The 134,712-nt window shown below is 61.8% G+C and overlaps 7 protein-coding genes and 1 pseudogene across 15 annotated transcripts; 3 read left to right on the top strand and 5 right to left on the bottom strand.

The window, feature by feature from the left end:
• The first annotated feature begins 7,525 nt into the window (after positions 1-7,525).
• LOC149851980 (U2 spliceosomal RNA) lies at positions 7,526-7,693 on the top strand (annotated as a pseudogene).
• Positions 7,694-36,845: 29,152 nt separating this feature from the next.
• On the bottom strand, positions 36,846-40,400 carry LOC149851979 (gonadotropin-releasing hormone II receptor-like). Its single transcript, XM_090029524.1, has 3 exons — positions 37,674-40,400; positions 37,377-37,587; positions 36,846-37,300 (listed from the first exon to the last, which is right to left on the bottom strand). Exons 1-3 carry the CDS (start codon positions 38,328-38,330, stop codon positions 36,846-36,848), a joined length of 1,323 nt encoding a protein of 440 aa, XP_089885650.1. The 5' UTR covers positions 38,331-40,400.
• Positions 40,401-41,377: 977 nt separating this feature from the next.
• On the top strand, positions 41,378-43,977 carry LOC149851978 (uncharacterized). Its single transcript, XM_090029523.1, has 3 exons — positions 41,378-42,583; positions 42,770-42,970; positions 43,493-43,977. Exons 1-3 carry the CDS (start codon positions 42,019-42,021, stop codon positions 43,975-43,977), a joined length of 1,251 nt encoding a protein of 416 aa, XP_089885649.1. The 5' UTR covers positions 41,378-42,018.
• ANPEP (alanyl aminopeptidase, membrane) lies at positions 43,649-55,731 on the bottom strand. Its single transcript, XM_090029343.1, has 21 exons — positions 55,377-55,731; positions 52,774-53,567; positions 52,145-52,287; positions 51,777-51,913; positions 51,554-51,680; positions 51,092-51,246; positions 50,814-50,927; positions 50,471-50,614; positions 50,016-50,081; positions 49,762-49,827; positions 49,248-49,420; positions 48,903-48,979; positions 48,467-48,600; positions 48,277-48,332; positions 47,985-48,132; positions 47,761-47,852; positions 47,289-47,399; positions 45,878-46,045; positions 44,600-44,740; positions 44,413-44,494; positions 43,649-44,158 (listed from the first exon to the last, which is right to left on the bottom strand). The coding sequence occupies exons 2-21, from the start codon at positions 53,214-53,216 to the stop codon at positions 44,006-44,008; spliced, it is 2,730 nt and encodes a 909-aa protein (XP_089885469.1). The 5' UTR covers positions 53,217-53,567; positions 55,377-55,731; the 3' UTR covers positions 43,649-44,005.
• A 2,713-nt stretch (positions 55,732-58,444) lies between these two features.
• Positions 58,445-66,669, bottom strand: AP3S2 (adaptor related protein complex 3 subunit sigma 2). Of its 2 annotated transcripts, none has more exons than XM_090028873.1 (6): positions 66,536-66,669; positions 66,120-66,211; positions 65,928-66,039; positions 62,669-62,740; positions 60,002-60,109; positions 58,445-59,479 (listed from the first exon to the last, which is right to left on the bottom strand). In XM_090028873.1, the coding sequence occupies exons 1-6, from the start codon at positions 66,602-66,604 to the stop codon at positions 59,357-59,359; spliced, it is 576 nt and encodes a 191-aa protein (XP_089884999.1). In that variant the 5' UTR covers positions 66,605-66,669; the 3' UTR covers positions 58,445-59,356. The 2 variants fall into 2 exon arrangements, with proteins under 2 accessions (XP_089884999.1, XP_089885000.1); XM_090028874.1 differs by having other exon boundaries at positions 66,491-66,608.
• Positions 66,670-67,364: 695 nt separating this feature from the next.
• On the bottom strand, positions 67,365-69,276 carry ARPIN (actin related protein 2/3 complex inhibitor). Its single transcript, XM_090029522.1, has 4 exons — positions 69,189-69,276; positions 68,783-69,073; positions 68,106-68,285; positions 67,365-67,734 (listed from the first exon to the last, which is right to left on the bottom strand). Exons 1-4 carry the CDS (start codon positions 69,274-69,276, stop codon positions 67,367-67,369), a joined length of 927 nt encoding a protein of 308 aa, XP_089885648.1. The 3' UTR covers positions 67,365-67,366.
• Positions 69,277-83,421: 14,145 nt separating this feature from the next.
• Positions 83,422-128,201, top strand: ZNF710 (zinc finger protein 710). 8 transcript variants are annotated; one of them, XM_090029921.1, is made up of 5 exons: positions 83,422-85,762; positions 121,854-123,353; positions 124,157-124,348; positions 124,786-124,960; positions 126,045-128,201. In XM_090029921.1, exons 2-5 carry the CDS (start codon positions 121,884-121,886, stop codon positions 126,470-126,472), a joined length of 2,265 nt encoding a protein of 754 aa, XP_089886047.1. In that variant the 5' UTR covers positions 83,422-85,762; positions 121,854-121,883; the 3' UTR covers positions 126,473-128,201. The 8 variants fall into 8 exon arrangements, with proteins under 8 accessions (XP_089886047.1, XP_089886055.1, XP_089886052.1 ...); XM_090029929.1 differs by having other exon boundaries at positions 83,423-85,762; positions 126,076-126,383; XM_090029926.1 differs by lacking the exon at positions 83,422-85,762 and adding an exon at positions 85,786-86,298.
• Positions 128,202-128,325: 124 nt separating this feature from the next.
• Positions 128,326-133,645, bottom strand: IDH2 (isocitrate dehydrogenase (NADP(+)) 2). Its single transcript, XM_090029930.1, has 11 exons — positions 133,448-133,645; positions 132,620-132,711; positions 131,961-132,126; positions 131,435-131,595; positions 131,204-131,347; positions 130,646-130,782; positions 130,271-130,422; positions 130,024-130,136; positions 129,702-129,799; positions 129,267-129,359; positions 128,326-128,690 (listed from the first exon to the last, which is right to left on the bottom strand). Exons 1-11 carry the CDS (start codon positions 133,539-133,541, stop codon positions 128,603-128,605), a joined length of 1,338 nt encoding a protein of 445 aa, XP_089886056.1. The 5' UTR covers positions 133,542-133,645; the 3' UTR covers positions 128,326-128,602.
• Positions 133,646-134,712: the final 1,067 nt, after the last annotated feature.

Raw genomic sequence — 134,712 nt, 5'->3', positions numbered from 1 at the left:
CCCACCGATGCACACGCGCGGCCACGCTGAGCACGGGCTGCTCACTGCAGCCAAGAAACCCGAGGGGGAAAGGCTCCTGTCCCAGCCCCTGTCCACTCTCCATTGCTCTTAAAAAATGACATGCAAAGGGGCTTTGTCCCCAGGCAGGCAGCACAGCCCAGACGTCACCCCTGCCCTCCCCGGCTCGGCCGTGCAGCTCGGCTCTCGCGGCTCAGAGTCCCCTCGGGGAGCTCCGGGTCTCGGGGACGGGTGCACATCCCCCCCCGTCGGGTTTCCAGCTAGCCACTGGTGCTACTGGAGAAAGGGGAACTGGACCCGTGCAGAACTGCGACCCGGGGCAGGCACCGACCGGCTCCCTGACGACCTTGGGGTCCGACCTCGGTCCCCAACAGGAGCCTGCAGCTGCCCATCTTGCCCTGGCATAGCCCTCTGGCCTCCAGGCCCCACTTGCCTCTGCCCCGGGGCAGCAGCGAACCTGCCCTGCGCAGAACCACGGGCCTCTCAGATGCCCGCCGCGTCCCCGTTCCCACCCTCCAGCCACGGGGGCCACAGCGGGAACGGGGAAGCAGGATCTGACCCGGCCCGTTTGCAGTGGCTGGGGAAGTGGCTAGGGCCCTGGTTTTGACGGAGCGGTGGCAGGCCTCTTTGCAAAGCAACCCGCCGAGCCCAAGTCGGCCGTCCCGTGTGGCTGGGCCGGCCCCGAGCCCCCACGGGCCAGGACTCCACCCCCGGCACCCCTGCACGCGGGGCCCAGCGCCGGCTCCGCCACTCAGGCAGAGCCCCCAGCGCGGCCGAGGGCGAGGAGCTGCAGAGGTCCAATCCCAGCACAGGAAGGGAGGGGACTCTCGGCAGGCGAGTTATGAACCGTCGGGGCGCGCCGGCGGGAGGCAGAGGCAGAGGCGCGGGCAGCAGGCCAGGGCGCTCTGCCCGAGGCCCGGCGGCAAGGCGAGTCCCTGAGCTGCCCTGCGCCCGGCGACCCACGGCCAGCTCCCGAGCGCGTCGGCCGGACCACCCGGACGAGGGCTGCGGGGAAAGAGGCGATGGGTGATGTCTTGCGCTTTCTTTCACCCCTATGCGTTTTGCTTGGGTCTGTTCTGCAGGGTAGCTAAGCCTCTCCACGCCATTCCCATCTCCTTATCACTTTTCCAGCCCAGCTTTCTCATGCTCACTGTTGGACGGAGAACTGATAAGGGTATGTGACTGGCACGAGCCACCTTAGCCGACACCTGCATCGCGCCGCGCGCCGCCCGCGCTCGCTGCAGCCGGGGCCCGCGGGAGGAGGCAGGCGCGCTGCGCGGAGCAGGAATGCAGGCACTTGCCCCGCAGACGCTGCCACACGCGTCGCCAGGCCGGCTGCGAGCGAGGACGCAGCCCCAAAGGTCAAACCCGAGGTGACGTGTGACGACCTGCTTCGTCTCTTCGCAGCATCTGCAATAGCTCGGTTACAGAAACTTGCCATTGCTCTGTGGGGCTAACGGTTATAAAAGGGGGATTTAATGACACTTTAGATTCAGCCGTTCGTCTGCATTTCAAGCTCAGTTCTGTCCGGAAAGCCCTTCAGGAGCAGTAGTGATGCAGAGTTCATACAAGGCTAAGAAAAGCATTATGGTTCAAGTGTAAATCCAACCGGAACCGTACATATTAGAAGTTGTGGGTTTTTCCCCCACCCCCTAAACAAATTCTTAAAGAAAATGGTTTTCATCTGGCATTTCATCCTGCCGATGAAAGGCAAATATCCCCAGCATTATAAAACCTAACTAGTCGGCTATGGAAATAGAATTAAAAAGAGTTAGTTGACCAGAAATCCGGGCGGCCAGCTGCACGCAGACACCCCTACGGGAGGGCAGCAGCCCGGCTGCGGATCGAGCCCCGCGTGCCCTGCTCACGGCGGGACCGGACGGTGCCACGTACGTGGCGCTTGCTGGAGAGCCGGCGCGGAGCAATGCGGAGCGCGGCAGGCAGCAGGGAGACGAGCCGAGCCGGCCGCGCTCTCGGGCGCAGGTCCATTAACGAAGAGTAGGGAAGGGGAACGTCCCTTCCCGGGCCAGTGCCGGGAACACGGGCGTCCCCGCAGGAAACCTCCCGAGGCTCATCCCTCTTGCGAGTCTCTGCTCCTCCTCCTCTCCCGCCCCTCCACTGCTGTATAATTTTCAACAACTAAAAGCACGAGGGACCCTCGTGCAAACCCCCCCAGAAGGGGAAACAAGCCGTTCCTCTCCGGGGCTAGCAATGGGCTTGTCCCTGCCATGCCCACCCAGTTGCGCCACGAGGGGTTTTGCCTGGAGCGAGGATGGCAGAGTCGGGCTCCCCCCTCGGACTGCCAAGCAGGCGACTGGGCGGCTCCCGAAGCGGCGTTTAAAACTGCATCCAGCGCCGGGGCCCCGTCCCAGAGCGAGTCCACACGGGCAGGGCTCCGCGTGCAAACCCAAGTGATTCCTCCTGCCAAGGCGAAAGGCCCTTCGGCCTGGAGCAGTCGGTTGCGGCAGCATCCCGAGGTCCTCCAAGGGGTGTCCCAGGGTGCTGTGCACGGTGCCCACAGCTCGGTGTGCAAAGCCCCACGCGTGGCCCACAGGAGACCCGAGGTTTCCAACAGGAACCCGGCGGGTCCCAAACGCTCTGCCCCGCCGTGTCTTTCCAAGCTCCTGGCATCAGAAGGATCGCTCTAGTATCTTTCCACCATCCAAAAAAAAAAAAAAAAAAATCGAGGGGAAGCCAAGAGCTGGCGTTTTCCAAGGGGGCCCTTGAGCCTAGCCAGGCGCCACACAAGAAATCCCCCGGCCGCTGCAGTCCAAGGGTTTTAGCATCCACGAGGCAAAGGGGCCTTTCCTTTCCATCTCCGTGTTACCAAGGCGGGGACAGCCACTGTGAGCATGGCCGCTTCTTGCCCAAAGTCGAGCTCCCTTCCCCATTCCCTGCGCAGCCGAGCTAGTCCCAAAACACTGAAAGATGGGGAAGCCCCAGGGGAGCAGACCGGAGAGTGGCGCTGAGCCATGAGCCCAGTGGCTCTCATGCAAAAGCTGGGGTCTCCGCCGTGGCCCCAAAGCAGAGAGCCCCAGGACGAGGCGGGGCTGGTGGTACTGAGCAGAGGGGACTGGACAGAGGCAGCAAACTGCTTGGGCAGAGGGCTAGCCGCGTCTCCCGCTGTTTGCGGGGGCACGTTCCTCCCCGCTCGTTCTTCGTCGTACAGGTGCCTATGGGCACGGGAGCTCCCCGCTTTGTTGGCTGCAGGCACTCAAACCCCCAGATCTTCCTGGGCTCTGAGCCAGCAGCAGTCGGGTAAATACCGGGCTGAAATGGTGCAGGAGACGAGTCTGGCAAGGTCAAAGTGTGGACGCGGGTAACGCTACCCCAGCAAGGCACCTCCGTGCCACCACTCCAGGGGAGAGCACCACTGGAAGCCAGTTGCTTCCAGCTCAGCCCTTGCCACCTTCCCCAGGGCTAACGCCATGGTGGGTGCTGCCTGGGTTACTTGCACAATACATTTAGACCAGCCACAGGGGCAGAGTAATTATCATGCCATGAAAGTGCCCGTCCAGCTATAAAAAGAGCCAAACAGCTGCAGAGTTAGTGCCTGGAAACCTGTTACCACTTTATAGCTGGTTTCTCTCCAGCTTTCATTTGAACATGTGGCTCGGATGCTAGAAAGAGGGAGAGGGCCTGCTCAGGGCTTTCCCAGGGCGGTTGCTTGCCCAGCTGGGAAGGCACCAAGGCAGGGCTCTGACCCCCACTGTTGAGAGTCCCGGTCCCCGAGGACATGCTTGCTAATGCAGGGCTCACAGGCCATCGAGGGGAAGGGGCATGGTGCCATCTGGGGCAGGCTGGCAGGGGCCGACAGCATCGTGGGAGCAGGCGGGGGGCTAAGCAGCGTGCACTCACCCAGCCACTTGCAGGGAAAGCACCCCCCAAGGCCGAGAGCCTGCCTGGTGCCACAGCTCCTGCCTGCATCTCCTTCTGCAGGCGCAAACGCTGCCCGTCTCCCTGCAAGTGCCAAGGCAGACGCGAGTGAAGCCCCAGATCTGGCTGGGCACCTGCCTGGGGGAGCCCCGTGCCCTCCGTGGAGCAGCAGGGCGGCACCCAGAGCTGGTCTGCGGAGCTTTTGGACAGCCGGTCTGGCCTGCCCGCTCAACTGAGGCTTGGCAAAATTAAGAACGCCTTATGCAAACTTCATGCTAGGACGCACGCAAGGCAGGGACAGCCATTCGGGTCAGGACTTGTGCAGGGAGTGGGTGTTCCCCCCCCAGGGATGAAGGGAGTGGACTGAGGGAACTCTTGTTCGCCTAGGCCTCTCCCCACGTTACATATATTATGCAACTAAAGTGGTTAACTGCACAGTACATTTAGACCGGCCACACATTATCATGACATAAAAGCATCTGTTCAGCTGTAAAAAGAGCCAAGTGGTTTCAGAATTAGTGCTTGGAAACACATAACCACTTTATAGCTGGTTTCTCTCCAACTTCATACAAATGCGTGGCCAGGCCCCAAGTCCCAGAACATGAGACAAGGTGGCACCCGCTGACATTAGTAAGTCACAGGTTTAAAACTAACATGAGAAAGGATTTTTTTTATTTTTTTTTTTTTTTATTTATTTATTTTTTTTTTTTTACACACAGCCCATTGTTAACATGTGGAATTCATCACTGCAGGAGGTGATGGAGGCAGTGAGCACATCCAGGTTCAGTGGGGAAGTGGATAAATTCATGGATAGATTTGTTCATGGCTGCTGAACAGAATGGTTGGAGATATTTTCCTCTGGCCTCTCTACACCCATAACGGGGTTAGATCACTCTATATAGGGACAGCATCAAGTGGGACCCCTCTAGCATCCAGAATGGGTTCAACTCATTGGTCTGCCCCAGTCTGGTACTGCTGATGCCTTACGGACCTTGGTGAGCTCCAGGGGAACAGAAATATTAACTTTATATTGTATGCTTATATTAAATGACATAATATATACTTAAATATTGGCATATAAATATATACTACAGACTTATTATATACTTTATATATTTCTTTCAACAGAAATACCGCTAGAATATTTCTTTTAACAGCAGCAGGACAGATGCTGTTGCCCAGCAGGCGCTGGGGGCAATGAGCACAGCCGGGCTGTCGGGGGGAGGCCAATCCTACCCCCCATTAGATGTCTTTGTGCAGTGTCTCTCAACCAGTGGGACATGTCCCACTGGTGGGGCTCAAAGGTTGTGTAGGTGGGACTTCAACTCATTGCCCAAGTGGGGGGTGTGGGGTGTGGAAATCAGTTGTTTGCACTTCAAATCGATGAATCCCATATCTCAAAAAGTGCAATTTTGTGGGGTTTCGTTTTTATCATGGTGGGTCCGGGGATTTTGACAAAAGGCTTGGTGGGACATAAGGTGCAGTGGACTTGGGCACCTATGGGGGATTCTGCCCCAGGACCAGGCACCCATCCGTGTCGCTCCTTTTGCAACGCGCTGTCGCCCGACCTGGCGACGAGGCACCAGGAGCAGCGCGGGTGCGCAGCTCTGGCACCGACTGCTCCTCGGGGAGAGAATCGCATGTGGGTGCCCAAGTCCCCTTGCGTGCCCCGTGGGCGGAGTGGGATGGGGCCTGGGTGCCAGCGATCGGCCAGCCAAGGTCAGAAGTGGCAGGACGCCCTGGCAGCGTCCCTCGTCACGGGTAAGGCAGGAGCCCGTGATGCGGCTCAAGGCAAAAGCTCTGGCAGAGCTGACACTCAGCCCCGACAGCTGCCCCCACTCGGCAGCTGCTTTCCAGGTCGGGGGGGAGCGCCGGCTCGCGTGCCACCAGCCTGCTCCCTTGCACAACACGCAGCCTCTCGATTGAGGCCGCAGGGAGGAAATTCCACGTCTTTGGAGCCCGGATATTTCATGAGCATCCTGCGGGACATCAAAGCAGAGCCAGGAAATCTCCTCCAGCAGAGATATTAAAACCCCGTGGCCCCAGGACAGCCGGGGCTGGGTGCGTGGCAGCTGGGCTGCCCCTCCCCGGCGCGGAGCAGGCCGCCGGTCACGGCACCAGGCGCGAGCGGGATGACGGCACCGGGGGCTGACACCTGGCTCCCTTAGTCCTGCCTCAAGGGTGGGACCACGTCTCGCCTCCCCTGCCCACGGCCCCATTACATCCCTTCCTTGCAGGGCCCATCATCCAGTCCGTAGGGGTCTGCAATTGTGGAGGCAACACAGGGCACTTCCCCCCCTCTCCCGCAGCCTCCAAGCCACTGGGCACCGTCTGCGGCGACCCAGGGAGCACGAGGGCTGGCGTGGAGCTCGTGCCGAACAGGGGCTTGCTGCCCGGATTGCTCCTGGGGCGCCGGCAGGTCGCCGGCAGCGCTCGGGACCAATTTCCCTTCTTCCCAGCTGGGCCGCTCCGACGCCTGCTGCGGGAGACACGCGGGTGCTGGTGCCAGACCCAGGGCGCCCGTGTTGAGGCCCATTGCTATTAGCGGTCACGAGCCCGAGGCTCCCCTGCAGCAGCCGCGGCAAACCCTGCTGGGCAGGTGACCCCAGGGACACCCGAGGCCCCGCAGACCGTTCCAGGCCCAAAGCCCCTCGGTGCTGCTCTGGTCCCGCCTTGCCCCAGAACCGGGGACAAAGCCCCACGGGGAGACGGGGCCTAGCCAGAGCCGAGCAGGACTCCAGGGCCCTGCAGGCACTGGGGGTACTGGTCAGCTGCCCGCTGGGCAGTGAGTAGGGACACCCCTGCCCTCCTCGGCCCCTGCACAACACCAGGGGCTGCTGGACCGGCTGCGGGCGGCTGCTCGTCCTCCCTGCCCTGGAGCCACGGGCAGGGCGTGCCGAGAAGCCCGTCCCTGTGCTCCAGGACATGGCACATCCCACAGAAGGACACGAGACCTTGCTCAGACCCAGGGGCTGGAGGGGCATGGGAAAATGCCCATGCTGAGCTCAACCCTAAAGCCCGACGAGGCTCCCAGGGGCTCCGACACCCCCTCCCACTTGCCCCGGGATACTGAGGCAGGGAGAGGCGGCAGCAACTGCTCCCAAGGTGCCTGCCGACACCGCGCCCATCAGCTGCAGCGGGGTGCCCAGCGTGCCACGAGGAGCAGCGCAGCGGGGTGGACTCCCGAAGGAGCTCAGGTCCCGGGGCCCGTCGTGGCAGAGCCGGGTGGAGAGCAGGGGAAGCCGTGACCATGCCCCTGGACCCTGCTCACACCCACCGAAGGCACGGAGCAGGGATGCGGAGCCTGGGCAGGCGGGTTCGGGTAGCAGTGAACTAAGCGCCCCGTTTTCCTTCCAACTCTCTGCGTCTATCAAGGTCCCCCCGGCTGGAACCAAAATGCCCCTTCAGGGAGGCTCGAAGGGGCTGGCGGGTGGGTGCGCGCCTGCAGCTCCAGGTCACCCCGCCTTGGCAGCGAGGAGAGGAGAGCCCATGCACAGCCGCGCGGCCTGACGGGATGCAGGCGTGCCCCGAGCACGCGCCCTTCTCAGCCTGGCTTTACACCTCCCAGCGATCCAGGTGCATTCGATACTTACCTGGCAGGGGAGACACCATGATCTGGAAGGTGCAGCCTCTCCCTGCTTTCCGCTCATGTGGGGCTTTTGGCCCGCTGATATGTCCTCCACAGGAGGTTTATATTGAGCAGATTCTTTTTGGTGTTGGGTGGTGGAACCGGAGCGTGCTCCATCCACTCCATGCATTGACCTGGTATTGCAGTGCCTCCAGGACCGGTGCAAAAAAACAAAAAAACAAAAAAAAAAAGCATTCGGTGCTCCCAAAACGGTCTCTGCTCCGGGAGCAGAGGGGTCCTGCGGTCACTAGACAGAGATGGCACACCGAACCCGGGGAGCTCGCCCGTCACAGGCAGCCTGCTCTTCGCCAGGTGCCAAGATGTGCAGCTGGGTTGTGATTAGAGCCTGTCCCCTCGCCCGTGAGAGCAGCCAAGCACCCTGGCACCCCCTGCCAAGCCCAAACATCTGTCTGCCCAGAACATCTGCATAGTCGATACCCCTGCCCCCTTCATGCTTTGTGGCAGCGTTGTTGCTGGAAGCACTTATTCAATCAGGCCTAACCCAGCCAGAGCCCCAGTAAGGGACACCACAAAAGAAGGCAAAGAGTGTGTAGCTGAAGTGCGGCACCAGATGTGGTGGAAGCTGACAGGTCAGCCAGATTCAAAAAGGGATTTTTTGGAGAAAAGGGGCATCGGTAGCTATTAGGCACAGGAGCAAGGGGCATGGTCTCCAAATCAGACCTTCCTAGACCTTAAATGCTAGAGGCTTCAAGCAATAGGAACAGGGGTAAAAACCCTGGTTGTGCCTGGTTTGCTCTCCCTGCCCCTGTGGGATACAGGAGACTGGGCAAGACGGAGGGAGGGTCTGAGCCAGTTGCAGGACAAGGGAGGGGTGGCCAAGTTTCACTGCCGTGCACCCCAGCGCACCCGCTCTGGAAGCGGGCAGGGGAGGGAGGACCGGGCTCCGGGCAGCAGCTCCGACCCGTGCAGAGCCCAACGCGAGCTGGGGACCGTGGGGACCACAGTCCAGCTCCTGGCAGGTCCAGATCAACGCTTTCACTCCCTTCGCATTTTTGCTTATGGGTTTGCAAACTTTCAACAAAAGTTTTAGCAGCTGCTCCGGCTGTGAGACTTCCCAGGGCCAAGCGGGGAGGGGGCACGCCCGGGTGAGCAGCCTAATCTCTCGCCCTTTGTTGCGCGAATGCATCCGCGCAGCGAGGCGCCGCGGCCGGGGACGCGCGGCGTGCGAGGCGCGTTGTTGGGCCAGGCAGGAATGTTGCTAACGCAGCAGGCCCGGGCCCCGGCGGCGCAGGGCCCCGGCAGACGGCTAAGTCCAGTGTTGATGCAGCGTTCAGCTTCCGCCTGGGAGCAGAACAAAGCGCGGGCCCGCGGGGCTGGCTCCCAAACGACACGGGAGCTTAACGAGCTTAAAATGCCAGGCCGGTGGCTCCGAGCCCCCGCAGGGTCAGCCCGGTCCCGAGCGCGCTGCGTGACTGTCTGCTGCACACCAAGTCTTCCCACAAGGCCTCCGAAACCGAGGTCGCGGCTGCTCCAGGAGGACACGAGCGATCCCACTGCTCTCTCCAAACGACCCCAGACACGTCCTGGCCCAGTGCGTTCCTAAACCTACACGGGTCAACCTTGTCACACAACCGCCCGGAGGCATCGAAAGTAGCCTCCCCGGCCCTGGGGAAAGCAGGGGATGCTACTCCTTCCTCCCCCTGCTTTTGTGCAGGTGACTGCCCCCCCCCCCCCCCCCCCCCCCCCCCCCCCCCGAGGACAGGGCTTTGCGCCGGTCCTTACTGAGTGCCATCCAGCGTGCGTCGCACTGCATCTCCAACACATCCGTGTCAGGCTGACAGGAGCGCTGCCCCGACGCACTTGGCACTGGACTGGTTGCAGGTCCCACTCTGCAGGCCTGGGACGAGCAAGTGAGCTGACGGGTGCTGGAGACATCAGATTCAGAGAGAAAATAAACGGCACCGGCTCCGCAGGCAACAAACGAGCATTGCCCGTGACCCGCCTGTGCCTCCGCCCGCCGCGAGGTGCGGCCGTCTCCACCGAGCCGTGGCACCCCCATAAACGGCCCGGCCACGCGCAGCTCCTGGGGCTCCCTCCAGTACGTGCGAGACGGGGGCCCATCCCACACCACCCAATTTTCTTTTCTTTTTTCAAATCGTTTTGTGTCTGGGGCCAAATTCGTTCTCAATTCTCTCAACAGAGCAGAGCTCAGTGGGGCACGTCCGCATAGCGCTACCCCCAGCAAGCCTCCTCCCTCCTGGACACTTCGGCTTGGGGCTTCGGGGACTCCCACGTCCATGGCAGCATCCAACATACAAGGCCCAAGCCCAGAGGCCTTGGGGTTCAGCCTTTTCCCTTGGGGCATCTGAAGGAGCAAGCTAGATGGAAAGCCCGAGAGCAATCCTCCATTGCCAGCAATGGTGCAGCTGAGGTCCTCGCATGCAGGGGCATTTGCAGACTGGCAGGAGACCACCTGCACCGGCCCGCAGTGCAAGGGACAGACCTTCACCCCCTGAACACACCGGGTCACGCAAGGCTGAGAAGAAAGGGGCTCTCCCTCACCAGACCAGTAAAACCCCCTGGGCCAAAACCATCATCATGGGATCTCCCCTGCCCAAGTGCGAGCGCTCCACCCTGCTCGAGCCTCAAGGAGCCATTTGTGCAGCTACGCCTGCAACACGCCGGCATCTCCCCGGAGCCCGAGTCGCAGAGAAGCAGTGAGCAGGGAGAAGCCCACCCACCTCTTGCACCAGCAGGTTTTCGGGGGCTTCTTCCTCGAGCCCCGTGCTGCCGGCAGGTCCCTGCAAAGCGAGGGCACCGCTGCGATCCAGGAGCTCGCCGCTGGAGGGCAGGTGCTGCCAGGCTCCAGCGGTGCTGTTGCTGCGTCCCAGAGATGGGCCACCAAACCCTGCTACAAGCAGCCCTGGGCCCTTCTTCCCTAGAAGGGTTTGAAGCTGGATGCAAATCCTGAGCTTGGGGGAGCCGGGGTGCAAAGACCCATTGCTCAGCAGGTTTAGGAGCCAGGAGCTTGCACAGGACTGTGCTCCACCCGAGGCCAGGTCAGGCAGACAACGCTGCCCGCAGAGGGACAGAACAGCTCCACAGGGGCCGGACCGACCGCGGAGGGGTCAGCGCCCGGCTGCAGGGCTTGGGGTGGGGAACATCCCGCCACCGAGGGAGGTGCGCATTTGCAACGGAGGCAACATCACCACAGCCGGTTATTAGCTTAGAGGCATCCCCGAGACGCATGAGGGCCAGAGGCGGGACCGGCTTGCACTGGGCTGCGGTTGCAACCAGTGAAAAACAGGATGTGGCAACCAGTGACCAAGGGCTGGCGAGCTGCAGCAGCCTGGCACAGTGTTTCTCCGGCTTCACTGATATGCCCCATGTCTGCTTGGCCCCTTCCCGGAGCAGGGGCATCCCGGGCCATCTACTGTTGGGAGGAGGTCGGGACTCCTGGGCGCTCTGCCTCCCACCCTCTGCGCCGCCTTTCCCAGCTCTGGCAACAAGAGCCGTGTGCCTTCACCACTATCCCACCTTCCCACGGCCGCAAGCATTTGTAGGGTCCGTTTGCGAGCGACTTGCAAGCAGAAGCATGTGGCAGAAAGCCACCTTGTTTCTCCCCAAAATCTCTGCCCTGTGACACTGTGACTAAAATCTCTGAGCAGCAACCATTTGATGAGGGTGGGCCCTGCACACAGGGGACCGCACCCTCCGCCTGTCTCTTTAGGTAACTGGAGCTGGCTGCAGTCCTGAGGGAGGGGGGAAACCCGCTCCCTCTGCCTACCCGACAGGCATCAGCCACCCGGGTGGGGGGCATCTACCTGGGGGGCTGGAATCTGCCCGGTAACAGGTGATGTCTTTCAAATTGGTTGGCTGACAGCCAACTGGGGCTGGCCTCCACTGGCCCAGGTGACTGAGGTCACAGGGGCTGTATAGGTTGGGGGGGGGAAGGAGGCTCTCTCTCTTCGGCCATGAGGTGAAGCAGCAGCAAAGCGGGGGAGACAGAGGAGCCTTGCCATCGGGACCGAGCTCTCTCTCCCACCCCAGACTCCAGAGGGGAAACGGGAGACCTCTGGAAGATGCTTGTGAGTAAGCTACTCAATCGGATTAGATATCTAGCTGGCAGTAACTCAGACACGTGATCAAAAGGCTACTTCAGCCACACTGTTTGCTCTCTAGGATTTCTAAGATATTGCTCAACCCTGTACCGGAACCGGAGCGTGCTCCATCCACTCCATGCATTGACCTGGTATTGCAGTGCTTCCAGGACCGGTGCAAAAAAACAGGAAAAAAAATGTACCCTAGTTTACCCTACCCCCTGTAATCAATAAAGTTCTCCTTTGTGACCGTGGGAGACTTACTGAGAGGTGGGTCTAAATTACGCCTAAGAGACCCCTTAGGTCTGCAGACTAAGGGAGACTTTACTTTTTGCCCCGACTTGGGGAAGCGCCCCAAGTGCCTGTACCGGGTCAAGTACCCGTCGGACTATTAGGCCTGTGTTTCCCCAAGGACACAGGGCTGAGACAGTCCCCTCTCGGGGTGGTGGCAGCGATGAAGTTACCCCCAGACTAGCGAGTGTGCTCCGGGAGAGGGGTCGGCCGAGCATGAGGTGCCCCAGGGAGGCATTCAGAGCCTGGGAGGTGGGCAGCTGCAGGGAGGTAGGCGGCTTAATGCAGGAGCGCCCCCTACTGGCCCGCCACAAAGCACACCAGGGCTTCACCCAGCGTCCCCCGCAGAAGGCACCCGCCTCCCAGCCACGTAGCCAGGCAGGACGGTTGCTTTGCTGAACGCACGCCACTTCCCGTCTGAACACCTAAATACAACCATATAGCTCTCCCACCCACCACCTCGCTCGTCCCGGGTGCCGTGCATGTCCTGTTATTACCGCTCCTTGAGGCTTCACTTGCATTTCCAAGCTAGCCAAGTCCTGCATTAGCCACAAGCAGACCAGCCACGATGCAGCATAGCCGGGGGGGGGCCAGTACAGATACCCCCGTGGTCACAGCAAGCTCAGTGCAGATGGGCTCTGCGGACTTTACTGCCAGGCGCCTGCGCTTCACCGGAGCCCATGCACCCTGCAGACTTCCCAGGGCTTGAGACCTTGCCACTGACAGGATAGATAGCTGCAGCCATGTGGGTCGTGGTGCGGAGCTGTCGTACGGAGCAGCAGGGCCCCTTCCTGCCCCTGGGATCTGGCTCCGAGTCCCTTGGCACCAACCTGAAGCAGAAGCATCACGCCAAGCCCCGTGCATCCTAATCGGTGTTGCTCCATGCTCAGCTTGAAGAGGCCTCTCGGTAGCAGCAGGCTGCAGCCTGGCACAGTCCTAACAATACTACTGCGCTCCAGCCATCCCACGTAGCTGTGTTTCCGCTGGTTTCTATAAGAGGATTGTTGTTGCCTATTAGCTGCCCAGCAGAAACCTCTTTGCACACGTATGCACACCCCGCTCCCCCAATCAAGTTAATTATCACTGCTAACCAGCTACAAGCAGTCTGCAGGGATCCCACACATCAGCCAGCGAAGGCCCCAGGCAGGCACATCCGAGACCACGGCCAGCAGAGAGGCCGGGGGACACGCACCCATTTACTGGGGAGCATAGCAAACGCAGCCAGCGAGGCACCCCTCCGCCGGAGCGGCTGGCAAGGCGTCTGTGCCACGCAGCCCTGGGGACCGGGCGATGCCCCACTTGCCCTTCCTGCCTGGATAGGGACCCACGCCTCTGGAGCACCTGGAAATGGAAGAACTGTTTTCTAGTTTTGGGGCCTCTGATTTTAGCAGCACTAGGACCATAAGCCTCCCTCAGGGGCACTAGGCTGTGCCAATGCTCCTGCTGAGACTTAAAGCTGGAGGGTCTCGACTAGAGGGTCCTGCCCCTCTGCTCTGGATCAGACTAGTGCCAGATTTGGGGTCAGGAGGGAGTTCCCCCCCATACTCAGATGGATGCAGATAGGGCCGTTGCCTCTGCTTGGGATCTCTTGAGCATATATTAGATGACGGGTTTGTCTGGGTTGGTTTGGACAGGGCTGATCCTGCCTCAAGCAAGGGTTGGACAAGATGTGACCTACCCTTCCAGCCCCATGGCTCTGTCGGCCACATACCAGAAAGGCCCAGCTGAAATTCCTCTAATCACGGCCATTGCAAGCAGGCCTGGGATGGGCTCCGGGTAGAGCATGCAAGACAGTAAGGTGTGGATGCAAGACCTCAGCTGCTTTCAGACCAGAAGGCTTAGCATGGATTGGATGCACATGCCTGGCTTTCCTTTGCAAGCAGAGCACTCGGGGAATGCCGGCTTTCCTTTGGACAGGAGGAAGTGAGTCTAGAGAGCAAAACAACCCCGTATTCATGCCCGAGAGCAAGTGGATGGCTCTCCTGACCCTGCTGCTGCAGCCAGGCAGGCTGCCGGCTGCTGGACAAGCCTCCCAGGTCCCCCACCGCTGCGGGGACTGCTCCAGAGCAGCCTGGTGAACAGGCCCATTTTGGCGCTCTGCAACCCTAGGGCTGTCCCGGTGCACCGTTCCTGGGGTCGCCAGGACTGTGCCAGACCTGCACGGACGAGGGACGCATCAGGGGCAACGTCCTATAAACACTTGCTCGTGAGCCCATCGGCTTCGTCTCTACCTACCGTACAGGGTCTTGTTAACGCCGTGTTAGCACCGGGAAACAGCAGCCAACAGACCTCCAAAGCGGCTATGCGGGAGCTCAGGAGCTCCAAGGTCCCAGCCCAGCGCTCAGGCAGCCGGACAGCGGCTTGATGTCCAAGGCAGCCGCATGCTGGAGCTCGCGTGCGGGGCGCGTGCTATGCCCAGCAGCCAGGCAACATCTGTTACACCCCTGGTTTTCCACCCCTTCCTCCAAACCCAAGCCTTGCTGGGAGGGGGAGCACTTTCCTGGGAGCAGCTGTCCCTGCCCAGCTCCCACCCTGCCCCAGGGCCGCGGGGAGAAAGATCCCTGGGGTCAGGGTGGGGAGAGCCCCTTCACGCAGCAGCACTGGCGCAGCGAGACGCTACAGACCGCAGCGGTGGACACAGGCCAACGCATGGGCAGGGGCCGAGCTCTTGCAGACTTGAACCTGCAGACTGCCGGCCAGAGGGTCTTGCACCTCTGCTCGGGGTCAGCCCGACCGCCGTGTTTGTGGTCAAGAAAGGCAGTAGACCCCCGGTCAGGTCAGCAGGGACTGTGGAGCTTGCCTTCCTCTGCAGCAGGGGCCTGGCTGGGATCTCTTGAATGCATTTTAAACTCCTTCCTATCCACACAGCAGCAGGACACCGGCAGGACCCTCATCCCCTCGGGCCAGTTACAGGGGGTTTTGATGTCTTGGGTGCCATGCCTGGGGGGTTTTCCCAGAGTTTAAGCATAGAAGCACTGGTCTGGGAGGGTCCAGACAGGGCTGGGCTTGATACGAGCTTTATGCCTATCGATTAGCTCCCAAGACATGGGACATCGGCAGGGCCAGCTCCGGAGGGAGTGGAGGGGCAGCTCTGGGGTCTACTGTGCCCCAATACCATACAGCAACTGCATGTGGCAGCACACAGGGTCTGCACTGAATTGCATCTGCCCGTTGTCAAATTAACCTTCGTCTCCTCTTACACTTTCAGGTTTCAGTGGGTACAGGTCCCGGGACCCGGGATGTCCGACTGCGTACACGAGATGTGTGGGAGGCAGCCGTGGGGCTCCCGGAGCTCCTGGCACTGGAGAAGGTAGGAAAGGCAGCTGGCGATTAGCGATGCTTCCACTCAAGCAACGAGCCGCAGTCATCCGCTCGGCCGTCATCTCAGAGCGAAGCTCCGAGGCGGTTTAGTCTGCCTCCAGACACAGGCGAAGCCCAGCAGCAGGTCTGGAGACCGGCTTTCCTCCCACCTGTGTTAGCAATACTTGCGTGCAAGTGTAGAGGATGAAGGCCAGCCCTGCACAGGTCCTGCACGAGCCCCCGAGGGGGACAGATGCGGCAGGCTTTCCCCAGCCCTGTCAGAAAGCGGCTTGATGCACATTGGCGTATTCTGACCTTTCTTTTTAAACCCCGATGCCCAGCCTGTTTCGAGACTCAGGCCCTGGCATTTTCCCTTTGTCGTTTGACTTACCGTTGCATTGGAAGAGACGGACAGGGTTAGAAGCCAGACATAACCCAAGGCACATTGTAACGACATCTCAGCAGAGTGCGAGAGAAAATGAGTTTCTAAAATTAAACCCGGCAAATGAGCACTGAATAATTTTGCACTGATTTCATTGGCATGACTATTTATGACATTCAGGGCGCGTCTACACAAGGCACTTACTGCACGGTAGCCTAACAACACCGCACAGTAGCATGCCAGTCAAAACCACAGCTAATAAGCTACTGCGCAGTGTTATTAGGTTGCTGCACAGTAACCATTACAAAAACCCATGTGCCGGCTCTCCTGTGCAGTAAATATACTTACTGTGCATTCAGTTAGTACTTCATTAAGGAATAACTTAAGTGTGCAATAACTATTAATGAATGTGTAGATGCGCCCTCAGTATAACGACATTGCAGACCAAAGAGGGACAGGTCAGAAAAGCTGCACATCTCTCTCTGTCCCTCACAGAGCGGCAAGGTAGATGTAAAAATCACGTTCAGACAGGACCCTTGGGAGCGGCCATGATGACAGCACTTTGACAGCGTGGGCCGAGCGGCCGGCACCTGCTCCAGGGGGTCAGAGCAGGGCGGGAGCAAGCTGACACCGGAGAGTCGCAGAACCCCGGTCCCAGGTTTTGCTTCTTGTGACATTTCATATCAAGGGCAAGACCCTCCAGTCAGGACCCTTCGGGTTTGAGTCCCAGCAAGGGCATTGGCACAGCCCAGCCCCCAGCCCCCAGCCCCAGCCTGGGCTGCAGCGAGGAAGGACTGGCAGGAGGGGGAAAATTCGCTCCTGGCGTCAGATGGGAGCCAGCAAAGCTCAGACACCTGGAAAATACCCACAGAAGACACAGGCATTGCTGCACCCAGGTCATCCCCAAGCAGTGCTTTTCCAACCTCTTCTTGAGCACCTCCGGGGTGGGGAGCCCACACCTTCCCTAGCATCGAGTCCACTGCCTCCCTAGAGCATTGCGCAGAGGAGTCCCGAGCTTCAGAGCTGACCCACACAAACTCCTCATGCAAGCAGCAGATGGGAGGAGGTGGCTGTGCAAGGCGTAGGGTAGTCCAGCACCAGAAGGACAAGGCTGGAGCGGGAACACCCAGATCAGGAGGTGGAACAAGCCCATGGTAGAGGATGGTCTAAGTGACCGGTGAAATGCAATACATAATTTGATCTAACCAGTGCATGAAAGCGTGGGGACCTTGTGGTGGCCTGGGGGGCTGCATGGTGCTGGGCTGATGACCTTGCCGCAGGGATGAATGCCTTTACTCCTCGTCTGATGCACCCGCTAGGCCAAAACATGTCAGGGCTGCACTAGTAGGCAATAAACCTGGCCAAATTTTTGCCACTGAACCAAGCCTGCGCTCGTTCTTCAGGACACAACTGGTGCAGGAATCTCCTGGCTGCAGTTTTTTGCCAGCACCACAGTCCCAGAGCTGCAAACACCGAGCGCATCGATAGTGCCTGACAACTCGTGGCTTCCTGAAGAGTCGAGATCAATATTCGTGCCTCCCTCCCCTGCGCTCCCCCAGCCCCAGCGCTCTGACCACGATCCCCCGGGGCAGGAACCACGCGGTCTTGCTCCAGAGCTTGCAGGCGTGGCACGTGCAGCCAATGCGCCCCAGGGACGGGCACGCAGCCTGCGAGCAGTGACGGAGAGGGAAAGCTCCAGCCTCTCCTCCGCGCCCTGCTTCTAGGTCACAGTCGCTCTGAGCCCAGGCGACTGGCCTGGATGCTTCCCAAGCGCGGTCCTCCGCGCGGGGCTCTGTGCTAAGCCGCTGGACCCACTGCCCCCGCCACGTGCCTTGCGGCTCCGGGGATCCCTGGGGGTGGCCGCGTCTCCGGAGCAGCCGTGCCGGAGAGCTGGGAGCACGGCGTAAACATCCCACTCCGAGCGGCTGCTGCAGCCTGAGCTTTCACCTGGCACCAAGGGGGGCAGGTGGCTGCAACGGTGGCTTGGAGGCCTGATGCCAAGAGGGACTTGGACCATTTGAAAGGCCTTGCCAGAAAGGCATTCGGTGGATGAGATTTCCTACACTCCCCCAACAAGTGCCAGCTTCGCTTCTGTCCACCTCCGTGCCCAGCCGTGCAAAGCTCATCCTACCACCCCTGCCCGAGGCACTCTCAGGAGCTCCCTCGCTGAACCATGGATGCGCAGACAAGGGCTGGAGGGGACCTCAGGAGTCCCATCTAGTCCAACCCCTGCTCCAAGCAGGACCAGCCCCAACTACACCATCCCAGCCAGGGCTTTGGCCATCAAGGCACCAATCCTGCACACGCCGGCTAAATTTCCCTTCTAGGAAACCAGAAGTCAGCGCGGCCCCTCCACACACTGCCAATACAATTAGCAAGAGCAGGGTGCCGCGGCAGGGTCGGGTTTTCCACATTCCTTATTATTTCTATAGAGGTGGCACGGCAGTGATTAGACAGCTGGAGCAGCGGTAGACTTCTGCCCCGAGCAACAATTAGCTCTTGTATCCTTCCACCAAGGTGAGGACATGTCACCAGGCCTCCCCATGCCCGGCTGTGCCATCCTTTTGCCCCCATGTTGCAAAGAACTTCTTGACCAGAGCAGAGATTAAAGGGGGGAAAGGAGCAGAGGCGCTACGATGGATAGATTAGGGAAGAAAAAAAGATGAAAAAGTGCAAAGAGACGCACGTTGTCATAGTTGGTCGGGTCAGAAGGGACCAGAGCAGGTCATCGAGTCCGACCCCCTGCCATGGCAGGAAAGGATGCTGGGATCAAACGACCCCAGCAAGGTGTACATCTAACCTCCTCTTAAAGCCCCCCAGGGTAGGAGCCAGCACCACTTCTCTTGGAAGTCGGTTCCAGCTCCTAGCCGCCCTGACCGTGAAGTCGCGCCTCCTGATATCTAACCTAAACCTACCCTCTGCCAGCTTGTGACCGTTATTCCTGGTCACTCCTGGCGGCGCTCGGGGGAACAGGGACTCCCCCAGTGCCTGCTGGTCCCCCCTGACTAGTTTGTAACAGGCCACGAGATTCCCCTCAGCCTTCTCTTGTGGAGGCTGAACAGGTTCAGGTCCCGTCGCCTCTCCTCGTAGGGCCTGCCCTGCTGCCCCCTGACCATGCGAGTGGCCTCCTCTGGACCCTCTCCATGCTGCCCACACCTCTCCTGAAGTGTGGCGCCCAGAACTGGACGCAGTCCTCCAGCTGCGGCCTGACCAGTGCCGCACAGAGGGGGAGGATCACCTCCCTGGACCTGCTCGAGATGCATCTGTGGATGCACGACGAGGTGCGGCTGGCCTTCCTGACTGCGTCCCCACACTGCCGGCCCATGTTCATCTTGGAGTCAGTGATGACCCCCAGATCCTTTTCTGCCTCTGCCCTGACGAGAAGGGAGTTCCCAGCCTGTAGGTATGGTGCTGGTTGTTCCTCCCCAGGTGCAGCACCTTGCACTTGTCAGTGTTGAATCCCATCCTGTTCTCATCTGCCCACCCCTGTAACCTGTCCAGGTCCGACTGCAGCCTATTCCCCCCGTCTAGCGTGCCCACATCCCCCCACATCTTAGTGTCATCAGCAGATTTGAGCAGGTGCTTTTTACCCCCTCATCCAAGTCCCTGATGAAGATGTTGAACAGTGCGGGCCCGAAGACCGAGCCCTGGGGGACCCCACTGCCCACATCCCTCTGGGTCGAACATGACCTGTCCACCACCGCTCTCTGGGCGCGGCCCTCCCGCCAGTTGACGACACGTCTGACTGTGTGGGGGTCCACACCACAGCCCCCAGTGTCTTAATGAGAACGGGGTGAGAGACAGTGTCGAGGCCTTCCGGAAGTCCAGGAAGACGATGTTCACTGCTACCCCTGCGTCCAAGGATTTGGTGACCTGGTTGTAGGAGGCTGCCAGGTTGGTCTGACAGGACCTGCCCCTGATGAACCCGTGCTGGTTGCCCCTGAGCATAATCTCCCCCCGGCCCCTCGTGGACATGCGCCAGGATAACTCTCTCAAAAAGCTTGCCCAGGATCGAGGTAAGACTGACTGGCCTGTAGTTCCCCGGGTCCTCCTTCCCCCCTCTTTTGAAGATGGGAACCACGCTGGCCTCTTCCAGTCCTCCGGCCCCACACCAGAGCCCCACGAGTGCTCGTACAGCCGTGCCGGGGGTCCCGCAATGGCCGCAGCCAATTCCCGCAGCACTCGGGGGTGGAGATCGTCCGGACCCGCTGACTTGAACGCTCCCCGACTAGATCCTCCCTGACCCGGGGCCTGGGCGCGCCTCCCCGGGGGCCTGAGGGGGGCCGGTGGGGGGCTGATCCGGTCCCTGCTCAGGAAAATGCAGGCAAAAAAATCGTTAAATATGTTGGCTTTGTCGTCTGGTGTGACGACCAGATTTCCTAGTGTGTGCTGCAGGGGCCCCACGCCCGGTACCTTCTTTTTGCCCCTGTGTATTTAAAAAAGGATTCTTGTTGTCCTTGATCCGGGTCGCTCGTCCCAGTCCCATCTCCGCCTCGGCCTTCCTGCCCCCCCGAGCCACCGCAGTGTAGTCCTCCCTGGGGACGGCCCCCCCGCCATCGGGTGTGCGCCCCCCTTTTAGCTCGGAGACCTTCCCGGATGCTTTTGGTGAGCCGTGGGGGCTTGTGCCCTCCTGCCCCCTTTGAGCCGTGTTGGGATTACCTCCCTTTGGGCTCGGAGGATCGTCTCCTTGAGGAGCGACCACTCTCCTCGGACACCCGGCTCCCCCCCGGGACCTCAGCGCCTCCCCGACTATCCTCCTTGGCTCGGTGAAGTCGCCCTCCTGAAGTCCAGGGCTGCTGCCTTGCTGCCGGCCTCTGCCGCCTTGCGCCGGATGGCGACTCCCAGCGGGCGCTGATCGCGGTCGCCCGGGTGGTCGAGCCCCCGCAGCCCCCGCACCAGGCCGTCCCCGTGGCCAGCACCAGGTCCAACAAGGCGTCTCCCCGGTGGGGCTGTGCACCCCGGGTTAGACGGAGGTCCTGCATTCGGGCTAGGGACCGACGTGAGCGCTCAGACCTGGCTGACTGCTCCTCCCAGCAGATGTCCCCCATGATGACCCCGTCCTTGGACCCAACGACCTCTGTGAGCTGACTTAAGCATTCCCGGTCCAGCTCTTCCCCGTGGTTGGGGCGTCTGTAGTAGACCCCCACCGTTAAGTCTCTTTCCCCGTGACCCCCTTGTATCCTAACCCAGAGCACTTCCGTGTGCCCTCCTCTGACCTCGTGCTACACGTTGTGGATGTGTACTCCTCCTTGTTGTGGAGCCCCACACCCCACCTTTCCCCCCGTCCTGTCCCCCCCGTACAGCCCATAGCCCTTGACATCCACCACCCAGTCGTGCATCGGGCCCCACCAAGGCAACTCAGCGTAGGAAGGAGAGACTAGGGCGAGGGAACAAAGGAGGGGAGGCGGGAGGGCACAAGGCATTTCTCCCCCTTCCCCCTGCACCAGCCAGGGACCGCAGCAAGGGGAACAGCCTGGACTAGGCCCCCAGGGGCTCCTGCTGCAGGCGTGGGGGACACATTGCAGACATCCAGCCCCGGCACATGAGCCCAAGCCTGGGGCTCAGGCCCTGACCTGCTCCAGTATTTGGGCAAAGCAATAAGGAACAAGTAAGGAGCCGTGGTTTTGGGCAGCCCAGTCCAGGCTCCACCAGTGCAAGCTGCTGCAGCACCTGCCCCCGTGCCACGTGTGCAAGGCGTCAGCGGGCGGCTGTGCAACAAGGTGCGCAGGCTGCTGGATCATCTCGCGGCCACACTCGTATTTTCAGGCCTCGTTAGAGTCAGTGCCCGATTAACGTGCCGCGCGGCCAGGCCGGCACAGGAGGGTGATCTGGACGCCCTGGTGCCAGTGCCACTGGCTGGGAGAGAGGATGCGGCTCGCTATCAGGCAGGGCTCGGAGGTGGAAAGCTTGGGGCAGAGACCCAGGTGCTGCCAGCAGAGCCAAAGGGCTGAAGTCGAGAGCAATGGAGCAAGGAGAGTTGCTTGAACAGGGCCTGAGCCCCCACCCAGGGCTGGGGTCGGCAGAGAGCAGCCTGCCGCAGGGCCCAGCCGGGGCAAAGTGTGGGGGTCCAGGCCCCGGCTCTGGGGACTCTCAGCCACAACAGCCCCGGGGCACAGCGAGAGGTCGCAAAAAGGCTCTGGTTTCCAGCAGGCAGCTCCAAAACAACGCGCCCCGAGGCGGCGTCAGGCACCCGGCCCATTCCAGGCAGGGCTTCATAATCTTCATAGATGTTCGGGCTGGAAGGGACCTCGGGAGATCATCGAGTCCAGCCCCCGCCCAAAGGGCAGGAAGTCAGCTGGGGTCATAGGATCCCAGCAAGATAAGCATCCAATTTACTCTTGAAGGTGTTCAATGTAGGTGCTTGAACCACCTCCGCTGGCAGACTGCTCCAGACCTTGGGGGCTCGGACAGTAAAGAAATTCTTCCTTACGTCCACCCTGAAACGGTCTCGCAGGAGTTTGTGACCGTTCGACCTCGTCATCCCTTGGGGCGCTCTGGTGAACAGACGTTCCCCCAGATCCTGGTGGTCTCCCCTGATAAAAACTTATAGGTGGCCATCAGATCACCCCTGAGCCTGCGCTTTTCCAGGCTAAAGAGTCCCGTGTCTCTCAGCCTGTCGTCGTAAGCTCTGTTTTCCTGACCTCCGATCATGCGAGTGGCTCTCCTCTGGCTTGCAGGGTCGTGCTGCGTTTCACCCTGACCCTGCTCCCGCATGGGACCCTCCAGCCTGCTGTTCGGCCCAGCTCCTCCCAGGAGACCCAGGCCACACGCCCACGCAGGAGCCCCCCAGGGCTCACAGATGCAACGCGACGGCTCACGCAGGAGCAGGTCATCGCTGCTCACGCAGCACTAGCTAGGATGACCTGAGCGTTGGCCACCAGCAGCACTGAACCCACCTCCCAAACCTTGGGCAGAACGAGACTGGCCACATACTGTGTCAGACCCTCGTCCACCCTGCCCGGCCTCCCACGTCCCATGGCCACGAGGCCTCCAAGTAGCAAATAGGCTTGTGTCGCACGGCAGCAAAACGGAGGCTGGAAGGGAGAAGAACAGAGCACAACCAGGGGTTTCCCCCTGTTCCTGCAGCCCCCCATGCTATGGGGGGGACCATGCAAGGAGCAGATTTTGGACTCCTGCAGCTTACACCAGGGGACTGGCGGGCCCAGCAACTGGGACAAGCCCAAGGCAACATGGAGGCCGGACCTGACCACATGCCTTCCCTGTGGCACGGCCACGTGCTCCCCTCGGCTCCCAGCACGAGTGCAGTGGGCATGTCGCGCTAGCCAAAGCAGGTGTCCAATGGCCCCGTGGGGGCGGCTGGTCCCGGGAGCATTGCAGTCCCAGCTGCTCCGGGGCAGGTCCCGGGTGGGTGGCGCGCAAGCTGCAGAGGTCACATCTAATCCAAGCCCTGCCCGAGGCAGGATCAGCCCTGTGCAAACCAGCCCAGACACATCCAGTGTCTAAGCTCTTCATAAAACTACCACCAACCCCAACAGAGCACAGACCCAGCACCCTGACCTGCCCCAGGGAAAGCACGGGGACCGTGCCAGCCAACGTCCTGCTGCTGCAAAGGTGCTGCCCCCACTGCAGAAAAAGGCAAACCCCCACCCCCTGCCCAGCCCAATCTGACCAGGGGACAAAATGCCTTCCTGACCCCAAATACAGCATCCGTCTGACCCTGAGCAGAGGGGAAAGACCCCCCTATGCAGGACCCTCTGGTCAGTAGGAGGGTTAGCACAGCCCAGTCGAAGGCTGCAGCACCCTTGCTTTGCCCCTCCCTGCTGCAACAAGCACCCCTGCCCCTCTGCGCTGCCCATCCGGGGTAGCCCCGGTCACGAGGGCCACAGCACAGAGAATGGGTGCCCCAGCGCCCAGGCAGGCAAGTCTCGGCTCCGTGGCACAACAGCACGAAGGGTGAAGGGTAAGGGATACAGCGGGCCAAGCGCGGCGCGGCGCGGCGCGAGCGAGCCCAGGGGAGCAGGGAGAGGCGGCGCAGCGCAGCCTGACGCAGGCAAGCAGGAAGGCTCCCCAGCTCTGCAGGGAGCTCGCGGCACCAGTGCAACATCCCCGCGGCACAGAGGGACGGCTTCCCCCTGCAACCGCTTTGCACCCAACCCAGAGGGACCCCAGGCCTGTCCACCGCCCAGCCTCGCTTCCTCAGGGCAGTGCTCACCCCTGCCTTCTCTGCCACCAGAAGAGCAGCTTTCACACCATGCAGAGCTCACAGCCAAAGCCCACACCACAAAGCCAGGCCTCCCAGCCCGGGGGCCACTGGGCACGGTGCTGGTCTCCTCTCCTGCTTGCAGGGACTCTGCCAGGGGACTACCCCAATGCACAGCCAGCCCTGGGACCCTAGCATGCACTGCACTACAGCACCCCACTGCCTGGCCTCCAGCCCCGTGCAGCACCTTACCTGCTCGCTGACTGCAGCGGCTGCACTCCTTATCCAGGGAAACTTTCCCCTGCAGAGCCAGGGACATGCAGAGGCTCTGCTATGGCAGAGACCTCATACTGATCCTTTGCACCTGGGGAGGGGGTGGAAGACCTGGCAGCACCACACCTGGGGGGGGGAGGGGAAGGAGCTGGGCAGGGCTACAGGTGAGCCCCTTAAAGGGCCAGTTCACTCTGCAGCAGCCAGCAACTGCCTCAAGCAGGCTGCTAACCTCAGCTCCCAGGCAGGGACCGTGGCGCCAGGTGAGATTTGTGTTGGCTGCAGCCAACACCTAGCTGATGCAACGCAAGCCGTGACGGCCCCGATTGCAACTGGGTGCGAAACTCTGACCACAGCTCTGCACGGGACCTTCAGACATGCCCTCAAAGACACGGCCCTAGTGACCCAGGCAGGGATCTGCGCACACTGAAGATGCGCAGCTCCCTGCCCAGGGCGTCCAGCTGTATTTTAGTTTGCAGATCGCATCCTTCATCCCAAAACATTGGACTCACTGGAGCCACTGCACTGCAGAGGAGGAAGTGCTGTCTTCACCCCTGGCTGTGGGCACAATCGGGGTCGTAGAATCACAGAAGTGGGGTCGGGAGGGATCTTGTAGATCTTCAAGTCTGACCCCTCTTCCCAGGCAGGAGAAAAACTGGGCTCAAATGACTCGAGCCAGGTAGGCATCCAGCCTCCTCAAGACCCCCAGGGTAGGAGCCTGCACCACTTCCCTTGGAAGTTGGTTCCCGCTCCTAGCCACCCTGACGGTGAAGTAGTGCCTCCTGATAGCTAACCTAAACCTCCTCTCCAACAACTTGTGACCATTATTCCTTGTTATGTGGGGGACTGGAGGGGAAACAAGGTCTCTCCCAAACCCTTCTGGTCCCCCCTAGTGAGTTTATAGACGGTCACCAGGTCCCCCCTCAGCCTTCTCTGGTAGAGGCTGAGCAGGTTCAGGTCCCGCAGTCTCTCCTCATAGGGCCTGCCCTGCTGCCCCCTGACCATGCGAGTGGTCTCCTCTGGACCCTCTCCATGTTGTCCACATCCCTCCTGAAGTGCGGCACCCAGACCCGGACACAGTCCTCCAGCTGCAGCCGGACCAGTGCCGCATGGAGGGGGAGGATCACCCCCCTGGACCTGCTCGAGATGCATCTGTGGATGCATGACAAGGTGCGGTTAGCCCTGCCAACCGTGACCTCGCATTGTCGGCCCATGTTCATCTCAGAGTCGGTAATGACTCTAAAATCCCTTTCTGCCTCCGTGCTCTCAAGAAGCGAGTTTCCCATCTTAGGCAGTAGAAACCAGCAGCACACTTATAAGTGCAGCACCCTGCACTTGTCAGTGTTGAAACGCATCCTCTTTATGTCAGCCCACCCCTGTAACCTACCCAGAGGCAGAGGCCTCATACTGGGGTCTAATATGGCCACAGTGCTGAGGCTGAGAACAGGAGACAAAGCCAAACCCTGCACCAGGCCAAGGAGTGGGAATGCTTTCAGGGACATTTTCTGGGCTGGGATTTGGGCACACAGCTCCGGGGGAAACCAAGCGGCTGTGGATACAGCCTGGTGCAAGATTCAGCTGGTGTTAGACCGAGTTTAGAAACCCACGCTCTGGTTTTGTCGGCGACAGAGCCGAAGTAGAGTTACCAAGGGAAGTGCTGGCACCAGGGGCTGCCACGGGGAGACTGGGGGGGGAAGAGCCTGGGACCACGACGATCTGGAGACGAGGTCTGGCCCGATGAGGATGGTGCAGAGCCAGGGGTGAGGGGAGGAGATGGGACTGGGCTGGCCGGTCCGGAGGGGCAGAACAGAAAGGGTTGAGCTTGGAGAGAGCTGGCAGGGGGTCTGGTTCTTGTATTAAACCCCCAGCATCTCCCACCCCAAACGGTGCGAGCAGAACATCACGCCGGAGTTGGGGCCCTGGAAAGGAGAAGCTCAAGGCACGGCTGCTTGCAGTGATGAGCAATGGGCACATGGAGATGCATCGTTTTTATCCTCAGTCACACTTGGGAAATAAAGTGGGGAGAGCTGCCTTGCCCAGTGAACCAAGCCCGGGAGAGCTGCTCACATGCAAGGCAGGGTCCTGAGGGAAGAAGCAGCACAAGAGCCTGTGCCCGGAGAGGCTGGGCCTTACTGCCCGGGCCAGGGCACTCACGGCCTGGACTGCAGCGCTCCCGAGCATCGGGCGGCAGCCAGGTACTCTCAAAAGCAGCCTAGTGATGCGAGGGGGGGCGCGTGCCTATCCGGCTGGACGGGCTGCAGTGGAGCAGCCGGACCTCGCACCGTGTGTGTCCGCAGGTACAAGCTCAGGGCGCAGCTGGCACGGAAAGGCTGCCCTTCGGTGCCTGGGTAAAGCAGAGCTGACCCCAGTGAGGCCTGGCACGTGCAGCCTCCCCGGGGCTGGACTCACCGGGCCCTTGCTGCAAGCCCCAGCTCCAAGCCACCAGCGGAAGGGAGCTGCAGCTGCTTTTCCCCCGTCTAAAGCCCGATAGCTGCTCTGTCCAGAGCCCGGTGCAGGACCATCCCGCTACAGGAGGGCGGCCGGGCACAGCCGTGCCCCTTGCAGCTGCGTCACCTTCCCGGGAGACGCATCGGTGGCCCGAGGAGCTCCATGCCCCGCTGCCTTCTTCCTCACCGAGCAAAGCGACCTGCCGCAAAGTTAGGAGCCAGAGCACGTTACATGACAGCCACGGTGCAGGGGCCATGGCAGCTGGACGCTATGGACCCACACCCGATTCTCCCACCCTGTGTTGAGATCACCGGCACGTAGCACTGGGCGCCCGTCTCACGGAGGAAGCCCAGCCGTGGCCGTGGCCGTGGCCATGCCCGCAGGACCGCTCCATGCAGGGTGCAGTCACACGCTGGGCGGGGGGCAGGCAGGAGTCCGTCTGTGCGCCCAGACCAGGACCTGGACTCCCACCCTCTTCGGCCAGACTGGTCAGTGCGGAGGCGGGAAAGCAGGACTTTGGGTTAGGAAAACCACGGCCCCGCTCACCTCGGGCCCGCGTGCAATTTGCCTCTTCATGGTCTCTGTCCCGGCCATGGTGACGACGAGCTGCCCCAGTGCTGGCTGGCTCGGTGTAGGCATTACACATAAACTGGTTCATGTGATCAGAGACTGGTTTAAGCCTGTAACAGAACAGATGTTCAGTGCCCATAAACCAGTTTCAAAATGGCTGAAACTGGTTTGAAATAAACTTAGTTGAATGTCATATCAGACTTAACCGATTTGGCTCGAACTGGTTTATGCGATGTCTGTCCCAGGGCACTGTCCTATGCAGCGATCCTCACCTGGATGCCTTGCCCCCCAGGCTGCCCAAGACCCTTGCAAGGCTGCTGCTCAACGTTAGCACTGCTAGGTGTGCAGACGTGATTCCTGGGATAAACACAAGGATTTCAAGGAGAAGTCCCCAGCGTCAGAAACATCTTGCCCTGCTTTGTCTTCCCAGGTTCTTTGCAACAGGAGAATTGTTCTGTGACGTTTCCGTAGTCAAAAAACAAGCGAGAGCTAAGAGCGGGCGTTGTCCAAGGGGGGCTCGTCTCCGACAACGAGGAGCGCGAGTCTGACGAGGTTGCGAGGCGCTGTCCTATGCACCCAGACGAATACGTGGGAGCAAAGAAGCTCCAGCCAGGGAGACTAAGGAAAGTGCGTCCACCTGACTCTGCTGCATCAGCTGGAGGGGAAAGGTGGACTAATCCCTGCCTTGCAAACGACCCCGCTCAGGAGGCAGAGCAGGGGTCTGGGCTCAGGGGTACTGGGGCTGGCTCTGACGGTATACTCTATCCAAGAATCATCCAGCACCGGTGACACTTCAGCACACAGATAAACCAGAAAGACCTCTCACTTCAAGCTGTTAACAACCCCAGGACAGGGGGGATCTCCCTGGGGGAAAGCAGAACAGTGAACCGGGTAGGAAAGGCATCTTTACCCCTAAAACACAAGGGAAGAGTTAAATGCAAATAGTATTTTGAAAACAAAATTCTGCCCTGCGCAGTGCTGGCAAGGCAGCCCTGCACGAGGGGCGTGAAGCCAGCGCAGCTGGGCCAGCCCAAGCCCTGCCGTGCGTGCAGCGGGGTCCGCTGGGGAAGGCATCCAGCCCACTTAGCTGTATCCTGCCGGGACTCAGACCGGAGGGTCCTGGCTGGAGGGACTTGCCCCTCTACTCAGGGTCAGACCGATGCTGCACTGGGGGTCAGGAAGGCATTTCCCCCTGTTCAGATTGGTCTGGACAGGGTGGGGGGGATTTGCCTTCGTCTGCAGCAGGGTCATGGCCTGGGCCTGGGGTCTCTGGAGCATCTATCAACAACCTTTTATTGCAGCAGGACGGTGCCCGCCGAGCTCCCCCGGTTTCCCTGGGGCAGGTTCAGGGGCGATGCCGGGCGCTGTCAGGGACGATGGTGTGGTTTTGCTAAGGGGTCAGGCAGCGGGTTTGTCTGGGCTGGTTTGCACAGAGCTGATCCTGCCTCAGGCAGGGGGTTCCCTGCCAGCCCCACTGCTCCATTTGCATTGGGGAGGGGAGGGACAAGACCCCATCCCAGGGTCCCGAGGTGTCGTGTAGCTGGGGTGGGGGGCCCAGGGCCCTCCCCAGCCCAGAGCAGTTGCATGGCCTGGGCCTGGGGCCAGTGGAGGGTCTCCCCTCTGCAGATCAGCCCGCAGCGATGAGAGGCCTGAGCCAGGACCCTGGGCAAGGGGCAGGAAACCAGCCCTCCGGGGATGGGCCCTGGCTTCCCCTCATGCCATGGCAGTGCCAGCTCCCAGAGCGTGCCCAAACCCCTGGGACCTGGCAGCTCCCGAACCTGCTGCCAGATTAATTTTAACCATGAGTTGCCATAGGAACGCGGCCTAGCGGTGGGACCGCACTCTCCAGAAGGCATCCCCGCGCCGGCTGCATTAATTTGCCGTGTAGGAGGCCGCTCTATTTTGGGAGCTCAGTTGCATGTCAGCAGAGCCCGCTGGCTGCCGTGGGCAAGGGCCCTGCTGGACTTGGCCTGGCCCCGGGATAAGGGCAGGCTGCAGGTGGTCAAGCCACTCCAGCCCCCTGGTCCAGGCGCAGCATCCCCATGCAAACCCTCCTGGGCACCGGAGACACCAGGCGCTCGCACCCGCTTTGCAGCCCGGGCGCTGCAGGCAAACCCCGCGCAACAGCCCTGACTGCAGAGCCAGGGCTGCCCCTTGTCCTCCCACCTCCCAGGGCCTGTCCCGGCTCCTTCGGCCTCTCTCGCGCCCAGGCAGCCGTGGGGCTCTGCTCCCGCATGCCGATAAGCCCAGCCCCACACTCCCCGCCCTACCACAGGTTCCCAGCTCAGCATCGGTGGACGCAGGCAAAGCAGCTCCGAACCCACCCCCTCATCCTGCCCCCACCATGCTCGGGACATGGGTGCCTGTGTGCACAGGATCGGGGCCAGAGCAGCTTGCCCCAGGTCACATGGGGGGGCTACGCGATCTGCCGGGTCCCAGGCCTGTTCTGCCTCCTGTGCAACGCGCCAAAGAATCGGGGACCTCCCTGGGGCCAAGGCAGGGCGCGATGGAGCCCTGCACCAGTGCCCTCTGGCCCTGGAGGGCATCTGACCCCTGGCCTGCAGCTCAGCCCCCTTCCTCCCCCAGCAAGGAGCCCGGCCACACGGTCCACACAAGGTGACCTGAGAATGCCTGACCCCGACCGTGCCTTGGCTGGCCTGTCTCTGGCTTGCGGCACTGCGCCACCGAGCACAGGGCATCTGGGTGGCCTGACGATGCCCCTCTAGCCCTAAGCAGGCCAGCAGCAATACTGGTGCCTGCCTCCAGCTCCCGGCTGGCAGCCCCCCCGCAACGCGCTAGACCTGAGCTACCGATGGGCCTGTGACAGTTGTGCCCATTCGGGGCCGTCTATTAGTGGTCCCGCAACACCAATCAAGGGCCAACCGCCCGCCTTCTCACCTGCCATGCCTTGTTGTTATTTGCTTGATTGGAAGATCTTAATCACACAGGAGGCTGCTTATTTTCTGTCTCGGTGCCTGAGGCACTATCTGTGGCTCCTTACCTCCCCTTACACCGCAGCCCAAGCCTTGCAGCGGTATCTGCTTTTGTTCAGGTCTGTCCTACCCTCCGCACCACGCAGACGCTCTGTCTTGTCGCTCAGCCTGCGCCCTCGCCCGCGCCCCTACCGGCCCCTCTAGCTTGTCCCGCGCTGCCCGCTCCAGGGCTCCTCGCCGCCCCTTCACTTGGGCTCCTCGCCGCCCCCCCTTGGCTCCAGGGCTGGGGCCAATGCACCCCAAACAATGCTGCACCCTCTCTGGTGCCAGGAACCCCCATGCTACTGTGGGGTCCCTATGAGGCCTCCTCCAACCCCTAATAGCGTCACCGGTCCTCTGGTCAAAACAATAAACACAGGAACACCAAGCCCCCGGGCTACAACATAAAAGCTAGACCGTCCCAGTGAAATAAGAATCCATCCCTGCCAGACAGGGAGCGCACCAGCCCCAGCAGCAGCCAGGGGATGCTCCCACCGTCAGAGCTCTCCCCTTTGTGCTGGCCCAGTTCCTCCTCCCTCGGCCGCCGGGGGGAAACTGCCCTCCTGGCCGCCTGCCTGGGCTTAAGAAGGGCCAAGCTCCACCCCTTCTTGTCTCTAGGTTTCCCTGGTTGGCAGTCCTGGCGACTGGCCGCCGAGCTTCCCGCTTCTCGCCACCACGGGTCGTGTCTGCCTGGGCCGCAGGCCCCGGGGGCTCTGCGGCAGGGCCCCGCTGATCTTGTGCCTGGAGACGGGACCGGCTGCCAGCAAGGCTTGTGGGCATCACCCGCACGCACCACTTGCCGTCCAGCCAGACCAGGGGCTCCCACCAACCCGGCAGCGCTAGGGAGGGACCTTCGAGCTCTCTCGTCCCAGCACCGCCACTGCCAGCAGCCTGCCCGGCTCCGTGGGGCGGCACCGGCCGTGCTAGGTAGCCCGCTCATGCTGGGTGCCAGAGGTCTCAGGGAGAGTCACTAATTAATTTTCATGACACGCCAGGGGCCAGGACTTAACCTTAACACCTCAGGGCGGAGGTGGGACCAGGCTCCCAGCCAGGTCTGTTTCCCCCCCTATGCAGGAGGTGAGAGCTGCTCTTTGAAGTGTAGGGCACTGCACCAGGGACCTCTTCCCCATCACCCCTGCGGGGGGGGGGGTGCACAAGGCTACTCAGCCGCTAGGCAGGACCAGGGCACGTCCCCAGGGAAAGCAGCTGGCTCTGGGGTCTGTCCTGCTCTCTCCTGTGGGCCACCAAGGTCGGCAGGCGCCTCCCCCGGCTATGGGGGGAGCAGAGGTGACGCCGAAGGCACGGCTCACTGCCTCCAGGCCCTTCTCCCGTGGGTTCCCCACAGCCGGCAAGCGCCCGGCGGGTGCACTGGGCTCCCCTGCTGCGGCGGCATTGCCGTGCTCTCCGCAAAGCCTGGAGTCCTGGCGTGTTTGCACAGCTGAATGACGGTGGCAGCAGGGGTGAGGAGGGATCAGCAGGGGTCCAGGGCCAGGTGCTGGCAAGGGGAACAAAGACAACATCATCCGAGCAGTGCAGAGACCTTGGCAAGAGCTGGGTCTTGCTGGGAACGTGCCTTCACCCCAGAGGAAAGACCTGGTGCTGGCCCAGGGGAGCGGCGGGCGGGGACGCAGCGGCTGCAGTGGGGGCGCTCCCTGCTCTGAGGCTGGTCACTCAGCAGTCCTCCAGGCTCGGGCACCTGCGGGCAGCCCCGGAGCTGGGCCAGGGCCAGGGCCAGAAGCCAGATGCAGCTGCAAGAGCAGAGGTCAGAGGTGTGGAGCTGGGGTCGGGGCCTCTGGAGCCAGCCCTGGCTGCCGTTTGGGGCAGGGGCATCTTCCTGCAGCCGGGCGGGCGGCTGCAGCATCCCACCGGAGCCAGGTCTCAGCTGCTGCATGCAGCACGGCAGGTTGGACGCCGCCCCGGTCAGCGGCCTGGCCCCGGGGGCAGCGGTCTGGGCTGGGCTGCAGGGCCTCCCCTGTACACAGCACTGGTTGGGACTGGGTAGCCCAGACAGGTCACCCCACCTCCCCTGCCCCTGCCCCTGCCCCTGCCCCTGCCCCTCCCCAGCACTCCCCATTCAAAGCCCTGGAAATGGACTTGGGTGCAGGGACACTGCAGGGCTGAGCCCACCCCTGGCTATCAGCACACAAGTGCAAGCACAGTGCACTTTGCTCACAGGGACAGACGGAGCGGAGGCATGGGGAGAGGGGAAGAGGACCATCCATTGTGGGGATCCCTGGAGATCCAGCCCCCAGTGCAGCCACACAGCATGGCAGCGTGCCCAGAAGAAGCTGCGTTCAAACCCTGGGTGGCACGCAAGGACACGTGTGCATCTGCGGTGCCCAGGGTCCAACCCCAGCGCCAAGAGCGATCCCAACAACACGCAGGTGCCCAAGCCGCTTGGACTCGGGGATCAGACGCTCCCCAGGAGGCCCCCGGATCAGCCCCAAGGTGAGCGTGGCTCAGAAATGCTGGATGCACAAAGGCCGAGAGGATCCGTGGAGCTGAGCAGAGACTGACAATGCTTCCCAGTGCTCAGGCACGGGCCCTCCACGCTGCCCGTGTCCTTGCACAAGCCCCGAGTCCCGCGCCTGCCCGCTGGCGCAACCGTTCACACATTGCTGCGTGCCGAATACATCTGAGCCGGCGGCTGGGGAGGGCGGCCGTCTTGCCAGCACCCCCCATGGCGGCCAATTCGGTGGGGGCTGCTGGAGCCCCTCTGCATTGCTCGGACGAGGAAATAGTCACTGGGCTGGAGGTGGCCGGAGGGCTCTAGGCACCCCTAGCAGAAAGGGGTGGGGAACATGCCAGCATCTCTCTGGCAGGTCTCAGGTCAGCCCAGTGCAGAAGAAAACCACCCTCTGAGCCTGGATGTCCTTGTAGTGTAGCTCGGCCCACCCCCACGGCCCCCCGAGCCAGGCAAGGCTGCGGCCACCCAGCCGGGAGGCACCGGCAGCCCCTGGGATGGGGCAGCCGGTCGGGCCAAGGCGGAGCTGAGCTTGGGCCCAGCCCACCCCCAGCAGCAGCAAAGGGGCTCGGGCACCGGAGCAGCCAGGCTTTGGAGAAGCGAAACGCAAACGCACCCATTCCTTCTCATGCCCAGTGCTTGCAGGGGGAGGAGAGCTGTGCAGCTCTCCTGGGAAACAGCCAAGTAGCCCAGACAAACTCAAGCGAAGCAGCAGAGCCTGGCAGCGCGCCTGAGCCCGACACCCCCCCAAACGCCTCCCGGCTGCGGAGGCAGCGGCACTGCCCGGCCGCGGCCGCGGCCCTCCGGGAAGCCGCTCCTGGCACTGGCCAAAGCACCCGAGCAGCTCGAGCCTGCACCAGGGAAGGGTGGGGGCATGTCCGGGGGCAGGCAGGGGAGTGCCACGCGGAGCCCCCTCCGTCCCTGGCGGAGCTGCACGGTGGGGCAGCCGGGCGCGGGGCTGGGGGGTTGGCAGGAGCTGCTGGGCTGTGCCGCGGTAGGGCAGAGGCTCCCGCGGACAGGAGCGGGGCCCGTGCTCCCGCCGTAGGCCAGGTCGGACGGGGCGGGCGGCCAGACCCGGGAGCGGCCTCTGATGCTACTTCGCCGGAGTCCTCGTCGGGGCGTGCGCTGCCGGTCTTGCCCGTCCAGCCAGGGATGACGCCCGCGAGACTTGGCGCCACGTCCCCATGGGCCGCAGCCCCAGGCAGCTCGCCGCAAGGAGGCTGCGTGGCCCCGCCGGGCCCCCGCGCACTGGGGTTGCACACGCGGGCGCTGATGGCATCGGGGTGCCCCCTCCCTCCTCTGGCACACCGCGGGGCGTTCCTGCCCCGGCCTCCAGGCCTGCGGGACACGCGGCTGCTGCCATCGGCTCGGCTGAGTGTGGCACCCGCCACCCGGGTCTTACCTCCACCCGGCAGCTCCCCGGATCGAGGCAAGTTTTCTACAGTCATGCGCATATGCGTGCAGCCATGTACCTGCGCACACCCGCGCACACGCGCATAGGGTCCCAGGAAAGGCAGGCTGGCGGGGCCCACATCCCTGTCTCGACCATCCCGGCCACGCGTCTGTCCATCTACCGCCTGTTTGACCAGCTCTGAGAGACCAATGAAGCTGCTGTGAGACTTCCCCCACTTCTCTGAAGCTCACGCCACGCTCGGAAAGGGCAAGACAGCGATCTGGGCACCATTACGGCGGCAGCACAGACACAAGCTAGGCACGCCTGCCCTGCAAAGTCTTGCTCACGTGGCTACACCGGGCAAGAGCGAGGGAGAAAGTCACAGCCCCGGAGCGACGATGCTCCAGGTGTGACTCCAGCTGTGCTGCCCTGGGATAAATGGTGCCAGCAGAAAGACTCATGAGGTGATACCCACCAGACATCACCGCTGCCTCCCGGTGCCGCTTGAGATAAAAGAAAAGCTGCATCCACGCCTTCCTCACAGAGATGCGTGCAAATAAAAGGCCCCGCTGCGCTTGTGTCGTGCCAACCGCTTCCCGGGCAAAAAGAGGCTGAGATCTTCAAGGGCGCTGGGGTAACTGGGGGAGAGACCACCGCTAATCCCCAAAGCCGCTCGCCGGGACAGACGCTAGCAGCCCCCTTAGGTCCAAGGGTCCCAATGCCCGCTTGCTGCAGTGGGTGCAGGCATCGCGCCGGGGGCGCAGATCCAGTCCCGGGAAGAGGACGGAGGGGGCAGAGGCCGCCCGCCCGCCCTGGGCCACAGGAGGCGTCTGCCCCCGGGGCTGCCCGGGCGGGGGGCCGCACGGACCGAGCCGGCACGCGACGAGGGGGGGCGCGGGCTCAGCCCGGCCCCGCCGCCACGTGGAGCCCGGGGGGGCGCGGGGCGCACCGACAGCGCCGGCGCCGCCTCCCCCGCCTGCGGCCCGGCCCCGCCCGGCACGGCTGCAGGTCCGGCAGCTCCCCCCGCTCCAGCGCCGAGCTCCGCACCGCTCCCGCGGAGGCTCCAGCCGCCACCGCGCCGTGTGCGGGGCTGCCCGAGGCGCGTCAGGGGCCGCGGAGGGGCTGGAGCTGGAGCTGGGCTCGGGCCGGGAGCACCCCGGAGCAGAGGAGCTGCGGGCCTTTCCCTGCCCCGCGCGGCTGCGGCCGCGGGCACTCCCGCACGCGGCCCGGGGCCGGGCATTGGTGCGCGGCAGGCGCGGCTCACCCGAGGCCGGCCCCCTTCCCCGGGACAGCAGCTGCCCCACGCGCGCGGCTCTGCGGACGGACTCGCACACGCGCCGCCGGCTGCGGGAGGCCCGGGACCTGCGTGGCCGGCGGGGCCGTGGGCGAGACCGCGGTCGGGGGTCGCGCTGCTCGGGAGCTCCGTGGCGAGCAGCGGCCGCCCCCGCCCCGGGCTGCGCCAGCGACCGGCGGGGCTGGTGTCGGTCCCTCGGGCCCCGGTGCTTATTCCCGGTCCCCGGAGCTAGCGCACACGCCGCGTGGGGCAGGACACGCGTGCTGTTGCCGCGGGGGATGTTGCAGCCATTACTGGCCCCGCTGGGCTCCTGCCCCGCGCAGACCTGTGCCCAGCGCCAGCCCGGCGGCTCGTCGACGCCTCCTTCCCGGGCAGCGAGACGCAGAGCGAGCCAGCCCCACGCACGGCGTGTCCCGTCCGGCGGCCCCGGGGCGGACTCAAGCCCCCCGGCCCCCCGGCCCGGCCCGGCCCGGCCCTGCACCCGCCTCCCCGGGGTGCGGCGCCCCGCCTGTGCCCGGGCATGCACCGCGGGGCCGGGGGCGGCGAGAGCAGCTCCGCCTGCCAGGGACGTCCCAGCCCCGAGGGCCCAGGGCTGCTCCCGCCGGCACGGAGCCCCGACGCCGCCGGCCCCCGGCTCCCAGCCCTGAGCCCGGCGGGGCCCGGGGGCGGACACGGGGGACCGGGCCCAGCAGGGAGCGGACCCGGGACCTGCCACAGCCGCCTCCCCGCGGCCCCTCTCCGGAGCGGGGCAGAGCCCGTGCCGGGGCCGGCGGGCAGCTCCCTCCCGCCCGCCTGCGCCGCGGCCGGAGCTCCCCGTCTCCCCCCTCGCCCACCCCAAAGCCAGCGAGCCCCGCAGCTCCGGAGCACGGGACGATGCTCCAGCCAAGGCTCCTCCGCCCGGCAGACACGGGCCCGGCCCCGCTGCCCCCGCCTGAGCCGGGAGCCGCCGGGCCGGGGGTCCACGACCCCCCCGCGGCCTCGTCCAAGCAGCTGAGCAGGTGCCCGCCCGCGGCGAGCCCCGGCGCCGTCCTCGTCCTCGTCCTCGTCCCCGCCCACGTGCGCGGCGCTGGGCCGCCCGGCCTCGTGCTGCCGTCCCGGCGGGCAGCCGCGTCGAGGCCACGCGGGGAGGGACCCACGCGGCTGCGGGGCACCGGCGGGGCCGGGGCACTTGCTGCCCCGCCTGCCAGCGCGGCCTTGCAGCGGTTGCCACGCAGCGCGGAGCCGGCCTCGCCCGGCCTTGGGCAGGAGCAGGCGGTTCCAGGAAAAATCTCCCCGGATTAAGCCCCGGGGACAGGAGCGGAGCGTGCTGGCCGCTCCCTGCCGGCGCCCCCGCGGAGCCGTGCCGGGGCTCCCCGACCCCGGCGATGCCCCCCCCCCCCCCGAGCGGACCACCGGCCGAGGCTCCGCGCGTGCCCCGGGCCCGGGCCGAGGGCCCTAGAGCCCCCCCCCCCCCGCCGCGAGCCGGGCCCAGCTCGCCCCCCCCCCCCCCCGCGGAGCCGTGCCGGGGCTCCCCGACCCCGGCGATGCCCCCCCACCCAGCGGACCACCGGCCGAGGCTCCGCACGTGCCCCGGGGCCGGGCCGAGGGCCCTAGAGCCGCCCCCCGCCGGGGGCAAGAACCAGTCACGAGGCCTGTCATGAACATTTATGAAGCGGGCGGGCCACGTCCACGCAAACCGCTGCGGGGCAGGTGCCCCCGGCCCTGCGGCCGGGCCGCGTTAGCCCTGAACCGCGCCGGCCGGGCGGGTCCCCGGTGCCCGCAGGCCGCCGCCCGGCAGCGCCCGGCTCTCGGGCCCGCCCTGAGCGCGGGGCGCCGGTGCCGGGGGCGCGGAGGAGGCGGGGCCGGCGGGCGGCGAGGCGGGCGCGGGGCGCGGGCGGCGGGCGCGGGGCCAGCAGCCGCGGGCGCGGCGCGGGGGCAGCGTGAAGAGGCCGTAGGTGAGCGGGTCGAGGCAGGCGTTGAGCAGGCCGAAGGTGAAGAGGAGGTGGGCGAGCGAGGGCGGCACGTGGCGCTCCATGGCGCGCGGGCAGAACCAGTGCCAGAGCCCCAGCAGGTAGTAGGGCGTCCAGCACAGCACGAAGGAGCCCACGATGGCCAGGCTGAGGCGCAGCGTGCGCAGCCGCGCGCGCGGGATGGCGTTGCTCGAGCGGCGCAGCGGCGCCTCCCGCGACGAGCCTGCGGGGCGGGCGGCTGAGCCCCGGGCGGCCCGGGGGCGCCCCCCCCCCCGCGCCCGCCCCGGCGGGGCACTCACACAGGCCGGCGCCGGCGCGGCGCGAGATCTCCAGCAGGATGCGGCCGTAGCACCACACCATGATGAGCAGCGGGAGCAGGAAGAGGCCGGCGAAGCTGAGCATGTTGTAGAGGGTCTCGTGCCAGCGCCGCGGGAAGCTGCCGCGCGTGGTGCACTGCGTGAAGTTGCGCGCGGCGCCGACGGCGACGGTGACGGCGCGGAACAGGAACAGCTGGAAGCGGACACAGCGCGAGCCCCGCGCCCGCGGCCGGCCCGGCCCCCGCCCGGCCCCCGCCCGGCCCCCGCCCGGCCCCGTACCTGCGGGGCGGCCAGCGCGGCGCTGAGCGCCCAGGCGCCGCGCAGCAGGAGCTGGTTGTGGCGGCGGGCGCGCGCCAGGGCCAGCGGGCGCAGCACGGCGGCCTGCCGGTCCAGGCTGATGACCACGGTGACGAAGGCCGAGGCGTACATGGCCAGCAGCTTGAGGAACATGAGGGCGCGGCAGGCCAGGTCGCCCGCGTACCACTGCACCGTGGCCGTCCAGCCCGCGTCCAGCGGCATCACCACCACGGCCACGAGCAGGTCGGCCGCCGCCAGGTGCGCCAGCAGCACCCGCACGTGCGAGCGCCGCCCCGGGCCCCGCGCGCCCGCCGCCCGCAGCACGGCCGCGTTGCCGCCCGCCGCCAGCGCGAACAGCGCCAGCGTGATGCCCACGCGCGCCCGCGCCGCCGCCGAGAAGGTGGGCAGCCGCACGGGCCCCGCGCCCCCGTCGCCGGCCCCGCTGCCGTTCATCCCGCCCGCCCCGGGCGCGGGGCCCCTCACCTGCGGCCGCCCTTGCGGGCCGGGAGGCTGCGGCTGTCCCCGAGGCGGCGCGGGGCTGTGCGGCGGCCGCCCGGCGCCCTTGGTGCCGCCTGACGTAGCCCCCGCGCGGGGGCCCACGTGTGCGGCCGCCCCCCGCACGGCCAGGTGCTCACGCATGCGCTCCTGCACAGCTGCACCGGGCACGGCCGCGGTAGTCGCGCTGCTCTCACGTGTGCCCTCATACGCGCGCAGCTGTGTGCCGCCACGCTCACCCGCAGCCAGGTGCTGTCACACACGTGCGCTCACACGTCCAACCTGTGTGCAGCCACATGCGTGCACTCACCCCCAACCGGGTGCAATCCTTCACGGCTGCACATATGCACTCGCACACCCGCCGCCATGCTCACGCCCAGCCACACGCAGCCATACACAGGCGCTCACACGGGCGCAACCGTGAGTGCAGCTGCACACAAAAGCACTCGCACACTCAGGCAGGCTTGCGCATGTGTGGGGTTGCGTGCACACGCTCATGTGCACTCACCCACAGGCAGTGCTGGGCTGCCATGTGGCCTGGTGCCCCGGGGCCCAACCGAGGGGCTGGCCCCACAGCCGCACCGCGACAGGCCCCGGGCCGGGCCGTGACCCGGCCCCGCACCTCCCTCCGCAGCACGGAGCCGTGGGCTCCTATTTGCACCTCAAAGCCCCCTTGCCCCGGCAGGAGGAACGAGCCTGATTAGCCCGGGGCCTGGGCCGGTCCCTGGCGCCGGGGCCCGGGCGGGGAGGGGGCCTGGCTCCGCATTAGCAGCCGCCTGCCAACCTCATTGACACTGGGCCTCCAAGCGCCGCTCCGGGGCCAGAGCCGCAGGGCGGACACGGTGCCCAGCACCAGCCCAGCGCCCCGACCCCTGCCCGACACGGCTCTCGCCCGGCTCCGGGACCGAACCGTCTTGCCCCCTCTCCTCAGCCGCTGAGCCGGGACGGGGCACAGCCTGGCCTGGCCTGCAGCGGGGGGCACTCCTGGGCACCCCCAGCTTCTGCAGAGAAGAGGGGGCAGCCCTCCGTGGTGGCCCCGGGGGGCAGGGGGTGCAGCCCAGTGCATTTAGCCCTGCTGCACTTCAGAGCCCCTCGGCGCTGGTGACCGCCGGGCGCGCAGGGTGCCACGGGGCAGGGAGGCGCCGGGCAGGGCGAAGGACCCCGGAGCCCCCGCTTCCCCGAGCTCCTGCTGGGCACAGCCCAGGAGTCCGGCGGCCCGTGCCCAGCACCAAGCACGGCCCGGCGCCAGGGGCAGCGCATGGGCCAGGCCCGAGGAGACCCGGCCGTGGGGGCACCGATGGCCGCGGCCCCCATCCCCCCCGTCTGGACAGGCCCTGGCCAGTGCCCCGGCCCCTGCCTGCTGTGGGGATGGGCAGGGTGGCAACAAAGGCCCCTCGCCACCCCCAGGCTCGGCCCAGGCCAGCAGCCGGGGTCCCCGGGCACGGGGGAGCGGTGGGCGGGGGTGTCTGCTCCCTGCCGCGCTGCACCCCGCGCTGCCCACGCCCGCCACACCGCCCTGTCCCCCCGGGGCAGGGACCTGGGTACCGACGCACAGCAAGAACCTGGTCATGTCATGCCGGCTCCATGCCTCGGTTTCCCCATCTGCGAAGCGGGGCTAGAGCTTAGCTCACTCGCCCCGAGCGGGGCTCTGCCCGCAGAGCCGGGCCCAGCCCGACCAGGCCTGGCTGTCACGTGCCCGATCCGGACCCCTGCCCTGGGCCAGCTGGGCAGCCCCCTCGGCCCTCCCGCGGGGGACGAGATCCCCCGAGCCAGGCAGCGTCCCGGGTGGGCAGCCGCTCAGGCCTGCGGTCGCGTCGTGCGTGCAGGGGAGCGGAGGTGTGAAGGGGCTGAGAGGGAGCCGCCAGCCCCGTTCCCAGGCCCGGCCCAGGTGTCACTCGACAGGACGGTGTGAAAGTTTCCAGGGAAACCCGGCCGCGCTGCGGGGCTGGGAAGCAAAACAGAGCGGGAAGGGGCTGCAGGGACCGGGGCGCGCGGACCCCGCCACCGACGCAGGCGCGTGCAGGGAGACAGGCGTGTGCACACGCGCGGGGCGTGAACTACGCTTGGACTCTTGGGGGACTCTGCACAAAACTGGGCTGCCCCCAGGATGCCCCAATACAGTCGGAGACACCCCCTGCCCCCCGTTATGGTTTTCAGATCTTACAGGGAGGATCTCATCTGGCAGAGGCGCCCCCGCCACTCGAGCCCTGCACACGTGCCGCAGGCGAGCCGTCCCGCACAGCCGCAGGGTTTGCACGCTCGGCCCTGCTCGCGCACAAGGCCGAGCCCGGGCGCTGCAGCCCGCGGCACCCCCAGCGCGCCTGCCCCTCGCACCCCTCCTCGCCCCGACACGCAGCGCCCTGCCCTCGGCGCTGGATCCCGGGCCCGTGCGCTGCGCTGGAGTGGGGCGCGGCCGAGCCGCTGCGGACCCCGGCACCCTCTGCCCTGCCCTGCCCCCTCTCACTAGCTGCTGCCCTCGCCCCGGCAGGGCTCCCCTCCCCTCGGGCTGGGCATGCCAGGACCCCCGCGCAGCCCCCGGCCACGTGCTGCGGCCCCCAGGCCCAGCACCATCTGGAGTAAGTTATTCCGCCCGGCGGCTTATCTCCAGAGCTGCGGCCGCATATGCGCTGGGGGCCGAGCCCAGGAGGGCTGTGGGGCCCCCTGGGGAAGCTGCACTGCGGCCCCCTCCCCACCCAGCCCCTGTGGCCCCCCAGGCCCCGGCAGACTCCGTCGCCCAGATCCAGCCCCCACCTGGGCAGGTGCCGGCCCCCACGGCCCCCAAGGCTGAGCTCTCCCGCAGGGGCCTGAGGCCCTGGGGTCGGGGACGGGCTCTGGACACGGCCCCCGGAGGGTGACCCCGCCAGGCTCGGGGACCCCCGGCAGCATGCTCCAGGGCGGGGGTCTCTCCCCCCTGCCGCGTGCTAAGACAGGGGGGCCGAGGGCTCCAGCGCAGGCCGCAGCGGCCTGCAGGGGAAGAGAGGCAGAAGCGGGGACCTTGACCCCGGCCCGAAGGAGCTCTGGGGGCACGGCTGACCCACCGCCTCCTCTGGGAAAGCTCAGGGAGATGCCCCTGCCCGGGCAGGCCGCGCCGCGGGCCCTCCCTGCCCCCTAATCCCCGTCTGCGCTGCGGCCTGGAGCCGTCGCCTCCCCCCGGCCGGCCCCCGCTTTTCGCAGCAGCCGCCAGACGTGCACAGACGCCCGCCGCGGCCCTCTGCTCGCCCCCGGCGAGCTCGACAGGCCTCCTTCTCTCGGCCTCTCCTGTAGGGCCACGCTCCCGCGGTGAGGCCTGCGCCGTGCCGAGCGGGGCGCCGCCGCCGCCCTGCCCCGCACCCGATGCACCGGGCGGCCCGCGCCGGCTTCTCTGCACTATTGCACTGCAGGGGCCCGGGGTGCGCCGAGCCCCCGGCCCCGCTGCAGGGCCGCAGCCCGGGGGCCTCGCGTCCCGACCCCAGCCGCAACCCGTTGAACTGCCCCAGCCCTGCACACGCCGCCAGGAGACCACGTCTATGCGGGGCCCAGAGCCTGCCACGCCGCCCCCCGCACCGCCGGGGGCCCCGGGGCCCCAGCGATGGGAGGGCACGGCGTGGGCAGCCGGGCCAGGGGCTGGTAAGGAAATTAGCGGCCCTCGGGGCATGTGAATTGCGCCCCGCACGCTTCCCAGCTCGGGGAGGCAGCAATTAAGGGGCTGAGGAGTGAGAACCGACACCTCCGCAAATGGGCCCCGGTTCCCAGGGCCTCGGCTCCTCACACCTCGGGCAGCCCGGGGAGGGGGCGTCACACCTCGGCCGGCATAAAGCCCAGCCCGGGGCTCTCCCCTCTCAGCCCAGCCGCCATGGCCAGCGCCCCGGCCTCGCTCCTGGCCCCCAGCCTCTGCCTGCCGCCGGCCCCTGCGCTCTGGGGCTGGGCCCCGGCCGAGTCCGCGTCCGCGTCCCCGTCCCCGTCCCCGTCCTCCTCCCCCGACTCCTTCAGCTCCCCGCCGGCGCCGGCCCCCGCCCCCGCCGCCGCCGCCGCCGGCCACGGGCCCGGGCGCGGGCCCCCGCCGCCGTGCCCAGGCCGCCGGGCCCGCGCGGGCTGCGGGGCGCCGCGGCGCAGCGCCAGCGAGCGCGAGAAGCTGCGCATGAGGACGCTGGCCCGCGCCCTGCGCACCCTGCGCCGCTTCCTGCCGCCCGCGCTGGCGCCGGCCGGCCAGAGCCTGACCAAGGTGGAGACGCTGCGCCTGGCCAGCCGCTACATCGCGCACCTCTCCGCCCTGCTCGGCCCGCGGGCGCCCGCGCAGCCCCGGGGGGCACCGCCGCGCCGCGCCGAGCCGCCCGCCTTCTGCTCCGCGGCCGCCGCGCCGGGAGCCGCGCACACGCGGCCGTGGGCCGCCCCCCCCCGCGCCCGCCGCCTGCTGCCAGGTAGGTCCGCGGCCCGCGCCCGCGGCTCTGCCCCCGCGCTGCCCCGGGCCGGCTCGCCCTGCCGCTCTCCTCGGCTGGGGCCCGGCGTGCGGGGGCTGCCCAGGCGGTGCCGGGGGGTGCCCTCGGGGCTGCGGCGGGCTCCTGCCAGGCGGGGGGGTTACCAGGTGGTTTCTCTTTTGGCTGCAGGTGGGTCACACCTCCCCGGCCCGGGACAGCGCCCAGCTCACCCACAGCCCCCTCCAGAGCGCCCGAGCCTGGCCGCAGGAGTGGTGGAGCTGAGGGGAGCGGAGCCGGCTGCAGACCCCCAGGATCTCCACCGCCCCCGGGTCCCCCTGGAAACTAATGGCTCCTCATTAAACCTCGTTACTGCTGCACGCCGGCTGGCTGGTCATTGCAGGCTCTCTCTCCCCGCACGGACGGGGGACCCAGCATACTGCCCGTGTCCCGGGCCGGGGCTGCGCTGGCACAGCTGGCGCACAGAGCTGCAGGCAGGGGAGCTGGGGCCGGGTGCCCCTCCGGGATCCGACCCTGCTTTTTCAGGGCTTCCCCCACCGAGGAAGAGCTCCGGTCTGTCCTTCCCCAGGCTTGACAGAGGGGGCTCCCCATTTGCCCCGGCGGGGGTCCATGCACTGCAGCTATGACCGTCCTGCACCGCGGTCCCATGCTCAGCGGGTGCAGCCTGCGCCCGGCCCCAGAGCTGGTGTCAGGATGCTGCGTGGTCCGAGGTGGGCACGAGGGCACGTGCCCACGGGGCACGGGAGGCTCCGGGCTCCAGCGCCCACCCCCCCCCGCTGCCGTGCCCTGCAAGGAGGCTGTGCACCGGGGCCAGGGGAGAGCAGGGACAGCCGCGCTCCTTCGCCAGGGTTTAAGAGCCCCTGCCCCAGCCTGTGCCCTTTGGTCGTGCTGAAGGTGAGGACCAGCTGGCCGGGCCCCTCCGAGAGGCTCCCCCGCAAGCCACGCAGGCTGCTCCCCCCCCCGCGGCACACCGCAGCTGCCTGCCCTTTTCGGTAGCCTGGCCGCCCCCCCGCACCCGCGCCCAGCCCCCGGCCCTGCTGCAGCCGGTGCTCAGCACAACACTTTTATTTACAGGGCTGGCATTGCACAAAGTACTGTACAGTGTGGGTGCGGAGCCGGCCCAGCTCCCCTCGCGCTCCCATCTGAGAGGGCTTCATCGGGGCACGCAAGCCCCCCGGGGCAGGCGCTGCAGCAAGGGCCGCAAAGCATCATGCGAACCAGGAGCCCAGGCAGTGCAAAGCATTGCGGGAGTGTGGCAGTGCAAAGCATTGCGGGAGTGTATCCCAGGGCCGGGGGGCTGCCCCGGGCTGGGTCCCAAGGTAGCGGAGCTGGGGTACCCCAGCCCCCGGGACCTGCCCCACTCGCCGCCTGCAGCATGAGGCTGGGTCTGGGGTGGCGCCGGCCCCGTTAGCTGGTCTCGCTCCTGAACCAGGCCAGCACCGGCTGCTTGTTCTCTCGCACCCACTTGATGTTGGCCTTGGTGCTCTCCAGAGCCTGCTCCAGCGCCCGCGTGCCCGAGCCGAAGCCCACGTTCATGTTGTCCACCTTGAACTGCTCCAGCTGCGGAGAGCGGGGGGCCGGCGTCAGTGTGGGGGGAGGCAGCAGCAACCCCGCCTAGGACCCCAAGCCTGCAGCCAGCCCAAGGGCCAGGCTGAGAGTCCCCAACTGCGGGGGTGCCTGGGCCAGCGTCACGCCGGGGCCCTTGTGAGCACACAGCAGGGGCCAGATCCCCTGAGGAGGCACCCCCGGCACCCGGGGCTGGGCTGGAGGGGCCCCAGGACCATCCCACCCCTCCCTGCCTGGACAGGCCTCACCTCCTTCAGCTCGAACTCGGTGGAGAAGCGCTGCGTCACGGACTGGATCAGGCCAGAAAAGGAGAAGGAGCCCCCGCCGTACCTGCCCGGGGCAGAGGCAGGCTGAGCCAGGCACGGGCGAGCCCAGGGGCGCCGTGCGCCCAGCCCCCCCTCCTGCCCCTGCCCCCCATTGCCCCGTTGTCCTCACTGCTGGAAGAGCGTGGCCCAGTTGCTGCGGATGAAGTTCCAGGCCAGGGTCTGCCCCGCCACGTTGCGGGCAATGCTGTTGATGGTGGACGTGGCGTCCTGCTTGCGGATCTTGGAAGGGTCCAGCGTGTACGCCAGGTACCTGGGGGCGGGGGCGGCCGTCAGCACGGCAGGGATGGGGCAGGCACGGGGCCACGGGCACCGCCCAGCAGTCCCGGCCCCCGCCCCCACCGAGTCAGAGCCTCCCAGAGCCAGGGAGCTGCGGGGTCACACCCAGTCCCAGCCTCGTCCAAACCAGCCCAAACAAACCCCGTGTGCGGCCTCGAAGCCACACGACAGTCACCCCGACACAGCCCCAGGCATCGCCCCTGCCCCCACGGAAGCAGAGGGGCTGTGGCTGCCAACATCCTGACGCTGCCGGGAGGGCCATGGAGCCAAGGCTGCGCTCCACTGCAAAGGAAGCCAACCCCCGCCCAGTCCAGACCAGTTTAAGCAGGGGGGAAATCCCTTCCCGCCTCCAGTGCAGTGCGGGGCTCAGCCTAAACGTGAGGGCAAGACCCTCCAGCCAGGACCCTGCAGGGTTGGTGCCAGCAGGACCATTGGCGCAGCCCAGCCCCATCCCCAGCCTGGGCTGCAGAAACACCCGGTGCCTTTGGGGGAGGCTTAAAACCCCCTGACACGTGGTGGGGCGGGCAACCAGCAGAGCCCAAAGCCTGGGAGATCCCCAAAGCAGAGCACAGGCATCGCTGCACCCAGATCAGCCCCACTCAGTGCCCATCCAGCTTCTCCTTGAATCCTCCAGTGACAGAGTGCCCCCCTCCCCGGCATCTCTCCTGCAGCAGCTCTGCTCTGACAGCAAAGTGTTTCCTCATCTCCGACTACACGTACTCTGCTGCAAGTTCAAGCCGTGGTTCTCTGCACCGAGAGAGAAGGCACTTTCCCACCTCTCCCTGGCACCCCTGCAGCTGTCTGCAGACCGCTCTCATGTCCCCTCTCCAGTGCCACTTCCACAAGCTCATCATGCCAATCTCTTTCTGCCTCTCCTTGTGTCACTTGCCCACCCCCCGGCTCTCAATCGCCTTTCCACCTCTCTAACTCCCCCATGTCCTTTATCAAACGTGGCACCCAGAGCTGCCCCGTGCTCTAGAGGCCTGGCCGGTGCCCAGCAGCAAGGCACCATGTCCTCCAGTGCCTTGCGCCCTGTGCTCCCACGGACATGGCCTGAAGCCTTGCACCCCACGCTCCCACAGACATGGCTCCTGGGCAGGCGCATCCCCACCTATTGAGGATCCAGGGCTCCTTGCTGCAGGCCAGGGCAGAGCGGAGCTTGTCAGCCTCAGCCACGACAGTGGCGTTGAGGAACATCTGCCAGCCAAAGTCCCAGGCCGCCTCGCCGCCCGTGGCGATGGCGCTGCAGTAGATGGAGGAGCGCAGGTTCGGGTGGATGCTGCAGGGGGAGGACACACAGCCAGGTGAGCCAGGGCACGGGCACTTTCACAGTTTCATAGTTGGTCAGGTCGGAAGGGACCTGAGCAGGTCATCGAGTCCGACCCCCCGCCACGGCAGGAAAGAGTACTGGGGTCAAACGACCCCGGCAAGGTGTTCATCTAACCTCCTCTTAAACACCCCCAGGGTAGGAGCCTGCACCACTTCCCTTGGAAGCTGGTCCCAGACCCTAGCCGCCCTGTCTGTGAAGTCGCACCTCCTGATGTCGAGTCTGAATCTCCCCTCTGCCAGCTTGTGACCGTTATTCCTGGTCACTCCTGGAGGTGCTCGGGGGACAGGGACTCCCCCAATGCCTGCTGATCCCCCCTGACTAGTTTGTAACAGGCCACTAGATCCCCCTCAGCCTTCTCCTGTGGAGGCTGAACAGGTTCAGGTCCCATCACCTCTCCTCGTAGGGCCTGCCCTGCTGCCCCCGACCATGCGAGTGGCCTCCTCTGGACCCTCTCCATGGTGTCCACATCCCTCTTGAAGTGCAGTGCCCAGACCTGGACGCAGTCCTCCAGCTGTGGCCTGACCAGTGCCGCATAGAGGGGGAGGATCACCCCCCTGGACCTGCTCGAGATGCATCTGTGGATGCACGCCAAGGTGTGGTCTGCCTTCCTGACCGCGTCCCCACGCTGCCGGCCCACGTTCATCTTGGCATCAATGATGACTCCAAGATCCTTTTCTGCCTCTGCCCTGACAAGGGGAGTTCCCCAGCCTGTACGTATGGTGCCGGTTCTTCCTCCCCAGGTGCGGCACCTTGCACTTGTCGGTGTTGAATCCCATCCTGTTCTCATCCGCCCACCCCTGTAACCTGTCCAGGTCCAATTGCAGCCTATTCCTCCCTTCTAGCATGCCCACATCCCCCCACATCTTAGTGTCATCAGCAAATTTGAGCAGGGGGCTATTTACCCCCTCATCCAAGTCGCTGATGAAGATGTTGAACAGTGCGGGCCCGAGGACCGAGCCCTGGGGGACCCCACTGCCCACGTCCCGCCAGGTCGAACACGACACATCCACCCCCACTCTCTGGGTGCGGCCCTCCCGCCCGATGGTGACACATCTGACTGTGTGGGTGTTGACACCACAGCCCCCCCAGTGTCTTAATGAGAATGGGAGGTCAGGCTGCGTGGGGTGCACAGGCCGGCCCCCACCCCCTCGCACCCCAAGGGGGGCCTGGCCCAGCCCTGGGCGGCACTCACAAGTTGTTCGCGGGGTTTGCCTGCCACTCTTTGAACCAGGTGGTGGCCAGCTGCAGGCACTGGGGGATCTCGTAGGAGCAGGCTGTGTTGATGGCGTTGATCTCGTTGTACCTGGCAGGAAGCGGCAGCGGAGTCAGGGCCTGGGACCCAGCAGCCCCTATGAAGTGGGGTGGGGACCCTACTGGGACAGACCACGGGCACCAGTCCCAGGGGCACCGTGCAGCACAGGTTGGATGGGGCAGAGGGGCTGAGGTCCAGAAGCCTGGAGAGGGCACCGCAGCACATGGGTTTGAGCCTGGGCAGGGATCACACGGCCCCCCGGCCCCTGCAAGCTACATCCAGCCCCCAGCAGGGACAGAGGTGGGAAAAATGGGCAGGGATCCCTGAAGCCCCCGAGGCAGCAGCAGCTGAGGCCCAGCCAGCCCATGGCCGGGTGTGGAGGGTCCCAGCCCTGCCCACCCCCTGCACTCACTGGTCCATCAGCTTGTCCGGGATGATGGTCCAGTTCCTGGTCACATTCATGTAGTAATCGAACAGGGGTTTCACCTGCTTCTGGACGTAGCTCTGTGTGCGGACAGCACAGCGTCAGCCCTGCCCGCAGCTCCTGCTGCCCCAGCCCTGACTCCTGCGTGCTCTGCAGACCACGCAGCTCACAACCCGCGGGAGCTAGCGGGCAGGATGGAGAGGGCTCCCCACCTGCATGGGCCCGAAGACCTCGCTGCGGTCAAACATGAGCTCAAAGTAGGCCAGGTTGTTGAGGGCGGCAGTCCAGGGCAGGTACTCGGTCTCCTTTTGCAGGAACCGTGTTGTGTTCAATGCCAGCTCCACCGGCACATGCTTTGCCCTGTTGTGGGGAGACCGCAGGGGTCAGGCACCAGCTGATCCCACCAGCAATCCTGCCTCAGGTCCCTGCAGCTGCATGGGGAGCCAGGCCAGGCAGGATGTGGCTCAGGTGGGGGGCACAGAGGGCTGTCACCCCATCTCTCACCTAGCCAGGTTGAAGGCATCATCGATGATCTGGGCACGGTTAATCACCGGGATGACCTGGGAGACAGACACGGTCACACAGGGGGCAGGGGCAGGGGCAGAACATGGTCCCAGCTGGCTTCCCCTGCAGCCACCAGGCCCAGGGGCTCCCAGGGCTCCTCACGGCCAGGGCCAGGGCCAGGGCCCAGTACCTGGTGGTCACTGCTGAGCTGGGCAAGGAGCCGGTTCCAGTTCTGTGTGTCGTAGTTCACCCGGAAATACCCGTCAACGTTGAGGTTAAGCAGGAGCCAGTTGGGTGGCGACACCTTGAAGGATGGCTCCGTGGCTGGGGGGAGAGGAGCAGATGGGGTGTTAGGCACCGGGAGCTGCAGCAGAGACTCCCCACCCCCGCGCCCAGGCCCACGTCCCCACCCCGGAGCTGCTGCTCCCCAGTCCCTCTCTTGCTGCCCTTGCCAGCGTCTCGGGGGAGCGCCAAGGGGGAAATGCCCCCAGTAAGGCTCTGCAGCCTCTGGAAATGCAGCTTGGCGCTGGGCCACCCTATAGCCGCTCTGGTGCCTGACCCCATGCCCCCACCCTACCCACTGGTGCAGCACCCAGTGCCCACTGCCCAGCCCAGAGTGGCGGTACCTGTGGTCTGCATGAGCCAGTACGTGTCACCTCTGCCAGTGTTGTTCTTCCATGTGATGGGAACGATCCAGCTGTACCTGTGCCGGGCAGACAGACAGGCGGGTGGACTGATGGCTACAGCCTCACCCCGGGATTGGGGCTTCCCTGCCACCCCCCTAGGCAAGACCCACCCCTGGGCTGCTGCTGTCCTCACCGCCCCATGCCTGCAGGACTGTCCTGCCCCAGGCTGGCAAGATGCTCGGGGGGGGTCTCATGAGCAGTCTCATGCCCCCCAGGGCACTCGGGGGGGGGGGGGGCCGGCATGGGACCATCCTCCCCAGCGCGAGGCAGCAGGGGTTCACTCACTTGAACTGAGATGGCCGATCCACCACAGACGTGGGGTCCAGCAGGAAGTGCTGCTGCTGGACGCTCCCCGTGGTGGTGTCCACAGTGACCATGGGGAAGCCCATCTGCAGGGTCCAGCGGTCCATGATGTTCTTGATGGAGTCAGGCAGGTTGAACTTGTCTTCATTGACCACCTGCACCAGGCAGGGAGCGGGGTGAGGATCAGCGCCTGCGCTCTGCCCAGCCCCTGGCCCCTGACACAGGGCCCAGCCCACATGGGGCTGCCCAGCTCCTGCCCCCCGCCCCACCCTCTGCTGTGGGGGATCCAGGGAGCAGAGCCCCAGTCGAAGCCCCGCCTGGCACCCCATGTGCATACCAGTGCTTTGCATGCCTGTATCAGCGTGCAAGGGAACTGAGGCCCATGTGCGAGAGGTCTCGCTCTGCCCCGTGCTGGCAGCCACATGGCATTTCAGCACAACATCGCTGCCAGACACAGATGCCCCGGCGGGCAAAGTGGGGGGGCAACAGGACGTACCTTCTGCAGGTGAGTCCACAGGTCGTTGTAGACAGTGTTCCCGTACTGGAAAGCATGCAGGTAGGACTACGAGACAGAACAACACATGTGAGACGGAGCTCCCTTCCCCTCCCCACCGCCAGGGCCTGGCACCCCTGGGTAAAGCCCATGAGCCAGGGAGGGGGCAGTGTTAGCACCTCCACTCCAGCCAGCCCTGGGTCTGGGACCCTGCTGTGCCAGCACCGCAGTCCCCATAACCCCCCGGGGACCCATACCTGCAGCCCCCGCTTGAACCGCTCCTCCGTGAGGAAGGCAGAAAGCATCCGTAGCACCGATGCTCCCTGCAAAGAGCAGAGCCCGGCTGTGAGCCCAGTCCCAGGAGCAGGGGCAGCGGCAGCTCATCCCAGTCCTCCCAGTGCCCCCAGCAGGGTGGCACTTGAACCCCAACAGTGACTCTGGCCCCCAGAGGCATGACGGTGCCCTCCAGCTGTGTTGGCATCTGGCAGCCCCCAGCACCCAGCTGGTTCCTGGCTGCCGGTGCTACAGACGCAGCAGGATGTCCTGGTGCTGCTCTCTGCCAGCTCCCGAAATTGCTTGCCCTGAGCCACACTGCCACAGCTCCATGGTCCATGGCCGGATGCAGGGGGGTGCATGCACCACCCGCTCTGTACCCGTCTTCCAACTTCCTAGATGCGCCTGTGCCATTGCCTGTCCCCAGTGTGGGCCTGACCTTGCTGTAGGAGATGGAGTCGAAGACCTCGCTGATCTGGGCAGGGGTATTGATCTCGTCCTCTTGGAAGGTGAGGGGGTGGGAGGAGGCCAGTGCGTCCACCTTCATCACGCGGTACACATCGTTCAGCACTATCAGGTCCGTCTGCAGGAGCAGGCAGAGGGGTCGGGTCAGGGCCGGTGCCTGAGCCCCGGGGCAGACGTCCTGCCAGCACCTGCATCTGGTGGCCACGGGCAGCACCCGGTTTCCTCCCGACCCATCTCCCCCTCTGCCTACGGCAGCCCTCACGGGAGGGGGCTCCGAGGCCCGCGGGGCTGGTGGGGGGCGGTCCAGGCTGACTTACGATATTCCAGGTGGGCTCAGCAGCATCAGCCCCCAGGTACTCCACATAGGAGGCAAAGCCCTCGTTCAGCCACAGGTCGTTCCACCAGCGCAGGGTCACCAGGTTCCCAAACCACTGAGGACGGGGAAAGGCAGTGGGGGGTCAGTCCTGAGCCCCAGTAAACACACAACCCAGGGGCCTCATCTGGCTGTGCCATGTGCCGCCCAGGACCATCACCACAGAGGGTCATTGTGCCCCCAGTCCCACAGGGAAGGATGTCGCCCAGGTGGGGCAGGTACCTGGTGGGCGAGCTCATGGGCGATGACGGTGACCACACGCTCCTTGTTGCCGATGGAGGAGAAATTCGAGTCGAAGAGCAGCGAGTTCTCGCGGTACGTCACCAGCCCCCAGTTCTCCATCGCGCCCGCGTTGAAGTCGGGCAGTCCCACCTGATCTGGGACATGGACTCACCTCGGTCACGACAGGCCCCTGCCGGACAGCACCCGTGGGACCCCCCCAACTGCAGGACAATGTCCATGGGACCCCCCACCCACAGGACACCCACCACAGGATCCCATACACCCATGAGACAGCCTCCATGGGACACCAACCCACAGCACAGACCCCACAGGACCCCACCGGGCCACGAGACCCCCCACAGCACCACCCTTGAGCAGCGCCCCATGGAAACGTGCCCACCCATACTGAGTGTAGGTGGCCCAAATGCCCACAGCCACGTGCCAGCCCCATGCGGTGCTCACCAGACTTGGGCAGGGGGTAGGACGTGTTATAGTGGTTCTCGAAAAAGCGCAGGATGGGCCCGGTGACACGGAGCGCATAGGCGCCCTGCCCCTCCGTGATGGCCTTGGGCCGGCCCCAGATCCGGATCTGTCACGGGAGGAGAAGGGGTGGGCTCAGCGGAGGCTGGCGGCACCCAGGACCCACTGCCAGCCAGAGGCCCCACGCCACCCGCCCCCTCCCTACCAGGAGACTGTCCGTCTGGTTGTCGACGCTGGTGAACTCGCTGACGATGAAGGCCAGCAGGTAGGTGGACATGAGGGGCGTGGGCTGGAAGGTGGTGATGTTCCACATGACGCCATCAATGAGCTGCTGCTTGTTGCCTGCGAGAGGAGCAGTGAGGTGGGTGTAAGAGGAGACCCCCCAGCTCTGCCCTGGGGAGGTGCCTTGCTCCCTGGGCCTCAACGACTCTCCCGCCAGCCGTGGGGCAGGTCTGGCCACCCCGCAGCGAGGGAGGAGCCGCATGGCAGCTGGGGAGCTGCAGGCTGTCAGGGGGCCTCCCCATGAGCATGAGGCCCAAGCCGTGTCCACCCCGCATCGTCAGTGCCACTCACTCTGTGGGAGCATGTTGGAGAGTGCCACGTGGGTGGATGGGTAGATGAGCGTCACCTCGAAACTGGCTTTCATGGCCGGCTCGTCGAAGCAGGGGAAGGCCTTCCGTGCGTCTGCCGCCTGCATCTGTGTTGTGGCCACCACCCTGACGGCCACCGCGGCCCGTTAGGGGGTGCCATGTCCCGCCGTGACCCCCACGCCACGGCCTGGCACCCCCCTCCTCCACCTGGGCCTCCTGCCAGCCATGCTCGGGGCGCTGGCAGTGTCCTGGCAAGGAGCGGGATGGCAGCCAGCCTGGGGCCGCAGCGGCATGTGCCACGTGCCACGTGGTGCTGGCACTCCCTCCCATGGGCAGGTGGAGGGGGGAAGCTGGGAGCCTCACGCACCCTCTGCGCCCCCAGCCCCTTCCTGGGACCTGGCCCCAGGAAGAGGGGCAGGGGTCGGGTGCAGAACAGGGGTGCAGGGGGCTGGTGCTGAGGCTGGGGGCATGAAGCCCCAGTCCCACAACTGCCCTGCTGGCACTGCACATTGTGGGGGGCCTTGCATCCCAGCGGCCCCCCCATGCTAGCCCATGGCAGGAGCCGGCTCCCCCCGAGCACAGGCACCTCTGACCAGCCCCAGCCCCACCTACTTTTTGACATTGCCGTCCATGTATTCGCTGCGGTAGAAGCCGGCCAGGTCATCAGCTAGCTCCCCCTCGAAGATGCTGAAAAGCTGATACCGGTGGCCTGGCACCAGCGACTCCATCAGCGTCAGCACCAGGTACTCGGTGCCTGGCTCCAGCCAGCTCTGGTTGATGGCGGGCGTGTGGGCGCCCTCGAGGCCCTGCAGGGAGGCGAGGAAGCTGCCCTGTTTCGTGTAGTTGAGCTTCTTGCTGTGCAGCAGCACGAGGTTGGTGGCGTTCTCACACTTGAAGATCACGCTGCTGTTGCCCTTGAAGATGTAGAGGCCCCGGACATCGGGCTCCAGGAAAGGCTGGAGCGTCACCGTGTAGTTCAGCGGCTTCAGCGAGGTGGGTAGCCGCCAGTGGTTCCAGGGGTTTTGGGGCCTGCTGGGGCCTGAGGTGGGTGTCATGGTGGACACAGCCCCGGAGGGGGGTGCTGGTGCTGGTGCTGGTGCTGGTGCTGGTGCTGGTGCTGGTGCTGGTGCTGGGGCTGGGGCTGGGGCTGGAGCTGGAGCTGGTGCTGGTGCTGGTGCTGGGCACGCTGACGGCAGCCGTGTTGCGGTTCTTCTCCTCCGAGTACACCACGGACAGGGCGATGATGGTGGCCACGGCGCCGATGCCCAACACAATGCCTACGATGCCCAGCGTCTTGCTGATGAAGAACCCCGCGGCCATGGCAGAGCTGGCGTGAGCACGAGCAAGAGGCAGCTGTGGCCCAGGTGCTGGCTTTTATCTGTGGGCTCCGGGCAGGTTTATGAGCCCTGGGTTAATGGGTGAGTAATTAAGTGGTTAGAGGCTGGGAAGCCATCGCCCCCCCAACCTCAGCGCCTGGCAGCAGCACGTGGGCAGCGAGGCCTCGGCGGGCAGCACTTGGAGAGAACAGGCAGCGTCAGCTCCTCCCTGGCCTCAGTTTACCAGCGGGGCCAAGACGTAGCCTCCCCCCTCCCCTGCCCTGTATTCACCTGTGGCCCTTCTGGTGGAGGCTGGCCCCACGTGACCCATTCCCAACCAAGCTCGTGCAGAGCCCAGCCAGGCAGCAAGGGGAGCCAGCCGGAGCAAACGCTCTGGACCAGCCAGGCCAAAGTCCAGAGGCTGCAGCCCAGGCCCTGTGCCCACCCAGCTCCTGCCCAGGCCTTGGGGCAGTTCAGAGCAGCCCCGGCGGTGTCCCGAGGGCCCGAGACTTCCCACAGCTGGAGGCCACGTGGGCTGCGTGGAGGCAGCACTGGGCAGCTGCTCTGAGCAAACTCCACGCTTCTCCCCGGCACAGAGCCAAGCCTTTCCCAGCCCCCACGTGCCCAGGGCTCCTGGACTTTGCACCGGGGCAGCTCCAGCACCGCACAGGCAGGGAAAGCTGCAGGTCACTGGGGGCCAGGTGCCAGGGAAGCCCTCCCTGCTCCCAGCCACCCGTGACGAAGGAGCCGCCCCGGGGCCTACCCCTGGGGCCTGTCCCTGCCGCCCAAGAGCCGTGCTTGGAGCAGGGTGGGGGGTGGCTTTGGGAGCACAGGGTGGCTTTGCACAACAAAACACCACGAGATCCGGGGGAAATGGCTCCACCAGCCCCTGCTGCTGCTATGGGAAATGGCCCCCTCCCGGCCCCATCCGGAGCAGGGAGCAACCCCCAGTAGGAGGAGGTGGAGGGGCCGTGCCCCACCCTCACCTGTTTCACACAGCCACAGTGCCCCCCATACGCACCAAGCTCCCATCTCTGCACCAGCTGGCCACCCCTTGCTGCACACACGCTCACATGAACGTGCCACGGCCCAAGTGTGCCCAAACCACAGCCAAGCAGGCCCAGACGGCCAGCGCCATGCAAACCGTGGGGCACACGTGCCCCCACACCAGAACAAATGCATGCCCGACAGCTCTGTGCACATGCACACGCCTCCTCCCAGCTGCAGGTACACACATGTGCAAACACACACAAGTACACACATCCCACAGGCACACATGCACATGCAAACTTATGTACACATGCAAACACACATAAGCGCACACACCTAGGCCTCAGGCACACATGCCCATACAAACGCACATGCACACACCCCGCAGAAACACGGCCACACATGCACGTGCAAACACACGGGCGCACACATCCCTCAGCACACACGTGCGTGCACACATGCCCCTCCCAGCCACAGGCACCTGCTAACCCCTCCCAGAGGCCCTCGCCCTCAGCACACAAGAACATGCCCCCTTGACCATACAAAGCCACGCAGAACCCAGAGCCGCACCCGGGCACAGATGCACACCCCCAACAGTCCTCTTTTGCATTCCCCGCTGTACCCATGGCCCCAGGCACATGCAGCTGCCCCAAAGCCAGACGCACGCACACAAAACACGCCGCCTGTTACCCACCGGAGCTTGGAGCTGGAGCACACACGTGCCCTGCACCTCTGTGCACCCGCAGGCACCTGCCCCCCTCCACACCCCACACACACGCACACATGCATACAGCCTGGCCAGCTCTGTGCAGCTCCAAGCCCAGCCACTGCTACCATGGGCAGGGACTGCAGGCGTGTGCCAGGGGCAGCTCTGCCAGGCTGCAGCTGGAGCAGGGGGCTCCCACTCACCTCTGCCTGGTCACCTCTGGGCGCGCTGCTCATGGGTGCCCTGGTCTGAGCTGGGAGCAGTCTCACTGGCAGTGTCGCTGGCTCGGGGAGTGCCTCTGTGGCTGGCTCTGCTGTTCCAGGGAGCTTCCTCTTCTGAGGGCTCCAGGAAAAGTAACCTGAACCCTTGACCCGTCCGTCACCTTAACCCCTAGACTGCTGGCCGGACACTAGGGCCGGCAGGGCACCATCCTGGGGAAGCTCGCAGCCCTCGAGGCCCAGGCAGGGCGGTAGGCCTGGCAGACACATGTGCAGGGCTGCATCACCCAGCCCTGGCTGAGCTGGGCTCCGCTGGTCACCGCTGGGCACTAGACTGACTCAGTGCCCTGGAGCACGGCCCCTCTGAGCAGGAAAGGCACCGCCCAGGCCTGGTCCGGCCCCCGCAGGCGCCCAACCGCACATCTGGAAGACATTTGTGCAGGGGAGCGAGACACCAGTGAAACTGCCGCCATAGCATGGCCTGGGCTCCAGCCCCAGGGCCCAACCTGGAGCCTGGGGACAGAGACGCCAGCTCCCCCGGCCCTGCCTGTGCCTGGGGCCTCCGGGACCTTTAGGGCCTCAGCAGCACCCGGACGGCTTGTGCTGCACCTCCGTGCCCAGCTCTGCTCTGCCCCAGCCCTGCCAGGACACACGGTCACCAGGCCCTTGGGGGCAGGGGAGCTGGGGCAGGCACACCACCCCCTCGGCCCGGGCCAGCCCTCCCACCTCTGCTGCCCCTGCTGCAGGCATTGGCCTGAGGGACTGACCAGCTGTGACCTCAGCCTCTGAGCCAAAGGCTCCTCCCAGCCTCGGACTAATCCCTAGGAAGGCTCAGGGCTCTGCCGGGCATTCGAGAGAACCAGCCCTGAAGGGCTTGGAGTGGGCCTGGGGTGGCAGGATGACGAGCAGCTCCTGCCCAGGCAGGGCCATGGTGTACGGAGCTGGCTCCTGGCATGGGAGCAGGTAGGAGCTGGCCCCTGGGCACAGCTGCACCCTGAGGCTGGGCAAAGACCCAGGCACGATGGCGCCAGGAGGATTACAGAACAAAGCCAGGCCTGGTGCCAGCCCCAGAGCAGCTACCTGAGAGGGCTGTGGCACGGGGCGAGGCGGCCTGTCCCCTCTGCCACCGGCCCAGAGTGCTCCCTCCTCTCTTGCTGGCCAGGGGCCCGGCTCACCGCCACCCGCCAACCTGCCCCCGCTGGGAAACTGCCCTGAATTACCCCTCCAGAGCCAGCCTGCTGCCCATGCAGCTGTCAGAGCAGGGCAGGAGTGATGCTCTTCCCTGCCGGAGCCCTGGTCAGCCCTGCTGCCACGGGGGCCAAAGAGACAGGGGCAGCGGGGCTCAGGTCACACAAGGGCGCGGACATAGGGAGACAGCACAGCAGCTGGGTGAAGCCCAAGCCCCCCCACAAGCAGCTGCTGTGGCCCACCAGGACCCAAGGGTTAAAGTTAGGGTTAGGCTGTGCCAAAGCATTACTGCCTCCAGACCAGCTGCTAGCCTAGGGCCAGGGAAAGCACCTCCTGCCTTCATGCTGCAGGTGTCCAGGGCATCCAGCTGTGCCTGGGGCATGGTGCTCGGGCTGCCCCAGAAACAGCTGGGGCAACAAAGGGACCGGGTCCCGGAGCAAAGCAGAGAAGAAGAAGCAGTTGTCGAGTGAGTGGCAGCACCAAGCACCCAGTCAGCCTGGCCCAGGCAACGGGGAGCTGGGATCCTGCCTGCCATCAGACCAGAGGCCTGCGGCTGGCCTGGCCCCCTCCTGGCCTCCAGAGACTGCAGGTCTCGTTCTTGGGAGCCGCAGGCCCCAGGACCTCTCCAGGTGCAGCTTTGAGGGTCAGGGCTGCAGAGGTCCCGGGGAGGAAGAGAAGGGCTGTCCCCAGCAGGACTTAGTGCACAGGGCCCAGCTGGTCCCATGTCCCTGCTCCAAGGCCGGTGCAGCAAGGGCTATTGGTGGCAGGGCTGTGTGGATGGAGGAGGCCAAGGAGGCCACAGAAATTCCTTCTAGGCAAAGTCATCGCCTGTCTCTGCGGACAAGCAGAGGCAGCACCCACAGACCTCACCCTGGGCCGGACACAGGTCAGGGCTGGGGACAGGGCAGAGCTATCAGCACCAGGATGTGTAGCCCTGCACCCCGAGGCCAGGCCTTGGGTATCAGGGTCCCTGGGGCACCAACAAGTGCAGAGAGCACCACAGGCTGCTGCCACGGGGAAGGGGACCCTCGCACTCCGCATGGCTGCAGAGAGGGGAGACCGGCAGCTGTGCCCAGCCCAGTATTGCTCCCAGCTTGGGCAGGATAGGGGTACAGGCTGGCACAGGGGGCTGGATCCCCCACCTTCCCAGAGCCCTGCCAGTGCAGCAGCCGGAGCTTGGAGTTGGGCCTTCAAAGCAGCCGGAACTGCCAGACCTTCCCCCGCATGGCCCATCCTGTCCTGTCCTGTCCTGTCCCACAGCAGGGCCCGGGGCCAGGCAGGAAGTTGAGGGGGAACGCGAGTCAGGCCCTTCCCCTCCAGCTTGTTTACGCTGCTGGAGCCAGGACAAGCAGAGCCAGGAAGGACACAAACAGGCCTGGCCCCTCTGCGGAGGCTGTGGCTCAGCACAGTGACTCTGCTGCACCTGGCGGGCTGCGCCAGAGGATGGAGCCGGCAGCCCTGGACAGCATGCCAGCGGGCCGGGGGTGGCAGAGCCTGTGGCGTTGCCCCTCCACCCACCCTGCTCTGAGCAGGTAACACAGTGCCTGGGGCCGCCTTGCCCCCTCCCACCCCCAGCCCAGCCCAGCCCAGCTCTCCAGCTGCCCTGCCCAGCACTCCCCTCTCAGCTCAGTGGCAGCCCCTTGAGTCCCAGCTAAGTGGCCGTGGGGTCAGGGCCCTGTGGGCACCCAGGCAGGGCACACAGCGGGGAGAAGGCACCAGGCTGTGCTGGGCAGCTGGGGACGCAGTGGGTAGGGCAGGTCTGCTCTTCCCATTAGGGGCTGCGGAGAAGCAGTGAGAAGGTTTCCCAGCCTCATCCACCAACCCCTGGCCTGAAGCCCACATCCTGTGGCTTGGAGTCACACGCACACAGATCACAACAGCAGCTTTATTGGCTCTCAGCACCCCTGGACAGCTTCACCCCAGCCTGCCCCCCTCCAAATACAGACAGCCTGCATGCAGGGGGCCTGGCAAAGGCACCTGCAGGATTCACTCAGCACAGGTCAGCTGACACCCCAGCCCAGGCAGCACCTACCCCACCCTGGAGCAGTTGGCCACACAACTAGTTCCCCATCACAGGACACTGGACATTGGCACAGGAAGGCCTGTGGCAAGCCCCAGGGTATAAGGCCAAGGGGCAAAGCCGTGCAGGGTGCAGCAGGATATGTGGCAAGGAAGACAAGCAGGTCTGTGAGAGCCAAGCCCTGCTAACAAGCAGCAGGTGGGGGGTGCGGGTGGGTAGGAAGGGGCTGCTGGCCACCCTCCCATGGTGGGCAGGGGAAGCTGTGCCTGTAGCAGGGAAGGCAGGATGCAGCTGGCAGGAGCCAGGGGCCACCTACACGCAGCTCCTGTGACTCCCAGACAGTGAAGCTCCGCTGGCCCCAAGCGCCTGGCAACCCCCCATGCATGGCTTCCTGCACCAGCACCCACAGTGGCTGGGGAGCCAGGGTTGGGCCAGGCATGCAACCATGCTTCAGCTCAGCAAGAGAAGTGCCAGCTGCCAGGGTCCAGGCTGGGAGCGCGTGAAGGGCAGGGCCCAAAGCCCCACCAGCTCCTGTGATGGGTGAAGCTGGTCTGCCTCCAGCCACGCTTTAGCAGCAAAAGGTAGGGGGCTGGCACAGCCTGCAGGACAGGCGTGGAGGCAGCGCTGGTTCTGCTCAAGACTCAGCCCCACTGCCCAGGCCGGCTCTCAGTCCTTGTGTGGGCAAGGCCTGGCTCCGGCCTTTGACACGGGCACGCATGGAAGCCCTCGTGGGTGCAGGCGAAGGGAGGCATCTTGCTCAAACGAAGGGCGACAGGCTGGGCACCTTGATGTCGCCAATGCTGATGTTGCGCGGCAGCTCGGGCAGATTGATGTTCTTCACAGCGGAGACAGCACGGGCGGGTGCGGCTGAGAGGCCACCCTGCGGGGCATTCAAAGGCACAGGACTCAAGTGCCACTAATGCAGCCCTGCCCCAGCTCCCAGGGGCAAGTGGCCTGGCAACATGCTGCAGCCAGAAACACCCTCACACCCAGCACCTGCCCCAATTGGTCACATGGGCTCCCCCACAGGCCACGATCAGGCAGCCAAGTACACTGGCACTTCCTGGACATGCTATCAGGGCCACGCCTCTCTCAAGGCCATGCAGATAAGGAGCCGCAGGGCTGTTCCTGAAACTGGGCCCTCGAGCTCAGCCCCGTGCACTGGCTCACAGGCCTCGGGGGTGGGGGGGTGCTTCCTGCCCCGAATTGTGTGGGGCCCCTGGAGCATTCACTCCTGTCAGCCCACAGTGGGGCCAACCCACACCTGTCCCTTCCTCCCACCCCCATCCCTGAGCTGGCCCCCTTCACACCGCACACCTGCGCTGCCTCCTTGCACTGATGGCCCCCACCCCATGGCTCTGACCAGGGAGGCCACTGTAGCCCGTGCCCCAAAGGCACTCACCTCAGACTTCTCCAGCTTGCTCTGGGCATCGATCTGTGCCACGATCTCATTCATGTTGGTCTCCAGCACCATGCTGCCCATCACCACCTCCTGGAGGATGTAGTGAACCTGGGGGGAACAAGTGAGGGGTGCAGCGTGAGCCCTGGGAAGGCAGAGTCCATGGTGCCCACTCGCAGGGATGAGCCCCCCACCACGGCCCAGGCGAGCACAGAGCATGGACAGACCAGCAAAAGGCCCTGCAGCTCCTTGTGAGCCAGCAGTGTGCCCTTGTTGCTAAGAAGGCTAACGGCATCCTGGGCTGCATTGGTAGAAGCACTGCCAGCAGATCAAGGGAAGTGATCCTTCCCCTCTATTTGGTACTAGGGAGGCCACATCTGGAGTCCTGCATTCAGTTTTGGGCCCCCCACTTCAGAAAGCATGAGGACACATTGGAGAGTCCAGCAGAGGGCAATGAAAATGGTTTGGGGGCTGGGGCACATGACTTGAGAGGAGCAGCTGAGGGAACTGGGCTGATTTAGTCTGGAGAAGAGAAGACTGAGGAGGAATTTGATAGCAGCCTTCAACTCCCTGCAGGGGGGTTGCAAAGAGGATGGAGGTGGTGAAGCCTTCATCCTTGGAGGTGTTTAAGACCTGGCTCAACAAAGCCCTTACTGGGATGATATAGCTGGGTCTGGTCCTGTTTCGAGCAGGGGGTTACACTAGATGTGACCTCCCGTGGTCTCTTCCAACCCTCATTTTCTATAATTTCATGGTTTTTCTGATTCCTTAGGCCTGGGAAGCACCCAGCCGCCCTCCTGACATGTGCCCCGTGAGGGCCATGCCAAGCTCCAGGCCACTCACCAGACCAGGCAAGGGGCAGCTGCCCCAGCTTTGTGACCAGGCCAATCTCCAACAAGCACTTGGGGATACCCCAGGGTGCTCTGCACCAGGTACCTCATGCTGGTCCAGCAGGTGGGAGCTGGCATGTTCCAGCAGGCACAGGGAGCCACCTCTCCACCCTGCAGCTGCACAACTGGTGACAGAGGAGCCCCGCAGGGGGGAGGGCTCTGCCAGAGTCACCCAGAGCCCCAAGGGGAGGAGAATACGAGTCTGGGGCCAGCTCGGAAGCCCAGCAGGCCTGGTATGCTCCCACGTGTCAGCTGAGAGCCAGCAGCCTCTCATCAGCTGGGGAAGAGGAGGAACAACTGCTCTACCCTGCTGCACAGAATACCAAGCCACAGCTGCAAACTGCAGCAAAGGAGATTTGGATGGGACCCCCTTGCGACCAGAGCCAGTGGGGAACCCCCGTCCTGCTGGCAAGACTTGCACTGGGCAAGGCTGGATTACATGCATCCTCCTGCCACAGCACAGGGGCTGGGCCAGGCAGCCCCCAGGCAAGGCAGGGAGGCCCTGTGGCCTCAGTCTTACTTTCCACCAAGAACAGCCCTAGCACAGATGCCAAGACTTTGCAGGAGACCCTGGAAAAGGGAACACGAGTTCCTGAGCTGCACCTGAGCCCATGTGTCAACACTGTGCCTAGATACCAGCTGCTCTGCGTCAGCCCAGGTGTGGCGGGCTGCCTGCTAAGTCAGCAGGGTTGCTAGGATCCCAGGGAGATAAGGGGTTCATGGCATTGACTTTATTGCTTTAGAGGCTCATCAGCGGTAAATTGCAAAAGTTTTATAGCATAATGGGGTGATTGCACCTGTCAGAGCAACACGATGAAATGCAGGGCAAAGACTACAGGCAAGAAGAGACCCCAGGAATGCCAGAGCCCAGCCTAGGGCCTCCATGGGGGCCCGTCAGCCCTGCCTTATGAGGTCCAGGCAGAGCTTTCAGCCCTCCCCTGAGCCTGGACAGGGTCAGCTCCAGGTTTCTTCCCAGCTCCCCCCTGCAGTCAGTGCACTGCTGTGGCCCGAGCACATGCTGGCTCTCGTCAGGACACTGTTGCGAAGGGGGAGGGAGGGATTTGTGCCTGGGCTCCCCCTGGCCAGGGGCCCATCACTGGATCTGTGCAGACAGATAAGGCAGAGAACAACCATGATAATGTGTTCCTTCCGCACCTTTCCCAGTGCAATGCACTGCCTGGCAGGTCACAGTCTGCTTGTGAAGAGTCAGCACAAACCCAAGGTAGAAGTAGCCACATGACACACCAGGGTTGCAGGGAGTAGAATCAGACCCTGTTAGTGTGCACACTAATAAGAGGTCCATCCCCCTGGCCTCCTGCCCTTCCAGTCATCTAGGAATTGCAACTCATGCTAACACCAGCAAGAGCTGGAGGCTGATGAGAAGAGCCTCCAGCTATTTGTGGACCCAGTCCAAGGAGACGCCCCCTGGACTGAGCCACGTGGGCCTGCAACATACTGCAGCCGTACCATGTACCCTGCTCCCACCACCTCCCTGCCTCACAGGCTCTTATCACCACACATGAGGGACCAGGCCTTCGAACGTGGCAGCAGGGTAGAGGGGCAGGAATGCCCAGGGCTGAGCCAGGTTCATGGGGAAGGGGCAGCAGGTCTCAGGGCTGTGCCAGATAATGGGGATTGTTCATCAGCAGGACAGGCCAAGGGCTAGAAGAGCCCAAGAGGCAGGGGCCAGCAGCCCAGGCCCAGGGTTCAAGCCTGCCCTGCGGCCAGGAGGAACGCAAGGCACGAGGCAACAGCAGTCCAAGCGGACGGTGACACCCACCTTGTCCATGTGAAAGATGAGGTCCAGCTCGCAGACATTCTCAAAGCACTTGTCCAGTGTCTCCACAAACACCTGGGCAGGAGAAGAAGGGCAGTCAGGGTGGGATGGCAGCTGCACTGCAGCACAGGCTACTCTACCCACCCCAAAGACCACTAACCCCAGGGACTCAGTATCCTCCACCATCCTCCCCTAGGCCAGCAGCCCAGAGCACTGAGCACAGCATAGCGCTGGGGGCACAGCGGGTTCAGCACTACTTGAGAAGCCTCGACCCTGCCTCCCTTTCCCCTCTGCTCAGCCCTGCTCCTCTCCTCTGGCTGCTGAAGGCCTGGGGCCACTGGCTGGCAGGACACTAGGACCAGGGCTCTCTGGGGCCAGCACAGAGCTCTGAGCCTAGGGACAACATGCCCAGTTTGCCCTGCTTGAGCACCAGGAACCTCCCTGGGCTTGTGGCCAGAGCCCCGGACAGGTACATAGGTGACAGAAACAGGTCCCTCCTAGCCAGGACAAGTGCTGCTCCAGCAAGAGCTGGGGAGGGCCTCTGGAGGGAGCAGGGGCAATGCAGCCAGCCAGGCCCAGGGCACCAGGACAGAGCGCTATGAAGAGGCAGCATGGAAGGCCAGACAAGGGGCTGCAAGCTCCCAGTGTAACAGTGACCCCACAGTGCCTGCAAGCGAGCCTGATGGGAACAGCTGGGGGAGCAAACCTGCTGGAGTGATTTGCAAGTGCAATACGGTTCCCTCCCACCTCTGCTCAAGGACCAGCTGGAAAAGGCAGCTGATTTCCCAGAGAAGGAAAGAACCACACGTCCCCAGCAAGGGGCGAAAGCTGGGACACAGGCTGCAACAGCCTGGCTCTGAAGCTTCCCGTGAAGCAACTGCAAGCTCAAGGGAGAAGCTAAGTGCTGGTGCCTGGGCTCCTTGCTCATAAACTTAATGCTGGCTGGTGCCTGGGCTCAGTCATGGGCTGGCCCCTGAGAGGTAGTGCTGGTGCCTGGGCTCACTGGTCCTGGGCCAGCCCCTAGGGGCTAAGAGCTGGTGGCTGGGCTCGTGGCACCTACCCTAGAAAACTAAAGAAACTTCCTCAGCCTAACAAAGTTTTAAACCTCAAAGCTTGCTTAATTTTTTTTTCCTTCAACTATTTAAGCTGGTCTAATAAAAGATACCAGATTCACCCAAAGAACCTTGTCTGCCTATCCCCTTAGACCAGCATGGCTACTACCTACACCCCTTCCCTGGAAAAGACATTTCACACCAGAGGGCCAGGAATGAGTGTGGGAGCCCAAGCACGCAGTCAGCATCCAGCCACACCTCAATCGACAGTCCAGGCACTGAGCCCTGACCCAACCCCCGTGAAACAATGGTGGCAACCCTGCCCCATGCCCACCGCAGGCTGGGCTGCAGCCACCTGGCACAGCTCCAGTCCTGCCAGACAGCTGATGCCCCACTGCCTAGGTAGCTCCCTCAAAAGCAAGCACAACCAGCCAAGCGCAGTGCTGGGCCTCATGCCCAAAGTAGCCAATACCCACCACTGGGCACAGACCCTGTTAGGAAAGCAGGTGGATGGCGAGGAGAGCTGGGATGGAGCCAGAGGCATGGGGCCCTGAAGGCTGCCACATACAGCAGCACAGATCATGAGTTGCAGTGTGGCACCCTCCTGCCAGCTCTGGCAGGGCAGCGCAACGTGGGGGGAGTTGGAGGCAGGGGGGCAAGCCGGCCCCATGGGCACCACAGAGGACAGAACTGCTGTCCCCCACCTCGCCCAACTGGATGCAGCAACTTCCCCTTCAGCAATCATGCAGAAAAAGCCATAATGCATCCCTATCTGTAAGAGATTAATCTCGGCTGCTGGGGAGCATGGTGGGGGGGCACAACTTCCTTGGTGCCCAAGAGCATGGAGCCAGTACAAGCTCTGCCCCTCCCCAAGTGAGCCATTAACTAGAAACGGGTCAGGGAGGAGGGCGCAGAGGGCAGAGAGCGAAGAGCTGATATTACAGCCTGGTGGTGGAAGGGAAAGGTGGGTCTGGGAGCCCTGGAACAGAGGGTGCCCAGCTCCCACACGTCCCCATCCGCCTGTCCCAGCAGGAAGGGAGGAGACAGCCCCTGCCTGGGAGACAGCTCCCGGCAGGGAGGGCCCAGGGCAGGACCCTCCCCCCAGGCAGTATCCAACAGCCCGAAGCCCTGGGAAGAGCTGCACAGCAGCTGGAGGGCACCTGGACGGCACAGCCATGAAAGCACCCCAGCTGCAGAGTGCGGCTGTCTGGGAAGAGAGTACGCCCCAGCCCTGGCGTTTGGAGCTGAGCTACACAAGGTTGCATCTGAGCAGTGTACAACGGTCCATTCCACAACCTGGAGTCAATGGCTCCCCCTGCTCCAGCCGGGAGGCTGCTGACTCTTGAACCCAATGACTGCATACAACACAGCCTCAAATAAAGGGGGCCTGTCTGCACAGTGGGCCTGGGAGCGAGAGGACCCACCATGCCACGTGGGAAGACTGTTGCTCTAAGCAGAAAAGCACTTGTGGTCCTAACTCTCTGAAGGGGGCAGGAAGCCGGGGTGCAGCAACAGGGCCCCCAACCCAAGAGCACTGGTTTCCCCCTCTTCCCAGGGGCAGATGGGCCACCCTCACCATTTACAAGGGAGATTATCAGCGCCGGAACAACGTGTGAGAACTAGCAGCGATGAGTCCAGGCAGCGAAGGGAGCCGGAGCCTGGAGTGCAGGGAGCCCCGGACAGCAGGGGCAGGATAGTCCTCAAAGGGAAGGGGCTGGAGCCCCAAGACACCGACTCCTTCCAGGGAAAGGCCTCTGACTGCAGCGACTGGCAACACGCCTGAAAAGGCCACTGGTGGCCTAGCCAACCCTCCTGCAGAACCACCCTTCCCCTAGTGACCCCCCCACTGCCACCAGATACACGCAATCTGAGCTAAAGCAACACCTGTGGACCAAGGCTGGAGACCGGGCATCAGCCAGGCTGCACCACAGGCCCCGGCAGGAGCACTCCCCTGTGGCCCCTGGAACAGCGGCTGTGGTACCGTGGGGTCATCCCCAGTGAGCCGGGGACGGCTGTGGACAAAGTTCGTGGGACTGCCCGAGTCCTGCCGGTGTTGCAGCCACCGGCCACAGGGCTGGAGCACCCCCGCGTGGCGTCCTCGCTGCCCGGGCCCGCTTGCCGGAGGAAGCCTGCGCCGGCCAGCATCCACACCGTGCGCCCCCTGATCCCGCGCCAGGGCCTGGTGCCATGTGCTCCCTGCCCCCACCTACTTGGATGAGGTCCAGGATGCCCAGCTCGCTCTCAGATGAGTCCACACAGAACACGAAGTACAGCGTGGCGTAATGGCGGTAGATCAGCTTGTAGTCGGAGCCTCCGAACAGGCTGCGGGGACAGGGGCGCAGGGCGGGGCTCAGTCGCGGACGCCAGGGCACAGGCGGCGCCCCCAGCAGCCCCCGGCCCACCTGCCGCACTCCAGGAAGTTGCAGATGCTGTCGTCCCGCTTAAGCACCAGGTGGAAGGTCTCACGGATGATCTGCTGCTGCGCCTCCTCGGTCTGCAGGGCACACCCTCAGCCCCCGACCCGGTGGGGCAGGAGACCAGCCATCCCCACCCCACGCAGGAAGCTGCCCACCCGGTTGAGGGCACAGGGGCATGCCCGGGACCCCCACCGTGCACATGGGGGGGCGCAGCCAGGGCTCCTGGGTCCCACCACCTGGGCAGGCTCACCCCCCGCACGGGCACGGCCACGACCCCCGGGGCCCAGCACCCGTGCCCACCCACACACGGGGGCACCGCCAGGGCTCCTGGGTCCCAAACACCCATTCCCCCGCACACACGTGGGGTGACGGCCCCAGCACCCCCCCGCGCCGGGCCGCACCAGGCGCTGGTAGAAGCGGGCGAGCCGCGGCCGCCCGTGGCTGTTGAACACCAGGATCGCGTGGATCATCGCGGCCGCCACGCCCGCCCGGACCGCAGCGGGCCGCGCACAACCGGAAGCGGCCGCGACTCCCCCGCCCGGGCGGACGGTTCCGGGCAGTGCGGCGCCCCCTGGCGGCAGCCGGCGTGTCCGCCCTGCCCCCCCCAGCACCGGCCTGCGGGACCGGGCCGCCAGCGCGCCGCAGCCCCCCGCCGCGGCACGACGTCTGTTGTGGGCGCCGCCGCCCCAGGAGCAATGCGCGCGGCCCCACCGAGCGGGGAAGACCAGAAAGGGGCACGGCCCTGGCGCAAGCTGCCCTGCCGGAGCCCCCTCGCTGGCCCAGCTGCTGGCGAAGCGCTGGTAGCCGCGGCGATGCTGCCGCGCCGCAGGGTTAGCGTTGGTTCCGGGCACGTGTCACCGCTCGGCCTCGCGAAGGCGGCGCGGCTGAACCGAGTCCCACCAGAAGCCCGCTGGAGACGCGGCCCCCCGGCCAGCCCTGGGCAGCCGGCAGCCCTCCTTCCAGCACCTGCGGAGCCGACAGCAAAGGGAACGGCAGCCTCCGCGCTCAGTCCTCCCGCGGGAAAAAGGCCGAGAGCGGAGTGAACGAGGGCTTGCAGCCGGCATGAAACAGGCCAGGCGGGGACGGGGCTCCCAGGGGAGAGGGGCAGGGCTGAGCCCAGCTCCCGCTGTTGTCTCTGCAGACCAGCCGGACTCTCCAGCGGGGCACGAGGTTGAAAGAAATAGGGAAGTGCACTGCATGCCCAGGGCGGGGAGACCAACACCGCCCGGCCCTCAGCCCTGCCGGGGCACAAGCTGCCTCCCACCGTGCAGGGACAGACCCCCCTTCTCTGCAAGCCAACAGCAGCTGCCTGAGCACAGCTGCCCTGTGCGGGGAAGCTCCACGCCCCGCTCGCTGCCTTCTCCACCTGGCCCGGAGCCGCGGCAGGACAGAGGCCTTCCCACACCCCAGCTCTGCTGCCTGGTCAGTGCAAGGGGGACACATCCCACTGAAGTCCAGCAGCGGTTCCCAGGCCACGAGGCCCCAGCCACAGCAACTTGCTGCTTCCACAAGGCACAGAGCTGTTTGGCGTGACATCTCCCAGTCGTGTCCCACTCAGCAACGGGAACTATCCAGCAGCCACCGAGCCCCTGCCCCTGTGCTGGGCGACGGAGAAGGGCCGGGCCTGGCACACCGATCCTACTCAGGGCTGCCCCCCTACCCCACTGAGCAGCCGGCCTCAGGAAGGTAGGGGGGCATCCCCTCCCCACAGCCTGCAGGTTCTCTCTGTGCCCCCGTCTGTGAATAACATCACAAGAGGCACATGGCAGGTCAGGGACTTCAGGAGGGCCTGGGACCACCCCAGGACCAAGGTAGCACCATGTTTCAGCTGTGGCTGGTAAAGGAGCCCATGGAGAGGACACAAACATGCCCCGAGTTACCCCCTGCAGCACTGCAACTGCCACCCCCAGCACGTGGGAACAGGCAGGAGGGAGGAGCAGAGCTGGGCAGGGCGGCGCGGGAGGCACTCACACACAAAGGGGCTGTTGCCCTGGGTTTTCAGCCGGATCTCTGTCCCCAGCTCCAGCTCCATCTTCTCCATCTCTGCCTCCGGCAGCCAGAAGGCCATGGTCTGGCTGGGCGTGTGGCGTCCCGTCACCTTCACCAGCCCCACCAGCGACAGCTGGTCCGTGTCTCCTTTGGCTTCCAGTTCTGCCACACGCAAGCACAAGTGCATGGGAACCTCCGCACCCAAAGCCCAGTGCCCCCAGCATGGGGAACGATGGGTACCCCCTGCGGCAGGCCTGGAGCCTGCAGCCCCACCTCGCTGCAGAGACGTCAGGGCTCCGACGGTGCCCCCCACGTGGCAGGTCCCCACGAGGCTCTGCAGACCACGCGTGCCCTAGTGGCCACGCCCTGGGCTGCAGAGCCACGTCCAGCCTGGCTTGCTGGGACGGTCCGGGGCTAATGGACAGGCTCAAGCCCAGCTCAGATCTCCAAGTGGCTGCAGAGACCTGCGCCCCCTGCCCCCACGCCTTGGGCACGGTCTCACCATCCAGCCCAGAGAGCCCGCTGGGGGCAGCGGAGACCTGCACTTCGAGACTCCCCCCGCGGCCCCGGACGGGGAGGCCGGGAAGGGAAGGTCGTTCCCCAGGGGCTGCCGCGGAGGGGCAGGGGTCTGAGACGGACACGGGAGCAGCGACACGTACTGAAGGACGACAGGAGGAAGCCCGGGTTCACCTTCCCGGTGCTGCTGAAGTTGGGCTCGATCTCGTTGCCCTCGGGCTCGAACCGGCGGCGACGGACGCACAGCACGTGGTATCTCTCCTGCAGAGCCCGGGGCGGGGGCTGGTCCCTCGCCGCCCTGCCCCTGCAGCCCCGCCGGGCGGACACGACGCGGCCAGCCCCGGTCCGTGGCACCTGGGCCCGTGCCCCACGGCAGGGGCGGCGGCCTGGTCTGCCCGGGGCCTGCGCCTGCTCCGCTCCCCGCGCGCCCGGGCCTCAGCTCCCCGCCGGCGGCCCCACGGGCCCCGCTCACCCTCCTGCTTCCGGGGCTGGCTGCGGGCAGAGCGCGGCGGGTCAGGCCGGAGCCAGGAAGGGCCCCCCCGGCCGGGCCGCACCCCTGCAGCGCCCGCGAGGCCCAGGCCGCCGGCACCTGCTCGCGGTGCACGGGCCGGGGGCTCGAACCCGCGCCGCGGAGCATGGAGCGCGGGGCCGGAAGGGGGCGGCCGCGCCCCTTAAAGGGACAGCGCCGTGCCAGGGTGAGGCGGCTGAGCCGACTTGGGGGGGCTTGCAGCAGGGTGAGGCCACAGCCCTGGGGGTCCCTGTCAAGCCCCCAGCCCGTGGGGCAGAGCCTGGGGGTGTCCGCAGCGTGCGGTGGACCGAGCTGGGCCGCGGCTGCCGGGGGGCAGGCCAGGTGCCCCCACGCCCAGCGAAGCAGACGCTTGGAGCAGTAGGGAAATGGTGCAGGCCATGCGCCAGCCTCCGGTGCTCCCAGGATCCATTCCCCTTTCCTTTGCCCTCTGCGAGGGCTGGGCCCGGCTGTGCTAGGCGCTGCACAGATGCCTGGGAGGCTGAGCCTGGAGGCGGCACACCAGGCAGGAGCCGTGCTCGCCTCCTGGCCTGGGCACCTGCAGGGGGAATGTGGAGCAGATGGACCAAAGGGAATGACGTCCTTCCCATCTCCCCCAGCAGTTAGGAAGAAACCACGAGATCAAGCAAAGCAAGGAGGGAGGAAACATTTCCCCCGCAGCTGCCGGCGCGAGAGCATGGCCTTGCACACCCGTGGAGGCCGTTACGGGTGGCTGTGCGTGGTGATACACCAGTCACGCAAGGGTGTGTGAAGTGTCTCGGCGCCTTTGTAAGAGCCCCCATCTCTTGGTCCTGGGGGAGCAGCCCCTGCACCCCAGCGCACAGCGCATACATCAGCGGTGAGAGAGCGGGCTGTCACCCCTCTGCCCATCCAGGGCCTGCCGTTTCGGGGATAAAGGGGTCGGTGTTCCCACAGCCCGGGCAGCCCCTGCGCAGGGGAAGGGAGCCCATTGTGGACGGAGAATGGGGATCTGTGAGCACAGAGCAGCGCTTTCTGGACAGCCTTTGTGTGCGGCTCGCCCTGCAGACGGCTGATGCGACAAGGTTACAATGCGCTTTCAGCCCGGAGGCACTCGCTGGGTCTCTGCGCCCCCCAACACTGGCCCCTTCCTGGAGCTGAACCAAGCTGCTGGGAGCTCTCCGAGGCCAGTGGCCTGGGTGGCCAGCCCAGGCTGCAGGCTGCATTGGCAGCAGTTTGCAGTGGCAGCTGCACTCCCCACGGGTGAGGCGAGCAGGCCGTTACCAAGCTCTGGAAAACTGCCTGGGTGCGTCTTCTGTGCTCCCACGCACAGAGGTGCAGCAGCACGTCGACCACCCCAGCAACTTGCCCCCCGTGCTGCAGCTGCCCAGCAGCATCAGAACTGCTCCAGGCCTATCCGCGACGAGAGCGACTGGAAGCAAACCAGTGACCAGCCCCTACCCCATCTTGTATGCCCCAGCACAGGCAGGGGCAGCAGCAGTTTATTGCCTGGGTGCAAATGTGCTACATCTTACTGTAACCCACTCCCCCTTCCTCCCAAGTCATCCCACAGCTGAGATGCAAACAGGCCTGGCCCAGCTGGTCCTTTCCCTGCTCACAGGCTGATGCCAGCCAAGGGCCCTCATTCCCCAGGACCTTTGTCCCCTGCAGCGTGCAGAGCGCTGGGCTGCTCTGCTCTGCTCCAACCGGTGCCAGGAGCAGCCTGCTGCGCTCTGAGGCTCGGGCTGCAGCCGTTTATGCACCCAAGGATCCACTGCAGCTTTGGGGAAGAGCAGCCTGAGGGGAATGCACGCTAGCTGCTCAAGGAGACAGCTAGCCTGCCTGACAAAGACTTCCTGGGATGGGAAAGCAGGAGCTCAGGCCCGGCTGTCAGACGTGCCCGTCTAAGCACAGCCCCAGTTGGATTTCCCCGGCTGTTCTGCGCCTCCTGGGAAGATACAAGGTCACTCCCACCCCAGTGAGACCTGCCACTCCCAGCTCCCGTGGGTCAGCCACGCGGTCTGTCTTTTCCACGGGGAAGCAGCAAAGCCCTTCGTCCCAGGCTGTGTCCCTGGTTCGGTGCAGGGGGCCGTGTTGGAGAGCTGTGTGTGTGTATGCGCTGTGCATGCGCTCTCCCCGCGCAAACGCTGCAGGAACGTAAATAAAAGCTGAGGGCAGCCTGAGGCTGTACAAGAGATTTTAAGCAGCCAGTCTGTTGTGAAACTACCGGCACACACAGAGGAGGCATCCAGAGCGTATTAGGCCTCCCTGTCTCTGCCCTGCATGGGGAGCTCACTGTCAGGTCTCTCCTAAATCCTCTCTCCTAAATCCATTTAGGTCCCTGTTCCACAAAACAGCCCCCTGTGACATAGATGTCTCCTTATTCCTAGAGTGACCCACAACTGGCTGTACCAAAATATGTTTTAACGGGCCCATTTTTCTAGGTAAGCCACCATTATTTACACACGCACCTCTGGGCTTCATGTCATCCTCAGGGGTGATTTTAGCTTTACTTCTAGATCATGAATGAAAAAACTGCATAGCCTCAGACCTCATACCAAGCCCTGCAGAATTCCCCTCTTCACGAGGCTTTCCTATTGACAGGTAGGTTTGGGGATCTGTCAATTAGGATCCATTTGACTTGTGGTTTAGTGGAGAAACAATAGGCAGCATCACGAGTGACCACTGTGTCTGTCTCAAGGGCTCTGTAAGGACCTGGAAAATCAAAGAGGAATTGTTCAAAAAGTGGAAACATATGACTAAGGATGACTGTAAAGGAATAGTATGAGCACACAGGGATAAAATCAGGAGGGTGAAGGCACCAAATGAGTTACAGTTAGCAAGGGATGTGAAAGGCAACACAAAGAGGTTCTGTAGACATTAGAAGCAAGAGGAAACAAAGAAAAGTATAGATCCATTACTTAACAGGACAAGAGAACTGGATGACACTATGGATTCAATGCCTCCCTTGCTTCAGTTTTCACCCAAAAAATGTTAATTATGAACAGATGTTTAACAATATTCATTTTGCCACAGGGACAAGTGTGCAGGCCACCAGCCATCTCTCTAGTTTGCAGCATCATTCCTTTCCTATATGAGACCATACCCCCACAGTCACTTCCAAGGATGTCATGTGGGAGCGACCCAAATCACATCACATCAATATAATGTTCTTCTCCAACAAGGTAACTGAGCCCGAGGAGAAGGGAGAAGCGTAACTGTGATATATCCTAATCCTGGTCAGGCTGTTGGCTCTCTGCCACATGACATCCTTGGAAGAGACCATGGGAGTATGGGCTGAAGGAAGTCACCATAAGTTGGGTGCAAAAGGAGGAGAAAAACCACACTTTGAGAGCATGCCAGTGACCTGCACCGAGCTGGAAGAGCAGTTCAAGTGGGGTCCTGGAGGGGTTGATGGAGCAAAGAGCACCCGTGACCCCAGACAGGGAGGGGCTGCAAGCACATATGAGGACAGAGTCAGGATTCAGGAGAACTTTGCAGGCTTAATGCAAACTAGAGAGATGGTCCAAAATCAGCACAACTACATGGAGGAGCACAAAGGACCAGGCGGAGGAAGGAGAAATCCAATCCACAAGAGAAATGAGCTGCAAGGCAGCAGAACTGCCAGCGTGGATATGTAGGTTGCAGTGCATCACAAGTCAAATGTGAGTCAACGATGTGATGCTATTGCAAAAAAGGCAAGTCTCGGTCTGGGAGGTATTGACAGGAGTGTCACGTATAAGACATAGGGCGCAATTATTCTGCTGTACTTGACAATGAAGCAGCCTCAGCACCGCATCCAGCTCTGGGCACCACACATCAAGCAAGATGTAGGGAAACTGGACAGAATCCAGAGGAGGGCAAGAGGTTTGGAAAGCACGAGGCATGATGAAAAGTTGAAGGAATTGGGCTGGTTTAGTCTGGAAAGGAGAAGAAACGACAGGGGACACGATAGGCATCTTGCAGTACATGAAAGTTGCTACGATGAGGGCAGTGACAGGGAGAAAGGAAAGAAAAAGGCAACTTTCTTTGCCACAAAGAATTTTTAAGCTGGTTATTAAGAAAATCTTTCTGACTTGCAGTAACACTGGTGTTGGCTACCAAGAGAAGGGGTGGAGTCGCCTGCATCCCATGCTTTTAAGAGTAAACTAAACTAACCTCTGTTAGGAATGATCTAGGTATGCCAGATCCTGTCTCAGTGCAGGGGGTTTGGCCACCTCCTCTCCTGAGCTGCCTCCCAGACGGACACGTCTATGATGTGCATGATCCCGTTAGCTGGTATGTTCTAACCACGCACGCTAAATCTCTGCCACGGACACGGCACCCTGGGCTTTGCATGAACTCGACGGCTGAGTTGAACTGGAACGTGCTGGTTGTAATGTTACTAACCCAAACTAGGAAAACACCTTTTATGCAACTAAAGAGACATTCTTTGTGAACAAACCCACCGCTGCTGCTTCCCAAGAGCTGAGAAAGCCCCTCTTTCAGTCCTGTGGTCCTCCAGCAGGATTTCCAGGAAAGACAGGATGATATAGCCCCTATTTGGACACAAAGATAAAGCAGGAAAAATGTTCTTGAGAAAAGGTAACTGGGGTAAGTGTCTCCTCCCAAAGAGAATAGTCTAAGTCAGAAGCAAACCCTGCCATGTCAGGGCCCTCTCTTGGGACGGAGAGCATCTATGCCACTGGCACGTTGTGATCGGGGTCACGTTAGTGAACCCCCAGCTGTCCAGAAGCGTGTGCACGAACCCAAGTGCTCTCACAGCAGATCAGGCAAGCGGGGCCCGTGGTGGGAGGGGGTTAACCGCTCACTGAGTGGGAGGCGGCGGCTGCGTGGAGCCCCCGCCAAGGCCCCTACTTCGCCCAGCCCTGAGGGAGCCGCGCGAACAGGCGCTCGTCTGCCGGCGCGCGAGTTAGTGCAGGAGGGCCCGAGGCCCTGCCTGCGACCCCCCAGGGAGACAGTCCCAGCCGCAGCCAGCCCACCAGCGGCATGACACGGATGGGCACGTGTCGCAGCCCGAGGGTCCCCTCGGGCTCTGCGCCCCCCCCCCGACACCTCAGAGACGGCCGCCCAGAGCCCACAGTCCCCGGCTCCACGCGGACGGGGCCCCTGGCTCTCGGCCGCGGGGGCTGCCTGTCCCTTTTCCAGGCTCCGGGGCCCGGGAGCACGGCCACCCCCCCGTGCGGGGTCTGCTCCCTACTGGGGTCCCTGGCGCGCCGGCGGGAGCAGCTCCCGGCCACAGTCCAGAGACTGCGCGCCATCGGGGACTGCGAGCAGGAGATCGACTCCTACTGCCAGGCCCTGCTCCCCCGGGAGCCGCAGGGCTGACCACCGTCTCCCTCCAGGACAAGGGAGGACTCCGGGACCTCCCGCTCTGCCCAGTCAGGGCCACGGACCAAGGTGGTCAAGGGCCCCAGGCCCCTGCCCCGCCGGCGCTGAGCAACGGGTTCGCACCTCTTGCAGGCCCGGCGGAGTCGCCGCCTCCCACAGGGCGCGCAGGCCCGACCGCAGCGACCGCCCCGCTCTCCCCAAGACAAAATGTGAGTGTTTGTTGTGGGAGACCCCGTCCTGAGGGCACTGAGGGGCAATCTGCCGCCCCCACCCCGTAGCCCGGGAAGTCTGCTGCCTCCCGGGGGCCCGCACCCGAGACACTGCGGAGAGGATCCCGCAGCTCCTCCGGGCCACAGACCACGACCCCATGCTCCTGATTCACGTGGCCACCCATGACACGGCTCGGAGCACCCCCAGCCAGGTCGTGAGGCGCTACAGGGAGTTGGGAGCGGGGCTTGGGGGTCTGGGAGCTCAGGCGGTGTTCTCGTCGATCCTCCCAGGCTCGGGCTATGGGCTGAGGAGGGAGAGGAGGATCCACGCGGTGAACCAAAGACTGCGGCGCTGGTGCCATCGGGAAGGCTTTGGCTTCCATGACCACAGCCCGCTCTTTGGCAAGAGAGGCAGCGAGCTGCTGGGAAGAGATGGGAGGAGGCTCTTCTCAGCCGGGCTGGCTGACCTGCTCCACTGGGCTTTAAACTAAGCCCGCTGGGGGATGGGGGGACTGCTGACCCGCTGAACGGCCCTTGCAAAGCCAGCAGACCAACGCACTTAAGGGAGCCCACCCCTCCCCCAGCCCTGGCACAAGCTGTGGGCAAGGCAAGAGCCCCCAAGGGCACACCATCGGAGGTGGTTCAAGCACCGACACTGAACACCTTCGAGAGCAAACTGGATGCTTATCTTGCTGGGATCCTATGACCCCAGCTGACTTCCTGCCCTTCAGGTTGGGGGGCTGGACTCGATGATCTCCCGAGGTCCCTTCCAGCCCTGATGTCTATGAAATCTCTGGGAACCTAATGGCTATGGTGTTCGTGGCAAATAGCTGGCGGGCCTGATTCCTGCCTGGTAGGATTCTGCTGAGGTCTACAGAGTTATAGGGGGATAAAATGGGGCCAGTGTGACTGCAGCACCTGGAGCAGCAGCTTGCTGGGGTGCTCAAAGCACAGTTTTTCGCTGGGGACGGTGGGATGAAGCACATCTCACAGATCCTGTCTCACGTGGTGTCACTGTAAAGAAAGGGTTCTAGTGAAATCACGGTACAGATACCAAGGAATAAGGAAGAGCGACAGGGAGAACAGAGGAGTGGGGAGGCAAAGCCTGGAAGCATTTGCTGGGGAAGACCCACAAGAGATCTGGGGCAGGCGTTAGCATAGCAGCTCCTGATCTGTCGTTGCTGGGTAGGGCTGTGCGAAGCTTCGAGTGGTGATTCGATCTGGAGGAGATTCGGCCCGATTCAGTGGCCGAATCTCCGAATCCAAATCGAAGCAGGGGACCAATTTAAAGGTCCAAATTGATTCAAAGCTCTTCGAATGTTTGGAAAAGATTCAGAGAGCTTTGATGATTCGGGCAGTCCCCGGGGGCTGCAGCCGACTCCGAGCTGGTAAGTAGTAGGGGCGGGGGAGGGGACCATGGGGGGATCCCTGCCAGCCCCCAGCCCCTGCTTGCTCCCCTGACCGCTCCCCGGCTGCCCCTGTCTGCCCCAGCTCCCAGAACTTTCAATAAAAGCCACCATGCTCAGGGGGATGATCCCTGCTTTTCATGAGCCCCCTGACCCCTCAATGCTCCCCTGTCTTCCCCATGGGTGCCCCGCCTGGGCCAGCTCCAGCCCTTTAAGGAAAAAAAAACGGAGAAAAGCCCTGGGACTCACTGCTTCTGCAGTGGCCTCGGGGCTTCAGGGGCTCATAGAGAGCCCCCCACGTGGCACGGGGCAGTGGGGATCACCTTGGCCAGCAGGAGCGGTGAGTGCAGGGTTTTTTCAAGGTTTTTTTTTCTTAAAGGGCCAGAGCTGGCCTGGGCAGGGCACCCATAGGGGCTGCGGGAGCGAGGGGCAGGTTGGGGGGCCGCAGTGGGGGGCAGCAGGGATGCCCCCCCCTCACCTGGCAGCACCCAGTGAGTCAGGGCTTTTTTCCCCAAGTGCCGGGAGCTGGGGCTGGCGGGGCAGCCATTGCCGGGGTGGGAGAGGGGCGGGCGAAGGGCCTGGCTGATTCAGCCGAATCGAATCGGGACAGTGATTTGAATCACCGAACTGAATCACTGTCCTCCTCCAAATCCAAATCTGAAGCGAATACAAGCCACTTCGCATAGGCCTATTGTCGGGGTCTGTTGGTCACATAGGCTCTGGCCCAGCAGAGCACTTAGGCACGTGTGTAACTTTAAGCATGTCACGCAGGGACTTGGGCCAGCACTTAGGGAACAGCAGGTTGCAAGCGGTGCGGCAGGACCTTCTCCTCCTGGGAGCAGTGAGCTAGGGAGCACTGTGCTGAGCACGGCTAAGTGTCCTGCCATGAAGGCAGCTGACCTCACTGACGTGGGGATCTGCTTCTATCCCGACCCCCGCAGCTGTCCTGACACAACCGCTGCAGGAGGCAAAGGGAAGCTGCTGCTGGTCCTGCGCGACTGCTGTGCGCTGCACTGGGGTAAATAGTGGGGCTGCCTACGTGCACAAGGGGCTGCTCCAGGGAACTCCACACCGAGATCCCGGAGAGAATAAAGGCACTGTGAGCCTATGCCTACAGCCCCGGCTCTGGGTCGTGATTACATCACAGTCCCTGCTTGCATTGAAAAAAGTAGCCGAAGAGTGATGTTGTAACTGTGATGGTCCAGAAACGATACAAGAGGGAAGGATTTCTTAGGGTGATCTCTTTTATTGGACCAACTCTGTATCCAAAATGCTCCTGCAGAGTTGTGGTGTCCAGGCATTGAAAACGGGCATTTCTAGCCTTTGTGGAGCTGAAGGCAGGTGGGTAGCGATGCAGTGAGCACCCCTGTGACATCTGCCTGAGCACGTGGAGAACCATGCCGTGAGGTGGGGGGCTAGCCTCCCCCTTCCTGCTCCAGGGGACCTGCCTACCCCTTCCCAGCAGACAGCAGGGCATGTGATGGGGAGGGATGAGTGACTGCACTCATCCCTGGAGAAGGGATGGAGAAGTACTGGGCCCTTACAGCCACCCTTCACTGGCAAAGACAGTGAGGAGCAGGGCTAGAAAACCAGTGGGACCATGATGCACCCTGGACAGCTAAACCTGAGCCCTGGCTGCACAAGCTGCTGGTTGCTGATGCTGCAATCCAGACAGACCCATATCCAAACAAGGCTTTGAACTGGTCCCCTGGAGAAGAGCAGCGGGGTGGGGAGGTGCAGCCCTGCTGCCTCCAATGCATTGTGTGTTCTTGGGATCAAACCCAGGCCTGATGTCACTGCTCGGGGCTGCGCTCTGCACTCTGGCCCATCCGAAGGCTCTGTGCATCCTCGCACCATAGAAAAACAGATCCACCCAGCCAGTGGGAGACAGGAGGGGATCAGCCAAGATAAATGAGGGGCAGGAGAGGAGCTAATGTCAGGGCTCACTTTCTCTGCAGCAGCGGTTCTCAACCTTTTTAGACTTGAAGCACCCCTTGGAAAACACCAGCTCTTTGTTTTCACTCTTTTTTTGCCTGCGGAAAGATAACAGAGAAGTTTTCCTATTGCAAAGAACTCAGATCAGCCTCTGGATTTCTGTTTGAAATCTCGACCAGTGCTAACACCGTGCGGCACCCCGCAGCACCTCTGGGAAGAGCTCAGGCACCCTGGTTAAGGATCCCTGCTCTAGAGCCGTGCGTCTGCACATGGGGGAGAGCTGCTGTGCACCAGCTCGAGTTCATGTGCTGGGACCTTGGGGCAGAGCTCTCCTTCCCGGACTGAAGCTTTCCATGCTACAAGTCAGCCAAGAGGCAATTTGCATGCTGGGAAGTGTGAGATAAAGCCCCTCAGCTGTCACGGGGCAGCGGGATGGAGAAGTACGCTCCCTGCTGTGGCCAGAGGTGGTTTGGTTTGTGTGTTTTTCCCCCTCCCAAAAACTAGAAAACAGTCCTTCCAAACCAGCTGGGGAAAACCTCCTACGAAGGTTGTGGCAATCGGCAAGCAGGAAACTGTGCAAGTTGCCCTGAAACACACCCACACAGCTCTGAAAAGTGGAAGCAAAGGACCCAGCTCTATTCCCATTCAAATCAGCAGCAAAACTCCCATCGGCTTTGGTGGGAGTTGGGCACGTTCCGCTGGCCTCCCCTGCCGGCCCTGCATGCTTCTTTGCGGGCACGGGGGTCACCTCCCGGTGCATCTCCCCCGAGGTATGCTGGTATGCATGAGGGGAAGGAAGGCTGCACTGAAAATTAAGCATGGGCATAAGGGCTTTGCTACATGGGGGTAGCCTGGCCAGCCAGGGCCTTGCCCTTCCATGTGCCTGCTGAAGTCGGACATGGCCCCACAGCAGTTCCTGTGTATCTGGGGTCAAGGAGCAGACAGACATTGAGTCAGAGCAGAGCGAGAAGACTGGTGACAACGGAAGTGTGTGGACGGAAGATGGAGCTGGGCGGGGAGGAGGAGCAGCAATAAGTGGCTGAGATCAGAGCTCGGAGGGAGAGCGCACAGCGGGCCACGACACGGACGGGCAGCCCCAGCCCCAGCCCCTCCGCAGCGTGGGTCCAGGGAGAAGGAAGGGGCCTGGAAGAGGCGCCCGTGCCTGCCTGACATTTCCCACTGCCTCCAGTCCGCCCAGCCCTGGCTCGATGCCTTCCCTCCTTCCACCTCCACCTCCGTGCTGCTCTGCACCCCCGTCCCGTCATCGTCGCTCTGCGGCGTCAAGGCTCCCTGCTACAGCAGAAGCCAGTTGCTGCGTCAGGCCAGACCAGCCGTCCGTGGCCAGAGGAAGGGGGTGGAATGACCTGCTGGTGGTGGCTTTTCCCTTAAGCTTCCCGACTGCACCGAATGGCCTGTTCTGGCAGGACGAGGAGGGGTACGTAGCACCACGTTATCTTCTCGAGACCGCGAGTCAGTGCCTAGTCCCAGTGCATCTCCTGCCATCCGGCTATTTTTATTTATCCCTGACACATGAGCAGGGTCCCTGTGCATGGCATCCCCATCCTCGTGTGTTTAACCTCCTGTGGTGCTGACCTCTCCCCTCCTTCTCTCGAAGCTACGGCTCCCCCGAAACGCTCTTTTGCACCCCGGTCTGTTTCCCATTGGAACAGCTTTGCTTTGGGAGACAGCTAATGTCTGCACAGGCATAGAAGGGGGATCATTTGTTTGAAGGAAATCAGTGAATCGGCGTCAGCGGCAGTCATGATCCTTCCGGCTTCTGCAAATATTGACACGAGAGATTCATTCATAACAAAGTTCAGAGAGAGAGAAAGGGTCACAAGCACTAGTGTGAACATGCGTCGGCAGGCACGCTCGTGTCAGACGTGCCCGGTGCTGCACAGCACCACGGGTTTCACCGTGAGCCACCTGGAGAGCAGAAGTAGCACTACCGGATTGAAGTGGCCCCCGAGCTCTTCTCATGGCAGTCTATGCAGCTTACTCAGTTAGCCCATAAGGTGCATCTCTACCCTGCCTTCTCTTTAGCTGACCCATCCCACGAGGTGTTGGGCAGGTAGTTGAAGCTGTGGGCACCCCACCTGTAGGCTGACACAGGTTGGCATGAACTCGTTCTTTAATGTGAATAGCAGCCACAGCAATGAAAGGAAGAATCCACGTCTGTTTGTAGGCAGGAGAGGAGGAGAAATTCCTCAAATAAACTGTCGGCTGTGATAAATTTGCTCCGTTCTGGTTGCCTCCATCAAGACTGGACTCTTTATCTGAAAACATCCAGCCAGCCAAGTCTCTGCTGTCTCCATTTATAACCTTCTGCATCGCCCACGCCATGAAAGCAGACTTTTATTGATCTCTCATACGTGCATGAAGGTGAGAGTCTCTGCTGTTCTCAGGTAGCTTTGAGCGTGTGTGGATGACTCGGGCATTAATGTAGACCACCCGAAAATTTTAACATGGCTTTTTTTTGGTGTGGTGCATTTTTGTTTGCACGACGCAGCGTTCATGTTTGCACGAATGACGCTTTCATGCAAGTTAAGCTTGCCATTCCCCACAGATTTCAGTTGGGGGAGTCAAATACCAACTCACCCCCTGCAATGTCTTTCCTAACGTATTATAGCAGGAGGCGCATGTGAACCCCTGGGCTCCCCAGTCCCCACCCCCGGACTCTCACTGGGAGTCTCCCCTGGGCACAGTCACCCCAAAATCCTTGTCCCTTGCACCCACCTATGCTCAGTCGGTCTGGCCTCTCTCCGTCAGTACACAATCCCAAAGACCCTGTCCCAATCCCAAAGACAAGCCACATGAATGCTCCCCACCCGTTCCTTTCCCTTCCCGTCCCACCATGTTACAAATATATGGTTGGTTTTTTTTCTTTCATTAACTATAGCTGCTCTGATAACTGCTATATCCTAAGCGTGGTGGGTGGGTGGGTGTTTGTTGCCACCCGGTTGATTGGCGATTGCTGTCGATGATGATGATGGTGGTGGTGAGCTCTTGACTTTTCTTTTTCTGGTTGTTTTGTGTTGGACTACATTTCCCAGCATGCCCAGCACCACTGATCTTCAGACAGTTTCCAGGGGGGGTTCCCATTTCAACCCTCCCATTCCCTGCCCAAGTGCACCGCCAGTCTGTTTGTGCAGTGCCACATACGGCTTTTGGAGGTGTGCTGTGAATTGTTTTATAAATGTTTCTGGAATGTTTTTGAAAACATGGCTTGCTCCTTGAGTCACCACGCAAGGAGGATGCCATCCTCGAGCAAGCGCGAGACACCATGCGGGATGTGAAAGACGTGGTCGAGGAGTCCTGTGCTGAATTAGAGGTCACACGACCCTTTCAAGGGTGCTTTTCAGAGTGTGCAGAACTACCTCAATAAACGGGTATGATGCCTGAAAGGGAAAAGTTGGTCCGTTCACCTTGCCTCTCTGCAAGACAAGCGGAGAACTACAGCTGAGCCCATTCCCCGTAATGCAGCGGGGTCACAGTGGGGCCCTACGCCTGCCAGCAGGGCCAGGAGGGTGCTGCTGCATTTCAGGGGTGGTCCCAGAGTCATGGGGGGTTGACGGCAAAGAAGCCCAAATAACTGCTGCAATACCGTGTTGCAAACAATAAAACCTCATGGTTTCCTGGCTTCCCATGTCTGCCTCCACATCCACCCTTACCCTGCTTGGTTGCGAAGGTGGATTTTGTGCATTGTTTGGGTTCATTTCCCTCTGCTTGTTTGTCCTGCTGCTCCCTGCATGGTGCCGGGGGGTGGGGGGTGGGCAAGCTCTCTTGCACAGGTACACAGGCAGCTCCAGAGGTAAAAGGGGGCTGCCTGGGTGGGTCACAACACGCAAGTGCTGGCATTTTGCAAAGGCTGGCTGGTGTGTCACCCCGCAGCAGCCTGGATTACTTTTCTGCAAGCCACCAGCCACTTTGTGAAGTCAGGGCTCATGCCTTCAGGCTCTTTGGCTCACCCTTCACAACCTTTCCTTGCATTTTCCCTAGGCAGAAACTTTGAACGTGCGCTTTTTCAGGGTTCTTTTTGCGCTCCTTTCCCGCTGGGCGCCAGGCACCATTTCCTTCGTTTTGGAAAACCAAAGCGAGCCTGTGGGTGGGGGGGCGGTGGGGGGTTTAAGACCTGCTTTGCTTGCACACAAACCCAGGGACTTCGCAAACTTTTCCAGCTTCTTTTCGTGCTCTTTTCCAGCTCAGCACCAGACTGTCTGTTTTTTTCCCACACCAAAATGAGGCTGCCGTGGGGGAGGAGGTGTTGCCCCACTCCAGCGCTATAAATTCGGGGAGCAGAGGTCAGGATGCGCATTCGCTGTATCAACGAGGGAGGTTTGAGGCAGGTGAGAGACGGATGACAGCACAGCAAGGGCAGAGAAGGACTCAGCCCAGGAACGAGACTTGCCCCTGGGGGGGCGGGGGGGCACAGCGGTGCGATTCCAGGCTTCGAGAAGACTGCAGGCTGATCAAGTGGGGTACAGTGAAGCTTTGAGTGGTATTTGGTGCCCGCATCTCTGCAACGTGCAACTTGAAGAAGATGTGGCGATGTGCTATTACACGCCACCTTTGGTAAGGGACACCTGGCACTTGTCTGTGCCCTGAGGGTCGTCCCTACGGGGGTGCGAATACAAGCGCCTGCCCCGGGCCCAGCGCTTTGGGGGCCCTGTAGAGACGGGCGGAGCAGACAGGGCAACTCCTCAGCACCACTGCCGGCCTCGCATCCGGACACTCGCCCGCTCCCCTCCCCTGCCACCGCCGTGGCGGCACGCGGGATCAGCCCTGCACGGGGGCGAGGGGGCAGTTTGCCCAAGGCCCTGCACCAGTGCTGTAATGTGGGTCTCTGGGGCCTGGGGGACAAGCCTGGGGTGCCGCCGCCTTCGCTCCCGCATGCACCTGCCCCCGACAAGACCCCTACTGCGGCAGTTTTGATGGGGGTGTCAAGGGGGGGCGAGTGGCACTGCGTGGTGGCACCCCCTTCGCATCTGTGCCAGGGCGGCCATGCTGCCCACCACCATCGGTACGCCACTGCCCTGCACCCCGATAGGGTCAGCTCTGGTTGGGGAGCAGGGGGCATTGTTTAGTTCAGATTTATTTTAAACGGGGCTGGTGGAATTTGAGGGGCGTGAAGGAGGGTGCCTGAGGTGCACAGGAGGCACAGTACAAATTCCTATGCTCTTTTTATCCTCCCTCCCTCCAGTTTTCAGATCCCCTTCCACTGCTAGCCGCAGGCTGATCGATCCCTGGTGATGTGACCAGAGGCAGAAAGAGAAAGGAAGAAAGAAAGAGAAAATGAAGCGGAGGATGACAACGCTTCCTTCAGGATTCATTCTCTCAACAACTGAGCTAGTATGCATAACCATCAGAGTTGACTTTCACCCTGCCTGATATAGATTTATAAGATAATAACAGGTAATACTAATAATAGGAGGCAGCTATCAATTCCAATAGTAATATATTAATAAGAGTTTATAGAAATAGTAATATTAATGATGATTTAGTGTACAATAATAATGATTGTAACGATTCAGTTTCTTATCACAGCATTCAAAGCAAGTTGATGCGCTTTATCACCCTGCACACATCACACGCATCCTGGGCCTCCACCATATATATGCAGCCAATGTATGATATAGGCCTATGTTATATAGAGACTTACAATCGCAGTTCGATTCCTTACGATGAGAAAGCAGATACTGAGCGTAAGGCAGGTGATTATGCACCCACCCTCCCTGCCTCTTTCCCCGGGGGGGCGGGGGTGAAGGAAATGCTCACCTCCTGGTTCCTGACCTTGTATTACTTCCTCCTCCTGGTTGCTGGCCACAAGTACTGCTAAGCCTTCCCCTCGGTGTAATACTTGAACTGTGGAGGCTTTCTTCCCTCATAACTGGGGGATCGTTGCTGGCCACAAAGCGAGCTGTGCTTGGGAGCTATGACCACTGCAGTGGCAAGGGCTCGGGTCACAGGGGCCTTCCGCTACGGAAGCTGTAGCTTAAGTTTCTCCTCTGAATTGCGGAGGCCTTCTTCTTGGTTGCTGGCCAGGACCTCTTCGCCCCACTTGCCCTGCGATTTAACCTCTCCGTTCCTTACACCTCTCCGTTGCATCCTTGTAACTTTGGAGTCGCTGCTGGGGCAAAGCTTCTTGCTGGGTGGCGAAAACCCTGCCTGCTTTTCGCCATCCTCCTGGGGAGCCAGGACCACAGCAGTGGCAGAAGCTGAGGCGCTCTGCCCCGTGCTCGATGTGCACAAGTTCTCCAGGCCCACTTCACATAGTCGTCTCGCCCTCCTCCAGGTTGCTGGCCACGTCCGGCATCAGTACGAGCTGGACGAGTCGTGCAAGCATGTGTCATTCATTGCTGCAGAGGGCTCGGGTCGCGGGGGGGGCTTCCACCGGGGAAGCTGATGAGACTCAAGTTTCTCTTCTGAATCGCAGAGGCCTTCTTCTCGGCTGCTGGCCAAGACACACAGCTGAGTCGGGCCATTCATCTGTACCCCAACTGTACCTGGGGGCCCGTGCCTGCTGTCCATCGCTCCTGTCGCCAGGTTGTGAGAGCCCCCAACTTCTAATTGTGACTTCCTAATCACTACCCCTAATTTCTGCTTTCTTCTTCCAGCTCCTCCACCGAGAGTTGATTCTCCGTCCACTCTAGCGTCTGTTCTGCAACCCCGGTCGCCGGCGGCTGTTGGGGACGGTGCTCCCAGATCTCTGGAAACCAAGCGAGCCTGTTCATCCACGAGGCTGGGACAGCCCCGCTGGGGAAAACGTAAGTCTTGATCTCAGCTTGCTCCAGGTAGAGCCGATCAAGGATCTTGAGGTGGCACCACCATTTTAATGTGCGCGTGTCCATTACCAAGGACAGTGTGGCCCTGGCAGGGAGCTCTAGGCAATACCCCAGCATAGACCGTGACAAGGGATCATTGTCATACACGGTCCAGGCAGCCTCAGCTCCAGCCCAAAATAAAATCCATAGTATGACTTCCTAACTGCGTGTTGAGCAAGCTCCTACCACACTTCTGGTGGCAACCGCAAGATTAAGTTCATTTACAAGAGGCATTATCTAGGCCATCCCGACAAGTTATCTATGCCATCCCAGTAAGTTAGGGAAACTCCAACTCTGGGCAAGTGGCGGCTGTATATTATTAACAGCAGGAATGAGGTAGATGCAGCTTGTTCTTGTTGTTATTAATCATTACCATGGGCAAAACAGAAACACGGTGCGTTAAGGGCTCGGCGGGGACCTCCGAAACACCCGTTCTGCTGGCGGTCCAGGAAGAACACGCTGGTGGCATGAAACCTTCCCTCCTTAGTCGCCGGGAGCTGCACTGCCTGCCGCAGGGAACAGGCGGGGGCTCAGAGTAACCGGGGGCCCCGCGAACCGGTGGGGCGCCGCAGGGCGGTGAACAACCTGCGGAGCAGCGGGATACCCGCTGGCCCAGGGACAGCCCGGTGCCCGCGACCTGGCGGGAGACTCGCCGGACCGGGACGAGCCCGCACGCAGCGCGGCCCAGGGCGGGCGCGGGCTCCCGCCGCGCAGGGTCCGGCTCCGGGCCTGGCGCCGCCTGCGCGGGGCGGGCGCGGGCACTCACCGGCGGGCGGCGCGGAGCCGCCCCCGAGCCGAGCTTTGTTCCCGGAGGCCGGGGGAGGCGCCGCTCCCGGCGCACGGGGAGGAAGTGAGAAAACAAAAGCGAGAGAAGCGGCAGCGCCGGGGCGGGAGGAGCCGCCGCCGCCGCCGCATCGCCGCGCCGCGCCGCGCCGGGGTGAGTGGGGGCGCGGGGCCCGCAACTTCCCCGCAAACTTTCCGCGGGCGGGGCGCTGGAGCCGGACCCCGCGCTGCCGACGGACAGGTGCCCGCGGCCCCGGGCGCCGTGCGGGAGCGGCGGCCGCGCAGGCCACGCACCCGGCGGCGGCGGCGGCCCTGCCCCGCGGGCCCGGCAGGGCGCCCGGCCCCAGGGCGGCCCCTGCCCCGAGGCCGCGGCGGCGGGAGGGAGAGAGGGAGGGCGCCGCCCCCCTGGGGCCGGGCCGGGCCGGGCCGGGGCCTAAGCCGGACTCGCAGACCCGCCGTCGTGACAGAGCGGCTCGGCGCGCCGCCCCTCGGCCGCGGAGCGACGGGCCCGTCGGTCCGCCCCGGCGAGCTCGGCATAGGCGGCCCGGCTCCGCTCCCCTGCCGCGCCGCTGAGAAGTGGCCACGTCTTGGCAGCAGGGCAGGCAGCACACCGTCGTGGCTTGGGTTCCACCTTCGCCACTCCCGGACCCCGTCCGGTGGGACCCTGGCCTTCAGACCTTTGAATCAAAGGTACTGGAGCCACATGTGCATGCGATTCGGCCACTGGACATCCTCTGGCAGGGAAATGTCAATGGTCAGCAATGCGGCTATTTTTGTAATGGAGACACTTCACACACAGGCCAAACAAATGCATCGCGAGCGTGCTTAGGCTGACCCGCACCGTTCATAGAAATCGGCTGGTACTTCTGTCCCTCTGTAAGGTAAGCAGAAATAGATAGCTATGCCAGCCGCGGTGTCGCTCGCTGCCTGCAGGTCGCCTTTTCTTCACTGAAGAAGGCTGCCTCCCACCTAGTTTGTGTTTGGTTGAAGCATTGGGATGTGTTTTAGCAACTGTATTAGGCTAGAAGCTATAAAGAGTTTGTGACTTGCAAACTAGTTGAGTAAATACACCTTGGAGACAGGAAGAGTGAGAATTACAAGAGATTGTCAACGGGTTGACAAAAACATTGTGTGAATGGATAAGCAACGGCGTCGGACTCCCATACTACAGCGAAAACCTTGCTACGTGTGCTGTTGAGACAACTGTCCTACGTGGTGATAAAGGTGTCATTTTTTCTGTATACACTTTATATTGGGAAATGACTTAAGTGCGTGCTTAACTTCAGCTGAACTAATCATGTGCTTGAACAACCTGGCGGGGTGGGGGGAGAGGCTGGACTAGCCAGGGAATGGGCTGTGCTCCCCGCTCCTGACCGTCGTTCCTCGCCTGTCACTTCTAGTGCCCCGTCTTCTCCTGCTCTTCCCCAGCTGGCTCCGTACCTCCACCGCCTGTTGCTGTGCCTTGTCCCCGAGGCTGGGAGACCTTTCAGGCGGGTCCGTCAGGTCCGCGTGTCTGCGCACTGCCTTGCACACGGGAGCCTGGCCTCCTCGCTCTGTAGGTACCACTGCCACATGCGTGCTCGTGACGGTACGTGAAATGATCTGCAAGACCTAGATGGTGCTGTTTCAGACACACATGCTCGAGGTTTCTTGCATGGAAAAAGGCAGCCATAGTGATCTGCTGATTTGGTTTTAAAGACCTGTAGCTGCAGTAGTTTCTTTTATTGCCTTCCTGCAGTAGAGGCCCTGGGCCCGACTGTCTGTGGTGTTCCCGCCTGGGGGCTTCGTCTTGGGTCTGTATGTAGGGACAGGCTGCTCGGTCCCAGGGGGAACTCTGTTTTTATGCTGTTCCGCCATGTTCTCCTGCTCCCTGCTTCTCTCCTCCTGGACAAATTGTGATGAGGCCCAGCAGTGTTTACATTGTGGTAGGTTGGCTGAATCCCTCTGTTCCACATGTGGATTCATTCTTCTTTTCCCCCTGAAGTGAACTTCTGTAAAGGAGTCGTGTGGCAGTGGGCACAGTGTGAAACTGCGTTGAAAAGGGGCACCTTTGGGGACATGGATTGTGGTGTGCTGGTTTTCTATTTTTAGAAATAACAAGACCATCAGCTCCGACCTCCCTTGATTCTGATGCAGGTTAGCTTGGATGAGGCCAGGGACGGAGGGTGTTGTTTTGAGTCTTTAGCAAAGAGGTCTTTGCTCCCAAGTGTGTGTCGTGCATTTGAGTTAAAATAACTCTTAACAGCAGCAAACAAAGTTGAATCACCCTAAATACAAGCCCCCAAACAGTTCATGTTTTGCTTAGTGGCTGTTGTCATAATCTTTCCATTTTTCCACGTTTCTATAGAGGATTCCAGGACAAACAAAACTTCATAAGATTTCTAGTGGGGGGGAAGCAGCAGGAGGAAAACGCTTGGTTGAATGTCAGGCCTGCTGAACACTTGCATACATCTTAAAGAATGAAAAACAGAACATAATCCCCCCCACCCTTTTTTTCTTTTCTTCCTTCTCATGTCACCTCTAATGTTACTGTAGAAAAGTGGAAGTAGATGACCTGGGTCTGAATGTTGTCGAGTGTGGGGCAAGGTAGGAAGTTTGGCCGGGTTTGCAGACCCCTGTGCGTGATGACACCAATACGGCACTCTTGGAAGCAGGGGTGTGAGGCTCTGACGGAGCACAGAGGAGCAGAGCCACTCACGTGAAACTGCACGGATGCAGCACGCACAGCCCCTGTGCTTGGGGATGGGTGGGTAGCAAATGTGGCACTTATCCTTGAAGGAGTCTGTGGGGATGACCCTGGGGATTACAGACCTGTAAACCTTGTATCTGCACCTGCCAAATGGGATGAATTAATAATTGAAAACACTGAAGAAACACCCGAGAGATCATGTTCGGATAGAGTCCAGCCAGCCTGGGGTCCGTGATGGATAACTGTGTCTTGCTAGTCCTGGGACACTTGCGACAGAGGGTGAAGGCGAATGCTGATATATTTGTGTTTAGACTCCAAAAGGCCTATCGCACATCAAGGAAACTAAGTTGCGTAGAGGTGAGAGGCGAAGAGCTGTTTTGGATCAAAACCCAGGTAGGAGACAGATGGAAGAGAGTAAGAGCGGTTCTTTTCTACCCCGGCAAATGTTGAACTGCAGGGTTGCCGTGGTCAGTGCTGGGCCCTGTGCTGTTTCATGTGTCTGTTACAGTGGCAGCTTCTGCAGGGAGCACCAGGTTGCTTAGGTTGGGTGGCGGCACAAGGCAGGTTGTGGAAACCTTGTGGCTAGTTGCAAAGCAGTGTGCACCAGAGGAAGGGCTGGAGCTGCTCCGTGACCTGCAAGGTTCTGGATTTAATGGTGTCAACCCACGAGAGGGATCTGGGCTTGCTGTAGATAGCTGGAACAAAAACCTCTATTCAGTGTCCAGCGGAAGTATGTGCTTCTGGCCACGGCCAGGGAGGGTGCTGGGCTAGACAGATGGCTGGCCTGCCTCATCGGGCGATCCTGCTGTCCGATGCAGCCCATCTAGTCTGGAGCTGACAGGGATTCCTGGATGTCTTCACACCTGCAAGGAGTTTCTATCCCCCAACTTTCTGATTGAAAAAGCATTCGGGGCAGCCGTAGGAAAGCACCCGTTAAATAGAGTCAGACCAGGCTCACCGATGGCTCTCAGAGAGCAGTGGGTAGGAGGGCGCTGTACGTGAACTGAGGCATTTCCAGGGAGGCTCTGCGGGAATGGCTATGCAGCCCAGCATGGCTCTGGCTTCACCAGCGACCTGAAGGTAAAGGTGGCCCCCTCGCTGGTCGTGTCTGGCTGGCGCACTGACTGGCGGGGTGGGAAATCATAGCAAAGACAGGGATGGAGCCCAGGCCCGCTCGAGCAACATGCTTTGACGCAGCCGAATGCCCAGGTATGCATCCTGCGGACCCGGAGAATCCCCCGGGACAGCAGGGACTGGAGATTTGGGGGTTGCAGTTGGCAGGTCACTTAACACAAGCTCTTGTGCTCTCTTTGGATGTAGAAACAGAGTAGGGGCAGCGAGGTAGCTTTACTTCTGTACATGGTGGTTGTGGGGCCGTTCCTGGGGTGCTGCATCTGGCCTGGCGTGTGCATTTTCGCACGGCGGTCGAGAAGTTGGAGAGGGAAGAGAGAAGAGCCACAAAAATGGATTGAGAATTGGAAAACAGCTTCAGCAAGAGACTCAAGGAGCTTCTTCTGTTTATTATTGAGGGGAAAAAAGACTGAGAGGTAACTTGATCACAAGTATAAATACTTTCAAGGGGAGAATTTCTGGGTGCAAAAGGGCACATTAAGATGGTGGTGAAAGGGAAAAGACGAACCCATGGCTGGAAGCTGATGCCAGACGACTTGGATTAGAAATCAGATGCAGTGTTTTAACCATTGGAACAAACTCTCGAGGGGCAAGGGGAAGAGTGTCTGTTTCTCAATGTCTCCGGACTGGAAGATGCATTTCAGGCAGGTGCAAGTGAGCGAGTGAGTGGTAGGTAAGCAGGTTAGATGGGCTGGGCCTCAGGCTGGGTGCTCTCGTGATGCCTCTTGGCCTTAAATCTAGTAGCTATGTTGCCTGGTTCATATTGGTAAATGAGTGTTGGGGTTAGGCAAGGGAGCCCTGTTACAGAAAAGGGGTTGGAGTACATTGAAGATTGCTGCTGATTTAATGGGATCACATACCCTCCTGGCTTCTTGTTGTCCTCTGGATTGTTTTAAGTCTAACCATAAAATTGCAGTCAACTTATAAATAGGGCTAACCTATCATCAGGCCCCAAAAGGCTTGACTTTGGTCCTTGCGTTATTTTTGTGCCTGCAATAAAAATACCAAGTCAGATTTTTTCAGTGCATATTTTTAGCATCGTTAATGCATTTAAATCTTTGGGTCCTTTCCTTGTTTATTTGATTATCCTGTGAGATTTTGTAAGAGCAATAGCAGTTCCAGGTCTGTATTTGTAGTAACTGACTTGTTTCCATGAAGTAAGTTGTTTTTTCCTAAGATTGAACCTGAAAATGTGAGGTTAACTTACATGTGGGGTTGACATACCATCTGAACAACGCAGTGTCCCACACAGATGTGCTCTACAGCTCTCATAATGGCAGCTTAGCGCATGCAGGGGCTATACTTGACATCAGACATACAAAATCTAAAGAGGAGAAACAAGTCGGTGTCTCAGTGAGGGAGAATCCCAGGTAGATTGAGCAATGTGAGGAGGAGGAGCAAGCCCTTCCCTTAAATGCTGGGAAGGAGCAGGTAGAGGAAGCCCGTGTCAGGGCAGTGAAGTGTACGGGGAGCAGATGTATGCGAGGAGCAGTCAGTTCTGTTGGGACTCTTGGAAATCGTGGGCAGCGTTGAGATGAATTGGGAGATGGATGGCAAACCAGGGATTGCTCAGGCTACAGTGTTCTGGGCCCTGGCTGTTGAGTAGCCAGGTAGAACCAGCATTTAAAAAATGAAGTGCAGAAATCATGATTAAAAGAGACTTCAGGTGAGGAGACCATGTCAGATCCCTTCCAGATCATGCATATGTGGGAGGGAAATGAAAGCATAGGGGCAAAGACGGTAACACTTTCAAGCGGGCTCAAGGACGGTCTGTGTTGTGCGGAGTGGGGAAGCAGGACATAAGATAAGGAGGGTGTTGGTCTGTAGGAAGCCCTGTTGCTCCCCAGGGCTGACGATCAAGACGGGTAGATTGATGGCAAAAGGCTCGAAGAATGAGCTGAAGCAAGTGCCCGCAGGCGTCCTGACCTGTCCTGTCTGAGCTGGGAGCTAAGAAAGGGAGTCCCAGGGGCTGAAATGAGGATGAAGGACTGGGTTTGGGAACATCTTCTAGGACATAGGCAGGGGAGTGTAAAGGCTTCACGTGAAGTGGGGCAGACGCAGCACGGGGACTTTCCTTTCCTTTTCTTTCTTGTGTTCTTATGACGAGCTGTTTCTCAGCATCAGCCTGAGCTGGCAGGGCTCACCTGGGTGCCCGGGCAGGTGCTGGCTTGGGAAGAAAGGGCCGTGACCACGAAGAAGCAGTGACCCAGGCATGCCACCTGGCCCTGGCGGGAGCCCCTGCCTCCTTGACGGCTTCTCAAGCCCCAAGGAAGAACAAAGGGCCTGAGTACACGCTTAGCTCGTGGGCTCGGGTCTGGGGCTCTGGTTTCCCCCTTGAAGTTATACACTTCGGGGCGGCAGATTTTTGTCCTAACTGCCGTTAAGCAAACAAACACAACACTTCCACCCAGCTACATTTCAGTTAATATTAACATTACGCCTGGAGCGTCAGTCGGAGCGTCGCAGGTGCTGGCATTTCTTCTGCAGATTAAAGACTGGGCTTTACTTAGGGCAAGTGTTTAAACTTTCAGGAGAGTGGCTTGAATACTGTTCCTGCAGCAGCCAAGGAGAGAAGCTTTCGGGCCTGGAGGCAGCGAGGATCTTTGCGTAGACATGATCTCTTTTATTAGACCAACTCGGTGGTTGGAAAAAAGTTCTTGGCAAGCTTTCAGGGGCAATCCCCCTTCTTCAGGTACAGGGAGACTGCTGGTCTGAGATCCCCAAGGAATGGAAGGAGCTAAAAGTGCAACAGGAGGTCAGTGATGATAATGGAAATGGGTGGAAATTAGGGAAACAAAAGTGGGGGGGGAGAGGGGAAATGCCAAAGGGAAGTGAGGGAGACTCCTATACTTGAGTTCTCCAACGTAAAAAAGAGGCCACCTGTGGAAAAGCAAATAGCTGGAAATTAGGAAGACAAAGGGTAGAAAAAGGAAGGGAGGGGAAAAGAAAAGTGTAAGAGGTCAGATCCGGCAGGTACCCGGGGAGTCAGATGTCGGGCAGGTTGTCATGTGTCGTAAATCCAATGTCCATATTGAGTCTGTGATTTTTTTGTATCCAGTAGATTGATGAAGTGAGGTTTGTAGGATGCGTGTCCTTAGACCAACACAGCTACAACCAGAAACTCAGGCCTGAAGGTTTTTGGTACTTCCCAGCATCAGACTCTCCTCCAGAGCCTGAAAAGGAGTCTGCTTTTAAATTTGAACCTGCCTTTTATTTAATTTTTAGCTGAGGAGATCTGTTTTGGGGAAAAACTTATTTAAACTAAGAAGTAGTATGTGGGTATGCGTGTGCATGTTCATTGATTTTTATGCTTTGAAATCTGCATTATAGAGCACGATCTCCTGCTGCTCTGCGTGCGGTTTAATCCATCCTGGTAATGAGAGAGATGTTGCAGGGAAGGCAGCCTGAGGTGTAGGTCACACGCAACTGATGTGTGGCTGCAGTTTATCAGGATTAGGAGGGTTTCATGCCTGTAAGGTTTAAAAAGCATCCCAAACCTGTAAGGTTTACAAAGCATCCCTGCTGCCTTTACAGATTATTTGTTTTCTGGTCAAGGTGGGCATTAGGGAAAGTTTTGGTGATGAAAATAGATTAAGAATCAACTTCCTCTGTGCAAAAATGAAGTTTGTTTCCTACATATGGGGACTCATTATCATCTTTAACTTTCCCTGAGCCTGTTGAAGGTGTGTGAGCCTGAAAGCTTGCACAAAAATATCATTTTTTTGCAATTTCTCAGTTGGTCTAATAAAAGATATCATCTCTGAACCAAGAGTTCAAGATTTTTGCATTTAAGAATCAGAACAAACACATTTGGCCGAGTTTGGAAACCTGTAGGGTCTGACCGTTTTCAGATCCTTGCTGCTGCATAATCTGGCGTCTTCAGGAGAGCAAGCTCAAGCAGATGTACATGGGCTTGCCTTTTCTGGTGTTGTCATTCTTCTGTTCAGAGGTTACATAATAAGTCTGTTAATGTGAGTTGCATCATTAAATTTCTTTCTTGCAGTGATAAAGAAAATTGGAGAAATTAACATTTTTTTCTTTTCTTCATCTCTTCTTGATGCTGACTGATTAAGGCCTCCGTGCCTCCTGGGCTTTTCTTACTAGATCTGCCGAACATGTCTGCACCACAGATCTGCGTTGCCTAGATTACACATTTCAAAGGGTCTGCCTTGTGTGCTCCACTCACTGTCCTGGTGTTCAGTTGTTTTCCCTAGTCTGGCTCTTGCTGCTTTAGTGAAGAGTTTGTCACTGGTTTCTATTAAGACGCCTATTTCCAGAGCTTTATGAGCTCTAGTTGCAAGAATCATAACAGACAGCAATTTTTTTATGCTTTTTGTCTGGAATTTACTTTTCTTCTTCAAAATGTTTTTTATGCTTGGCCATTTTTAAAAAATAAGGCACTGTAATACTGCTTTGAGACCAGTGATTCTCAGCAAGGAGGCCGTGGCATCCCCGGGTGCTGCAAGATCTTTTCAAGGGTGCTGCGCATTGATAGCACTGGTAGGTTTTCAGTCATGAGTCGCAGGACGGACCCAGAGATTTCAGGCAGAAATCCTTAGTGTCACAGACAAGCTGACCTGCTGTGGTCTGTCTCAGTTCTTTGCAACCAGAGAATTGCTCCGGTATTTTTCTGGAGTCAAAAATCAAGTGAAAACTAAGGGCTAGCATTTGCTGAGGGGTCTGGCAAGGCAGAGAACCATTGCCCTTAAATATCTGTATTAACTCCCTTCCAGGGTTAGAGACTTTGCTGTTCAGGATGGTTTGTATATGCCCAGGAAGGGATTTTGGTTTTGAGTCGCACACCCCAGCACAACCGTGCGGAGGACTGTCAGCTGTGGAGCTGTGGCATCTGAAGGACAGGAGCCTGAACGCAGGCTGGATTTCTGTCCACGCTCCGCTGCAGGTGGCTAAATGCAGACCTGTCGCTGCATGCAAAGTTGATGCAAGGTCCAGGTTTCTTTTCTTTTGGCCTTTTTATCTTGTCAGAATCTAGGTCAGGTTCTCCTTCTCTCGTGCAAGAGCTCATGGTGAGCCTGGCCTTCCCTTTCTCCAGATCAGGGAGGTGCCTCCGGAGGCCCTCCTGGCTGCTTCAATGGGAAGACACCGGCGGCCTCCCAGCACTTCTCCCAGCCTCCGGAGAGGCTTTGCTGTGAGCTGATAGTGTTCCAGGCAGCTCTTGCCTCTTCCAGCTGCTCCCTGCTGCCCTGCACAGGAGCTCCTTGGTGGCCACTTGCTGTCTGGTGGGTGGGGGGAGAGCACCCCACGAGCCCTGGGGAAGCAGAATTGGGATTTTTCTGGTGCTTTCCTCGGGCATAGGGGGAGGACAACAAGCAGACAGCAAGCAGCTGGGTTTTTGTGGGGCAGGGGCTGCTCTGAATCATGCCAGATGGTTCAGGGCTGCAGCAGGACCACAGGATGGCTAGCTGAGGTGCGCTGTGCTGCATCCGAGGGCCTGTGGCGTCGTGGCAGCAACGGCAGGGATCGGCCCACCAGCATTTGCAAAGACCAGCTCCAGCAAGGGAACTGGAGCTGTGTTTGCAGTGGGCCAGGTAAGGAGAGGACCACAGCACCCAGAGGTTTGCAGTCAGGTGTGTCCTAGCCCCCGCAGCCGGGGCGCCGCCACTCGGTTCTGGCTGGGTGCCAGCTCCCGAAACATGAGCTCTCTGCTACCCTGGACCAGGCCCTCCTCTTCCCCTGCAGTCGGGCTCCCAGGGAGGCACAGGACTTGCATCCAGAGGTCCTGTGTCTACCTGAACCGGTGGCTGGCTGCACTGTCTAACGGTGCCGTTCGGTCCCGCGGGACAGCTGGCAACTCTGCCCCGGGTCTTGGCAGATACAGTAAGAAGCAGCTTGCTCGACGTGTGCATTTGGTGTAAAGGCGCGTTGTCAGGGAGCCGGACGGTGAAGCATCGTTCCTATAGGCGTGCTGCCGTTGCCCTCTGCGCCGAGGCCAAGCCGGGGGAATCGTCCGGTTTGCCTTCTGCAGGTAACTCTCAAGCCTGGAGCCTGCCGGGGTGGCGAAGGAGCGGGGCTGCGCCTGTGCCGCTTGGGCGGGTAGCGCAGGGAAGAGGGGGAGGAAGGAGCGATAGAGTTACAGAAGGAAGAGCGCTCGCTCCTTCTAAATTTATCTTTCCTGTTTCTCAGCAGCAGTGTTGTCCATGTATGCGTGCTCCCCGGCTCCAGACAATTTCCCCTTCTTTGTCCTGTTTCTTTTCCACTGACTGACACTGTGCTGCTTCTCTCTCTGCCTTCATTTTGTCGGGTGTCTCTTGCCTTTCCCTCGAGCCCCCGCTTCTCCCCCGTCCTTTGTCCTCTTCCTTCTTCTCTCCTGTGAGCAGGGTCTCGGTGCCCTGCAAGCGGGAAGGTGCGTGTCCAAAGCCTGGGCCTTTTCCTGGTCCCTGAGGAGCAGGGGAGCAGCCCCCTCTCCGGAGACCTGGCACACCAGCTGCTCTGTGGATTTTTTTTAAACTCCTGAGATTAAGAGCGTTTCGGTTTCTGTGGGCTGACGACTAACAGCTTTGGAAATAAAAGGAGCAAGCCGGAGGAGGGAGTTGGGATGTTTTCCCTTGGGGAGGGCTTTGTTTAAAATTTAATATGCCGCTCGCTCGCTCACTCTCAAAGAGCGAGAGATGGATGTGAGCTCTTCTGACTCGCTGTCATGCCGGCTCTGGGCGCAAAGCCGCATTCTCCTTCGCTCTCGCCAGCGCATCCCCATTAGGACTCTCCTGTAGCCGCCCCGTTGTTAATAATGCCTCCTGCTGCTTCCCAGTCAGCAGGCGCTGACCACAGCTTCAGCTTTCATGTTCTGCAGCGATTCGGAATTGAAAGTTGAGCTCGAAGTTGTGCGGCAAAGCGCGGCTGCAAGAGCGGGAAGTCGCAGCTCGCGCCCGCCATGCCTGGGCACTGCCCTCCCTCGCTGTCCTCGGGGGCTCGGTTGCAACGGGGCTGATCCTGCTGGGCGCTGCCGGGGTGGGTTCCCGCCAGGGCCTGCCCTCTGGAAGTGCTCAGGGTTGTTTTCAGAATAGAGACTAGTGGGAAGCTGTTCACTATTTCCACCCGGAGTATGAATAAGCAAAGGCCTTTGGCTTCCCTCGTGCCCCCAGCAGAACCCTTTCCGCTCTTGCGCTTCCCATTGGAAAAGGGTTGATAATAACAGCTGTAATGTCAGTGCGCTGTAGTGCAAACGAAGCCATTTGTCTCCGACAGGCACTGAGTATTAATTGTCAGGAATTGATTGACTCGAGTCTGCTGTTCTCCATTTTATGGAAGTCGGTAATGTTTTCTCATTGACCGTCTTGCACTTGCTGTTTAAGAGCCCCCTTGCTGGAGTCCTTATTTACGAGGAGCCTTTAACCCGTGGAGTAGACCCCTCGGTCTCAGACGCGTGGCTGCTTTTCGTTGGCGTGCCGCAGGATCAGGCCTGACTTTCCGGGCAGCACGAGAGAGAGGAGCTCTTGCGGCAGATGTGCTCGGCGCGAGCAGAACCAAAGGGAACCTCTTTAGTCATCGAGTCCGAGCCTCCGCGTTCGCTTCCTCCTTGTCCTTCCCAGTTCCCTTCTCTGGCCGTTCAGCATATTCTTCCAACCCGTCAGGATAATTTTAGACGTCTTCTGCCGAAGACAATGAGCGTTGATTTATGAGTTTGGAGGAGCTGGCTTTATTTCATGAGGAGCTACGTGGGGCATATACGAGCAAATGATTCCTGCTAGGGAATACTTCGTATATTTAAAAGGCTTCCCTTACCTCTGTGCGTCTTAAAGCGCCACGCTAATTGTGTAGACGTTTTCTGAAAATGTGAGCCGTCGTGTTGTTCATGTGATGTTGATTACGAGCAGCGGTTGTATTGCCAGCCCTTAAATGAAAGCACGCAGGCAGACAAGTGTGTTACGAAGCATCACAAATAGGGGGTTTTATTTTTAAATTAATACAGAACAAAAAGATTCCCCTCCCCAGCAGTGCCCAGCCAGCTGCCCACTCGATTTTTCCATTACACAGGACAGGCTTTTTCCAAACATGTTTTTGGATTGTGCTGTACAACACTGGATTGATAGTTCATGTCCCTTGTGGGCAAAATAGACTGGATTCTGCAGGTTGGCTTTGACATCTTTTAAAAGTTTGAAGAGTGAAAACAAGTCACAAAAGCATCCAGGGCAGTTGGTCCAGCGTTCTGCACAGATGCACCAGTCAAAGGCAGAGAGGATTTGGTTTGACAAATAAAGTAGAGTTTTTCTTAATAGCAAGCGCCGTTAGCTGTTGGCATGTTTGCAAGGGGTGTGGTAGAGTGAGTTCAGGGACGGTTGTGCCGGAGGGTAGGCTGACCACAGTGGTTTCTTCTGGCTGTATACGCTGTGAATCTGTGTACGAACGGGTCCCATAGCCCTGCAAATCCCCTCTAGCCCTGGCCAGGCCAGCTCAGTGTGGAGGCCCCTTCATCCTGTGGCATGCATAGCAGGGGGGCAAAGGCATCCTCTGTGACTGCTCCCCCCTTGGACACAGGGCAGCCTAGCGGTGCTGAAGTCTGTTAATTCAGTCATTCATTCATGTCCTTAGTCTTTTGCCCAGCTACAGAGAACTGCATCCGTTAGGCAGGTATGGCCGATTCCAACTGTCCAACCTGCTCCTTCTCGGTCGCTGCAATTGCTACAGTGTGAAGGGGACTCCTTCCATGCCAAGAGCCGCGTTTCCAGCTTGCAGCTCTCAGCCCTTCTCTGCTCAGGGCCTCCTCCAGTAATGCATAATAAAACCCTTGGCTTCTGCAAATATTTAGTATATTTTTGGATTAGACTTTAGCCTCATAGTATGGCAACACATAATAATGACAGAGCTGCTGAAAGATGTGCTGATACGGCAACAAAAGCATCTCACAAACTGAATAATATTAATGCTGTTACAGTCACCATCGAAGTCATGTTCCCACAGCGTACCCGAAGGCCTCCCAGGTATCCCGAGTTGCACATGAGCTGTCCTTCAATGTTGATCTTCACAAAACTGTAGCTAGGAGTTTACCAGGTTGCTTGGTTCCAAGAAATATTGGGGCCGTCGGTCTAAAGTTTGCTAGCGGAAAGCTCCATGCCTTCCTTCAGCGTGCACTGTGCAACAGCCTTATCGCTCTCCCCATCAGAAAGACATTCAGCCTAAGCTTCCGGTTCAGTCCTCTGAATTATCTCTGGGGAGATCTATGTGCTTCGATCTGGCACTCGGGGTTTGGTACAGTTTGAAGTTTAGCTGGAAGATGTGTCCTCCTGTGCCTTGGTCACGCTGGCCTGCACCTGATGACTGTGACCAGCACATCCGTCTGTGCCGAAGGCTGGGTCCTCACTCGGTCCACCGCCTGGTTCAGTCGGGGCAGTCTGCGTGCCTTGGACAGGGGTAGGAAGCTGGTCCACGAGGTTACGCAGGGAAGTGTTCTGCAATGTGCCTGTCAAAGAGCAGCCGGAGAGCAAAACAGCTCTCGCCTTTTGTCTCATAGAGGTCACTCATCATCCCCTTTCATGTAAGCATAAATAGGGCACCATTCTGCATTTGCCATGCAATTTTAAAACTCCCTTTGAAGTCCAGGAGAGCCCAGCCTGCATTAAAGCTCCAGGATCTGGGCTATAAGGCACGTGCTTCCTTGAACCGTGCCCCCAGCGCACAGACAGCGTGCGTATACAGCAGCATGTGGCTGGCCCAGTTTAGTTTAGTTTATACACAAACAGCTGGCTTTTGGCCCACAGGGTCAGATTCCCAAGCGATGTCGATTGGTGTAACCCAGTGAGATTAGGCCATTTCTTCTGGCCTCAGCTTACTGTGCCAAAAGGAAGGCTGCTCTTCCAGCCATGCTCTTCAGAACCGACTTATGCTGCTCAGATCTTAAGGTCTTGGAGCCAGGCGAGAGCCGCAGTTGTACATGCTGTGCCATACCCACGTGGCTCCACGCCGGTGCAGGGGGTATCTAGGGCATCTCCAGGCTCGAGTGACTGCCAGCTGCTGTAATGGCTCTTGCCAGGCCAGAAATAAAGCCACCGGGCTCTGAAGCTACTGTTGGCCCCTTTGGTCGTGAGCCAGGTGTAACTCGGTCACACCAGAGACGCTGACTGTTGCGAGGGTGAAGAGCATCCTTGAAAGGAAAAGCTGAGTGGGAACTGTTACATGACTTCTATTTTTAATGAGTAATCATACAGAGTATAAGAAAAATATAAAACTTATGAAGGTGGAATAAAAATAGATTCTGTGTAAAGACTCCCCTTGGATAACAGCCATCAACCTATTGGTTGTAGTTCTCTAAAATAAATAGATTTGCAGCTCTCAGGCAAAATCTTTAACCTGCAGTTAATGTAGGGAAAGAGGGGGAAAAAATTAGGACATCGTAGCTGTGTCCACCAACCTCCGTGTTACACAGCCCAGACCAGCGATGCTCGGCCACGGTGTCAGGAGAGAAGAGCCTTCGAAGGGTGCCCCTGAGGTGTGAGGAGATGGATCAGGCTCATGCCTCCTGCTCCCCACTGCCCAGTCCCTCAGCAAGCGCTGTATTTGTCTTTGCAACGGGCTACCGCTCCATTCCCCAAAGTTATGGAGGGGGCTCAAGTCTGGCAAGGGATGCCTGGGGTCTCGACCTGCTGGTCTAGACAGTGCTTGAAGACGCTAATAGCCGTCCTGAGCTCTGGGAGTGTGAGGGGCTCTGGAGCCGGCTCGCTGCCTGGGCAGGGTCGACTGACCTTTGTGGAAAGGGAGGAAGTTGGAGCCCTTGCTTGGGCTCCTAGTTTGCTGTTGGCCGGGTCTCCGTGCGGGAGTCTTGGCCTGGCTGCGCAGGAGCGGAGGGAGGGAAGAGCTTTGCACCGCGCTGAGCAGAGGGAGGGTCTCTGCAGCTCTCGCACAGTGCCTGGGACTGAAGGACCGACTCCGAACCAGAGGACTCGGCTCCCAGGCGCCTTGTAGGATCTGCAGGGGCAGAGCCTGTGCTCCTTTTTAACGTTGCAAGTTGAACCAAACTGAAGGCAAGGCTCGGAGCACCTCCCTCCCATCCCGTCAGCACGCGCGTCCCGAGCACTTCTCCAGACCGTGCAGGATGCCTCGGCTCGCAGCTTTTCTGAACAAACAGCGGCAATGTCCTGTAAGTTGTGCTCGGCTGGCAGACCTTTCTTGGGTACTTCATGAAAGCAGAAGCATAGTGGGGGAATATTTCCACCCTCTGCTGTGGGGGTTTAAATATGAAATCCTGGCATGTTTCAAGGCTCAAGTTCTCCTCTCCTAAGTTTCTAAATCGCCAAAGGTGTACAAGTCGTCAGATTTGGGGTCTCTCTTTTTTTCAGGCAGTCCTCTTACTGAGGTAAGTCCAGTGGAGTCCTCAGTGATGTCTGAAGTAGACAGTAATTCAGTTTTCTTTTTGAATCCCAAAGCTTGATTTCAGTCTCTTCTGGATTTCCAAACCATCTGCAGTTGGCTTTATTTTCCAAACCATCCATTCTGTAGCTGCCATGCATTTATTATCCTTCGTTAGGAGAGAAACAATGCCTTCCAGACCAGAGAGGTGTTTTCCATATCAGTCACTTTGAGTTCAATGGCTTGAATTTTACCTGTCAGAGTTTCAGAACTTTTTATCCTTTAGGTTTGGCTCCATGCTGGAGTTTTCTTCCTTCTGTGATGAAGTTCAGTATTTTGAAACACACTACTTTTGAGATCCAAGTGCTGCCTCTCAGGGCAAAGAGATGGTAGACAGAAAACACCATTTTTGTTGGCCCCAGGCTGTGGTTTAAAGAAGTAAGTTTTTCAAGAGGACCTTTTTCTACATGTGCATATGTACTCTTGTTCAAATATGGTCAAAAAAAAGCCAGAGAACGCCGGGGGTACACTCATTACCGATACGCCAGTGTACACAAACACAACTGTCCCAGGAGGGAAGTCTTGCCGAGAATCAGAACTGGAGATCATAACAGTGTTGCATACAGATAAAATCAAGACCGAGCAAGGAAACTGCCATGTGCCCTGATTCAGCCTGTTTGCCAGAAGATTAAGGCAAGGTACGTATTGTTCAGTTAGTGAACAAACCAGTCGGGACTGAGAGTTCCTGGCCACGGTGCTACCGAGCTGTCATGTGCTTCTCTCCCAAAGGAGCCAGGATCATGCACTGCCGCAGTAGTATATAGTGCAAGAGCCTTGTACCGAGTCCCTGCTCTTTAAGTGTCTCTCACACTCCAGACTGTCCGCTGTTTTTACAGGCCATCTTGCCTCCTGTTTCCTGCTAGCATTCACCTCCAGGCAGCCTGCACTGAGTACCTTTGCAGTGCAGCCGCTGTGACCCAGAGGCAAGGTTTCACCTGCGAATGCTTTGCACAAGCCAGTCTCTGCTCCAGAGTTGTGTAAGGATGAGGCCAGGCGGGAAAGGAAAAGCACAGAACAAAACCTGGTGCATGACCAAGTGCAAAGTCCCTGCTCTGCTGCTTGTTGCCTCGGGTGCTGCGGTCCACGGGAGAGCATTTGGGAACTTCCTTGGAAACAAGAGCTAGACCTGTGTGCTCGAACTGGAGTCGCAGAATGTGGGATGCTTGGTGATGGAGAGACAGGCCAAGCTGAGCCTGTAACTTTTCTACCACCCCGGCTTCAGTAGGTAGGAAGCTTTACAAGGGGTTCACCCAGAAACGGGAGTTGCAAGACAGGACTGGGGGGCAGCTCCTCCTCAGCAGACCATGAGGCTGACTTCTGCCATCATCACCTCGCGACGCTGGGCCAGGACTGACCATGCTTCCTAAGAGCGACTCCTATTCGCGGGCCTGTGCCAGGTACCTGCTTGCTGCGTCACTTAGAAGATACTTTCCAAGCAAGCCATTAACTCGCCCATTCCCCTCCAATGATCTTGAAAAAGGAGCTGAAGAACTGCTGTTCATCTCATCGTGGTCAGTCTTGCTTCTGAAGTGACCCAATATTTTAAGGAAAAAAGTAGTTGTTAGTGCTGTTGTGGATCAGCCTTTCCCAGAGGGGCTGGGCTGACTCCCAGAAGGAAGATAAGAGAATCAGACTCTTTCTCTGAGTTTCTGTTTCTTTGCCAAACAAAAGGTCACCAACATCCTCTCTCCCTTTTATCTGTGGGCCACAGAAAAGGAGCATCATGTGTAACATTTTCCCACATGCATATTTGGGGCCGTTGCTGAGCTCCGTGGGGAAAGATTTAAAACGTGCTGCACTCATTCTCTGGCCAGCCGTTCTCTCTTTCACCGCTCTCCTGCTAATTAGTGCAGGCTGCCCCTCCAGTGCTTTCCAGGAGGCTGTTGCCGTCCTCAAGACCATGCCACGTTAAGTCGTTTCAGGCCCAGAGGCCTCTTGCAGTTTGCTGGTCCGAGGGACTCATGGGGGTGACCAGCTGGACGGGAGTTGCTGTTTCCAAAGCATTGCAGCCTTGGCACGGGGAACTCAGCGGTGAGGCCCCAGGACTGCGTCTCCCGCTCTCGGACTCCGTGACTGTCCGGGGCCTGCTGCAGTCATCTATCTCAGCAGTCGGTTCGTGGGCTCATTTGTTCCAGCTGGGAACAGAGGGTGGTTTCGGAGGATGTGAGGAGCCTTGCATGGAAGAGAGCAGACAGCGGAGAATTAACTACCGTTCAGTTTTTTACAAACACTTGGATGTCCTAAGGGTGGCACCCCAAATCTCCAGCCAGATGCTCGGGCTGCTGTCCAGACACAGAATAGGAACAGTTCCTCCCCGTAATCGCTGACTCCCCTGTCAGTCCCTGGTTCGGGGCAGGGCCCCCTGCTCGGTGTTTGCGCAGCACCTAGCCCGGCAGGTCAGGCTCCCAGATGTCGCAGGAGCGTCCGTCACGGTCAAGCAGGGTCACGGTGCTAGTGTGGCGGCGGGCAGCAGAGCCCGGGGCAGCGTTGCTCTGCACGAGCTCCTTTGTAAATCACCCTGGGGAGCTTTGTCAGGCCTCACCCAGGTGAGGTTGGACGTGAAATACCGTAACCCCACCAGTGTGGGGCACGTGCCGCTACCAGCCAGCCCAGGAGCTTTTTCCTAAAGGGCAGGATCGGGCCGGGGGAGGCTCCTCGCAGAGCAGAGAACGCAGGAGCACAGAGGATCCTTCCCAAGCTACAGACCCAGAGGCTGACGGTAACGCTCGCTGAGGTCCCCCCGTGCCCTGCGTGTCGTCTGCCCTCGGAGGGCTCTGGATGCCACGTTTGACGCCTGGGAAGCAAGCACGCAGGAGATGGAAGCACGGCTGGCCGCGCACCGAGCACGGCTGCGGGCAGTCCCAGGGTGGCCGAGGAGGCTCCTCTTCCTCCTAGCGAGGACCGAGCGCAGTGCTGGCTCGGTGATGAAGTGCGGAGGGGTGCATTTCCTGGCCAGCCATTGTTCAGCGCCTAGAAAAACAGAGTTGTCAGCAAAATCGCGTGCACCCAGCGGCGGTCTCCTTCCTTCTGGCCTTTAACTCTGTGCTGGCAGATCCGCCTGCGTGCTGCCCCTGTTTTCCTGACCGATCCTCTCTGCCCAGCGCAGCCCTGGGATGGGTGAGGGGCGCTGGCTCTACAGTGGTGAGGCTTGGCTGCCACAAAGCCAAGGCCGAAACCGCTGCCCAGGTAGCAGAGGCAATGCTCTGAGAAGCGGCATTTCCTGCCACCGTTATCTTTGTCTTATCCTGTTGCTCGTAGCGAGGCTCGTTTGTTCCACCACCAGCAATCGCTGTCCTCGCGAGGCCCGTGCCCGCTGCACACAGCCTGAGGCTGCCGCCACGTCCCTGCCCTTTGCTCCGCACAGCCAGGCTCCCAGCGAGCGGTACGGGTCAGTTCTGCATCGCTTTTCCCCGGGGCCGTCCGTGCTTGGAGGTAGCTGCAGCCCGGAGGTACTTACCTGCCGGGGTGAGGCTGCAGGATGCGGGTGTCGCCCCCTGCTCCGCATCGTGGCGGGATGTGATGACTTCACACTGCCAGGCTCTGCCTCTGTGGCGATGCCACCCTCCTAATTCACAGCCAGTGTCTTGCCCATCTTTGCTCCGAGGTAAAGTCTGCTTCTACCTGTTGCCTCTTCCCAGCTTTCTAACCGTGTCTTTTCTTTCCCTGCTCTAGACACGTCAGTGATGTTTTCTGAGCTGAATCTCATTTTGTTATTTCCTTCTTGCATTTCCAGTTGTGTCCTTGCTTTTTAGTTACTTTGCTCTCCTCCTGGTCTCGGATTGTGTGAAAAGCGGTCTTCCGTTTACTTCAGACTGTTGCATAAAGTGGGACCTAAGGCCGGGTGGTGCAGATGCCTTCGTCCGTGGCCCCCTGGCACTGCCTGGGGTATCCAGACCAGCCGTCTGGAGCTGAGCATTTCTTCACGTCCATTTGCAGAAACTTTGCAGATAAGGCAGGGGACTCTCTCGAGTGCTGTACTGCCGTCCTGCTCTTTTGCGTTTGCTACATCTCCTTCAGACGCTACGGACCGGTCCTGACGGAGCAGGTCTCAGGATCAGGCCTCAATTTATTTTGTCACTCTGTGAAAAGCGCTCGTCACATCGCTTTGTGACAAGACTTGCCCTTTCTAAGCTGACCGTTCCTCGTGGCTCTTATTATCCTGGAGTTGTTTACAGGTTTTTTTCTCTTTGAATTTTTTTGGTCCATTTTCTTCCGAGGGAAAGGACTGTGCTTCTAATTTGAGGGATCTTTTGCATAACTGAGAACGAATCCTTATTAAAGGAACTCTTTTCTGTGTACAGAATTTCATTTGTTTCCTGCCATATCTGTGCGTGTGATTACCGAGGGAAGTATCTTTAAAAGTGGCTTGGTATTTCTTTTGGGGAGTTAGAAAAGGCCAGATTTATTTTCTGCTATGTTGAGAATTAACTCTCTTTTCTTCCCTTTTCCTCTGCCCCCATGGAAAAAGAGAGAATGTAAAAAAGAAGAAAGGATTTACATTGTAGTCGTGATTGGCACAGTGTGTGAATGAGAGGTCATTTCATGTGGCTGTTTCTTTCAAGCATTCGTTTTTTCATGCACACTGTATTCAGGCTGGAAGCATTCTTTCTTTTCAAAGCTGCTCTGTCTGTCTCTCTCTTCCCCCTCCTTTATTTTTCATCCCTTTTCTTTACTTTTGCTGTCTTTTCATTCTGTTTTTCTCCACCCCCTTGGGGCTCTGGGTTTTTTTTTTTCTTTCCTCTTTCCTCTATTCAGTTCCTTTTTTCTTTTTTGCATCTTTTTTGAATAGCTCTTCTATTTTCAGAGAGGAAAAGGGAGTGTGTAGAAGAGAAGTCGTTACAGCAAGGAGGAACTTGAAAGTCTTTCTTTCCCTGTTTATTTCACTTAAAAGCAGAAATTGTTTTGCAAGGAAGAGAGGGATTTGTATTAAGAGTCTTTTGAAGTGAACCTGGTAGGATGGTAGAGCTGGCTGGGTTTGTCCTGGGCTGATTTATTCTCTCTCTCTCTCCCTCAAAATGCCAGAAACAAAGTGGGTCCCAAATTATTTACAAATGATCAGAACCCCATTAAAATGCTTTCTAGTCTGTAGGTTTGTAGTGGTCCCTGCTCGGTTTGAAATGTGCGCTGTTTGGCTTTGAGACAAGGATCAAAAGAGGAACAACTCCTTTCCCTCGGCTCTCCCCAGGCTCACCCACATCTGCCGGCTGACTCTTCCGCCTTTGACATCCGAGCAGTTAGTTTTATTTTAATTGTAGTTTTTATCCCTGGTGCTCATTGCCAAGAGATGGGGCTGAGGGCGTTTTGTGGGTAGGAAAACAAAGCTTGTTGCGCCAGATCCGGCTGTGGCATGTCTCCGTGGCCCACCTTGCCGTGGTGCGGGGGCTGCCCAGAAGGGTGGAGCGGGGAGGCCAGGTTTGCTTGGCTGTTCCACGGTCGTAGAAATAAGGCACTGGAGAACTGGGGCCGTGGAGCGGATCCAGACCGCTCCTCAGAGCCGGCTCCAGACCTGCAAATGCTCTCCGAGGTGCACAGCACATCTCTGGTGCGGGAAGGCACAGATGGCTCAATCCAGCAAATCACCCTAGCTGAGGCTTGCCTCTGCCTATGAAATCAGGAAGCAGCAGGAAGGGAGCCAGGGACTAACCCAGAGGCTACAGAGGTCCTGCTCCCGTTGACATTTGAAGAGGGAAACTTGTGTTAGTAAAGTAGTCGATCCCCATCTGGCAATGTATAACTGGCGAAGCTCAGGCAAGTGCCACCAGTATTGACTTCTTGCTTTTAAATATTAAGCCCTGTCTTGGATCTCATCCCCACCCTGCAGCCACCAGCAACGCTGTGCAGAACCGATTGCTGATGGGAAGAGGTCACTTTCTCGGTTGTCGGTGCCTTTCCTGCAGCAAAGGCGTGAAGTGATGTTAGTTGGACTCGGAGTCCAATTAGCGCAACGGGCCGTGCGGCACCTGGTCACCTGCCACAAAGAGCAGTCTGTCCTGCTGCTGTCCCTCCGGAGGAGAGCGGGAAGCTTTGGCACTTCTTGTTCTGGGCAGCAGAACCGCACCGAATCCGTTGGGCGAGCGGCTACACGCACGTGATGGCTCCCAAACACTGGGCATGTTGTGAGAACACGAGCCAGGAACAACGCATGGCGTTTCCGTCGTGGCTGGGGGTGCAAGCGGGTGTTTCTTGGGTGGGAGAAGGCTGCCCTCGTTTCAGCTCTGTTGGCTGTTGTCTTTTGGGTCAAGTGAAGAAGAGGGAAGACATGCCGGGATTGGGAGGGTGGTACAGCAGAGCCCAGCCTGCCGGTCAGCACATTGGGGAGTGCGTGAAGTCTTGCTCGCACAGGCCGGTTCTCAGCGCGGCGAGCACGGGAAGATTTGGGGCAGGCGCTGGCAGAAGCCAAGCACTGGCTGGGAAAGGCAGAGCTCGTTTTCTTTGGCTCTGTCTATAAACAGCAGCATAGTAAGGAGACTTCACGCTGTGGCGTGGCCCTGATCTGATGCTGCCGAGCTAGCAGCCCGGCCATCCCCAGCCCCTGGTGATCCTGCTTGCCGTCAGTTTTCTTTCAGTCTCTTTGGCTCTAGTGATACTGAGCGCGATCGGTTGACACCTCTGATTTATTCTCAGGTGGTATTTCATTTTCCTCGCTAATTTGCTTCTTCCTGTTCCTAATTGCATTAGATAAAAATGGAAGATCAGGAATGATCTACAGAGACGCCGGTACTCTTGAGACTAGAGCCACCACCTTCTGGCCTAGTCCTTGCGGAGGGCAGGGAAGACTTGCTGATTGCTGGAGGTGTTGATCGGCTTAGCGCGGGCCCGGGGGTCCTGTCACTGAACCGGGGCCAGGAAGGAGTTGGTGGGCATGAGAGGAGGGGCAGCTCTCCGTGAAGTGGGGTCTAATGAAACAGCGGAGCCAGGGATGCCGGGGTTACGTCTTGAAAGCAAGGCAGTGGGCCCTGGGTGGTGTAGCTGCAACGGGAAGATAAGGAGATGCCCACAGCTGTGCACGCTGCTTGGAAAGCCAAGTCAGTTCAGTGGATCTTGGACCTCTCATGCTAGCAGCGGGTGACGGGGTGGGTCAGAGCGCAGAAGTGGAGGGTCTGCCCGCGCGTGCCGGAACATGGGCTGGGTCCAGCAGGCCGGCGCGTGGGGCGGGTGGACTGGTGGATTTGGCATCTGCATGGGCTGGCCAGCGTGCAGGTGGCCCGCAAGCAGGGTGTTGGTGGAACTGGTTGCACAAAAGCTAACGAAGTGAGAGTCAAACCACTGCAACCCAGAGAGAGGGGGACACTGGAGGAGTTGAAAAGAGAAAGAAAGCGAAGGACAGAGGCTGGGAGTACAGAGGGAGATTAGGAGATAGATGAAAGAGAAAAGAGAAAGATAAGAGAGAGACACAGGACCGATCCACAGAGCCGAGATAGGTGTTGCTAGGGAAACGGAAAGAATGAGAGAGCGGTAGAGAAATGGAGAGGAGCGGAGGATGGCAGGGGCTGGGGGTGGGGAAGCGCCAGATGCAGGCTCGGGGTGTGTGGTAGGGGAGGGCAGGCGGGCGGGCCAAGTCTGAGGCAGGGAGAGGAAAGGGGCAGGGGCCACCGGCAGCAAACTTGGCTCTTGCTCCGCGGGAGCGTTGTGGATTATCGCTCCGTCCCCCCGGGACTCTCTGGGGCACCTGCTGCCGCCGAGTTTCCGCCCGCCGGACCGCCGCTCGCCCATCCGAGGAAGGCTTTCTTCGGGACCTGCCTGCTACTGCAGGTCCGCACCTGGTGGAGCCTGTGACTTCGCCACAGGTGGGGTAAATAAAGGCCGGGAGCGGGGTCGGCCGGCTCTGCGGAGCCGCCGCGTGGCCACGTGGGGTTCAGACGTGACGCCGAGTCAAGCACGGGTCTAGTCCGTGGAGTCACCATGGCAGGGGGAGGATGCAAAACAGCTGGCGCCAAAGGCCAGCAGCGTGCGAGCGGTGGCATGTGTGAGGGCGGCGGGGGATCGCGCGTCTCTGCCAGCTACACCTGGGTTTGGAGAAGCCTGTTGGCCGGCCAGGCTGCTCGTGTGCGGTTGTGCCGCGTGGCAGCCGCCCAGCTGACCCCAGGGCCCGGGCTTCGTGGGCACTGCTGCAGCCCGTGGGCTCGGGGACATTCGTGCCGTTAAGCTTTGCTGTGCGAGTTGGAGGCCGGAGCGCTGCGAGCACGCCATGGGCTCCTGCGCGGAGGAGAAACGCGTCGCGGCTTGAAGCGGATGTTCTTTTACCATCTTGCAGCACCGGCATCTGTTCTGACACCTCTTTCCCCCCTTCTCGGGTGGCGGCTGGCGCGGCCGGCTGGCGTCCCAGCGGAGGAGGAATGGTCGCAGCCGAGACTGGTCGTTCTGGCGTGGTAGTTGTGTGGGTCAGTCGTGGGACAGCTGCTGCCAAGCCACAGCGAAGGTACCCGCTGCTTTTGGGAGCTGCGGGAATCTCCACCGGATTCCCTGCCTCTTCCCAGGGATCATCCCGGCCTCGGGAACGGGCTCCAAGTGGAGACCGCAAACTGCGTTGGCGTGTTAATGAGGAACTTGCTCGTGTTCCAAACATGGCGATCTGCGTTTTCTGCAACTGAGTGACTAGTGTCTGAGTAAAAGTTGTCTGCTTGCTGTGCGCATACTTGGTGCTTCGGAGCCTGGATTTTTTTTAAACTGATTGAATGCAAGTTGCCATGAGACATGATCAGTAGATGGACGGTGAGTGACGGTCTTTGAGGGGAGCCATTTCTGCCAGGATTTCCCACTAGAGTTCCCCAGAGGTAAAACGTACTTCAGTGTGGATTGCATCCCAGCACTCTTGAGACATGTCCGCACTGCAGACCCAAAGTCTTTCCCTGTGTGGCTCACCACGCTTGAAGTGGGGGCCTAAGCTTGGCAGAGGAAGGTGCCTCTGAAATGGTATCTAAAGCATTTTATCCTAATACTATGATAAGGGAGGTTTTGGAGGCCTCTTTTTCCAAATACCTGCCCACAGATAAGGTAGTTCATCTACCAAAATCCTCTCCTCCCAAATGGTCGATCCTTGTCTGCATGTCACTAACATTTCCTGATCCACCAGAAGCAATTATTTTTGTTCAAGTTGACTTTCTTTAGAGAGATGCTTTTCTAAAACACGCATGTATTTGCTCTCTCTTAAAAAAGAGAATTTACCTGGCAAGCATTAGGCCAACATGGGTGTTGTTTCACGCTCCCACTCCTTAGGACGCTGGCTTGTTGTTGCAAACAACCCGTACTTTCAATGGGGGCTGCGGATGGTGTCAAGAAATGGTCAGTTTAGTTCTCGGGCAAACCCAGAACAGAGGGAGATTTTGCCAGATAGTGGGAACACGTTTCTGGAGGAGAGCACCTGTGTATTGTTGTCCCTATTTTCTTGCTTAGTAAAGATTGGGCTTGAGGCCAGGTTAGACCACTTGGAGATCCACAAGCGTTTTGAGTCGGCTAGCTCGATAATCCCGGTGCTGGAAGAGCTCGTCCGCGTGTGCACAAAGTGGCTGGGCCTGCCCCGTCTCCTCTGATTCCACGTGACGCGAGTGCTAGTCCTCCTTGCCTTTTGTCTGGGATGATGGTAGGAGAGGGCAAAAGAGAGAGATCCTAGGCAAAGTGTTTGTTGACTTCGGTTACCTATGTACTCTAGCGGGTCTGTAGTCGAGTCTGCCTTGCTGCAGCATTAAATCGATTTGGCTTCCACATAAAAGCCCTCATGGCCAGCACAGGGAACAAGGGACCCTCTAGTTCAACCCCTCTGCTCACGCTGTGGCTTTTGGGCCTCTATAAAAGAACAGTAATCCACTTAAGGAAATGGGGCTGGAAGAATACGAGGCTCTTTTAAGCCTGAATGGTGACCTTGGCGAGGAAGGCAGTGCATGAAACCAGCCCGTAGCAGGGGCATAGCTGAGCCTGGCCACAGATAGAGAGGCAGGGCAGCATCTTCCAAACAAAACAGCAGCTCCCTTCTGATGCCTTTGGTTTCTGGTCGCTCGGCCTAAGCCTGCCATTAGCTCTCTGTTCAGAGGCACTGCCACCGAGCTCTCCCAAAACCGGGAGCTCGCAGTACCTGTGCAAAAGAAATGTGCCAGGCAGTTTGAGGCTGGAAGCTTTGGTGAGCTTGGACCTGAGCTGAGCAAGGCTGCTCTGGAGGCAGGATGGCAGCAGGGGACCGCAGCTGGGGCAAAAGAAGTGGCACGGAGAGGGTCTCGCGCGGCAGGAAGGGCTGGGTAAAACCAGGCTGGTGAGAACAATGGAGGGGAAGCTGGGAGAAAGGAAAAAGGAAGTATGCGGAGATAAATGAATCTCTCCAGTGCAGGGTCTGTGCGCACCGGCACCGAGCGAGGTTTGCAAGAAGCCGTAGTGCAGGCAAGAGCCTGAGAGCGAAGCTTCCAGGTACAGGCGGGAGCTGCGTGAGAGGCGATAACCAAGTCAAATGATCAAAGCAAAAGAAAACACAGAAAATGGAAAGAGAAAGCTTCACAAGAAGCCATAAAGGTGTCTGAGGAACAGGGGGATGGCGTCACCGCAGGAGATGTGGCGAGAGGGTGGTCTTGGACGCAAGAGGCACACTGAGGGGAGACCTTTAATTTTACCGATCTCTGCTTAAAGAGAAGAGCAGGGAAAAGAGATCAGACGCTATTTCCGAAGAGAGGGAGAAGAAACACTACAGGAAAAATGAACTGCACCAGAGCTGGACAGCATGAAAATAGGCCTTATGGAGGCTCCTGGCTCCACAGCTTCTTCCACCCAGAGGGGTGAAAACTGAAGTGTCATCTTCAAGCACCCTTGGGAGTTTCCTGGGACCAAGAAGATGCTGATGAGGGACAGAAGGACACACACGTGGAGTGATGGGCTCCAGAGGTGGTCCAAGAGCCCGCCAGAAACATAGGTGTAACCAGAAATGTTAACTGCGGGGGGAATAAGGCTAGCGACCAGGAACACCTGGAGAACGTGAAACCTGAAATAGGGTCCTGGATGTAGCGTCACACAAGGACTAAGCTACCGAGCCCATAGTAGGCCCAGGACGCAGGGGAAGGAGTGACAAAGCCAGCTGGGATATGTCGACTAGAGAGGGCCAACGGTGCTGGGGCAGAGGCAGGTGGCCACCAAGATGCAGGCTAGGAAAGATGTCACTTCTTTTCCTCAGTGGTCATCTGGGAGGGGGAAGGTCCACTCGGGAGAAGAAACCAAGGCTAAAATGGGACGTGGAGACGTTCTCTGAATGATCTGAGCGGATGAGGAGCCGGGGCCAGGAAAGGTCTAGAGGCGGGGAGTGTGGCGACCAGAGAGGCAATGGGTAGGGCTGGACAGAAACAAGACCGGAGGCTGGGAGAGAGGCCCCCGGCTACGCTGCAGGGATGCGGCCGGGGCTGGTCTGGAGGAAAGAAGAGAGGCCCTGAAGGGTAATTCAGTGAAGCGCTGAACAGACGGTCTGGAGGGAGCAAGGGATAAACTCTGTGCTGTTGACACGGTGCTGGGAAGCAACAGATGACAAGGAAATGCCGCGTACGCAGAAGGCCCCGGAGCACCGTCAGTCCAGTCATCTCCATTGCTGGTGCTCGGGACAGCCAGATGCCCTGGCAAAGCAGCGCTCTCCTCTTCCAGGACAGAGCAAGGAGTCTGAACGTGAAGCGGCTCGTCCCTTGCAGGGAGCAGCAGCCCCTTGCCCAGGTACAACGTGGCTAACCAGTTCCTTGGCCCCTGGGGTGGACAGGGGGAGCCTTCCCCAGCACCCCCCGAGCAGCCCTGCAGGCTGCGGCACCCCAGCCGGGGACCCAGTCTGCATCCCTGCTGCCTAGCCGGGGGCCACTCGCTGCACCCTTTCAGTCTGCGGTGCCCGAGTCGGCTTCCAGGAGCCGGGCTCGGTGCAGGCACGGGCTCCTGCGGCGTTGTTCTGCTGACGCTCCTCTGCTCGGAGCAGCGTGCGTGGCTCCACAGTGCTCTGGGGTCTTGGCCTGAAACCTCTCCAGCCTCAGCCCTGGGGTCTGTCTGAGCTGAGAGTGCTTGCGTTGCAGACATGTGTCCATTCGAGCCTGAAGCTGAGCCCCTCCAGGCACATGGCATTTGCAAGCTAAGTAAGATTTGGCATTGTTTCTCTGGAGGTGAAGGGCTAGGGGCTGACCCACGCCCTGCTACGGCATGTCAGCTGCCAGAGGGACAGGTCCGTGGGTGGAAAAGCCCCGTGCACTGAGTCTCATCCGTGGGAGAGCCACAGGGGCCCAACAGAGGAAGCCCAGGGAGAGGAAGTGAAACAACCACATTGCTCCGATTCCCTATTTTGCTCCCTGCAAAAGGGGCTCATGAAACTTCTCCTCCGGCTGCTTGAGTGGTCCTGGTAGCCACCTCGTGGGCTTTGTTGCTGGGCTCCCTGAGGTGAGAGGGCTCATGAGCGCGTCCTAGAGCAGGCCAGGCTCTGCTTTGGGCATCACGGAGCACGGCCTCCGTTTCCAGTCCGTGGTCCAAGGGAGCAGCAATGTCGCGGGGTTGTGACCGGGCGCAGCGCAGGGATCCAGCGCTGCTCTGTGCTGAAGGGCTTGGGTCCCGTGGGCTTTGCAGCCATCGACCCATTTGTCATTAGTGGCTGCAAGTGTGTAGCTCTGCTCCTCTCTGCACCCCTGCCCCAAGCACCCGCAGCAGCAGGGCGAGACGCAGGGTTTCCTCTGCTCCCTCCCTCTGGCGCAGGGTTGCTCTCCGGCCTGTGCCCGACTTCTTCCCCGTGCTGAAAGTCTCGCTCTACATGATCCCTTCCCATGCAGGTGAGAGCTGTCCCGGGGCATCCACCGCGCTGCACCGTGCCACGCTGTGCCGGGGAGCTCACGAGGGTTGATGGATGGAGGAGTTTGTGGGTGGTCCTTGCACCAAGCGGTTGGGAACAGCAGGACTGCACGTGCATTGGCAGGGCAGGCTCCCTGGCTAGGCTGAGGGGATGGGGCTGGCTGCTCTGCCTTGGCTCAGGCCTTCTCTCCAGCTTCCCGCAGCAAATGGGCTTCCCCTTGCAGAATTGCTGCAAGTCCCTCCATGCAAAGCCTGGGCTGTGGCTAGCTCCCAGCCCTGCCTGCTGTGAACAGCTGCGCAGGGAAGCTAGAGCCACTCCTTGGCTCTCGGTCTCCGTGCCACCTCTCCAGGGACAGGGGCATGGTTGGTTGTCTCCCCCGGGAAGCTGCTGCGTATCCCCAGCCCCCTGAACCCCTCCTTTCAACTTGTCCTCTCTGTGGCCTCTCTGAGCCCATGGCCAAGGCGCTGCCTCTTCCGTGGCTGATCTAGCCTGGGAGCCTTGCGAGGACTGACTCCCCCATCACGGCTGGGAACGGGAACGGGGTCCTAGCACTGGGTCTGTAGGAGTGCTTGCTTTTGCCCCAGAGGGGCACGTGCTCCCCCAGGATGCAGCGAAGGGGCTAGGCCTGGAGACAGGATTAGCCATCCCCTGGGCAGCAGGGCTGAGTGGGGGGAGAGCTGGATGCTGGTGCTAGGGAGCCTTGTCTGGCCCCGTCTTCCCATCGCTGGCCTGGCAGGTGGGGCAGGGCGGCCGTGCAGGCATTTTGCAGCCTCTGATGTTGTGGGTGAGGAGAGAGCAGTGCCAAGGGGGGTTGGGGGCTGCACCAGGGGACCCCACGGCTCCCCGAGGAGCATGAACGGCCCTCCCAGGCAGAGGGAAGGGGAGTGGGTCGGGGCAGGGTCTCTGGTCTCTGCTCCAGTTGGACCGTGTGTGCCGCTGGCAGGGCTGCAGCTTCCTGACGCTCTGGGCTACGAGCCCAGGAAAAGCCCCAGAGACTGCAGGACACAGCCCCTTGGACCCAGGAAGATCTGCCCCGACCTGGGGAACGGCTACCCCGAGCAGCCGGCTGGAGACCGGGTGCTGGGCGCGGTGCGGGCCGGGCGAGCGTGTCATTGCCCCGGCGTGCAGCCGGGTGCGCCAGCAAGGCCGCGGGTATGCACGGCGCAGGTCTGCCGCTCCCTGCAGCAGCAGGTGACCCGGCGCGAAGCTGGGGCCGCAGGGGCTTTGCAAGTGCCGGAGGCCGAGGGTGCTCCAGCACCTGCCGCCGCGGGGGGAGCCAGGCTCTCCAGGCTGGGGGTCACAGCTCGCTGGTGGAGCCCTGCCTGGACTCCTCCAGGCAGCTCGGAGGTGCCCGTCACCCCCTCGCGCTCGGGGCCTGGTGTTGCCCGGGGGCGAGAGCGGCCCTGGACAACAAGTGTGCGCGGGAAGGTGCAGGATTGCTCCTTGTCCCCATCCCCCAGCGCTTTCTGTCCCCATCCCCCTCTTCTCTCCCTCTCCTGCTCCCCTCCCCCTCTCCTCTTTGTTTCTCTGCCTCCACACCGCTCTCCTCCCTCCCCCTCCTTCTCTCTTCTTTCTTTCCCTCTCTCCATTTCTGTATGGCTTTCTCTTCTCGCGCTGCTCCCCCCGGCCCCAGCCCCAGCCCCAGCCCGCTTTCCCAAGCAGCTCCCCCGCGCACGAAGCAGGGGCGCTCGCACCAAACCCAAGCTGGCATCGCTCGTCCCCGTCCCCCCCACGGCAAAGGCAGGAGCGGCTGGCGGGGTGCCTGGCACTCATAGGCCCCAGCCCTGCACCTCGCGCTTCCCTCTTAGACGTGACAGTAGGTGAGCGGGAGAGGGGGCTCCCCAGGGCGAGTTTGCAGCGCCGGGTCGGGCGTAGACGCCATGCTGCCAGGGGGTGCTGGGAGCCTGCTCCTCCGGCCCGGACGCGGGCCAGCAGCCTGCAGGTGCAGGGGGAGCCCGGGCAGCACCACGAGCCCCGGGCACGGAGCCGTTGGCAGCCGGCCCGTCGCTTCCTTGCAGGTCCCGCAGCTTTCCGGGCGCTGGAGCTCGGCCCTCCCAGGGCCACGGTGCAGCCAGGGGGTGGTTGGGCGCTGCGGGCGTGGGACGTGCATCACCTCCACGCCGCGCCCGTGTCGGTCGGCCCTTCTCTGCCCAGGGGAGGCAGCTACCTGGCTGGGCGGAGCGGCACCGGCCCGGGGCAGGTCCAGGTGCTCTGGACTCGGTGTCTCTGGAGATGCCCTCCTCTTGCAGAGCCTTCCCTGCCCCACATCCCGTCTCGTCCGGGTCTGACGTGGCTGGCACCGTGGCGGTGGAAGGCAGGGGGCACGTGGGGCCCTGCTCAGAGCTGAGCCTTGCCACGAGCTTCCTTTGCGAGCGCCTGGTGGATTCGTCTCCCCCTTCATGTAACTCCTGTGTTTTGCCCAGTGCCTGGGGCTCTGTGCGGTCGGCACCCCGCCTGTTTGAGGGAGCTGCTGGGCCCGTGCTTCTGAGCGGCCGCGGGTCAGCTGTGCTGGATGCCGAGGGGCTTTGGCCAAGCTGCCTGGGACCACTCCCTGCAGCAGGGTGATTGCAGTGGGGAGCTGGCAGCTCTGCCTGCTCCTGGCCTCTGCACCCGGTGCCCTGGCACCCGCAGCCGCCCCCTCCTCGGGAAGGCCGGCGTAAGGAGCTGTGCCTCGTGCGTTAGGAGCGCCGTGCAGAGCAGCTTGGGAAGGGCTCCTCCTGGACCGAAGGAGCTCATCCCCCCGAGACCGCCCAGACGATAGCTCTTCATCCTCTCCCAGCCCTGCTGGGGCGCCTGGCTGGAGCGTGCCCCGCTGCGCACCGTCCCCTTGCCGGGGTTTTCTTACTGCTGCGTCTGCAGAGAGGATTCAGCCCCCGGGGCCACGGGAGGTCAGAGACCCCTGCACCAGACCGCTCCTCTCACGCAGTCCCCTCCCTCCGTGCAGGGGACTCGGACGCAGCTCCCGGGGAGAGGCTCCTCCAGGGCTCATCCCAACCGCGGCGCCCTGCATGGGGTCTCTTGCTTCGCTCCTCACCTGCACCTCGCTCAGCGCTGCGGGCAGGAGGGCAGAGATCCCAGGAGAGCCTCGGGGCCCGGGTGGGCCGTGGGGGCGATGTGAGCGCAGCGCTGGTCCTTCCTGCTGGCAGCGCTCAGTCTGCTCCGTGTGTTCGGGGGTTAACGCTGCCTCGAAGCTGCGAGTGCAGGGCTGGCATGGCTCGTTCCCAGCCTACCCGAGGTCGGCCTCTCTCGGGTTCACCTGTTTCTCCAGCTGCCGCCTCCTTCCCTCTCGCTCTGCCTCGCGCTCTCCCGCGCCGCCCGCTCCTCCATCGCTGACGCCGCAGAGCGCCGAGAGCCGTTCCAGCATCCGAGTGCCACGCACGCCACGCCGTGCCTGCAGGTGTGTCTGCTGCCGCCTGTCCCAGGCTGCTGCGCTCGATCCCCAGCTAGCTGCTGGCTGTGCTGCATGGAAGGCTTTGCCCCTGCTTCTGTGGAAGGGAAAAGTAAGCGAGGGCGCTGCTTCCCAGCTGGTGGGATTCGTGCCTGGCCTACCTGAGCGGGGCAGCCGTACGTACCCCGTGCTCTGCTCTGCAGGGGCTGGCGTGTGCTGGCGCACCCAGGACCGGGCTCTGCATCCCAGGTAGGGGCTGCCCTCCGGGGAGGGTGGGGTCAGGATGTAGCCCGCTCTGGGCGCAGCCCATCCTGCGCAAGCCCCTGACCATGCCTGGGGGAGAGGAGGTTGCACATGCGTTTGGCAGGTCCAGGACCGGGATAGCTGGCGGGGGGGCACTGATGCGATGGCTCGTCCTCTGCCTGCCTGTCAGCTGTGAGATGCTTTCAGCAAGTGTTGAATCGTTTGCATTGGCCTGAAGGCTGCTCGATTCCGTGTGTACCACATCATCCAGGAGGGGAAGGAGCTGGTGTGGAGGGAGGGAAGGGAGACGGGGCATGTGTGCGTGAGCATGTGTGATGTCCGTGGACTGGAAGCTCAGGGCACAACCCCCGTCCTCCTGAGTGCATCTCACCAGAGCGCTGCCTCCTTTGTTGCACTGGCACTTGGCGTTGCAGGGCCCCAGCTGTGCTGTTCAACCCAAGCCGGGCAGTGCCCAGCAGGGGGGCTCAGGACCCTCTCCTGGGCCCTGCCCAGAGCAGGAAGAGGCCCTAAGCAACATTGCTTTCTTTTAGTGCGGTGTCTAATAGGCTTGGAAACGGAGGGAGAAGGATGGTCCTTTGCAGCCTTTTGGGGCCAGATGAGAAGGTTATAACTTGCTGCTCTGGCCTCCTGCCTGGTGCAGGATAGATGCCTGCACCCCGTGGCTCCTGCAGCAAACCCAGAGCTCCTGGCTGGGCTGGAGCAGGTCTCGTAGATTCATAGACATTCGGGCTGGAAGGGACCTTGCGAGATCATCGGGTCCAGCCCCTGCCCCAGGGGCAGGACGTCAGCCGGGGGTCAGATGGCCCCAGCAAGATAAGCATCCAAACGTTTCTTGAAGGTATCCAGAGTAGGTGCCCGCACCACATCGGCGGGGGGGCGGGAGACTCTTCCAGACTCTGGAGACTCAGACAGTGAAGAAGTTTTTCCTAATGTCCGGTCTAAAACGGTCTTCCAGCAATTCGGTCTCCTTGAAGGCTGTGACCTTGATGCCTATGGAGGGAAATCCAGCCCACCCCAGAGGAGCTGTTGCAGCGGTTGCCCCCATTTGGGCGAGTCTGCCCCCAGCTCCCGGCCATGGGACCTTGTTGTGCCTTCTCCGTTAGGTGAGAGCTGTCTGCCATCAGGGATCTTGTCTTTGTGACCTTGACCACTTGTCTTGGCCAAACTGAGCCTCTGTGGTCCCTGTTCTCAACACTTCCACTTCTGGCCACCCCCCGTGCTGTCGGCTTCCTCTCGGAGCTGGGGACCTCGGAACGGATGCGGGACGCAGGCGAGCTGTCCCTGACCCTGCGCGCCCAGGCCATGCCACCTCCTGCTCATGCGTGCTGCTCCCCTACGCTCTCCTTCCCAGTTGCGGGATGGTGTTGGTGGTTCGGGTTCAGTGGCTCCTGCCGCATCCCAGCCCCTTCTCAGGCCACTGCCTTCCAGGGTATGGTCTCATCCATCCTCCAAGTGTGACTGTACATAGATGACCTTGCACTTGGCTGTATTAAAACATGTGCTGTTCAAATGATCCCACCTCAGCAAGCGATGTCAGTCCACCTGAATAAGCAGCCTGCCCCCCTCGCCGCTTGCCCATCTGCCAGTTCGTGCACCATCTGCAAATTTTTGTAGGCAACAATTTTTGTCTTTTCCTCCGAATTGTAGATTCGGATGTTGAGTAGCAAGGGGCCTAGGACAGAGCCCCGGGGGACTCCTCTAGCAACGTTCCTCAAGGCTGGTGATGAGCTTGCATTGGAGAGCCCATATATCATGTTTTTCTTACCCCCCCCCCCCGTTGAATAAATGCAACGTTGATTTGAGAGAGATCTAAGGTTTTAATCAGAATGCCTTCCAGAAGAAATCAAAGTTTATTACATCAACCACGTTACCTTTATCAGTCAAACTGGGCATCTCATTAAAAAACAATTGCAGGTTTGTTTACAAGGCTTCTTTTCCATAAAGCTGTGTGGATTGGTATTGAGTGTGCTGCCATCATTTTAATTTCCACTGATTGCATCTTGTCATGGCCTGGCCATGTTTTTGCCTGGAATCAGTGTCTGTCTGTGCGTGTCTGGCCGCTGGCTCATTCCCTTTTAATCCTGGCAAAACATTTGCTGTTCTTTTTCTCTGCCCAGTCTCTGGAGCTTCCTCAGCATCCTGGGATCCACTGAAATCCACGGTATTGGTTCCCATGGCTCCTTGGCCAGGTTTTGTGATTGGAAAGTCCTGCAGTGATAACACTAGTGAGAAACTTGTGAGGACTGTCATTGCCAGGTTCAGTCACAGATAGGCTGCATACCCTTGGGCACCTTGCTTAGTCCCTCCCTGCACCATTCCCCCTCTGTAAAATGGGCACAATATTCCTCCCCCCCACCAAGAGGCATAGCACAGAAAACATGGGCTGGGACAGCCGTCTGCAGGCTCAGGAGCTGGAGGGAGCAGAGAGCTGGGTGGATGGGGTGCAAGGTGCTGCGGGAATCCTTGTTCTCTAGCCCCAGGATAAGGGGAAGGGAACTTTCACTCCATTTTTTTGCTGCCAAAGCCCATGTCCAGAGGGCTGAATTGGGTGGCAAAAAATAGGGATCAGTTCTTCTCCCAGCAGCAGCAGCTGCTGCAAACTCCACTGCCGCTCTGCTGAACTACGATTCCCCAAATGCCTTGCACTGCCCATGCACCCTGGGTTACAGAGGCAGGGGGCAGGTGAAGCCCCCCTGCCCGGCACCGCTCCCTGTGAGCAGTGCCCCAGGCACTACCCGCAGCATCTCCCTGCCCAGGGGAGCTGTGGACTAAACCCTGGAGACATGAGCAGACGCTGCGGGGAAGGGGGCCGTCTTTGTGCAGGGAACTTCTGTGCGGGCTGCTGGGTGCCTCCAACGCTGGTTCAGCCTGAATTGCAGCTCAGCTTTTCCCCCGGCCGTGGCAGAAGCAGTTTGCGTCGCCTCTCCCGGTTCTGGAACGGCTCCAACGCCGCCGTGGCAGGGGCCAGCTCGGGGCTGCCGTGCAGCCGAGGGAGGGAAACCGCAGCTGCCTGGGGAGAAGCGCTCGGTCTGGGGCTGGCCGGCTCTCGGAGGATGTGGACATGGCAGTTCGCAGGCTTTTGGGCTTTGCTAGTTGCCGCCTGGGGCCAAGAGGGACTTTCCCCTCCTGCTGCTGCGTGGTTTTAAGCCTTCACGAGCAGCGTCAAGTGCTGTCTGCAGCCCAGGCGGGGGCTGCGACTGGGCTGTGCCAGTGCTGCTTCTGGGACTCGGCCCTGGCAGGCCCTGGCTACAGGGTCTCCCCCCTCCACCCGGTCAGGAAGGGATTTTCACTGCTGGTACGGACTGGGGCAGGATGGAGGGGGTTTGCCTTCCTCTGTGGCAGAGATGTTGGAGAGATCCCAGGCAGAGGCCACATCTATGAGCCCCCTTCGCAGCACTAGGACACTGGCCACCAGGGTCCGGAGCGATGCCTGCTGTGGTGTCAGGGCCAACTAGTTTTGCAAAGTGGTCAGACAGTGGGTTTGTCTGGGCTGGTTTGCACAGGGCTGATCCTGCCTCAGGCAGGGGTTGGACTGGAAGTGACCTCCTGAAGTCCCTCTGGCCCCACTTCTCTCTGTGCCTGAGCATGGGGCTCCTAGGGACACCACACCCAGGCACTGAGCAGGAGGGCAGGCAGGTCTGGGGCTGTGCAGGATGCCATTGCTGGGAGCGTAGCTCTGCTTCCCACGTACCCCGGGCCACGTGGTCGCTAACAAGGGGCTCTGCTGGGCCAGCGTTTCCCTCTGCGCAGCCTGCGGCAAAGAGCCTGGTGGACCCGGCATAGCCCCGAGCAGGAGACCTCTCCGGGGCATCTTCCTTGGGCCGCGTTAACCTGGCAGTGTGTCGGGACGCAGGGCCTGCCCGGCCTGGCCGCGCTTCAGCGCTTCCCACACAGCAGGGTTCACGCTCGCTCTTGTGTTGCTTCCCGTTGCGCTGTCCGGGGCCGAGAGGCACCACAGGCCACTCGCAAAACATTGCACCTCAAGTCAGACCTGTCCTTGCAACTGTGACGGGATGAGCCACTGGTGTCCGCTACGGGAGACAGCGGGAGGAGGTTTGGCTCCGTGTCGGAGGTGGCTTCGTTGTCCGTTCCTCTCCCGACTCCCCGTCAGCTCTCCCAGGGTCGCGGCTGGAGCCCCGTCGGGGATGGGGGTAGGACTGGCGCTGGTTGTCGAGTCCGCTGCAGCAGGAGCAGAGCGAAGGCAACTCGCTGCAGGCCGTCGCAAAGGACTTGCCACGATGTCGTATGTGACCGCTGGTGTGGTGGGGATTGCTCACTGGGGCCCAGCTCCAAGTCCCTTGGGACTGCTCTGTCAGAGGTGCTCAGCACCGTGGGTCCTGCTGCCCTGGTTTGGCAGTGGTAGGGAGCAGGGGGGCTGGCAGCCCTGATTAAGTGTGGTGCCCACTAAGTAGGACCAGGGCACCTGTAGCCAATGGTCACCGGAGAGAAGAGCTAGCCTCTGTCCCTTGGTTGCATTTGCACCAGGGAAAGAGCCTGGGATGGGGGCCAGGACCCAGCTCACACAGAGCCTTTGTGCTGGCCTCCAGACCCAACCCCTGACCATCTGGGCCCTGGGAGGAAGCGGGGCTTGGTCTCCGGGAAAACTGATGGGCCCTTCTCTCTTGTTCCCGCAGCAATGACAGCGTAGCCCCGTGGCATGAGAGATGGCCCACGTCACCGACTGCGGCACTCAGACAGACGCCGTGGTGGTGCTCTCCCTGGCGCAGGCAGCGGTCTTGGGCCTGGTGTCAGAGAATGAGCTCTTCGGCGCGACCGTCAGCCCCAGCGGCTTCTTCCCAGGGCTTGGAAACGAGCTGGCAGACACGGCCACCGTGGAGCCAGAGGAGCCGGAGGGCGACTACCGGCCGGAGAGCGACGGGCCCGCCCGTGCGGAGCTGCAGGATGAGGAGGCGCTGGAGGCCGACACCTCGTTTGAAAAGCACACCCGGAGGAGGAAGCGGCCGCCCGTGAGGCTGGTGCCCAAGGTCAAGAGCGAGAAGGCCGAGAGCAACGAGGAGGAGGTGGTGTACGAGGTGCCCGCCCTGGGGGAGGACAAGAGCGAGGTGCCCAGCAGCCAACCCCCCCGCCTGGAGGGCGCTGCCAGTGACCAGACGGTGCAGAGCAGCACCATGAAGATGATCGACCTCAGCGCCTTCAGCAGGAAGCCCCGGCGCCTCCGGCACCTGCGCAGGCACGTGCGGCAGGATGCGGCCCCGGGGGGCTGCGAGCACAGGCTCCGGGAGCCCATCCAGGCAGGGTACGCGGAGGCCAGCCTGAGTGGGGCCCCAGAGAGCGCCGAGGCGGAGGCCCTGCCCACCGAGTGCGGCCTTGAGGTGAGCGCCCCATCCCTGAGCGACGCGGAGGCACCGGTGCCCGAGCTGCCGGAGGAGCAGGTGAAGAGCGAGCAGGGCTTCGCGTGGCAGGACCCGGGGGACTTCGAGGCGGACGGGGGCGGTGGCAACAGCGAGCGGCACAAGAAGGCGCAGCTGGACCGGCTGGACATCAACGTGCAGATCGACGACTCGTACTTGGTGGAGGCGGGTGACCGCCAGAAGCGCTGGCAGTGCCGCATGTGTGAGAAGTCCTACACGTCCAAGTACAACCTGGTGACCCACATCCTGGGCCACAACGGCATCAAGCCACACTCCTGCCCGCACTGCAGCAAGCTCTTCAAGCAGCCCAGCCACCTACAGACCCACCTGCTGACGCACCAGGGCACGCGGCCGCACAAGTGCGACGTGTGCCACAAGGCCTTCACCCAGACCAGCCACCTGAAGCGGCACATGCTGCTGCACACGGACATCAAGCCCTACAGCTGCCGGTTCTGCGGCCGGGGCTTCGCCTACCCCAGCGAGCTGAAGGCCCACGAGGGCAAGCACGAGAGCGGGCGGTGCCACGTGTGCGTGGAGTGCGGCCTGGACTTCTCCACGCTGACGCAGCTCAAGCGGCACCTGGCCACGCACCAGGGGCCCACGCTCTACCAGTGCCTGGAGTGCAGCCGGTCGTTCGCCTACCGCAGCCAGCTGCAGAACCACATGCTGAAGCACCAGAACGTCCGCCCCTTTGTCTGCACCGAGTGCGGCATGGAGTTCAGCCAGATCCACCATCTCAAGCAGCACTCGCTCACCCACAAGGTACGGCTCGGGAGGGTGTGCTGTGGGTTGGAGCTGGCCCATCCTTCCTAGCAAATATCGGGGGCGGTTTTGCATTCAGTGGGACAAAGGGGCTGTAGGCTCGGGCATGCGACATCCCCTGGAGTAGGGGGATGTTTCCCAGCCCCTTCCCCACCCCGGCTTGTCATTGCAGTCCTAGGATCTCCTGACTCTTCTTCCTAAAGCAGGGACCTAACACGGGGCTTGGAAATGCTGCAGGACACGTCTTGCTTGATCTAAGAGGGAGTCCCAAAGCTGGGAGGAAAGCGGGGCACGGGTAACAAGCTGTCACCATGGAAAGTCACCCGTGGGTCCGTGCCTGGGCAGAAGGGAGAGCCTGGATCTCTTGGGCAGAAGGAAGAAGGAGCCGGAATGGGCTGTGGGAGCAGGAGCAGGCACGGCGACTGTTCTGGCTATCCCCACCCCTGGGCTTGCACCCAGGTTACTGTGTCACAGCGTAGCTCAAGGAGGAAGTCCCAGACTGCCTTTGCCCCTTGCTGTAACCAAGACACAATGCACGCACGCACACGAACATTCACAGCCAGGCACATGCACCCGCACACGGGCTCATATACACTCTCTCTCCACTTGAACTGGAGAGCAGGGCTCCTGGGGCACTTGCAGAAAGCCCCAAGCGCAGGGGGTTGCTGGGGTCAGTGCAGACCTCCCTGCTGGCCCATGCTCCTGCATCCTGTGGCCTCTGCAGCTCCGGCAGGCCCAGGGCACATCCCCATGTGGGGAGGGAGGTGCTTCCCTCAGGCTGATGCTGTCCGTGCCCCCGGCAGGGCGTGAAGGAGTTCAAGTGTGAGGTGTGCGGGCGGGAGTTCACACTGCAGGCCAACATGAAGCGGCACATGCTCATCCACACCAGTGTCCGGCCCTACCAGTGCCACATCTGCTTCAAGACCTTCGTGCAGAAGCAGACGCTCAAGACGCACATGATTGTGCACTCGCCTGTCAAGCCCTTCAAGTGCAAGGTACGGGGCAGGCAGGCGGAGGCCCCACCGGGCACTCGTGGGCCGAGCCTGACTTCCTGGGCCAGGGCACAGGCTGATTCAGGGAGCACGGGGTGGGGGTGTCTCCTCCAGCCCCTCACCCGGTGCTCAGGTCTGGCTGGCTGCCTCAGCCCTGGGGACCCAGAGCAGGACCCTGCAAGCTGCCAGAAAGCAGGGTTTGTCCTCAGCCAGGGCTGCTCGCCCCTCTGCTCCCCAAGCCCTGAAAGCTGAAGCAGGGCAGGGAGACAGCTGGAGAGCTGGCTGAAGTCTTGGTTGCTTGGAAGCGAGGGGATCACTGGGGAGTCCCGGGGCCTGTTTGGGCTGCTTTGGAAAGCCCAGCACCTAGGCAGCTGCTGGCGGGCTGGGCCCCTGTGGAGGATGGGGAAGGGGTTTTGCTGATGGCCAGAGTTTCATTCCAGGTCTGCGGGAAATCCTTCAACCGCATGTACAACCTGCTGGGCCACATGCACCTGCACGCCGGCAGCAAACCCTTCAAGTGTCCCTACTGCTCCAGCAAGTTCAACCTGAAGGGCAACCTGAGCCGGCACATGAAGGTCAAGCACGGGGTCATGGACATCAGCCTGGACAGTCAAGGTAGGAACAGGCTTGGATTGAGCCCGTGGCCAGAAGCCCCATTGTGTCCGGAGCCAGCATTGGCATGACCCCCTGCCGTGCAAGATGCCTGGCTGCTGTGTTGCAGGCTGGGCCCGAGGCTGCCCCAACTGAGCTCTGCAGGGAGCTGCCTGCAAGTGGGCCCTGGCGCCTGTGCTGTGACCCTGTGCGTCCAGGCCTTGCTCCCATGCCACATGTTTGTGCCAACTTGCCAAGGGCTTGTGCATGATCCTCCCGCACCTGGGGCCAGCCCCTTCCCACATCATGCCTGGCAGCTGGCAATTGCTATCCCTTCACCCGCTGCTCCAGGGCACCCTGCCCTGATGAGCCATAGCTTGGCTGGACCGCTCTGCAGAAGAGACCAGCGGGGACAGTGAATGCCGCCCTGGGCCTGTGGTCACTGTCTGTTGGCCTGCACAGTCCATCAGGATGGGGAGTTCACTCCACTGAGCTGCTGGCACAGTATGCCCCTGGTCCAGCATGCCTCCCTTTGCTTGGGGTGGCTGGGAGAGCGGGGACAGGCTGGTCCCCACCCTGGGAGTGAAGCAGGCGCAGGTCTCTGGGAGCAGAGTCTGGAGGAACGATACGCTGAAACACAGCGCATAGCTCCACCGCTGTCCTCACAGCTGCATCGCTGCGGTTCCCATGCACTGCATTGCTCTACCCCGGCCAGGGCAGCACAGCCAGGCTGAGCCCAGCTGGACAGAGCCCTTGGCTGCCCTGCCGCAGGGACACACCAGCTTGCATGCAGCAGCCCTCGCTGCACGGAGTCTGGCAAGCATGGTTAACCGAGGTGGATGCACCTCCCAGGGAGGCGGGGGGTAGCCAGAGCCTAGCCTGAAATTGCATGTCTGTTCGCTCAGTGAGCTGCTGCGCTCGCTCCCCTGGTGCTGGTGGGCTCCTCTCCATGCACGGGCAGCTGCATCCCTCTCCCACCCCAGCTGGGCCCCGGTTTCCACATGGCAGGGGCCTGCCTAAGCCGAGGGACTCGGATGCCCCTTCTGTAGCAGGGAGGGACAGATGTGGGGGTCAATTCCACCTGTCAGCCTGGCCCTTGTCCCTGCAGCTGGACTGGCTTGTCGCGTCCTGTCTTCCAGACCCCATGATGGAGCTGACGGGTGCCGACACCGCCGAGCTGGATGGGCAGCAGGAGATGGAGGACTACGAGGAGGAGAGCGCCTACGACTACCGGGGGGTGGGGCACGCCCCGGACGAGAGTGGGCTGACGGAGCAGGCCATGAAGGAAATGGCCTATTACAACATGCTGTAGCTGAGACGGGCAGGGCCGAGGCTGCGGCGCAGAGAACCGGGAGCCGGCTGGGGAAGGAGCTCCTGGCGTGCGGCGCCAGCCCAGAGTCCCGGCAGCGCCCGCTCCAGCCGAGCCCGGTGCACCGATGCTGCCCGCGTGAAGGAGGAAACGGGGATGGCTCCGAGCCGCGCAGTGCCAGAGGAAGGAGGAGCAGCCGGAGGCAGCGCAGCCGCCCCCAGCACTGACGCCACGGGCCAGCGGGTCCTGGCTGCTGCCTGGCTGGTGCAGCAGGGAGCCGGCTGGGTCAAAGCTCTGCCATTGCCGGGCCATCCCCTCTCAGGGCCCTCCTTCGCTGAGGGCAGCCATCGTGGGCCTGGGCAGCCACGCTGCCTGCCCTCCCTGGAGCCTACGTGCCGAGCCTCAGGGCGCACTGCTCCCGGGCATCGGCAGCAAAGGTGCCTGTGGCCGGAGAAGGTGCATCCAAGCAGCTCCAGGAGCAGCGTTAATCCTGTTCTACCTCCCGGCTCCCCTCGGGCGGAGGAGGGGGGGGGGGGGTCCAACCTGCCGCCTGTCAGCCCAGCCCCACCTCACCCAGGCCCAGCTCTTGCTGCGGGCCGATGGAGAGGCACAAATGTGATGCTCTCTAAGGAAGGACAGCACGGCACACGCAAAGTCAAGCAAGCTACTTGCCTGGGAGCAGCCCTGGCCTGACCCAGCTTGTGGCTGGATTGTGAAGGTAATTTATTCCCCTGGCCACGAGCTCCGCCGCGGGTGCTCCCCTCTGCCAAGGCTGCTCCCACCACCACTGTCCCTTGCAAGCTCATGGAAGCCATGTGTGAGCAGAGCAGGCGGCTTGGGTACTCAGGGCTTCCTGCCCTGGCACAGGGCGACCAAAGAGAAGCGCTGCTCCCGCTCCCAAGCGAAGCCCTGGCCTGGCCCATGTGCCACAGGCAGGCTGGGGCAGGTGAACCAAAGCTGCTGTAGCGCCACGGGCACTGCCTCTTTGTGCCTGTGAAGGGGGACGGGGCCCGGAGCTATGCCCTCTCCCCCAAGCTGCTGCCTCGTGGGGATGACAGCCACATACCCAGGGAAGCGCGGGGGTGAGTCCCAGCAGGACCCTCAGGCAGGGAGAGACCAGGCCAGCCACGGGCTGTGAAGCTCTGGGCGCCCCTAGCTCCACGGGCAGCAGCAGGGCCTGGTCCTGTCCTCCACCACAGCCCTTGCAAATCTCCCCTCTTGGGTGCAACCCAGGGCAGCCTCCATGCAGCCCTGCCCCTGGGCCCGAGCCAAGGAAGCCGTGTTTGCAGAGGCTCCCCGGAGGCAGCAGGAGTGGAGAAAAGCAGCTCTGACAGAGCAGCGAAACAGCGTGCCCGGGGCTAGAGGCTGCTGGCTCCGGCCAGGGCAGGTGCTCTGCCTTCCAGCCCCAGGGGCAGCTCAGTACAGGCTTCCCCGCAGGTCCGGGTACCTGGAAGGGGGGTGGCTGCCCGCAGCTCTCCCTCCCCTTTCCCTGGAGCCCACAGCACCTTCAGGGCTTTCAGGCCCAGGCCAGATGGGGGAACCCTTACTGCTCCTGCACAGGTCGTTTCTGGGAGCTGCAGCCAGGGTCCCCTGCCCTGGCGCTGCGGGGAGGCCAGGCTGCCTGGGAAAGCAGCACAGCCCGGGTAGGGCCCAGCGGCACTGCCCTCCTCTCTGCCCAGAGTGCAACGGCCCTTCTTCCCCTACAAACTACCTCTGTCCCCGTTACCAAAAAGCAGCCGCTCTCGCCCGGCCCCGCGCCGGCGTCCTCGCTCCTGCAGAGCAGGCAGTGCCTGCACCCACGGAGCCCCCGCCCGGTCCGCGCCGGCGCCGGCGGAGGAGAGCAGTGCTGGCGGGTGCGGCGCAGTGCGGTCATCCCCCTCGTGCGAAGCCCTACTGTCTGTGACTCCCTGTTTGAAGAGTTGTTAGCAATAATTCTAAATAAAGGAATATTCTTTAGCCGGCGCCGCATGAGTGCTGAGCCACGGGGCACTGGGCACGGGCCACGGCCAGCCCGGGGAACCGCCGCGAGGGGGCAGCAGCACCACGGCACAGCAGTTAACCCTCTGCTCGCTGCAGCCAGTGGGGTTTGTGAGGTTTAATGGCTATGTTGGGCACCAAGAGGTCAGGGGTTACATAAGTTAGGGCCCGTGGGATGGGCGGGCTGCTCCGTCCTGCCTCCCACGTGCTGGTAAGGGACCATTTAAAAACATGCCGTAAGAAAACCAGTTACAAAAGTTGCCCCACCAGGCCCCAGGCGCCGAGCAGCATCCACAGCAGTGCTGTTCAGGTCGAGGTGCACCGCTGGGGCTGGGCCGCTTCATACGCCCTACCCCTAGAAAGAAGCCCCCACCCCCCATCTACTGCTTGCCCAGGGCTTTGTCCAGGTTGCTCTTGATGGCGTCCAGGAAGTCGCCGGTGTTCACATAGTGCTCGTTCAGCTTCACACTGCAAGGCAGAGGCGGAGGGTCGGGGGGGGCGCGGGCACCAGCGCTGGCTTGCTGGGGCACGTGCTGCTCCGGGCCCAGCTGGCAGCCACACAGCCCCCCTCCTCGAGCTTGGGGGTCCCTGGGGAGGGATTTGGCAAGCCCAGGAGAAGGCGGCCAAGCCCCGCTCCACGCGCTGTCCTGGCTGGCAGCCAGAGCAGCAGCATCACCGGAGCCAGAGGCACCGCCTTAGGCAAACTGGCCTTCAACCCCTCGCTGACACGTCAGGCAGCTGAGCGCGGGGGCCTCGGCAGGGAGTGGCTCCTCTCGCACCCAGGCTAGCCCACTCGCTCCGGGACAAGGGGCTTGCCCACTGGGGGGGGACGAGGGGGCTGGGCATAGTGTCAGCACCCCTCCACCCCCAGCTGGCTCCAAGAGCATCTGCACAGTGGAGCCTGCCCCCCCCCACGGCAGTGTCACCTACCCCAGGACAGGCCCCTCCGTCCCGGGAGCAGGAGGCAGCAGCAGGGGAAGGCTCAGCTCTACGAGGAGCCAGGACTGGAGCATGCAAGGCCCAGCCCACCCTGCCCATACTCACTTGCTGAGGCCATGGATGCACCCTGCGAGGTCCTTGGTCATCGCCCCGCTCTCCACGGTCTCGACACAGACCTTCTCCAGTGTCTGGGCAAACCTGGGGGCGCAGCAGGGTCAGGCCCCGCTCCCTGGATGGCCAGGCCCAGCTGTGCACACACTGCCAGGACCCAGTTTCTCCCACCCTCGTGTTGGCTTGCGCAAGCAGGAGCCCAGCCCTAGTCCTACCCCACCCCACCCCACCCCATCCGATCAGCCTGCTCTGGCCTCCCGATGCCTTGGGGCAGCCAACCCTGCCGGGGGCAGGCAGCCTGGTCTGTCCCGGTTAGGGCACGGGTCAGCTCCCACGCTGAGCAGCCACGTGCCTTCATGCCAAGGGAGGGCAAAAGGGCAACGTGGGCCCAGCAGCCCAGCGTCTGGGCCAGCCGGTGGCTCTGCTTACTTGATCAGGTCAGGGTTGCTATCCAGCTTGCCTCTGTGCTCCAGACCCCGCGTCCAGGCAAAGATGCTGGCAATGGGGTTGGTGCTGGTGGGTCGTCCCTGCAAATGCAGCCACATGGTGCCACCGGCAACGGAAAACCCTCAGACCAGCCCCGGGTCCCACCACAAGGCATCACCCAGCCACTCCCTTCCCCACCTGCTCAGCAGCTCTGCGTGCGGAGGCGCCCGTCTGCCTAGCGGGGGGCAAACAAACAGCCCTTGGGGACCAGCCCTTTCCTCCCTCCAGGCCACAGCAGGCACTGGCGAGGGGGGCAGCGACTCACCTTCTGGTGCTCCCGGTAGTGGCGGGTGACGGTGCCATGTGCTGCCTCCGCCTCGATGGTCTTGCCGTCCGGGCAGACGAGGACCGAGGTCATCAGCCCCAGGGAGCCGAACCCTAAAGCAGGGAGCAGGCTGCGGTCAAGGCATGGGGGACGGGCTCAGACGTGGGGTGCCCTGACCCTGCCGGGAGATACCCCGAGCTCCCGCCTCCGTGGACACCGCAGCAGTGCTGCCCCCCTCCCCCAGCACCTTGCGCTAGGATGTCCGATTGCACGTCCCCATCGTAGTTCTTGCAAGCCCAGACGAAGCCGCCCACAGACTTCAGCACCTGGGCCACCATGTCATCAATGAGCCGGTGCTCGTACCAGATCTTCAGCTTGTCGAAGTCTGTCTTATAGTGCCTGGGGGAAGGGGAGGGGTTACCCAGGGGCAGGGGGCGAGGGCAGCACCACCCTCCTTCCAGACGGGGTGGGAGACTGACCACCCACACTTCGTGGCACTGGTCTCATCCTGCCAGGCAGGCCCTGCCTGGTCTTGACCCCCTGTGAGGCAGGCTGCTGAGGGCAGGGGCAGGGGCAGGGGCAGGGCCAGGGGGTGCCCCCCAGTACCACTCCACGCTCGTACTTCTCAAAGATCTCCTGGAAGATGTCCTTGAAGCGCCCGTCATAGGCCTTGAGGATGGTGTTCTTGGTGCTCATGTAGAGGGGCCACTTCTTGTTGATGGCGTACTGGAAGCAGCTGTGCGCGAAGCCGGCGATGGACTGCGGCGGATGGGCAGACGGACGGACGTGGGCTCAGCCAGGCCCCACGCCCCTCCGCACGCAGCTGCTCTGCCCCACCGCCTGGAGGAAGGTGCTCTGCCCAGCTGCGGGCTGGGGAGCCCCGTCTTGAGGGGCAAATGCACTGGCCCATCCCCAGGGCCAAGGCCGGGGGAAGGGTGTAGGCTCCCCATCACTGGCCTGAGCCAGGAGCAAGTAGCTTTACTAACTCTGCGCCTCCCCCACAAGCCTGAGTCCAGCCAGGACAGGAGGGCCAGCCCGCCATCGCGACCCCCAGACCAGCGCCTACGGAGCTCCTGGGGAGGAAGCGCCCAGCCGCCCAGCACTGTGAGCCCCCCTGGCAGGCCCTGACCAGCCCTCCTCTGGCCCTCGATGTGCCTGGCTCCCACGCGGCGGCCCTCACCTCGTCCGTGTTGTACATGCCCATGCCCACGCCGCCCCCGGGGAAGTTGTACACCTCCCACTCCTTCACACCGCTGCCGTCCTTCGGGGTGAACACCATCTTGAACGTCCCGGACTTGTCCACCACGAAGTCCGTGGCCTTGTACTGCAAAGCAGAGTCCGGAGTCACCCTGGCTGCACCCCGCTGTGCCCGTGGCTCCCCCTGCCCAGGCTGCGTGTCCCGTGGGCACACCTGGTCACCGTGGGCGTGCCTGCCGATGGTGATGGGCTTGTTCCAGCCCGGGACCAGGCGGGGAATGTTATTGCAGATGATGGGCTCCCGGAAGACGGTGCCGCCCAGGATGTTTCGGATCGTGCCGTTCGGGCTCTTCCACATCTTCTTCAGCTTGAACTCTGGGGAGTGCAGGCAGGTGAGGCGCTCTGTGCCCCCTACCCACAAGGGCAGGGACCCACCGGCCCCTGCCAGCCCCAGCCCAGACCTAACCACAGCACTGTCTGGAGTCTGCTCTGACCAGGGGGCTGAGCCCAGGCCCCGACCCCTTCCCATCCCCACAGGCGAGTGCAGAAGTTCACCGCTGCCACGCACTGGGACTGTGCAGCCCAGGGCAGCGTCCTCCTGGTGCTCGTGGTACTGAGGTTAGACCCCAAGTCACCACCTCCCCCCAGGTGTGAATGAAGCGCCTTGCCCCGTGGGGGCAGGGGCCGGGGAGGGGGGAAGGTCCCTGAGCCACGCCACTCTGTCCCCGAGCCCCCCGCACCTTCCACCCTGGCCTCATCGGGTGTGATGGTGGCACACTTCACGGCCACATTGTACTTCTGCGTGGCCAAGGCCGAGTCGATGGTGACCTGGTCGTTCGTCTGGTCCCGGTTCGGCAGACCCAGGTCGAAGTACTTCAGCTGCACGTCTGCGTTGGGCAGGATCAGCTAGCGGGCGCCGAGGGGAGAGAGCTCAGAGTGGGGCAGGGACCCCCCCACCCCCATCGTCCCCCATGCCAGGGCTCCCCCCCAGGCATCCAAGGGCAGCCCCCGCCCAGCTGCGGCCGCCAGCCGAGATGCAGCGTGGGGTGGTGCCGGCGCTACAGCTCCCGCCAGGCGGTTTCGCTTTCGGGCTCGGCTCCCTGCCTCAGCAGGAAGCTGCAGGCCCAGGCGGGACGTTTCGGTCAGACACCTGCTTCCTGGACAGGGCCCACTCGTGCATCTCTCCCCGTCCCCACAGCTCCCGCAGACGGGTCGGGGCAGGGGATCGGCTCGACACAGACCCAGAGGCCCAGGCTGCGCGAGGCCCCAGCCAGCCACCTGCCCCGGGGCAGGGTGGCAGGGGCAGGCTGGGCGTGGGCTGCTTCCCCGGCCTGCCGGCGCCCCGGGAGCCATGGAGCCCCCAAGACGCAGCCGCGCGCTCCCCACGCCCAGGCACTACCTTCTCCTTGATGAAGGCCCAGATGATCCGTGTCATCTCGTCGCCGTCCATCTCCACCACCGGGTTGGCCACCTTAATCCGCTTGTCGGCATCTGGGGAGAAGCCCTGGCTGTCAGAGCGGCCGCGGGGGCAACCCCCCCACCTGCCCCCGAGCCCCGGGCCGGCAGCGCCGAGCAGGAGCGGCGGGGGAGGCCGGCAGGCAGGCCTGTCCCCAGCACGGGGTTTATCCAAACAATTCCCCTCCTGACTCAGCTCGGCTGGCCCGTGGCCAGGGCTCCTGGGCTGGAGAACGTGGCAGAGGGCCAGGGCCGCAGGGAGCCGCGTCCCGCAGGGGGACGAACCCCTAGGACAAGGGCCCTGGAGCCCGTCCACCCCGGCGCGGAGCTCGAGTCCCTGCAAGGGTGCGCGCTGAGACCCTGCCGGGCAGCGGGGACTTCCCACCCCCGCTGCCCTCCCGGGGGCAGCTTCACCTGGAAGAGGGGCAGGAAGCCAGGTCCCAAACCAGGGGCCCGGCGGGGAAGGGCTGGCGTGCCCCGCGACCCTCCGCGCGCTGCTCCCGCCCTCGAGGCAGGGCGGCGCAGGCGACAAGGACGCGGCGGCCGGGCCCAGGGGGACACGGCCACGGCCACGGCCACGGCCACGTGTCGGCAGGGCCGAGGGCTGCTCCGTGCGCCCGCGCACCCAGCGCCCGCCGCCCGCCGCCCTTGGACGCCCTTCCCGGCCGGGCGCGAGCAGCTCCGCCAAGGGGAGCGGCGGGCGGAGCCAGGCGGCAGCTGCCGCTGCCCTTCACCGCCGGCCCGGCCCGGCCCGGCCCGGCCCGGCACTCACAGTGTCTCCGCGGGGCGGCGGCGGCGGCGGCGGCGGCGGGCGCGGGGCGCGGGCGGAGGCAGAGCGCGGGCGCGGCGCGCAGGTAACGGGCCATCGCGGGCGGCGGAGCGCGGGGCGCGGAGCGGGGCCGGGCCGCGGACACGTGAGCGCCGGGAGCCGCATTGGGCAGCAACGCCCGGGCCCTCCCCGGGGCGGAGCCGGGCCCCGCCGGCGCCACGTGCCCCGCCCCGCCCCGCCCCGCCCTGCCGCGGGGCAGCCCGCGCCCCCCGGGGCGCTGCGAGTCTCGGAGCCGCCGCCGCGGCCGGCAGCACCCGGCGGGGCCAAGGGCGGCCGGCTCGGCCGCGGCCTGCAGCCGGGCCCGCCCCGCCCCGCCCCGCGCGCGGGCAACCCGGCCGCCCCGAGGAGCGGGCGCGCGGGGCAGCGCAGCGCAGCGCAGCGCGGAGCCTGGCCCGCCGCGGGGCCTTGCGGAGCCGCTCGCGCCGCGCCCGCCCAGGCCGGGGCCGGCACCGATCGCGCAGTGCGCCCCGGCCCCCGCGCTCGGAGCTGCCCTGGGCCTTTCAGGGGGCCTCTGCCCCGCCGCCGTGCGCGTGATCCTGCCACAGCCCCTGCCTGGTCCAGGCCCGTGCGGGGGCCGCCTGGGCCTGCTCTTCCCGCACCCGCAGCCGAGGGCGCCCGGCCCAGGCTGCCTCTAATTTTAGCAGCTCCATATCCCATTACTGGGAAAGGAGCCACGGGCACATGGGGCCGCCTGGCTGGGGGCCACCCCGCAGCCCCCACGGGCAGGCGCGGGCGTGAGCGGTCACGCGAGCCCGGGCCCACGGCCTGCCGCCCCCCACGCTCTGCCCGCAGCATGCGGCAGCGCCACGCGGAGTGGGGCTGCAGCCACCCAGGCCGCCCGCCAGGGGGCGCCGCTGCGCCGCGCTGCCGGGGCCACGGGTGTTCATGGCCCACGCCGCGCGGAGCCCACCCGCACCCAGCCCCTGCGGCGCTTTGCCGGACGGCGCTGGTGCGGGCGTCTCCGCTCCAGCCGGCTCCCGCCCCGGCCCTGCTGGAGCCGAGCAGGGCCCTTCCCAGCCCCCGGGCCGTGGGGGCCCCGGGAGATGGGGTGCGGCCTGGGGGGCCCAGGGCAACCCCCAGCCCTGGCAGGAGCCCTGTGCCTGGTAGCTGGGGTGGGTACGGGTGGCGGGTGTTTGCTGCTCCCGCCCTCGGGGCCAGTTCCCTGCAGGCCCTGGTGCAGCCTGGCTCAGGCCTCGGTCACCGCACGC

The sequence above is a fragment of the Crocodylus siamensis genome, chromosome 15, assembly GCF_052110815.1.
Source record: "Crocodylus siamensis isolate JL-2025a chromosome 15, ASM5211081v1, whole genome shotgun sequence".
Lineage (NCBI taxonomy): Eukaryota > Metazoa > Chordata > Crocodylia > Crocodylidae > Crocodylus > Crocodylus siamensis.
Note: the sequence above shows the minus strand (reverse complement) of the source record. Positions and strands in the feature narration are given on the sequence as shown.

Bases quoted from the DNA above. Each gene is read 5' to 3' on its own strand.
- ARPIN (XM_090029522.1), bottom strand. From the start codon at position 69,276: ATGCTCCGCGGCGCGGGTTCGAGCCCCCGGCCCGTGCACCGCGAGCAG. The intron at 69,074-69,188 runs GCCCGGCCGGGG...CGGGGAGCTGAG, and splicing joins GCGGGCGCTGCAGGGGTGCG to GCCCGGGCGCGCGGGGAGCG. The intron at 67,735-68,105 runs GTGAGTGCCTCC...TCCGTCGCCCAG, and splicing joins GGGCAACAGCCCCTTTGTGT to CACAGGGGCAGGGGCTCGGT.
- IDH2 (XM_090029930.1), bottom strand. From the start codon at position 133,541: ATGGCCCGTTACCTGCGCGCCGCGCCCGCGCTCTGCCTCCGCCCGCGC. The intron at 132,712-133,447 runs GTGAGTGCCGGG...GCTTCTCCCCAG, and splicing joins CGCCGCCCCGCGGAGACACT to ATGCCGACAAGCGGATTAAG. The intron at 131,596-131,960 runs GTGCGGGGGGCT...TGCACTCCCCAG, and splicing joins CGATGAGGCCAGGGTGGAAG to AGTTCAAGCTGAAGAAGATG.
- ANPEP (XM_090029343.1), bottom strand. From the start codon at position 53,216: ATGACACCCACCTCAGGCCCCAGCAGGCCCCAAAACCCCTGGAACCAC. The intron at 50,928-51,091 runs GTACCTGCCCCA...CCCCGTCCTCAG, and splicing joins CCCATGAGCTCGCCCACCAG to TGGTTTGGGAACCTGGTGAC. The intron at 49,828-50,015 runs GTATGGGTCCCC...TCTGTCTCGTAG, and splicing joins GGTTCAAGCGGGGGCTGCAG to TCCTACCTGCATGCTTTCCA.
- ZNF710 (XM_090029921.1), top strand. From the start codon at position 121,884: ATGGCCCACGTCACCGACTGCGGCACTCAGACAGACGCCGTGGTGGTG. The intron at 123,354-124,156 runs GTACGGCTCGGG...TGCCCCCGGCAG, and splicing joins AGCACTCGCTCACCCACAAG to GGCGTGAAGGAGTTCAAGTG. The intron at 124,961-126,044 runs GTAGGAACAGGC...TTGTCCCTGCAG, and splicing joins CATCAGCCTGGACAGTCAAG to CTGGACTGGCTTGTCGCGTC.
- LOC149851978 (XM_090029523.1), top strand. From the start codon at position 42,019: ATGGCCAGCGCCCCGGCCTCGCTCCTGGCCCCCAGCCTCTGCCTGCCG. The intron at 42,584-42,769 runs GTAGGTCCGCGG...TTTTGGCTGCAG, and splicing joins CGCCCGCCGCCTGCTGCCAG to GTGGGTCACACCTCCCCGGC. The intron at 42,971-43,492 runs GTCATTGCAGGC...GTCGTGCTGAAG, and splicing joins TGCTGCACGCCGGCTGGCTG to GTGAGGACCAGCTGGCCGGG.
- AP3S2 (XM_090028874.1), bottom strand. From the start codon at position 66,604: ATGATCCACGCGATCCTGGTGTTCAACAGCCACGGGCGGCCGCGGCTC. The intron at 66,212-66,490 runs GTGCGGGGGAAT...TGTGCCCTGCAG, and splicing joins GGGGCCGTCACCCCACGTGT to ACCGAGGAGGCGCAGCAGCA. The intron at 60,110-62,668 runs GTGGGTGTCACC...TGTTCCCCCCAG, and splicing joins TCATCTTTCACATGGACAAG to GTTCACTACATCCTCCAGGA.
- LOC149851979 (XM_090029524.1), bottom strand. From the start codon at position 38,330: ATGCGTGAGCACCTGGCCGTGCGGGGGGCGGCCGCACACGTGGGCCCC. The intron at 37,588-37,673 runs GTACGGGGCCGG...GTCCGCTTCCAG, and splicing joins CCGCGCTGGCCGCCCCGCAG to CTGTTCCTGTTCCGCGCCGT. The intron at 37,301-37,376 runs GTGAGTGCCCCG...CCCGCCCCGCAG, and splicing joins CCGCGCCGGCGCCGGCCTGT to GCTCGTCGCGGGAGGCGCCG.